The sequence below is a fragment of the Cervus elaphus genome, chromosome 25 (assembly GCF_910594005.1).
Source record: "Cervus elaphus chromosome 25, mCerEla1.1, whole genome shotgun sequence".
NCBI lineage: Eukaryota > Metazoa > Chordata > Mammalia > Artiodactyla > Cervidae > Cervus > Cervus elaphus.
Genome location: NC_057839.1, coordinates 14,670,123 through 14,785,547, shown reverse-complemented (window position 1 = coordinate 14,785,547; position 115,425 = coordinate 14,670,123). Strand labels below are relative to the sequence as shown.

At 42.1% G+C, this 115,425-nt stretch overlaps 1 protein-coding gene and 1 non-coding gene across 4 annotated transcripts; one reads left to right on the top strand and one right to left on the bottom strand.

The window, feature by feature from the left end:
* The first annotated feature begins 7,424 nt into the window (after window positions 1-7,424).
* PIK3R1 (phosphoinositide-3-kinase regulatory subunit 1) lies at window positions 7,425-99,588 on the top strand. 3 transcript variants are annotated; one of them, XM_043887927.1, is made up of 16 exons: window positions 7,425-7,561; window positions 18,687-19,407; window positions 70,140-70,232; window positions 70,672-70,746; window positions 77,986-78,117; window positions 78,876-79,077; window positions 79,291-79,370; window positions 90,826-90,928; window positions 91,455-91,553; window positions 91,661-91,841; window positions 92,107-92,232; window positions 92,957-93,099; window positions 93,308-93,484; window positions 93,583-93,651; window positions 94,363-94,533; window positions 95,406-99,588. In XM_043887927.1, exons 2-16 carry the CDS (start codon window positions 19,074-19,076, stop codon window positions 95,593-95,595), a joined length of 2,175 nt encoding a protein of 724 aa, XP_043743862.1. In that variant the 5' UTR covers window positions 7,425-7,561; window positions 18,687-19,073; the 3' UTR covers window positions 95,596-99,588. The 3 variants fall into 3 exon arrangements, with proteins under 3 accessions (XP_043743862.1, XP_043743864.1, XP_043743863.1); XM_043887929.1 differs by lacking the exons at window positions 7,425-7,561; window positions 18,687-19,407; window positions 70,140-70,232; ... (2 more) ...; window positions 78,876-79,077; window positions 79,291-79,370 and adding an exon at window positions 86,736-87,372; XM_043887928.1 differs by lacking the exons at window positions 7,425-7,561; window positions 18,687-19,407; window positions 70,140-70,232; ... (2 more) ...; window positions 78,876-79,077; window positions 79,291-79,370 and adding an exon at window positions 88,513-89,419.
* Window positions 39,268-39,374, bottom strand: LOC122684006. The gene has a single exon (XR_006337903.1). It is a non-coding gene; the product is annotated as a U6 spliceosomal RNA (small nuclear RNA).
* Window positions 99,589-115,425: the final 15,837 nt, after the last annotated feature.

Genomic DNA, 115,425 nt, shown 5'->3' with positions numbered 1-115,425 from the left:
TACAATATAGGCATAAACAAGTTTATTTCTTATTGGCAAAAATGTGTTGATTGTAATGGTTCCTATTTTGGTTAATAAAGATGTGTTTGACCTAGTTATAATGATTTAAAGTTCACAGTCCAAAACCACAATTACGTTTGAACCAACCTAATAGATGCAGCAGGTACTTGCCAACTCTGTGATTCAGGATTACCCAAAGAGGAAGATGAGGTGTTACCAGAGGTGTGAAGTTCTCTGATCAGCCCAGATCCGGAGGGAACTTCCCTGGTGGTCCCATGGTTTAAACTTTACCTTCCAAGGATGTGAGTTCAATCCCTTGTCAGGGAGCTAAGGTCTCTCAAGCCTCATGACTAAAAGACATAAAACAAGCAAAGTTTCTCCTGGATTTGTAGTGATGATAGATTAGCTGATAATTGCAATGATTAGATTGAAAGTTGCCTAGAAGTGACTTATCCCAGATTCAGGGTAAGGAGCACATTAACCGAAAGAGAGGTATCACTAAACAACAAAGCAGCACATGATGCAGTCCTAGAGTTAAAAAGCCCAGCAGAGATTTTATTCTGCTGCTCTCCATCTATGAGACCTGGGTCAAATCACACGGCCTTCCCAAGTCTTCTTCTTCATCTGCAAAATGGAAATCATGATGCATGCTCTGCCTACAATGTAAAGCAGATGCATCGATTGAAAGAATTCATGACCAAGCCCTCTTGAATCATTACAATCCAATGCAAAAGCCATCATAAGCATGCCTCCCTTTTTACAACCGAAAGCATAAGATGTATTTTTCAAACATATCCATGGTTAAAGAAGCTCATGCCCCCCAAACCATCCTAAATGAGGAGCCGTCATTCCCTCACAATGCATGTTGTTCATAACTGAAGAGAGGAAATCCTTAACATTGTGATACAGTCACCCAACAAAAGATTTTAACTACTTTTAAAAAATTGGTACTGTCAGAATATAGCCTTACCTGATCTAAAGTGTTTTCTTTGCACACCCAGCTTGGCAAGACCTAGAGGAAAGACAGTGTGGTGGAGACTAGACTGGAGAGGCTGATGGTAATGGGTTTCCTTTATTCTGTGAGGCTGTCTGAATCCTTGGGGTCAGCACTGACAGTTCTGGATCCCCTCCAGTGGAGGGAACAAAGGCTGGGGTTTCTTTTGAAAAATTCTTTCTGAGCACTGAGATTGTCCAACACAGTTTCCTTGATAAAGGGCTCATTATCTATCAGTGTGACTTTGCCCTTAATTTTTATGCTGGCAGTGCCAACATGAGCATATTTAAGCCAATCCTTTTACCCAGACAGCTGTAACAGCACCCTAACAATTTGTGCCAGTGCTCAAAGCTTGGGTGTAGAATATAATCAACTATGGGTGAAATTTCCAATTAGTTGAATCACCAAGAAATACAATTTATCAGCTTGTTTTTCATCATATTTACACTTCTTGTCCTTTTCCAAATGCAACCCCATTTTAAATTTAAAAAACATAGAACATTTCAGGATTGCTTCCTTAGCTCAACTGACACATGTTTATAGATCTAAAGAGGTTGCTTTTGTTGAAGAAAGGTGGCTCCAAACTTTGGAAAAGGTGACCCTCTGAAAAAGAAATCCATATTAACAGTGAATGTATGAGCAACCAGCCAGAGAAGGAGAGTCTGTTGATGGTGATGGAGAAAATCTTATGTATCACCCAAGTCTAAACAAGGTGACTACATTTTAGTCTCTAAAACTGGAAAGACTGGAATGTGATACTAGCTCAGAAAGCTGAAAACTAACTAAGCATACTGTAAGCTTTGTAAACAATTTTTAATCAAAATGACAAAGCTTCAAGGAGCCTACACAAAAGGGAGTCAAAGAGTATAAGTGAAATAGTACCAAGGGAACACTCGTGAGGTGGGGTATATAAACAACACTGCTCACTGCTGAGGGAGGGGTGCTCTCCACCATGTGCCTGGGACACTTTAGAAAGTTTTTCCAAAGCCAGGATGAAACATCCCTCAAGCTTCCCCACCACCATGTAGTATGGATGTTTTCAAGGTTTACCCACGTTGTAGCATGTATCAGAACTTCATTCCCTTTTTTATGGCCAAATGATATTCCATTGCACATCAGTATACTTTAGTTTAGCCATTCATCTGTTCATGAACACTTGTGTAGTTTTCAACTTTTGGTTATTATGAATAGCACTGTCATCAACACTGCATGCAAGTTATCTATTTGAATCCCTTCTTATTGTGGTTTTAATTTGCATTTCCCTAATAACTAAAGATGCTGAGCTTCTGTACACTTTATTCTTGGGTAAAGGGTTCAAATCCTTTGTCTATTTTTAAAACTGTTTTGTTTACTTTAAAAAAATATATGATTGTGTTGTAAAAGTTCCTGACCTATTCTAAACACAGTCTTAATGTTGGATATATGTTTCGCAAATATTTTCTCCAAGATGTGGCTCTTTATTTTCATGAGTGGTTTTTGAGGAACAAAGGTTTCTGATTTTGATGAAACCCGATTTATTGATTTTCTTCTCTTGATAGTTCCTGCTTTTTGTGTCCTAATATTTAAGAACACTTTCCTAAACCTATGTTCTCTTTTAGAGGTTTATAGTTCAATTTTTAAGTGTAGATCTATGATCCATTTTTAATCAATACCCATATTCAGTGGGATACTAAGATCAAGGTTGATTTTTCCTTGCATGTAGCTTTCCAGCTGCTCCAGGCCTAGTGATGCTTTAGCACCACTCATTGTCTAGAAGCATTAATGGCCCTGTTGCTCTGTCCTCAAATCTGGTTCAGACCTTCAGAGGTTCTGTCTGAACAACCTTTGCATTCTATTGCTTTAACAGTAGCACATACAAGAATTTCCAGTGGTTTCATTTAAACTTCCAGACCTTTCTCCCTTACTGACTGTCCACAGTGAACCAGGAAGTCTATTATTTGCTGGAGTTATACAAAATACAAGTGGTTCCTGGCATTCAAGAAAATAGCTACAAAATTTTGTTTGCATGTTTCATATTTTATCAACTCAAGTCAGAGTATCATATTAATTTTTTTTAATCCAGCTTCTTATTACAGGGGATTTTGAGAGCAGATACAGAATAGAATTAACTGGAAACTATCACTAAGGTGGCTCATTTACTTCCATTGCATACTGGTTGATTTATTCAGTTTCCTTCCCAGAGTGTGAGGACTAAAGAGCTGAAAGAGACAAGAAATGCCCAGACCACAGATTACGACCAAAGAACTCTGAGCACAGGTGATGATGATCTGACACGTTCAGTGAGGGTACAGTCAGGAAGTTGCCTCTCTTTCTGATCCTTCAACATGGTTATCAGCATGTACAAGCTCAGAAACAGCAGAATGAGAATTCTCAGTCTGTTGGCCTTCTGAATTCTTCCTCTGCTAGGAAGTACTATTCTAGCCAATAATTTTTTTATGCTCCTCGTAATATGAGTTTAACCTGGTTAGCTCACAAAGAGAGGAAAATTTTAAGCTAAATAACACAAAGATTGATTTTTCTCCCATTTTAGTTATCAGGGCAGGAGATAGGGAAAATAAAAATATTGGGCAAAATGTCAGAGTATTTTGCCCCAAGGTTGCTAGCTCTAGTATCTCACCCATTACCAATTCTCAGCCATTGAATTCTTGCAAATGTTTGGTGTTGTAGAGAACAGAAGATTCGAAATACATGAGCCTTGAGATTAACAGTTTGACCTCAAGTTCATTATCTTCTTGGCTGTCCTTCCTTTTTTATTCTTTTTTAGGCTCACTTAATTTTATGTCATAGAGCATCATAAAACTATAAACTGGTGGTCATAACTTATGTGGCCTAAACCCAGGGTTCAAAAAATGTTGAATGAATTGCCAGCATTTAATAATTGGGAAATCGCCCATAAAAAAAAAAAAAATCTGGATTTCCAATTTCTTTCTGAAAGGCCTGGCAAATCTGGGCTCACATTCCTGTGTGGTCACAGTCAGCTAAACTCTAGTACCAGTTGCTTCCTTTAAGACCAGCCATTTAGGCTCCAGTCTCTCCCCAGTTGGCTTTCCTATGGCACCTTTCCCACCTAGGTCCTTTAAGACAGTGGTTCTTGAACCTGGCTTCAAATACTGGAATCACATGAAGAACTTTAAAAGCTACTCATGACTCTGTTCCAGCCCCCAAAGTTTTTGATATAATCTGTCTGTTGTGTAATCCAGGCATTGGGATTTTTATAAGCTCCCCAGGCAATTCCAAAATTGAGGACCCCTCTAAAAGCATCTCAGAGTTTAACTTGCATACAGAACACCTGGGGACCTCGTTAAAATGTAGATTGTGATTCAGCAGATCTGGGATTCTGCATATCTAGCAAGGTCGTACACAGTGCCCCTGCTGCGGGCTGTAAGACAAAGGCTTGAAGGCATTTGCTCTTGTTTAATTTTGATTCTGACCCTGAATGACAGACTTAGGTTTCAAGTCTAATGGAAGTTTATTTTTTTTGTTTTAAGTTGTTTATTTATATTTATTTCTGGCTCTTCTGGGTCTTTGCTGCTGCATGTGAGCTTTCTCTAGTTCAGCGAGTGAGGGTTACTCTCTAGCTGTGGTGCACGTGCTTCTCATTGCACTGGCTTCTCTTGCTGCCGAGTACAAGCTCAGTAGTTGTGAGGCACTGGCTTACACGTGCAATCTTCCTGCACCAGGGATTGAATCAGTGCCCCCTGTATTGGCAGGAAGACTCTCAACCACTGAACCACCAGGGAAGTCCTAACGGAAGCTTATTCTAGCACTCCTGTCATTGAAGTAGCTGGAGTGATGGTGACAAATGAGAATATCCTACTGGTCCTCTTTGAGGAGGGTACTTCTCAGCTTGCTGTGGCCTCTGAAAGCCTTTCAGTGTTAGGGGCCCTTGACCCCTGTAGGTCTGCCTTCTGAGCCACCTTCGCTGTCACCAACTATAATATCGTGTCACCACACGATAAATCCTCTCTCCCTTTGGAAAACTGTACCTCCTTTGACATTTTGAGCTCTGATGGTGGCACTGCTGCCCGCCACCAGTTCGGCTGTTACTGATTGAACGGTGGTGTTTGCGCATTTATTTGAGCATTTTATTGCAGTGGTTTCAGTTTGTGTTTCCAGATGCCTTAGGCCTGGAGCAACGGTTCTCACACCCTAGCATGCCACTTGGAAGGCATATTAAAACAGATTCACAGGCTCTACCCCCAGTATGTCTATTTCACTGAAGAGGGAATTTGTACTTCCAACAAATTCCCAAGAAGTAATGCCATCGCAGGTCCAAAGACCTAAAGATGCTCTTGGTCTCACCACATGGCTTCTTATAACAGCTACATTTTGGGAGTCCAGATAAGATTAGATTAAAGGCAAAGGTTATTTTTTTTAAATCTGAATACTGTTGTTCTGGTGACTTTCCCTTTTATTATTCAAGCTAGTAGAAAATGAATAAATATTTGAATATTAGTGAAATGGTGAAGAGGTATCAATTTAACAGAGATGAAACAAAGACTAAAATTATTCAATTTATGGAAAGAGCCATTTGTCCTTCCATGCAACACTCTACGGACTTATGCTATGTGTTCAAATATGATAGAAAAATATATATATATACTGGAAATAAGTGGCTGAAGTCTATCTAGAAAAGGAAGCTTGATCAAGGATTTCATGCTATTTTTAGTTTAGGGAGACTAGAACCCCACTAGAGCAGTATATAAGTGTCTTTCCAGGAACTCATTATGTAGGAAAAGAGACAGCTGGTAAGGTTTCTGCAGGCCCATGCCTAACAGAAATACAGCAAATGTCATAGCAGTTATATCTCAGCTTATTGGATTGGATAAAAGTTATTCTGTCACAGGGTGAGGCCCCTCCTTTCATTTATAAAGCTCAATGTATGAAGTCCTTCATTTCACAGAATGTGTGGGAATGATGTAGCTTGGTAAACTTCATATTTACTTTTAGATGAAGTGGATTCTTACACAAGTAGGTAGCTGTCTGCTTTTGTATCTCCACCTCAAGAAATACGTTGGAATAACAAAAATGCCAGGCCTGAAGACCCTAAAGCAGAACTAGGCTGTCCATCAGAATGTGAGTCACCTTTAGGGATGATTGTATTTCCTAAGGACAGTCAATAAATTTCAGGATATTCTTCCTCTACTTCCATCGCCCATTAAAAAGAAAGAAAGAAAAGGAAAGAAAAAACACCAGAAAAATTTTAAAAAATACCTGAAAAAAAAAAACCCCACCAAATTCAAAGTTTGACAAAATTAAGTTATTGGTTAAAAAAAAAAGTAATATTCTTGCAAGGAAATTGGGAACAGGGCTTTAGGGCAAGTAGGTTGGGCGGGTGCAGGTCTCGAAACCGCAGAAAGAGGAATTTGGGAAGAGGTTTTTAAAAGGCGGACTATTACATGTTTTCATGGGCTAAAGAGGAACAGAGGGGGTGGTGGCATCCCATCGTTCCGTCAGAGGAAGGTTTGTATCAACAGCAGATTTTTCTTGAGCAACTAAAATAATGAGGACTAGCTGAAAAATGTGCATACAAAGTTAATAAATTTAAGGAATTTACAATTCACGTGAGCTTCCTCCCACCGATCCCACGAGCAACTGCGATCTGCCTGAGCGACCTACATTTGCTCCACCATCTCAGGACTGGGACGCATCAGTCAGCGTGCGCCCTCCTCATAAAACTCTGCCCTTCTGGCGGGCCCGCCTGGCTCCCGGGAGCGGCAGTGCCAGCCAGGCTCCTGGAGTTCGAGGCAGGCTGCGGGCGCCCGTCCCTCCGGTTCACCCTTTCACCCCTCCTTCACCCCCAGGCGCCACGCGGGGTGGCGCGGTTTTTCCGCCCACCCCCGCGGCCGCACTGGCCTAGCCGAGAACTGCAGGGCCTCCGGCTTTGGCGAGCCTGGATTCCGAGTCCTCCCCGCCCCAGCCACTGCGCTGGGACGCCGGGGGCTCGAAAGAGGCTGGGGTGTGTTTCAAGACACCGCGATTAGAGACGCAGCTTCTAAGTCTGAACTCGTCCTCGGTCTCTCCCAGACCCGCCGCCTCCGGTCTCGAAGACGCCCGGCAGCCGGCTCAGCCCCAGGCCGGGAGCAACCTGGCCGGCCCGGCGGGCGAAAACCCAGAGCACTCGGCCGGGTCGCCCAGGGCATCCCCGCGGCTGGGGGCGGAAGGCGAGCCGGGCCGCAGGAAGGGTCAGCCGGCTCCTAGCTCCGCCCAGCTGGCTCGCAGGCCGCGCGGTGAATGGTAGCGGCGGAGGGCGCGGTGCCAGCAGAGAGGGGCGGAGCCGCGGGCGTTGGTTGGCGCGGGCTCGGAGGCGGGGCGCGCGGGGCGGGGCCGGAGGCGGGGCCGCTGCCGGGCGCTGGAGCTGCGGGCGCGCGGAGACGAGTCGCGAGCAGCTGGAGCGGAGTTGGAGGAAGCGGCGGCCACGGCTGGCAGCGGGTTGGAGACGGCGAGCTCGGGTCGGGAACGGCTGGCGGGTCTGAGCTGGGTCAGGGGCTCATCGGAGCCGTGCGCGCCAGAGGCTGCCGGTGCAGCCTGGGCCCAGCAGAGGAAGGAAGCCGGCCGGCCGGGGAGGTAGGCGGCGGCAGCGGGTCCGGGTGTGTGCTCGGGAGGGGGAGGCGGTGCGTGCGCGCGCGGCCACAGCCGCTCTCTTCCTGTCACCAGCAGCCGCTTCTCCTTCTGCAGAACCGAGCCGGGGGAAGCGAGCCGGCCGCCGTCCTCCCTGCCGCTGGCATCTGCCGCCCTCCGGGCAGCCGCGGGTCCCATTCGCGGCCAGCGTCCCCGCGTGCTCCCGGCTCCCTCGCGGCTCCCGTTTCCCTGGTCCTCTTCCGAGCGGGGTGTGCGCGCCGCCGGGAGCATTCGTCCCCGGAGTTCCAGGCGAACTCGGGCTTCCGCCACCTCTCCGTCACCGTACACTTTCCTGAGGGTTCCCCCAGTCGCCCGGCTGCAGTTTTCCGGAGCCCTTAAGCGGAGGAGAGCGCCCTGACCGCCGCCTTCGCGATAGCGGGCCGGATCTCTGCTTTCCCCCGCGCTCTCCGGCTGCACCCGGGTCTCTGCCCGGGCTCTTCCCCGGAGCGGGCGGGGGTCCCAGGAGCTCGCCCGCGGCCCCCGCCCTTCGAAGTTTGCCTCCCTCCTCTTCCGGGGTGGGGGAAGTGTGCCTCGGGGCGGCCGGTCGCTGGGGCCCCACTCGGCGTGTGATGCCGCCCGGGCCTGTGGCAGGTTGTTGGAGGCAGATTTAATGGGGTCTTCGGACAGCCCGGAAATCTAGCTTTTTGTAACGTGAGGCGAGACCGGAGGGACTGGCCCCGCAATATGGAGCCGGCTAGAGGGAGCGAGAGAGCGTGGAAGCCCGAGCTGAAAGATCGTGCGGGAATTGTCTGGAATCCACAGCTCTTACGCTCACTTCTCAAGGGCAGAAACTGCCCGGCAGATCAAAAGACAAAGAGAACAGGCCAACCGCTCCAGTGCAGAAATGTACTTTGGTAACCAGATTCGATCGTGTAATGAAAGGGTGTGAGCGGAATGGCTGTTACATGTTGAATGCAAAATGTGTGTGAACTGGATTTGGGGAAATTCTGCTTCTCTGGACGCAGTTAATATCAGAAAGCTCTCACTTTTACCGTTAATCTCTGGTTTAGCTGCAGCACTGCTGGTATATAAGTGTGAGTTTACTGGGTTTGGGGGTTTTATGACTTTAGAAGCGATAGGGGTTTTTCCGGCCTTTTTTTCCCCCCCTCTCCAGTTCTTTCCTCTTTGTCAGTCTGTGCGAAGTACGAAAGGATATAACAGTTCCGGGTTTTGAACGCAGCATTAGGTTGTCATTTCAGTGTGATGGGGCTGAAGTTTTAGTTGTTAGGCGGGACATTCACAACGTTAAGTGACCCAGGCGTTCTGTGAAGTGGGTTTTTTTGCCTTTTTTTTTTTTTTTCATTAGCTTGTGTTGCGTTTTGGCAACTTTAAAGGTGATTAGGTGTTAGTTAGAAAAGGTCACAATAGGTAGGTATCAGCTAGAATAGGCCAGAGTAGGAAGACAGGTTTATCAGTCATCATCAGGAATTTGGTGACTTCTGCACAGAAGGCCCCAAACACTGAAATCGTTGAAACACACAAATCATTGAAAGGGAGGGAAAAAAAGCACTCCTAGCCATAATTTCTTGATAGAATACACTGTCTTGAAATAAATAGTTTTTTAAAAGCAGTAGATGATAGTTTTCTTAGGAACAAGAGTTACTTAAGCTTTGGGAAGCAAGTGTTTTGGTCATTCCAGAGAAAATACCCAGGGTAATTTTTTTTTTTTTTTTTTTTTTGAGGGATCCCTCTTCAATTTGGAAAGACATGTTTGGTTCAGGATCAGGTTTAAACTGGAAAGGCCTGTGGAGGAGGCTCTCTGCCTTGCAGAAATGCTGGGTTATGTCAACTACTAGCCTCTTTAGCTTCTATATGCCAATTGCAACTACAGAGTTGTACTTTTTTCCATAGAAGTATATAAATTTTTGTGAATGGAAGAAAGTTTTGTATATCTGATACTGGCTTTCCAAGTGTGTTATCATGTAGCTTTTTAACTTTCATCTTGATTCGGGACCTGTTCTTGTCAGTTGCATAACAGATATTTGCATTGTACACATTACTATCTGCTGTTTTATCTGCTTTTGTAAAATGATGGTATCACTGTGTCTTTTCACCTCTGTGATGCAGAGAGCAGACTTGCATTGATTAATTGTATTGTCTTTCTCTAGCTGTGTCTTTAAATTTATTAAGAACGGTAAATCCCTAAAGTATTAAGTTGATTTGGGAAATAGAAGTGGTACAGTAAGTCATAGGTGATATGTATTTTGCTTATTGACAGTGGTGGTGGTAGTGCAGATTTATCTGCTGGAAATGTTAACTGCACCTAAGCTGGTTATAGAGGGTTTTGTATTTTCATGCAAGCCTGCTCCACTTACTCAAATTTTGTGTTGTTAAAAATTTTGCCCATATCTTTAATTAAAATTTCATGAATGCCATGTAATTCTTAGGCTAGTATGTTGGTCAAAATCTTTCCTGGGTATTTTAAGGGAGTATTCTAAAAAGATATCTAATCTGAAAGATTGTCCACTTGCTTATTAAAACAGGAACAATTCTAGTTCAGCTCCCATTGTGTTTGCATTTTGTCATATGCAAAATGAATTTTAGTGAAGAGATGGTCAATGAGCAGATTAAAAAAAAATTTCATGGTCAGGTAGAATATTGAAAGCTAAGATCATGTTTGCATTTGGTGTTTTGCTTTTAATTCTCCCACAACTGAGGCATACACAATGCAGAAGAAAAGGGGAAGTGCCTTTTTTAGTATATTATACATTTAAACGGGCTCCCCACAGCTCTTCTGTATTTTGGAGGACACAGGAATTTGCCAGTGAAGGCAAGAGAATAGAGTGTCCTAGTGAAACCCTTAGAAGCCCTCACTTATCAATGGAAGGAAGGGGTTATCATCTTAGAAGGCAAGGCATAATATCATCTGTATGACGGCTTTTAATAAAAAACTTAGCCTGTAATTCATTTTTGAAATATTCATCCTATTCCTTTTTCCACCCACTCCTCTGCATCCCGGTCTCCTCCACCTACATCCTAATATGATTACCTGCCATGATTCTACCAACACTCTTATTGGAATTACTTGCTTAAGAAAGTGGCAGTTAAAGGCTATTTCACATACATGATGCCAAAGCAGCTGAAAATAGACTGTAATTACTCCTAACCATGTCTGTTTGGGTGATGTTAGGGTTTTTGTGTATTTGAAAGGATAGAGTGAGTGTAATAGACCTTTTGCTTAAAAAAAAAGAAAAATCCTAGTATAAAAACATCTTTGGAGACTTTATCCTCCCAGCATTGTTTTCCTTAAAGTCTATCTATACATGTGTGCTCCTCACCCCCACTCCCCCCACCCCCCACACCTGTAGTCAAAATGGTGTTCATCGTAATAATCACCCCAGAGAGTATTGCAGTCACAGGAGTCTGGCAGAAGGGAGGAGAGAGTGAAGAAAGGGAGGTGCCTGGGTCAGGCTGGACCCCTCTCCCTCACTGGACTTCAGTGGTCCCACCCTGGGCTCAGCCTTAGGAGCTAGGGCTGCAACAGGAGCAGCCCCTGCTTTCAGTCCCTGGAGAATTGTGTGAGTGGGATCACCTGTTTCCTTTGAAGGCAGGTAGGAAAGCAGCCACCACAGCTTCCTGAAGAGGAGTGTTGTCCCCTAACTCCACCCCCTCCTCACACCACCCTCTCACACATCCCTGGCCCCTCCCAGGTCTCCTCAGCACTGACCTCTATAGAGCCACTCTCTGCCCCAGGAGTAGATGGACAAAGTCCACAAGCAACCCTTATCTGTCTATCTATTTACTCTGAAAAGGAGTTAAAGAAACAGAGTTTTATTTTGGCTAGCTTCAAGAATCTTTCTGAAATTTTTCAGATTTACTCTGAAAACAGTTTGCAGAGTTTAGAAGCAGTGCCAAAGGAAAATTCTTGGCAAATGTTTCCAGTTTTAAATAGGAATTGTATAAGTAGCAATCAATGCTAATAATAATGATAGGAGTAACAATACTGCTGCTCCAGCTGTGGTTTACTAGCTGTCTGACCTGAGGCACGCTATTTAACTTCTCTGTGCCGATTCTCCTATCTGTAAAATGGAGATGATAAACTGTACCCAGAATGCAAGGATTAAATGAGTTGATATATACAAAACTAGAAGGACAGTGCCTGGCCCCTAGTAAGCGCTGTGTCGGTGTTAATTATATTAAGCTCTGATTATCAAGCCCAGAGCTCAGTCTCTGTATAAATAATTTCCTTTCATCTTCATAATGAACAGTGGCACAGAGAGGTTTAAGAGACTTAAAGTCTCTTAAAGTTTAAAGTCAAGTTTGAAAATCTAGGCTCCAGTGGGGACAAGCATCTTTGAGTGTGAAGTCCAGTGCTTACACTCACCTGCTTGCTGAGAATTTTCCACAGTAACATCCTATTTTCACAAGAGGAGAGACGCTAGAGTGTCTTCTTCCGCCCTGCCATTCCAGGGAGGCCTCCTCTCAGGGCTTCCTTGCCCGGGGTGATGCAGAGAACTGGAATGGTCCACCCCAGGGCCTTTTCTGGGTGACAGGATGTGTTTCTCAGGCTCTGGAAGCCACAGCCTCCCTGTGATGACCACTGAGCCTGAGAAATGCGTCCAGCTGGGGCTGTGTTCCTGCGCCTCCGGCAGTGCTGGCGCCATCCCATCACTTTGCTTTCTGGAGAGCCCCATGTCCTTGTTGTTTGACCAGGGCTTGTCCCGTCCCCACACACCCAGCCCTCAGAGAGCCTGCGGGCAGGAGTCGCGGCTCAGATGCCCAACTCCCCCAGAGCTTGGCAGCCTGGCGCTCGTTCTGGTTGGTTTGAAAAATGAATGGAGATACTTGAGGATGCTGATTTGGGGCTTCATCCCAGCCCATCATTTTATTTTAATTGAGATGAAATTCACACCCCATAAAATTTTACCCTGAGCCCAGCATTTTAGGTTGAAATTCATTATGTTTAATAAGAAAATTTGATTTTCATGATTTCCAGGACACCATATTTGAAAGGGGAAAAGATTTTTAGATGATGAACTGTGTTTTCTGTTTTTTAAAAAAGTGGTGTGAGTTTAGTTAGGGAGGTTGCCCTACTCAGAGCTGCCACCCTGAAGATGGAAGGATGAATTGTAGGGCTGGGGGCCCAGGAATTAATCTGTAGCTTTGCAGCTGGATTGAAGGTCTGTCTTGTGCTGAGAACCAGGACCAAACAGCTGATTTCATGGCAAGGTAGAATCACATGATCAGGATATATTCTTGGTTTATTTAAAGTGATTTGAAAATGTTCTTTATTCCTGCCTCCCCACCAAGATTTCTAAATCTCTGTCCTTTGTAAATGGGAATGAGTAAGTCAACAAAGTCAGAGGACTTTTCAAAGAGTTGTGTTTGGTTCTTTGCCCAAATGCCTGCAGGTTAGAGGGTTAAATTGAAAATCTACTTTCAAGCAATTGTACATTAAGAAGTCATGGATTGCTTCTTGTGGGGCATCAGAAGCTACTTTATTCTGAGGAACAGAATGAGAATTGGTCAGTATTTTAGCAGAGAGTAAATCTGCCTTCATTGCAGGCAATCTGTGAAAGACTTGAAAGATAGGAGCAAAATAAATTCCCATGAAGGAACTTTTGAACTGTTTCATATGATGTTCTATAAGAGTAAGTTAATTTGTTATTTGTTCCTAGGTTTTCTTTATACCTTTTGTTACAGTAACTCAGGTTATGCACTGGCTTAGAGCCTATGTCATGAAACTGCCTCCGTTATTTGAAAACATTAAATTACGAATGGTGGATACTGTTGTTGTTTAGTCGCTAAGTCACGTCTGACTCTTCTTGGGACCCCATGGACTGTAGCCCGTCAGGCTCCTCTGTCCATGGAATTTACCAGGGAAGAATACTGGAGTCAGTTGCCCTTTCCTTCTCTAGGGGATCTGCCTGACTCAGGGATTGAACCTGCAGCTCCTGCATTGCAGGTGGATTCTTTACCATCTGAGCTGCAAGGGAAGCCCCATGGTGGATATTATCTGCATATAAAAACCTAAACTGTGGAAATAATTCCATTGGAACTGAGTGGAAATAGTTCAATGGACAGGTGCATGTAGCCAAAGAGGTTAGAGATATAAGCTTGTGAACCTGGGGAACATATAGTTTGGGCTCACACTGACCACAGGCCAGTAATCTAGGCACTGCCAGTGTCCGAGGTTGCAGAGATTTCTGCTGTGCTGGGGCGAATCTGAGGGGGAGAGAAAGACAACTTGCTAGTCCTCTGAACATCATCTCCCCGGTGGCTGTGGATGATGATTTACATCTCCCTCCCCCACCGCCCAGGAGGGACTGAGTTGTCAGAAGTTGTACAGTGAGAGGACTGGGGTAGCAGCAGGAGGCAGTTAGGTGACAGAAGCTGAAGCCTGTAGAGCAGAAATGGACAGGATTCCAGAAGAGGGCAGCCTTCTAGAAGTTCAGTTCAGTCGCTCAGTCGTGTCCGACTCTTTGCGACCCCATGAATCGCAGCACGCCAGGCCTCCCTGTCCATCACCAACTCCCGGAGTTTACTCAAACTCATACCCATTGAGTCAGTGATGCCATCCAGCCATCTCATCCTCTGTCATCCCCTTCTCCTGCCCCCAATCCCTCCCAGCATCAGACTCTTTTCCAATGAGACAACTCTTCTCATGAGGTGGCCAAAGTATTGGGGTTTCAGCTTCAGCATCAGTCCTTCCAGTGAACACCCAGGACTGATCTCCTTTCCTTTCCCTTCTCCAGAGGATCTTCCCAACCCAGAAATAGAACCGGGGTCTCCTGCATTGCAGGCAGATTCTTTACCAACTGAGCTATGAGGGTAGCCCTTCTAGAAGTTCGGTGCCCAGTATTTGATTCACCCACTTATGAACTTGTTTGGCAAGGATGCATCTCAGTAAAGTCTCTTTGGAAGAAAATCTGCATGGTCCAGGATGCTGAGTCTCGGACTTGAGGGCACTCCTGCTGAGTTATAAAGGCTTCTCTTTGTGCAGGTGTTTTATTGTGAAAGAGCCACAGATGCCAATAAGGCCACTATCACAGAGAGTAAAAAGCAGAAGATGAGTTTGAGAGGTCTGAGTATGCAGGCAAGGAATCTACATGGGTGACCTTATTGACGTATCTGGCCATCCATGGGCATCCAGGGAAACTGAGTTTGAGCAGCAGGTTTTAGAATGTTAAAAGTGATGACTCTGGAGCCAGACTGTCTGGATCTGAACTCTAGTTTTACCTGTCACTTGCTGAGCGTTTTCATGGCCAAGATATCACAGCCAAGACACAAACTCTCTGCACCTCATTTCCTCTTGCGTAAAGTGAGAATGTTGGTAGTACCCACCTCATGGTTACTGACCCATTTTAATACACATATAGCTCCCAATAAATATTTGATGGTGATGGTTGAATGGGTTAATACATCTATAGCTCCCAGTATTGGATGATGACCATGATGACAGTGACATCATTTAATTGGGCGTGGCCATCAGGAGAAAGTGTACATCGTGCAGCAGAGAAGCCACATGCCCCCTCCCTCTAGCCAAGGCTTCTCTGTACCTCTCCATAGGATGCCCTTCACCTGCCCCCCAGATGGCTAGGCAGCTCTCCCTCTTAATTGGCTTCTTTTAATTGCTCTCCACTCACTTAATTGCCACTGAATCATGGCTGACCTTGGATTGTTTTGATTGGTCTTCCTGGCCTTGATGGTGGAGTCCCAGAAGATAAAAGTGTGCTACTTGTGGCCCTAGAGTCATAGAAGATCCGGGGATGTTTTTTGTTTTTTGTTGTTTTTTTTTTTCGGTTGAGGGCCCAGAATTCTGCACAAGATTCTTATACACAAGGTAAGGTGGTTCTTACAAATGGTGAGGGAGGGGTTCTTTGTAGAGACAAGTCTCTGGCATCTAAGGCAAGGATTGTTATTGCTGCTTTCGAGTCTAGCAGTTGCTAGAGTCTTAGGGTTCCTCAGGGTTCTTTATCTCTTTGCAGGGATTTAGCTTCAGGCCAGTGTAAACATAGTTTTTAGGTTTATAAAACCGTGAGCAGACCTAGAGGCTTTTCGTACTACAGTGTCCCCTGGTGCAGGACATGCATAGCTGCAGAGATATGTCATGAGCAAGCCTTGGCAGTTTGCTGAGGCTTTTTAGAGGGGAGAGGAGGAATTGCAGGGGACAGGGAAGAAGGGAGAGAGGGATCATTATACTGCTCATTCTGTTAAGAATCTCACCAAACTGGCCTTCTGGGTTGTTGAAACAGGAAGCCATAGGCAGCAGCTGCCGGAAAGATCTACCCAGCCTACCAGTTGAGGATTTTTACCCCCCCCCCCCCAAAAGACATAAATTGCCAGGAAAAGCTAACAAAAATTTCAAGGCAAATTTGGAGGAATTAAATTATCCTTAGGCATATTGCCTGGTTTCCAGGCATTTAGGGATATGTAGATTTCCATGTTCTTTAGAGTTCTGTGTCTCATTTGTAACAGAGTACATTAGTACTAAAAATGGGATTTGCTAGTTCTACATTTTCGTGTGAATTTATGCAGTGAATATTTAATTTGATTCTGGATCTGGCAAAAGGAGAGGCTGTCTTCAAACATAACATAGTTTATTTTTCTCATATGCTCTGCTGGTTGCTTTAATTTTTTTTCCTCTGCCGACTGAAATGCAAAGTAGAATACTACCCCAGATTAATATTCTTGCTACACAAAGATCTCCAGTGTTTGTTTTTGCTTCTTTTAATATGTAACTCTCCTAAGAGCGTTATTGTATTACAGCTAAGAGGCTTTAGCCATGTAAAGTTGAATGCTTTACACTTCTGAATGCCAGCATAACAATTAATCTGTGATTAGATTTTGCTTCTTAAGATGCCTGCACCGCAGAGTGCCTATAATATTAAACTTCTAAAGGGTTCCACTCTTGAAAACTTACAAAAGCTCTCTTTGACATAGCACACCGACATTGTGAGGCTATTGTTTTCATTGCTTTATTGTTCAGCCAGCTTAACTGAAACCGTGAGTTTGCTTTTCCTCTTTATGACCAAGATAACGTGGAGAAATGAACAGGGTGCGCATAGTGTGTCCTAGCGCACGCTGTTCTCTGCTGTTCTAGCGGCAATCCAAGCAATCCAAGCTGCTTACTGCCTATCTTAAGAGAGTCTCTTGACTCTGAGCCCTCTGCCTCCACTAGTTTAAAAAAAAAAAGAAGAAACTTGCATCTTCTCCTCCACTGAACTGTCTCCATAGAGTCATCTGCAGCAGCTATCTGCTTTCTCTTTATCCCTTAACTCCTTAAAGGCGTGCTGCAGTCCACGGGGTCGCAAAGAGTCGGACACGATTTAGCAACTGAACATCAGATCCTCTATACCATCAGACTAGAGTGGCTTGCTCTGCTTTTCTGCCATGCGTCCATGATGGACGCAGCCCTGGTGTGACCGAGCCCTGCCTATTTTACACTCCCAGAGGCCTTTGCAGGATTTAGTCTTAGAAATCACCTGAACCCTCTTATCCCTTATTTCCAGGACATGGCATTGTCTCCAGACCTTGACTTTCCCATTTCAGCAGCATTCAGTGAGCCTCAATGTTTCATCCTTGGATCTTTTTTTTTTTTTGAACTTTTAATATTTTTTTTCTGAGTTCCTTCATTCCATTGAGTTTCCTCGTGTCTTATTTGCAGCTGATTATCAAACTTCAGGTGTGTTCCCTGTCCTGAATCACAGACCAGGTTTTCAGCTACTCACACGTGGGTTTGGATGCTCAGCATCACTTCTAGCCCACCAAGGCCTCCTGGCTTCCCTTTGCCTGATACTGGTATCTATGGTTTTCTCATGAACTCAGGATCAGTCACCCTTTTTGCTCTCTTTCTCTCTTTTTAAAAATAATATATCATTTTTATTGCTTTTTAATATCAAACAGTAATAACCTTTGGGATAAAAGAGAAAGTGAGAAGGAGAGAACATTTTTCCTTTTTATTTTTTACTTTTCTGTACAGTTTATACTTTCTACTTTGCTTTTTTTTGCTTGGAAGTTACCAACAAAATGACCTATGTTCTGGTATTATATACTAAATTTTTGTCTTTTTTATTTCTTTGTTTTACTACGTACTAACATGTTGCTAAACAGACACACAAGTAAATATTTCTTGATTATCTGATGTCATGTTGAAATGAGTTCTAAAATAGTGGATGGAGTAGCTGATCTGTAAGCACCAGTAGTCGGATCGTGCCTTGAACCTTCACTCAGCTATGGAGGCTGGGAAGAGCCCTTCCTCTTGGCTTCTCTGTGGTCCTGTTCCTCATCATGCTGTGGTCTCTCCGTCTCCCCCACTGGGATGCAGTATCCTAGTCCCAGGTGCTTCTCTTTCTCCATCCATGTTTCAGCACTGCTATTACCCCCACACACCTCTTTGTCCCTTTTCAGGTCCTGCCTTTCCACACCTTCTCCTGCCACTGTGGTTCATGCCCTCGTGGCCACTTGCCCAGATGGCTGCAAAATGCCTTGCCTGGCTCTCCCCTTCTGTCTCTGTGACAGCCCCTCCCATGCATCAGGATTAGAGTGAGATTCTTCACGTGCAACCCTGGTCCTGTCTGTCCCCTTTCTCCAAGGCTTGTACTGGCTTCCCATTGCAGTTAGCATCACTCATGAAGTCTCATGCGTGGTGTCATAAACCCCTGCTTATCTTTCTAACTGGGATCCGATGCCTCCTCTTTGGCCTCGCACGTATTGGACTGCCTGTTCTGGCTCTTAGCAGAATGTGACACGCGCCTCCTCACAGCTTCACCTAAGTTCACACCGCATGTTCTTTCCGTCATCAGATGCCTGCTCTCCCCTGTTTGAACTCCCTAGCGTTCGGTCTCTGCTCTCTTAGGACATTTACCTCGGGTTACGTTTCCTTGGGTCCCTTCTTGTCTCAGAGATGTTGCCATGTGCCAGCAGCCCTCTCAGCCCGCCGAGCATTCTTAGAAAGCAGGGACTGCCTGCCTCGCTCATCTTCGTTGTGTACACCGCGTCAAGTGCAAGGACGCCGGCCCATGTCCATCTGCCAGACTGGTTAAGCACTTGTTGAATGGCAGTCCGAGGCCAGAGTCTCGCAGATGGCCCGTGTGCCGCTCATTCATAAGTCTTGTTTTCCCTTTGCTAGGTGCAGCTCGCATGCGGCGTGCCCTGGTCAAGTCAGACGACAGATGGGCAGCGTGACGAGAGCGTCAGAAAGGATCGGGCCTCGCCGGGGGCGTCAGCCTGGAGTTGGCGTGTTGACGAGTCGCTGAAGAGGAGGAAGCCGGTGGAGGGACCGCGGCCACAGAGGAGGAGAGCCTTGACTTGAGTCACACCCTTCATGGAGGACAGATGGACGGCCGGATGGCCAATCACCTCTCCTCCTAAGCCTTTGGAGATTGACGCTTTGCCCCCTGCTGGAGGTGTGTCAGGAGCCTTCGCGCGCACTCTGAGTTCACTCCCCGTAGACACGTCAGGGTAGACTGCAGTGCGCAGCCGGCCTCAGCCGTCGCATGGTCCCGGGTCTGCAGCCATGAGCGCGGAGGGATACCAGTACCGGGCGCTCTACGACTATAAAAAGGAGCGGGACGAGGACATTGACTTGCACTTGGGGGACATACTGACTGTGAACAAGGGGTCCTTAGTCGCTCTTGGATTCAGTGATGGCCAGGAGGCCAAGCCTGAAGAAATTGGCTGGTTAAATGGCTATAACGAGACGACAGGGGAGAGGGGAGACTTTCCGGGAACTTACGTAGAATATATTGGAAGGAAAAAGATCTCGCCTCCCACACCAAAGCCCCGGCCACCTCGACCCCTTCCTGTTGCCCCAGGTCCTTCAAAAACTGAAGCAGACAGTGAGCAACAAGGTCAGTATTGACGAGTGATTGCTTCATGACTCCTTTTTTTTTTTTTAAAGGAAAAGTCTCAGATTGGTTGCTGATACTGCTACTGCTGCTAAGTCGCTTCAGTTGTGTCCGACTGTGTGTGACCCCATGGACTGCGGCCTACCAGGCTCCTCCGTCCATGGGGTTTTCCAGGCAAGAGTACCGGAGTGGGTTGCCATTGCCTTCTCCGCTCAGATTGGTTGGGCTGGGATAAAATGCTCTGGGCGGAAATTGTTTTAGCCGCTTTACTTGAATTTACATATGGTGCATAAAAGATGGTTAGTTATTACATGGCTAGAAATTTGTGTTCGTGGGGTGGAGAGTTGTTATAAAAATAGGACATGATATCTGAGAAACTGTTTAGTGAATGTCTCTGAACACGATTAGAGTCACCGTGGAATCAAACACCTATTGCATTCTTACTCATATAATTGGTACTGTATATCCAAATAATCATTAGGGAAAAGTAGAGGGTAAGGTTAATGTAAGTATATTTAATGGAAAATGATCTTCATGGGAAATGGAGAGAGTAATAAAATGACCACAGAACTCAGTAGAGAAGAAACCAGTGTTTTTATAACCTGGTCTCTATCTCTTGGTTTCTTCTCCAGGAGTACTGGCTGAAGCTTAAACTCGATCCTGTAGTTAGTATAGAGGCACAGGGAACCTCTTCTGCCTGGTTCATGTCATCTGTTTATGAGAAAAAAAGAAGCCACTGAATGTTTATCTCAAATGGAAACCACCTTGATACAAACCCACTCATGGTTTTTTTTTCCTTTATATATACAATTTTATTTATTTATTTTTGGCTGTACTGGGTCTTCATTTTCCCCAGTTGTGGCTAAAGAGGGCTACTCTCTAATTGCAATGCTTGGGCTTCTCCTTGAGGTGGCTTCTCATGTTGCAGAACACGGCCTCTAGGGCACTTGGGCTTTAATAATTGTGGCTCCCAAGCTGTAGAATGCGGGCTCAGTAGTTGAGGCACATGGACTTAGTTGCTCCAAGGCATGTGGGATCTTCCCAAATCAGGGATTGAACCCGTGTCTCCTGCATTGGCAGCCGGGTTCTTTACAACTGAGCCACCAGGGAAACCCCAAAACCCGCTCATTGTTGGTTGGAGATGGTCCCCACTTCAGCTCTGAGCACAGCTGTTTCTTAAGGCATTTCACAGGGGCAAGCGTTTTGCTGCTTTGCTGTTAACAGCCTTGTCAAATCATTTCTTCACTAGTAAATCTCAAGCATTATTCCCCCTGTATAATTTTTTGCCCACAGACTGAGAAAGGTATGGAAAGATGTGTTTCTAATGGGTGGACTCAACTGCAGTGGTTTTTTGTCAAGTAAAACTGACTATTTCTGGATAAGCTCCTGGTACTCTTGCGTCTTCTTTAACACTGACTTATTCTAGCGCAAATGAATGAAGTACCAAGAGTGAAGAAGCAGAATGCAAGGGTAAGTAGAATTGGGAATATTTTATAAAAGTCAAGGAACTCACTAAAGATACTTGAGGAGAAGAGCTTTTCTCTTCCATCACAACCCAACAGGGATACTTGTTTTATAAACATTATACCATTTGTTAGAAGTAATGCCCAAATGATACATTTAACTTGACAGTTCAAAACAAAAGTTAGTTTTTCTTTCTAGATAAGTCAAAAAAGTTTGACACATATATACGTAATTTTGTCAACCATTCTGTTTCTTGCATAGCTTCACTTAGCTGGGGAGGAGGTATGTGCATAATTGTTTCTTTTTTTCCTACCAACTACATATTCTTCATTTGACTTTTGATATTTTAAGTTAGAGACACTTCCTTACATGGAGACTGATTCAAAACGAAAAATAATCAGCATATGAAAGATTCAGTCAGTTCAGTTCTGTCACTCAGTCCAGTCCGATTCTTTGCAACCCCATGGACTGCAGCACACCAGGCTTCCCTGTCCATCACCAACTCCCAGAGCTTGCTCAAACTCATGTTCATCGAGTCTGTGATGCCATCCAACCATCTCATCCTCTGTTGTCCCCTTGTCTCCCTGCCTTCAATCTTTCCCAGCATCAGGGTCTTTTCCAGTGAGTCAGTTCTTTGCATGAGGTGGCCAAAGTATTGGAGCTTCAGCTTCGGCATCAGGCCTTCCAATGAGTATTCAGGACTGATTTCCTTTAGGATTAACTGGTTTGATCTCCTTGCAGTCCAAGAGACTCTCAAGAGTCTTCTTAACTCCACAGTTCAGAAGCATCGATTCTTTGGCCCTTAGCTTTCTTTATAGTCCAACTCTCACCATCCATACATCTCTACTAGGAAAACCATAGCTTTGAATAGCCAGACTTTTGTTGGCAAAGTAATGTCTTTGCTTTTTAATATGTTGTCTAGGTTTAATATGTATGTCTAGGTTATAGTTTTTCTTCCAAGGAGCAAGCGTCTTTTAATTTCATGGCTGCAGGCACCATCTGCAGTGATTTTGGAGCCCAAGAAAATAAAGTCTGTCACTGTTTCCATTGTTTCCCCCATCTCTTTGCCATGAAGTAGTGGCGTTGGATGGCATGATCTTAGTTTTTTGAATGTTGAGTTTTAAGCCAGCTCTTTAACTTTCCTCTTTCACTTTCATCAAGAGGCTCTTTAGTTCCTCTTCACTTTCTGCTGTAAGGGTGGTGTCATCTGCATATCTGAGGTTATTGATATTTTTCCTGGCAGTCTGATTCCAGCTTGTGCTTCATCCAGCCTGGCATTTCTCATGATGTACTGTGTATATAAGTTAAATAAACAGGGTGACAATATACAGCTTTGACGTACTCCTTTACTGATTTGGAACCAGTCAGTTGTTCCATGTCCGGTTCTAACTGTTGCTTCTTGACCTGCATACAGATTTCTCAGAAGGCAGGTAAGGTGATCTGGTATTCCCATCTCTTTAAGAATTTTCCACAGTTTTTTGTGATCCACACAGTTAAAGGCCCTGGTGTAGTCAATATAGCAGAAGTAGATGGTTTTCTGGCACTCCTTGCTTTTTCTGTGATATAGCAGTTGTTGGCAATTTGTTTTGGCTCAGATGGTAAAGAAACTGCCTCCAATGCTGAAGATCCAGTTTCGATCCCTTGGTCAGGAAGATCCCCTGGAGATGGGAATGGCTGCCCTCTCGAGTATTCTTGCTAGAGAATTCCATGGATGGAATTCTATGGGCTAGAGTCCATGGGGTCACAAAGAGTCGGACACAACTGAGCGACTTTCACTTCATTTTCATTTGTCACAGTTTGGGACTTCCCTGGTGGCTCAGATGGTAATGCAGGAGACTAAGGTTGGATCCCTGGGTTGGGAAAATCCTTTGCAGAAGAGAATGACTACCCACTCCAGTATTCATGCCTGGAGAATTCCATGGACAGAGGAGCCTGGTGGGCTCCAGTCCACGGGGTCACAGAGTCGAACATGACTCAGTGACTAAGCATGCACACATTACGAAAGATTACAAAATCGTAAACATATCTGAGTTGGAGTAGAAAAGATTATTTAAAAGGTGGAAAGGGATGCCTTGCCAAGATTAGGGACAAAAATTTTGTAAAAATAACTGCTAAACAAAAATTGCATTTGATATCTGCTATCAGGTGTAACTTCATTTGATTATAGCATACGGAAAAGCCAGTTTTTCCTTCAAGTTTTCTCTTTGTAAGATATAAAATATTTTATAATGCTTTCTTTCTCATGTACTGTGGTAATAATTGAGATTTTTAACAGCTTTTACTTTTTTTTTTAATGCATAGAAAGTTAGAGTAAAATGAAAAATTTTAGCAGAGTTTAATAAGAAAGAGACTCATAATGTGCACTAAAGTAAAGAGCAGGCCTGAATATAAATGAGAAATTAGGAGCCATTGAAAGGTTGAAAAGGTAGTATCGGGAGGTTGGGTAGGGAGTTGAGATGCTAAATACTAGATTTTCTAGAAATGTTAATCTTGTCTTCTGAAGAGGATTCAGCAGCTCATGCTAGTTGCATGTCAGATTGATAGGGAAAACAGTTGTAAGGACAGATTTGTTGGAACCTGTGGGACTCTAATTTCTTTTGCCTGAGAGTGTGTTTATTTGAAAAGTGTTTGCAGGGACAAATTATGTGAAGGTGAGAAAGGATGGTTCTTTTCCTACTGTAATTGAATTCTTTGGCCTTTTTTCCATTTTCACTCCTTTACCCAACTTAGCCTGCTTTTCAGGTTTGACTGTCTTTATTTTATTGAGGAGTTACCCCTGTGACTTGCAGGTCTCTTTCGTGGAAGGAGTGTCTTGGGGATGGTGGGCACGGCACCCCCACCCCCGTGAGCTTGGAATAAAAGGAGGCTGAGGGATGTGCGTTTAAGGCTCCTCACTGCCTACCCTCTTTGTCAAAGGAAGTTGTCCGTAAACTCTGCCCACAAGTAGAATCTGTGTGAGAAGTTCCCCCTTAGATAGCAACATGCTTTCCCCACTTTTCTTGTATGTTCCTAGAAATAAAGCTGTCATGTTCCACTTTGGGGAAGAAAAGAGGGTCACAAACCTATGGAAGGTCTGGCACCCAGTTCCTCTCCGGAAACTGTACCGTCCTCCTATCTGGTTTGCGTGCAGTTTTCTTACGAAGCGCTGGCCTCTTGTCTGCATTGAGTTTGTACACTGGATCCCCTTGTGTTTCCTGGAGTTTAAATGAACTGAGCGCCTATTCTGTGCTGAAAGCAGGATGAACGATGAAGTCAGGACCTCAGAGAGGTGGCGTGCCCTCTGGGGCACCTCCCAGCCCCCCTCAAGCCGCTCTCCCACCTTATGCTCTGCTTAGACACGCTCTTGGCTGACCTCCTCTCCACTCTGCTTAAAGCTTTCTTCTCAGGGAGACTGGCTCTGCCCACCTCAGTCTCTCGTGGCAGCCTGCCTCTCCGCTTTGGCAAAGCATTTGTCATCTGACTTACTACAGAATTTACTTGTCGTGTCATTTCTTTGTTTTCTGCTCCCTCAGGTAGCCTGTAAGCCCCGTGAGGGCAGGGGACTCTTCCATTATCCCAACAGGGCCGTAGATGCTCAGCGGGTGGACAGATGCTTGCTGTTGAAATGCATCATCTAACTGGTTCACAGCCCACGTGACTGTGGAAATAAGCCATATGCTTTGTAAGTCAAGTCTGTCACAGCCCATTTCTGTTTTTAGACATCATGGTTTATTGTTCATTCACATCATTCACATCTGAGGAATCTTGCAGTCTTGGCTTTGACCGGTTGCCTGGTTGTCTCCAAAGCTTATTTTTTCTATCCCATTTCCTAGGACTGGTAGTTCTTCTGGCAGGAAAGTTTGTGGAGCTGAGAGTGGGCTCTGTCAGCCACTTAAGCAAAGTGAATAGAACTTGTGTCAAGATCAGCAAGTGTCCTCGGGCACAGATTTTATGCTCTCACTCTCCGTCTTTTATCTCCTCTTTGCGTGGAAGCTAAAGTTGCAGCTCTGAGCAGCACATTTCATTTTCCCAAAAGCCAGTCAAACCCTGTTTTACCTTCTCTGGAGAGAACCTCTTCCCTGCCTGGTGAGGTGATGGGTGTGCACAGTGGGTGGTACTCGTGAGCTCTTAAAAAGCCATCCTTCCGCCCTCTCTGCGCCAGGCTGCTCGCACAGGACAAGGCATTCCCATAAACACAGCCCTCTTCAACCACGCTGCCATATTTCCCCTGACACCAGGAAATGAGTTGATGGAAGTGGGGATTTAGGGATAAGAGAATCAAAATGTGTTTCTTTCAGATAGCGTCCAGTGGGGCTATTTCTCAAGACAGTCTTCTGCAGTCCTTTAATTAAAGTCACGCTAATGTGGAATATTTAGACTAGCGAGATTCCATGACCACGTTGGTTTGTATAGGATGTTGAAATCCGCTAGCCTGAGTGATCACTTAGGAATCTGAGTTCATCCCCACCTCCATCCCCCATGCACACACTCCTCCCCTCCCCCAGCTCCTACTTTGGACTCTGACAGTGGGTCCCAGCTGGTCCCACATACAAAACATAAAGCACACATTTGGTGTGGCTTATTTTAAACTTTGATCAAAATTCTTTCAAACAGAAAAGGAGAAAAGCCTGCAGCTTGTGTTTGCTCTCACGGTCTCCCCAGGCACGTGATTTTTCCATTTTTCACACTCGGCATTTGTGTGTCCCTTCACGGTTGTCGTTCCCTCGTCTGGGAAGCCAGCTGTAGTAAGTCACATAAATCAGCTACACTGTACAGGGGTCACGAAGGATGGCGACCTGATCCCAAATTAGACACCTCTGCTGAGCCCCGTGGTAGGACGTACTGCTGTTACCCACAGAAATGGTACCCGTGAAAACAGTTTGCTTTGCCTCACGAGTTTCTGCCTTATGAATCCTGTTTTAGTTAAGAATCTGCTTTGTCACAACTTTCCTTACCTTCTCTCCTGCTTAAGTGAGACTTTGCTGCGACTCGGGAGGACTGTGGTTAACCACCCCCAGTGACGGGGTGAGACCTTTCACTTTGGTGCTGACTCCCTGTTTTTCATCAGTCACTCTGCTTAGGGGAGCAAGCAGGCCTGGGTATAGGATATTTGAAGATCAGGGCCTTGGAGCCCTGTCTTTAACTTCTGACCAAGTAGAAAAAAATCAGAACAATAGACATTTTTACCCAGATACTAATATGTAAGTGTTTCTTTGTGGGGCGGGGGCGGGGGGGGGGGGTGTGTGTGTGGAGATCTTAGTTCCCTGATCAGATATTGAACCATGGGCCCCAGCAGTGGAAACACCCAGTCCTAACCACTGGACTGCTAGGGAATTCCCAATATATGTATTTGCTCTTTGTGTTTTAGTAAGAAGAGAAAAGTACTGCTGAAAGATGTCATAAATGTAATTGACTAAAGAGCAGGCCTGGAGTGGGAGAAATGTGATAATCATTTTTTATAAAATCAGGTGAGCCTAACCACTTCTCTTATGATAGACTATGTCACTCAGGCATTTAGTTACATATTATAACACAGTTCTCTCTCTCAGAAGCACCAACGTTTCTATTTTTTTTTTTACTGAATTCTCTAGGTTTAAGATGTGTCCCTGTTATTTTTAAATTTATTTATTTTGTTTTCCCGGAGGAAGTAACCCTAATTAACAGTTTCCATATCCACAGTTATTTGAAAAGGAAATTGACAAGAAGAGAAAGGATTCTCACCTTTGCTGCTTTTTAGCAGGAGGGTTCCACCCTGAGCTGACCCAGCTGCGTTAGAAACTTGCAGGCCACCCCAAGGTGAAAAGGAGCCGGAAGCTCCCCTCTCGCAGGTGGGAATGAGCTGGACCCTCTCCTCTTCTCCTAGAGAGTTTAGAATCCTCCCTCCTCCTTCCAGCCTGTTATTAGAAGAGAAGGTCTTGATACTCTCTTTCCTGGAACTTCGGTGACAACTAAGTTCAGGGTTACAGACAAGACAAAGCTTTCCTACCAGGCTACCATAGCCTGTGTCATGTAGAATCCCAGCTGCAGTATGAAAATTATTGTTAATTTTTACTTAAGTGAGTTGTATTTCAGAGGCTTTTATTAAGGCTACTGGCTCTAGAGTTTTCATTCTGTGTTCTTTTTTCCAAAATGGGTAAAGGGTCCAATGTCTATATCTGTGCAACCTAATAAAGCCCTCCCACTTCTGATTCAAACAGGAGCTGTATAAGTGGAGTGATCCTATTTTGTTTACTAGCAACCTAGCTAATGTTAATGTTCTGATACAGTTTTCTTTGTTGTGAAAGTAGAACACTACATGTTAAAAGTGTTTCTATTTTAACTGTTTAGCTTAGTTGTCAATAGATCCTTTGATAACTTTGATGTCGTTCTTTTCTGGTTTCTAAGTGAACGCATCTTTGTCTAAAACAGGCACACTTCTGAATTCTGATTAATAAGCACTTTTTCAATAAGTCAGAGTTTGAGAAAATAAACATTCAAAATTCTGAAATTCAACAACACATGGCACCTTATATGCTAAGTAGCTTCCCCAAAGGGGAGAATATGGTACCTCTGGCAAATAAGAATACCAAGTATTAGATGCTATTTACATATCCATGTTTTTCTTAGTAAAACAAAACAGATGTTAGCAGTACAGCTGGCTGGTGCATATTTGTGTGTTTTTGTTGCTAACAAATTTCCATGAGGAAGGACATAAAATTGGTTTGAAGGCTAAAACAGGAGAGAATAAGTTGATATTTTAACTAGAAATGAGAGGCACAGTTACATGATGGATTATATCTTAATTTTTGAGGTCTTGATTGAATTTATAGCATTCAATATCAAAACAGTGTTTTCAGCTTTCAATGAAACTAATCTAAATAGAGGGGGTCAGAGTGAACTAGAAATTGGCTTTATTTGAATTACTCGGTACAGCTCCCTAAACTGTCACGTTTAATGAAATGTTAGAATACTTTATATAGTAAATGTGTTATTCCTAGTTTATATAAAAGACTGTGTTTTGCATCTGCTATGATAATTGCGTGCAGTATACATTTTTAAAACGTTCTCATAAGACATAACTTTGCAGTTAAAAACAAAACAGGCAAGCAGAAGATCTTTATGTTTAATTTTTATATGCAGAACTTTGTTGCACTGACTTTATGCCACCTGAAGTTTGGCTGTCATTTTCACGAATACCTTGTCTACTGTTTCTTGCTTGGGGGTGTTTGCATTCATCTATTTTATCTATTCTCGGTTGGCCGCTTGTATGGTGCAGCACCTATAGATTCTTCTGTCCTGTCACAATCTGATGCATATTGAAGTTAACACTGTGAATTCATTATACTCTATTGTAGGAGACTGTAATTTGATGATCAAATCTGATATACAAGATGGTGAAGATGTAGGCATATGTGAAATAGAAATCCCTATGATATATTATTTGAACCAGAAATTCCACTCGGCTTTGCTTTCTGTAAATTATGTAACCCTTCTTATCTCACTGGTCTCTACTTGTAAGATAAGATGTAGATGCTCTATCTTTTGAGTTCTGGCTATATTTTTATTTTAACCTCTTAGTAACACTTGACCGGTAAAAGTTTCTCCATTCCTGTTTATAAGAATTGTTGGGGAACCAAAACCCAGAAAACTTAAGTTCTCACAGTAGTGTTTCCCCAATAATGCAACCCAGGACTTCCCTGGTCCTCCAGTGGTTGAGACTCCCATCACTTCCTGTGCATGGGGCACAGGTTCAGTCCTTGGTCGGGGAGCTGGGATCCCACATGCTGAAGGGCATAGCCAAAAAATGTGTGTGTGTGTGTGTGTGTGTGTGTGTGTTAGTTGCTCAGTTGTGTCTGACTCTTTGCAACCCCATAGACTGTAGCCTGCCAGTTTCCTCTATCCATAGAATTCTTCAGGCAAGAATACTGGAATGGGTTGCCATTCCCTTCTGCAGGGAATCTTCCCGAACCAAGGATCAAATCTGGGTCTTTCCTGCATTGGAGGCAGATTCTTTACCGTCTGAGCCACGAGGGAAGTCCCTGCCAAAAAGTAAAAATAATAATAATAATAACAATACTAGAAGCTAGAAGAGAAAATAAGGAAGGAACTCAGAGAAATAAACAAGGACATTTGAGCAGATGTGCTCACGTGACCTCACGCAAGATCTGATTGCAGGTCTTTTGTACTTGGGATGATGTGAGATTGTTGCTAATGAAAGTGCCAAATTGGTACCAAGTTTTTGCAGATCTATGTACTGTATGAATTTAAGATCTGTTTCACCATTGTGAGAGTTTATGCCCTACCTTTATTGCTGGCATCAGAATTGGTTTGGGAGTCCTCCCGTTGTACATACTGCAGTTCATCAGTGAGTTAAAGACATTGATGAATGCCTCCCTTGAACTGTTGTCTGTGTAGCATAACTGAATTTGTTGACGTGATATGTGCTCAGAGCTCCTAGGGATTTTTCTAGTGGGTTTTTTGTTAAATTTTCCAAGGCAGGAGGCGATGTTTATAACATTTGCCTATTCAAGTTTTAAAGATTTATTTAGACTTCTTCCAATTTATGAGATAGAAGTATTAAAATATCTACCCAAGAGAATAATACTCTAGCATAAGCATTAGGTGAGTGTGCATTGTAAAACTAGAGGGACTACTGGGTGGTCAGTGTTATCTCCCAGACTTTACCCTAAGAAGAAAAACAGCACAGTGCCCTCAGACTCAGCATGTGGGATCACGGCCCTAGCAAGAGAAAGGCAGCATTGGTTCCCACTTGCTACTGTGTTTTGGAAAATGCAGTTTTCAAAATGACCTCAGGTTGTTCATAGAGTAATCTGTTGTGAATCTGCACTAAACACTCGTGGCTTTATTTTTATTCTTTAAAAAATTTTTCTAATGTTTAAGAATGTTGCTTCTTTTATCAGTAAGTAATTCATTTGAAATTTCTTTCTATTCCTGTGTCTTAACTATGGAAATGTCATTGAATATTTGTATCATTGTTAATTTGTAATTCCAGAGTATTTTACAGCATGGTTAACTTAGGTCTTGCCATGGTTTTTCCCGGGAGCAAAAAGTAAATTTTCCATTTTCAAAGGAGAGAGGTTCAAAGAAATTAGAGCAAGATGTGATTTTATTGGTAAATTGCTCAGTGATTATCTACAGGGTACCAAGGAATGAGATGTAATGAATTTAGTTATCAAAGTATATATTAAGAGTCATTGTCCCATGTTTTCCCATCTATTTGTTTAAATACTGAAAATGGCTTTTTCAAAATACACCCTAAAAATTTGCTGACTTAACAGTTTGCTAAGCATTCTGCTAAGCATTTTAAAGACATTTTTCCTTTGATCCTTATAGGCACCCTGCAAATATGGCATTATTATAACCATTTCCCAGATTAAGAAACTAAAGCTCAAATGATTGTATAAATATTTGAAAGGGGGAGCTTCCTAAAAGGAGCATTCAGAGGTTCAAGAACACTCCAGCCGGCAGTTGGGTGGGTCTCGTGAAGCAGTCTTTTGTGGAGTTACCAGTAACTGAAGAAATCAGCTATTTTCTGCTTTTTGGGTGGTCTGTAATTATGTGTATTTAATCTGTTAAGTTTAATTGGCTGTTACATTCATACAATCACACAAATTATCTTATTTTACCTACAACTTACAGAGTTTTCTTATGTTGCTAAACATATGAAAGAGTTGAGTCACAAAGAGACTGATAATGGATAAGGCCATGAACCTGAAACAAAGTTTGGGGTTACATGTGTGTATGTGCAGTTTTTCTCAGATACTTAAAAGCTATGTACCATTGATAAGTGATTAGTTTTGAAGAAGTTAAACGTCCACTTCAAATGTTTCCCTGAGCTCCACATTTTCTGACTTCTGAGTCAAAATCGAGTCATTTTAGCTAAAATTGAGCACAGGCTGGTTATTTGCCTGCTTCTTAAAAGCCCAAAGCTGAGGATATCGAGCATAAAAATTATGTGTTTTGGCATGTGGATAGCAGCTGCTTAAAATTTCTAATTATAAGAAATCTCAAATGAAATCAGGTGAATATGAAGTCTTGTACCTGAGTTCTGTCAAAATTAGCAATAAATGCCATTTTTAGAGTTTGGCTAAACAACTAAATTCCTTTGAATGTCAAACTTTATTTCTCAGGAACGTTAGTCACTGCCAAGTTTATAACATAAACATCGTGTTTTTGTTACCTGAATTCTGACGACAAGAGGGTAGATGAGGGCAAGTGAAAGGCTCAGGTGAATTTTATTTCTAGGTGTTTAATTTAAAAGGGCACTGTGACATTACACACACAAAGTCTCCCTAGGGATATGAGTGCCAGTAAAAATTCTTGGGTGCTTTTATTTTTGATTTTTTTTTTTTCAATTAAAAAGGAAACTTATTAAAAGTTTCCTGATTTAAAAAGGTGTCTGCCTGGTAGTCCTGACATGCTTCTTGCTGGAGTCTCTTAGAAGGTAGAGAAAAGCCCTTACATTCTAAACAGTTGTAAAAACTAGAACTAGCTGGAGAAATGTCTACTGTAAACCAAACGGAACTGGGTTTAAAAATACAGGCAGAATAAGTTTTGACGCCTAAAAATAGGTAGGCAGAGCCATGTCCTTGCTGACTCTGCCTGTAATTCAGAAAAAGCCTCCTAGCAGCTGTCCCCAGAATGCTCTTCCCTTCCTCTTTCTAAGCTCCTCCAGCAGTGCCTTTTATTCGGTGGAAGGTCATAACTCAGAAAATAACCAGGCAGAGCTGGGGGTGGGGTGGGTAGGGGCTGTATTACTGTTACATCCCGAGACTCTTACTCCATAAAAGTCAAGTGCTGGAGGTCGGGTAGAGTTAGAGCTGTGTTTCCTGAGGGTTTGAGTATTGTTTGAGTCCACCATCATTCGGACCCTCAGAAAGCCTTGGCAGTAAAGGCTGGAGAAGGTTTGCTTTCAGCAAAACCTTGAAATGAAATATTAAAATGAAAATCACATTGGAAATTGGCCTGGGAACTATTCAGCTCAACTTGCCCACCAGCTCTCGGTCTGAAGCCAGCACCCATGTGGATCAGCAGCAGCTCAGAGCAAACACCAGGGCTAGGCAGATATCTCCCTGTATAGTGGCCAATAAATAGAAGGGGGAAAATAGCTGCAAAACATTGCTTTGTAAAGGAAAGGAGAGATCATAGGAAAGATTTGAAAGAAGAGCAGACCACCAACAATGGCCCAAATGAAAGAGGAGCAGGAAGCAGTTAGATGATAATGAGCTAAAAAGAATTAGATGGGATGAAATGAGAGTGAAACCATTAAGAAAAAATTGTAAAGAAATTAAGAATGCTGTATAGCACATTAAAATCCATAGGGGATGGCAATAAGAATAGAATTAACACTACTGAAAGTAAAATTAACATCGTGGAGGAGAAACTCAAAGCTCTTCCAGAGTCCAAAGAGAGAATAAAGAATAAAGAAGATTGTAGATGCATTATGGAAAGATACAACCTGGGGATTTTAAGTGTTGATAAATGATAAATAAGTCCTACCAAATGGAAAACAAACAAACAAACAAACATAAGAATAAGCCTATGGGTATTTTGTGCTGATTTGAAAGTGTTACATTGTTCAGATAAGATCAATGAAAGGCCACCTTCAGATATGTTTTGACAATTTTTAAAAAAAAATTTTAAGAATACTATCAAACGTCTTGCCAGTATATCTGCTTAACTATCACGAACCCAAATTCAGGCTTCCTTCTCTTTTGTACCAGTAAAGCCAAGATGGTGGATGGAGTTTTGAGGAAGAAAAATGGTGACGCAAGACCTCAATGTGTCGCTTCCTTGTATGTCATGTGGAAGCAATTGAGAGGCGCTCCCTGGTAATCAAGAGCTCAGGGGGATACATTCAACTTCTCATGTCAGGAGGGTGAACTTCAGAATTGCTGTCTCATTAAGTTTTATAATTAGAAAAGCATAGATTGAAAAGGAATTCATTTTGATTATCTTAAATAATTAGCAGAAGAGTAAAACTGTAAGATATATTTTTTCCAAATACCTATGCATATTTATTAAAAAAAAAAAACACTAGACAACAAAGGGCAAAACTATTATTGACATGGAGAAAATGTTTACTGTGTATGAAAATTTAAAGAGATACATATATCAACATATATATACATAAATAAATATAAGATTGAATTTGTACCTACCTGTATTTGTGTGTTCAACAAATGCTTGTTTTGTGTCAGATGCCATTCTAACATTTTGTTACATTGACTTGTTACTTTTCGTTAGGTTTCATGACATTGGCCTTAATATTTTACCTGCTCTAAAGATAAAGAAATTAAAGCTTAGTTAATGGCCCATAGTCACACAGCTTATGCAGGAGTTAGGGTTTGACCCCAACCGTGTGACTTTTGACCCAGCTTGCTTTCTTTCTGTCTGTCTGTCTGGCTGTACTGGGTCTTCGTTGCTACATGCAGTCTTTCTCCAGTTGCTGTGAGTGGGGTCTTCTCGTTGCAGTGGCTTCTCTTGTGGCAGACCACAAGCTCTATATTGTGCAGGCCTTGGGAGTTAGAGCACACAGACTCAATCACTAGGGCTTGAGGGCTCCAGAGTGTGGGCTCAGTAGTTATCACTCACCCGCTTAGCCGCTACGCAGCATATGGAATCTTCCTAGACCAGGTATTGAACTTGAGTCCCCTGCATTGACAGGCAGATTAACGCTGAACCACCAGGGAAGTCCTGACCCAGCATTCTTTTTTTTTTTTTTTTTTTTCATTTATTTTTATTAGTTGGAGGCTAATTCCTTTACAGTATTGTAGTGGTTTTTGCCATACACTGACATGAATCAGCCATGGATTTACATGTGTTCCCCATCCCGATCCCCCCTCCCCCTTCCTCCCCGTCCCATCCCTCTGTGACCAGCATTCTTAAGCGACGGTGTGATGCAGTGGAAGGACCTTCGGGCAGTGTTTGTGCTGTGTGACAGTACTGTGTTTCTGGCCACGGTCTGTCAGCCAGAAGGACAGATCATCTCCTGGTTTGTCCGTGACCTGTGCTGTGGTCTGATATGTGGGGGAAAAAAAGAGTTAACCAGGTTTTTCCATTCTCAGGCAATAGACCCAAGAAAATCTAAAGAGAATAAAACAAATGCACGAGTTACTCTTGGTTCCAGCAAAAGAACCTCATCGGAACAGACTGGGAAGAGGTGATTAGTTTTAAGGGACAGTTCCTTCCCTTGGCAGTTGGAAGCTGTGGGGCTTATTAAATGGTTGAAATATTAACCTTTGCATTAGCCCTCACTTGGCTAGGGTTTCTCAAAATGTTTTATATATCTATATACATAGATATATTATTATATACATATACATTATATCATAGATATATAAAACATAAACTTATAAAATAGTATAACTATTTTGGTATTATAAATGGTATAACATAAATGGTATAACTATAAAAATGTAACATACATAAATGATTCTATATTATATACATTATTATATACAGTTGTATAATTTATGTGTTTAATAGCATATAGACAGTGTTTATGTAAACATCTATCTGCTAGTGCAGTATATAAGGCAATATAGTAAAGTCATTGTTGGGTTGATTATGCAAATATAATTGATCTGCTGTTTCACTAAAACAGGCTTTAAAGGATTGAAAGCTAGCTCTAACTCGCTACTTTCTGACCATTGCTCTTTGCAGTTACACGCACAGTTATATTGTAACTGTCATTTGTGGTCTAATCTTCCCCTCAAGGGAAACTTGAGAAACCTGGTCAGCTTTAACATTTAGAGGAAGTTTAAACATACTGGAACATAAAATGTACAGTTGTTTAGGTTAAAACTCCGTTTCTTGTCAGGTCGCATCTCTCCAGCTCTTCTGTGATTAGAGTCATCTGACTTTGACCTGAATTAAGGAAGAGCCTCGCAAGACACACAAAATGTTTACTCTTGTTTTCTTTGCCAGCTTCCGGAGACTGTGCAGTGGGCTGAGACCTCTGCTTATCTGAAAGCAGTGTGGCCACATAAACCAGTTGTCACTGGTTAACTGTTTTCATCCCCTGAGCTGCTTTTGGTGAATTTCAGCCTAGTAACTACATCCCTTTAATATTTTCAATAATTTATATTCTTTAAGAGTGAAGATACTTGTGGGTTGGTTTTTTTTTTTTTTTTTTTGAGGGGGAGGGGTTAGTTATAGTCTAGCTATGAGGCTAGTTCCTTTCATATACTCCAGAAGAGAAGGATAGGGTCAGTTTCACAGTGATCTTTTTCCAAAATGCAAAACCACTGTCCTCATCTCTTGGGCAACCCCTGCTCAGCCCATTTTCTAGAAAAGTTTAAAATACAGCCAAGGCTTTTGCTTCAGAGTCTCCGGGTCCCTAAAGACCATCTTTTGCCTGTGTCAAATGTTGTGTTTAGTTTGCATTTTGAAATGTTCTAAATTTTATATGCTAGTAAATATAGTTAATAGTCTTCAGATTATGTTGTCTCACATTTGTGTATAATTTCCTAAGAAAGGGAAATGGAGAGGGTGGGGGTGGATAGAGTAATTAAACCTTCTTAAAATGAAGGGGGGAAAGTCTCTTGTTTATATAAGTTGAATAGACCACTACTGATTGATGTTAGTCTTTTCCCAGAAATCCATCTCACAGAGTTGATACTCAGTGTTTCAGACAGAGGTGGTATAGGCTCTGATAATTTTGCTGCCTTATTTTAGACCTTTTATTCATGGTCATGTAGTTGAATGATGAGGGCTCCCTTGTTGGCTCAGTGGTAGAGAATCCGCCTGCCAATGCAGGAGACCCAGGTTTGATCCCTGGGTCGGGACGACCCCCTGGAGGAGGGCATGGCAACCCACTCCAGAATTCCATGGACAGAGGAGGCTGATGGGCTACAGTCCATGGAGTCGCAAAAGAGTTAGACATGACTTAGTGGCTGAACAGCAAGTTGAATGATTACATGAATTTTTGATTTGCTAAAAAGGTTGTATATGCAATTTAAAAAATTTTAGTTTTTAGTTCATTGCATCTGAATGCTGTCTCTTTCCTTTCTTAAATGTGTGTCAGATGAAATGTTTTACCTCTGAGATGAAAAGTTCCAAGTTTATTCTTTATTGATATGTTTGCTAGCATGCGTGAGCATTTACTCTGTGCTTTATCTCCATTTTTTATTTATTTAGTGCTATTTATAGGTGGTGGCTTAGAAAAAAAACAACCTAGTAAATGGCATTAGTAGATGACAGACAGCTGAGACTTGGCTTGCAGACTCTGACCTGAGGATGTGTGCCTTCCAACCTGTATCATCCTCAAAGGAAAATGGGGGAGGAAGGAACCTCTAGTGGAAGTAACTTCTCCAGAAATCATGTCATTAAAGCAATCCCAGGTTCTGAAAGCAAATACTAAAAGGCAGACATTTTAAACACAGTCTCACATCTTTGTGATCTTTGCCCCATAATCAGGTTACCTTCAAATTAATTGAAAAATGTTAAAAGACAGGTACTAAAAATGCTTGATTGGCTGATATTTTGTCTCTGTCAAGATCATGTGCTTGAACCGTATGTCAAACCAGAGACTTTTTTGAGACAATTTGTATGAAAATGGCAACTTCAACAGTTTTCTTGCAGTAAAAAGGGAAGAATATGAAATCTATAAGTTAAAGCAGTGACCTCATTCCATTCATGCAAAAGTGTTGTGCTATCAGAACAGTATCAATGTTTAAAACTGGCGTTGAACTCCTTGATAGCAATGCCAGTCTAGAAGAGTACATGTGTTTTAATGTGTTATTTAAAAGGTTAACTGTTACTCGGAAAAGAGAGCAACTCTGACTGAGAACAGTTGAAGCTAGAACATGGATCAGGGGACTGACTGAATGTTCCTATGTGGCCTCTGGTTGAGTCTTCCTCAGGGAACACAGTAGCCAAACTTCAGTTCATGTCAGTCATGATGGCAGAAGCCAAAGAAAAAGTCCTAGGTGCTAGGTGGTTTTGTTAAGTCATCAAAATGGATTTAATGTTTTTGCTTGAAGCATTACTTCCAGTGAACCACAGCTCAGGAGAGTTCTTCCAAGGGTAGACAGGCCCTCAAATGGTTTTCCAGTGTCCATTACTGAAATCTACTTTAACTCTAAGGCTGAAAACTCCTCTCAACTCCTCACCTCTTAGAAGTTAGGGTATCCTCTGTAGCTGGGATAGGGGAAGCTTCACTCCCATTAAATGGGAGGTATGAGGGCTTGACCAATTAGCCCAGAGCTCAACCATAGACAAGGATTTCTCAAATTCACAGGGCCTCTTTCTTAAGCTTGTCTTCTTTCAGACTTAACCCTCAGTTTCTGGGTAAGTTGCTATATATCTATAGGGAAAGCCCCTGGTTTGAGTTTAGTCAAGCTTGCCAGAGAATACTGGATCTAAGCGGGAATAAAATTTACTGACCCCTGTTCTCAGAGGTTAACATTTTCGTTTATGTTTGACATGACTCATTTTAAATTACAGTGTTCTACAGATATAGAAAGAAGCCTTCCTCTTCCCACCCTCCCCCAGACACCACATAATGGAAAAAGCAAGAATTTTCTGCATAAGCAAGACTTTTTTCTTTTTTAAACAAAAAGCCAGTCTCTGATGGGACTTTTTTTCCTGCCAGAATTCCCACTGGTCCACTGTTGCAATATTTACAAAAGGCCACGAAGAAAGAGTAAGGCCCATTTTTGAACACTTTGCCTCTGTGTTACGTGAAAGTAACTTGGATTTCTGTTCTTGGTATCAGAAGAATTGTTCTTTTTTCACTTCTCTGATAGGTTTGTAAACCTACTAGGCCCTCTTAACTCTTAAGGTATCATTTTAAGAAAAGATTTGTTCCTCTGCTCTAACCAGACACATAAAACTTTGAAGGGTTTTGATGTTCTATTTCCTGTTTTAAAAAAAAAGTGTCCTCTCTTGCGAACTCCAAGTAGATGAGAGGATTTTCCTCAGAGAAAATTCAGCTTTGGGAAGAACCATCCATGGAGGTCATAACCTAGAGCATTTTTGAAGGGAAGTTTCAGTGAATTAAAAGAGGGCAGGCTTAGGAAACAACTTTCTGTCCTACCATAGCTGCAGCTAAATAAATAATTTCACTCTAGAGCCTGGGCAGTATCATAATTTGTAGCCAATTGTCCACAGAGGTCACTGATTACAGTTCATTGTAGAGGGGAGAGGAGGCCTGGACCCCAGTAAGAATTTATATTAATAGTTGTATCTTTCCCAGAATGTTCTCTGGAGAGCATTCTGTTAACCACTGATCCTCAATGATCTTTTATTTCTACATCAGTTCAGTTCAGTCGCTCAGTCGTGTCCGACTCTTTGCGACCCCATGGACTGCAGCACGCCAGGCTTCCCTGTCCATCCCCAACTCCCGGAGCTTGCTCACACTCATGTCCAGCGAGTCGGTGATGCCGTCCAACCATGTCATCCTCTGTTTCTACATAAAAACTTTTTAAAACGGAAATAATTTGACTTGATTTTTCTTTTTCTTTTTTTTAGTTAGGTAAAAGATAAATGAATCTGCTCAAAGCACAATTAAAAGAAGTGTATTTGCTTGGGTACAGGACTGAGAGATGGAAAATTTCTGTCCTTTCACTCAATGGGACAGTGTAAGCAACCGTGGTAAACGCATGTATCCCATTGTGCAGCTTTTCTTCTACTTTAGAGACAGCCTGATATAGTGACCAAAAAGAGGCTGCATCACAACTAGCTTCCAGCCCAGGGCTTTAGCATAAATCAAGTGCTCAATTCACTTTGGGGGTACAAGAGGGATAAGCAAGTTAGTTTTGGGATCCAGATTCTGAAGAGTCTGCTGTTGAACAACCACATGGACCCAGGTGACAAGAGACTGTTTAATTGAAGCTTCATAAAATGGTTCCTTAAGCTTCATGGACAATTAAGTAACTTCGGTTTCCTCTCTTTACTCTTGTTTACTTCCTGCTCTTCTAGAACTGAGCATTAGGTACTCTGGTCTCTTACAATGAGAAGATTAGACAGCTGTAGTTTACATTAAAGCATTGATTTGGAGTGTTCTGTAGCTGCATTAATTATATCTTTACTAAGATTACATTCCTGTGGATTCAACAGATGCATATGAGCAGCAGCATGACTTATCTGGGGCAAACCCAGATTCTGTTAACCATTGAGCTTTGGTGGTCTTTTATTTATACATGAAAACCTTTTAACAATGAAATAATTCACCTTGATTTCTTTTTTTTTTTAATACTAGTTAGGTAGAAAAACAAAAGAGCTGGCATGGTGCACAGTTGTGAAGAGTGTTTGCATGGATGTAGGACTGAAGTATGCGTGAAAAAGTTTGTTCCTCAGTCAGAATTAGCAGGAAGCATGTGTTGAAAAAGTTTCTCACCTAAATAAGTCATAATTACAGACTTTAGGATTTATTTCTTTTTTTTTTTAATTTATTTATTTTTTTTTTCTTTTTTAAAAAATATGGAACGCTTCACGAATTTGCGTGTCATCCTTGCGCAGGGGCCATGCTAATCTTCTCTGTATCGTTCCAATTTTAGTATATGTGCTGCCGAAGCGAGCACGGATTTATTTCTTTTAATTAGAACATGAAGCTCACTTAGTGGTCCTTCTGAAAACTTTCCTTCTAACTGCACATTTTATATCGAATAGTAAGTTAAATTTCTCATGTAGAAGAGTTTTTTTTTTTTATTGTAACTGTAATTGTAGCTCATGCTGAACACATCAGTGCTGCTTTTCCCTAAGTAGTCCCCTAGTCAGCTTTTAAGTTTTCTTCCTTTGTTTTCTAAGAATAGTCTTAAGACGGTGTATGTTTTTAGAAAAATGCATTTGTTTGGAATGTCTCAGATCTACCATGACCATCAGTGGGACTAGAGGTGAGAAATTATAGCCTTAACTGGAGAGCATCTAAAATTCTGTAATATTCCATTGCATGACACAGCCCATGTGTTTTACAGTTTCTAAGAAATTCAACATTGTGTGCAGTTTTATCAACCTCCCTGTATCCCTGGAGCACAAGGAATTATTTTTGTTATTGAGGGGACAAAACAGGGGTGAAGTGACTCACAGTTAATTGCCGGATTAAATCAGGCATCTAAGCCTCTCTGCTTTGGGTAGATTCTCAGACTCAGCTGCTATCTTCAAAAGGAAGAAATATATTGCAGCATCCGAAAAGAACATAGCGTGCAATATGTGATGGGTCTTGTTAACTATCCCTTGTTTTCTAATCAAAATAGCCTCTGGGTTGGAGGAAATTTTTGAACTTCTGTAGTAAATTAGCACATCTCTTATTATATTTCATCATTATTTATAGCACTGTGAATGAATATATTTAACAGTGGCAAGTTGTGGTAAGTTGAGGAATTCTGATTTTTTTTTTTTTTTTTTTTTAATTTTAAGACGGTTGAGTTTTACATAGGCTAAGTTTTGATTTCTGTGGGCTTGTGAAGATGCATCGGAGAATGCGTTCATTACTGATGTTACAGGAGCACCAAAGCAACCATCACACTTTTGTTCAGCGTCCTTCTTCATTGTTCTTGCTTTCATAGAGCCCTGTGCACCGGCCTAGCATCTCAGGGCTTTGAATAATGCCCTTTGCCAACCGTTAGTCCTAATTGCTGTAACTAATTTGCTGCGTGACCTAAAGACAGTAACATCCTTAACTTTGGTTTTCTCATCTGTAAAATAGAATTAATGACACTCTACAAGCCAGGGATTTCAGGGAGGCATCATCATCACATTTTAATTAGAGTATTAAAAACCAAATATTTGGTGAAAGCCAGATATACTCATTGATGCCAGTCAAGACCATGAAAAACACATTTGCCACAGACACACACAAAATATTGCATAGACGTAAGTGATATGTTTAGACCTGAAGGAAATGAAGGGAATTGAAGTTGTTGAGCTACAGGAAATAAAGATCTGGGGCCGATTTAAACAGTTGAAAATTATTTGAAGAAGTGTTTTGTCTCCATAGTAATGAGTTCTTTTTTAGCTTCTTTTGAGGCTATCCAAAGAAGAAGTGAGATTCAATTACAGCAGAATTACATAAGTTAGACAGCAACGGTAGTGGTCCCAGTTCTTTGTAAGACACAAACTTGAGTATTTACCTCAGTTTCAACGAAAAGGCCAGTGAATTTGCCAGAGTTGTGTATGCGTTGCCTCACGAGAAAATCAAAAAACCCCCACAAAAACACTGGGCTAGTGCTCTGAAGATGTTTTCTAGTTAACCCCTGTATTCTTTTTCTATTTGTATGGCTTTGTTACCTGTACAGTTTCACTGATAGACGTTGCAGAATTTTTATTATGCTATCTGGGTATATTGTGTACTTTTTCTTTGCTGTACTTGGAGATAATACTGTTAAAACCATGCTGGGTCCCCCCCCACCCTCCCCCCCCCCCGCCCCGAAAAATATCTCCTGTTTTTGGTGTTTATTTTTGAGATTTCCAGGTTGTCTTTTTCTCTTCCAAGCCAAAATTACAGTAACTTAGTAAATTACAACTCTTTCATTTTTTTACCATTACTAATCATTTGTCAAATAGCTCATTTGTTTAAAAAAAAAAAAATTCTGAGCCTTGACAGGAGGAAGAAAAAAACAATCTTACACAGCTGAATCTTTTGCCTGAATACTCTTGGCAATAAAGATTGCCACCTATTGGTTAAAGAAAAGAACTAAAACTAAAAAAAGGTTTGCCAATCCCAAGTACTGAGTGTGATCAAAACAGAATTATTTCGATGGTGCTCTGGGTGGAGGTACTTGAAAATGTGTGATCTGATGAGAATCTTTATTCCGTGCTTTGAACTTCGCACAGCCAGCATCATTAAAGTATAGCAGATATTTAAGGAGAGGATCCCTTAAGTATCTGCTCTCAGGACCCCTTTTAAACATGTATTTTTGAGACTGTCAGAATTCCATTTTAGTGGGATACTAAGTGGGTAAGTGCATTTTTAATTGGACAAATGTTGGAAGCTTGATTTTGAAAACATTTTTCTAACTCTGTAGTTTGGGCTTCCCTTCAGACTTTGAAATCCAGCATTTCCTGTCCAACCAAAATGAGATGGGGTTGGTGACATTGGCTTTTCGTGCTCCTTGGTGCCAGGATATGTTTTTTCCAGATCACAAACAGTACATAGAGCACAGCCCTGGGTGATGTCCTCTTTCCAGTTTCATCAAGTGTCATTTCAAGGTGCATTTGATGATCAAAGAAAAAAGTTCCTATTGTTGAAAAGTCCCAAATGGTTGCATACTGGGAAAATATTCTTTTTAATTATTTTTTCCCAATATTATATATGTATTTATACATACATATAAATTCAGTTATTAGGAATACTTCTACTAAATATAAAACACCAGTGTACCAATTCTTTGTTAATACTATACCATCTTAAGTCTGCCTCCCTCTGTGTTTCCTCAGCATCTAAATACCCTTTACATCTACAGATAATTAAAGGTTACCCTGGTGGCTCAGAGGTTAAAGCGTCTGCCTCCAAAGCGGGAGACCCGGGTTCAATCCCTAGGTCGGGAAGATCCCCTGGAGAAGGAAATGGTAACCCACTCCAGTGTTCTTGCCTGGAGAATCCCATGGACAGAGGAGCCTGGTGGGCTGCAGTCCACGGGGTCGCACAGAGTCGGACACGACTGAGCGACTTCACTTTCACACTGTTTTCTCAGTGGTTGTGTGTTACACATGTCTATGTAGGCATAGACCCTAATGAATTTAGGACTAAGGCCATCACTGCTCCTGCACTGTTTATTTTTTGCTCATGTTGTTTGTATTTAAAGTGTTAAGCTTTTTCACCTTAGGTACTTCCCAAATAATTCAATGCCCTTTGTTGGCATCATCTATTTGGTTAATAAATTTGACAAAACCTGTTTATCATCCTTCCTGGCTAGGGAACCAAGTACTCTTAATAGCTACAGAAGAGGTGGTACAAGCGAAATTAGGAGAAGAACCATATGTTATTTGACTTAATTTGTACATAGCACACCTATATGTGTGTTAAAAATATACATAAACTGTTATAAAGCAACATATTGATGAATTTAAATGAGTAGGTACAATTAAACACAAAAATCAGGCAGAAGAGTGGTTGGAGTGAGGCCATAATAAATCACGGAATGTTTTTCAGCAGATTCCTATGGATGTCGGGAGTAGGCTTACATACCTGCTGTATACTTTGAAAAGCTGAGATAGGGAAGAAAGGTGGCTTTGTTAACATTGTCGAAGAACTTAACACCTGAGCATTTTTATGTAGAAAAATTGGAATGCATTGTTACAATCAGTCTGTGTAATTTCCTTCTGTAAAGGCCTGCCCATTTACCAGTAATGATACCTTATTTCTCTTCTATTTTTGTCCCTTCCTTTAGGAAAAGGAATATATGCTTACTCATTATTTAAAATTCAGAGTCACTTTCCTGTTCCAGCTGGTGGGGTTCCTACCATTACAGAAGAGTGCTATTAGGTACATGTGAAACTTCAGCCCTCCTTAAGTTGTACTCTTTTCAGCTACCCAACTGTATACCTTTTAGAATTCCACTGCTCCAGCCATCAAGTCTGTATAGTGGTTAATCTCACCTTGGTCTTTTTGTAGTTTGTTTCCATTAAAGCAGATGTATTGGGCTTTTTCAGTTGCTGAAATGATCTGCCTTGGCACTAAGAGGTGCTGTCACAGAATCCAGTGCTTAAACATACAGGATTGAACTGTTTAAATTCAAACTCATGTATAAAGAATACTGTATAGGGCAGTTGAACATCTTAGCTAAACAGTTTCTTTCCCCAAAGGACGTGTTAGTCCAACAGGCCATTCTAGGACTTCTTCTAGCCCAGTAGCTCCTGTTACCGTGCTACTACGATAATGATTTAATCTCCCATAAAGCTGCATTTTAATAGGTGTTTATAGGCATCACTCACCAAGCGTTTCAAGTACTCTTTGGATGGAAACTGCTGGGGGAAAATGTTAACACAGGTATTTTCTCAATCAGGCCACCATTTGAACATTTTACATAGAAAGCAGTTGGTAGATGATTTCGTGAGTAAGTGAATATAGTCGTTTACATTCAGATGGTATTTGTTTACCAGTTAATAATATTTATTATGCAGATGGGTAAATGAATACCCAGCTCAGGCCAGTGACCTTCAGTTCCTGTGGGGATGTGGAGGTGACTCCACACCCCTGTTCACATTTATTATGCACTTATTTTATGCCCCATGCCGGGCTGGATGCTGGGGTCACCATAATGAATAAAGCATCTTCATTGCCTGCAGGGAAGCTGCAAACGTGCGGCAGACAAAGAGCGTGAGCGGAGTGCTGCCCCCGCTGTGCGCACAGCAGACCTTGGAGATGGAGGGAGGTGCTTGCTTTCACCGCTGCGCCGAGCCCCTCTCCTGCATCACGGCCCTTCTCCCTGACCTAGGTCGCTGGGGCTGCACCGCCCCCTCCTCTGCTCATCCGGGCAGGAGGAGGGCGGGCGTGGCCTCTCACAGGGTCCGGGGTGTGAGGGACTGTCCTCAGCTGGATAGAACCCACAGGTTGCTTCCTGGCATCGCTAGGGCTCTTCTGACTCTTGCTTCTCACCCCTTGAAATTCCCCCTGCTCCATCATTGCCTGTGCCTCTGAGGTCATTGGCAAAGGGAGGGAGGTCTGGATTATTCCTATTGGTCGTGAAATACTTACATAGAGAAATTAGTACAAGTGATTTCTGTGTTTATTTACTATAAATTCTGTTACCCATGGTGCCATGAAATACACTAATTTGCAGTCATCACCCATGTAGTTACTGAAAATAGCTTGTGAAATAGACTTTGGTGGTCTAATCTGGGGAACCTAACCACCTTTTATAATGTTTCTAGGGAAAATGTGTTCCAAGTTTTGCACAACCAACTTACAAATGAACTTGGGAAACACAGCTCATATGTAAGTCAGAGACTTCCAGTGTTGACATTCAGCCACGCTGGGAGAGCGTCATTTTACTGGTGCTGGTGTGTCCCCAGCCTTCTGCTCCCAAAAGCAATCTGAAAGCAATGATGCTGGGGATTTCGAATTGATTCTGGGGTTCTTGAAGTTAGGTACACAGTTTCAAAATCTGCTTACCAGCACCACAGAGCTAAATGAAACCTAGTTCATATCCGAAATGGTCCTTTCAGATCAGAAGTCTGTGTTTTTACCTTTTATGCATATACTGAAATTAACCTGGTGCTCCCAACAACTTTGTTGCCTTGTGATGCTCTGAGGCACTAGGGAAGTGAGGGAAATGATTAATTTCCTGACACAGTAATCACCTCTTGGGTATTAAAGATTTATCTTCAAAACCTCTCATCATACAATGGGTTACCTTTGTAACCCATTGTAAGGATCCCATTTAAAGTGCCTTAGGGCTTGTATTGTTTATTTGGTTGAGTTTTTTTTTTTTTTTTTTTTGCCAGGAAGATTCTTGTAAAGTAGGTGATTCTTAGTTAAAATTCCTGGATTCTAGATTTGATTTTAAAATAGCTATCTGATAATGTGTAATGTATTCTCTATAAAACCTTTCCAGGACATCTCTGGTGGCCCTGCTGTGCACGAGATGACCCAGAGTTTCTTGGTTCAGCAGATGGCAAGGTGTAAACAGTGTTTCTGAGTTGGTTTTTCAATGTACCCTATGTCTTTAAAAAAACTTTATAATGAATGTCTTTTTGAGCCTTACTGGTCCTCTTTGTTTTTATTTATTGACTGAACTAAGCAGGCTGAATGTTCCTGAGCCATTGACTAATACAGGAAGTGCATCAAAGTCAGTCTAGGTTAGAGCTGGGCAAGTGGAAAGGCAGGTTCCTGGAGCCCTGGATTCATCAGCCACTGATTTTGGATGGTAGACCCAGCTGCAGAAAGTAGGAGGCCTCCCTTATGGGCTAGAACAACTCCTGTTCTTTCTTTCAAAACTTCTGGCGTTTTCATTAGTCCATTTTTCAGATTTTGCAAGATTGAAAATCAAGTCTTTCTGTATCCAGAGGAAGGCACAAAATTGTCCCCACTGAGAGAGACAGAGCGAGAGAGAGATTGGAGGGGTCTCATGTCCTCCAAGGCGGGCCTCAGATCTGGAGGTCTGCAGGTCCCCCACCCTGCTGGGGGTGTGGGGGGTGTTGGTGGAGCATTGGCTGTGTGCTGAAGGAATGGCTGGCCTGGGAGATGTTCCGGCTGAATCATGCATTTGGGCTTGGAAAGCCCTGCCTCAAGTCCACCGGCAAGAATGAGGCAGAATTCACGATGTGATGTCTTAAGGTCCTGACGTTTGCCAAGGGTTTGAGCAATCCTTGACATCTCCTGTGGAAGAGAAGAACTGTGCCCTGTCCCACAGTAAGTCCAGCAGAGATGGAAAAGGTCAGTCCCTTGCATCTCTCTTGTGCTATTTAGACCAAGACGTCAGCCTTGCTGGCCCACTCTTAGCACACTGTCCCGAACCTGAGGACCAGCAGAATTACAGGCCCAATTTCAGGCTGACTTGAGGAGTTGGTGTCTGATGACGGGCAAGTACCTACATGTGTCTTTCATTATTCTGTTGCCTTAGGAGATGCTGTTTAAGTTGGCAGATAGACTTATTGAAAGCAAAGCTTGTCACTGGTGAGATTACTGATTTCACTAAAAAAAAAAAAAAAAAAAAGGATTAAATGCCAAGGGAGAAGGAGGGGCGTGTGTAGCATTTAAAAGTGTGGTGAAGCCATCAAGTTAACAAGAAAAAGTAGAATAAAATGTGGTTTCAATTTGTTGTACTGGGCTTGGGATGATAGTGTTTCAATAGTAAACTGTAGGGAGAAAGAGTTTTCTGAATTTCAAAATCCTGGAAGTTATTTAGGGGGTTTAAATTTGCTACAGTTCCCAATTCTATACTATAGTAAGTCAGGATTTTTTGCAGGACTTGCTGACGATGAGAACAGAGGCTGGCAATTCCTAGGCTGGAGGTCCTCAGCCTCATTGTGGAGAAAAGCTACTCTTTATCTCCTGAAGCCTTGTGTGTAGGGCAGAGCATGTTGGGGGTGTTGAACGCCTGGTCCTAAATCTGCACACTTCTTACCTACGTGACACCCAGCGCCACCCAGTGGCAGCTGCTGGACAGCGCGGGAGCTGTTCAAAATCGACCTCGTTTTGTTCTCCCTTCAGGACCGTCCACTTCTCTGCTGCTTCTGGTTTGGGGGTGTTTTCCCCTCGATAATACCTAACCCCGTCTTTGATGGGAAGAATTGACTACATGTCTAGTTTCAGTCTTTCAGGGTATTTGTGCATTTCTTTACTTTGTCCCTTCTTCCTTGTGGTGCTAATTATTATCCGTATTGATATTTTCCCTCCTCCAGTTAGCGATAATGTGCATACTTTTTCCTTGCATGTTCTTGTTTCCTTGGCTAAAGAATTAGTGCCTGATGGTATTTCCCCTTGTTACAGTTTTAATTCAAAGTGAGTCTTCACTTATATCTTCGTGTTTATGCTTTGAGCTGTGGTTTCCCAGTTCCCAAGTATGTTTCATGACACTTATCCTACATTTCAGACAAGGATTTGTGTGTCCCATAGGATTCAAGCTGGATTTGGAGAAAGCGCCAACTAACAAATGGAATTATTCTGTCTTGTGAAAGGTTCCAGCCCTTTTAAAGCTTGACTCAGCGAGATAGAAAACAAATATTCTTGGGAAGAAACTGGGTTTGTTAGTACTTGGCGAGAAACTTTCAGAAAGGAAAGAACATTTCCCTTGGCCTCAGGAGCACATTCAATGTGAAATATGACTGTTTTTAAAAGAGTTAAACTTAAATTTATCTTCGGGTCACTTATTTGACTTGAAAATAAATGGATCTAGTCCTTACTTTAAAAAGAAAAGATTCAGAATCCTATTTTAAATAAGATGATAGTTCAGTACATTAGGCAAGATGCTCCCAACATCAGCTCTTCACTGAAAACAGCTGGGATTCCAGGGGTGTTTGCAGAAATCCTTACGAGCTGGGGGATGGGCGAAATGTGGCCAAGTTAGTTCCAGCTGCACACATTTGCCTTGTCTGAGCTCCTTATGGTAAGTGGAGCACACGCTTCAGAATTAACTGTGGTGGAGTCAGATTCTCTCAGCAGCGGACTGAGCAGGTGGAAAGTTTATTTAGTGAGAGGAATGACTGAGAACAGTGAGCTATAAATCCATCAATAGCCATTCCAAGAAAGAGCTGTTAAATGTCTTCTTTTTATTTTCCCACATATCCCATTTTGGGGGCTTGTTTTCATATTTTTATAACCTTTCCAGAGTCTTGAGTGATTTTGAAATGCTTGCCATTTGGTCATAAATGTGACAAGTGAATAGGAGCCTGCACACTTGGATGTGATTTAGAGCGGCTGACCCGCCAGCGCTGGGGGTAACTTCTGAAGATGGCTCTGTGAACACCCTTTCTCCTGGCCCCAACAGCAAACAGGAAGTGGACCAGGAGAGATTTGTTCTTGACAAAAGAATGATCTGTATCCTAACTCTGAACTTCACACACTGTTTAGATGTTCCTGTGTTTGGTGTGGTCAGTTCCCTTCTCTTGTCCTCTCTTCTCTTTAATTAGGGTGGAAAATGGAAAGTTTACTGAACAGAATTTTGAGTGGAATTTTAGATTGGAAAAGGACCATAGGGATCATCCAGTCCAGAGTGAAAGGGAAAAAAAAGTCCAAAGAGGATGAATGATGTCGTGTTGGGATACTGGAATCTCTTCATAAAGCGAGAATCATCTTAAGGTGTCTTCATCTGAGACCTCTATCCAAAAGGGTAGCTTTCCAAAGACTGCTTTAGTGAAGTCTTCAGTTTAAAAAAATGGCTCTTTGTCAGGCATGCTAAGGACAGGATAATGGGTATGTTTCTTCAGAGTGCAGTGCAGGAGACCTGGGTTCGATCTCTGGGTCGAGAAGATGCCCTGGAGAAGGGAATGGCAACCCACTCCAGTATTCTTGCCTGGAGAATTCCATGGACAGAGGAGCCTGGAGAGCTAAAGATCATGGGGTCACAAAGAGTCAGACACGACTGGGCAACTAACACTTTCACTTTCAATATTTCCTGAACACTGGTTTAATATTGAAGTCATTCTTAACCTTGGTGCTGATCTGAACAGACTGGTAATTGAGTTAGTCATCATCTGTAACTTTGTACAATTTTAATGTGATTTAAGGGAAGACATCCTTGGAAGTGCTTAGCTATGGTTCATGCCCATAATCAATCATATTTCTTTTTGGTCTTAAAACTTTATATAATACAGGGAAGTAGATTGCACAAGTACAATCTTTTTTTTTTTTTTTTTAATGAAGTAGAGGAAACAGTATCTTAAATTAAATAAGGGTTTCCTGAGGATCCGGAATCTTACTCCTAAATTTTCCCCTGGGTAACCTCCAAATCCTCTCTTGCCTTTGTCCCTAGTTGACACGAGTCTGGTCACAATTTACACTGTGAATGGATACTATGCTCTCTGAGGTGATACTTGCTAGGCAGGGAAAGATTTCTTCAAGGGAAATAAATCCAGACTGGAACGTTAGTTGCTGGGTGGCTCCAGAAGCATTTCATTAGAGCTTAACTTCTGAGATTTTTCAGTGAGGGGAATGAAATTTAACAGTATATAATTTTCTAAAATTACTGAAAGAAAATAGTTTCAGCCCCTGATTTGCAAAGTACTCACTTTATAATACTCTTGAAATTTTTGTTGGATACAGATTTTTCCATGCCACGGGTGTGGAGGGAATGGCCCACTCTTGCTGATAAAGGGAAGCTAGTGTTGGACAGGAACAAATGGTGAATTCAGGGCTTTTCTGGAGTCTTTGGAGGTATTCATTCTTGACCAAGCTATATGCGAATAGCATCTTTATCTGGGTCTGCCTCTGATTCAGCCTCACCATCTCCTTCAGCAATGGATTAAACAAATGTCACTTGTTAGCTTCTTCTTCCTGACCCTAATGTACCAAGATTAATTTGAAGCCATGTTCTATGAAATAGTCCTTGGGGGACATGGGTCAGTGATTTTATAATGATAGTGGGGGTTGGAGAACATGCTTAAGCTTGCTCATGGTGATTGTATGTATCTTCATTTTGATTCTCAGCTTCACTACTTTCATAGCATTCTTTTAGGATCCCAGCCTGACTTCATCTACACTGCACTGCTTCTTTTAACTCAGAACCTGAGGGCCACAGAGAAACATGCTGGCCGTCGGGGTGAAGCAGCTTTTAGCATTGGTGTCTGTGGTCTTCTATCACTCTTGTAATGGAGAGATTATAATATATACATTCATCAGTGTTCTTAGGTTGGCTGGAGTGTTATTTATGCTTCGCAGAATTCCCAAGAGTGGTGCTTGGGACTTTGGTCTGCAAGCCATTTCGCATTAAAATGCAGATAAGATCTTTGAAAACCACAAAGTCATGGGCTTTGCAGGCTTGGTAACCGAGTGCCTCTGCGGTGTGGTTTTACTCTTTTTTTTTTCTGAAGTACTTGGTTGCAAGTAGTGGGACACTGAACTCATAGGGGCGTATACACCGAAACCTTTAAAAATAGTGTCTATTTATTCCACATAGCACGTTGTTCAAAACAACTTTGATGACCCCAACTGGATGTTTTTCTGGTCTTAAATGATAACATCCTGAACTTATTTATTAACCTGGTCTTTCTCCCCCTTGACCACTCCCCTCTGCTTTTTTTCTTTATCTAGTTTCTCTCTCGAGCATCTCAAAAACAAACACACAGGAACTCATTTTGTAATCTGTTAAAGGGTCTAGAAATTGAAGGCGTTATTGTTATCCTTCTTTCTTTTACTGGTGGTGTTGCCGAAGCACTAACAGCAAGGATGGTTGGGTATCTTCAGTGATCATCCAGTCTCAGCTTTGCACACCCACCAAGAACCTGAGCATTTTAATGATCTTAATTAGACATGTTCTGATGATTCATTCATGGCAAAGTACTAAAGGGCCATATAAGTGGGTGTATGTTTTCAGAGAAGATCATGCTTGGAGTTTCTGTAGAAGTTTTGCCGCAGACCCTGTTAAAGTCAGCCCCGTCCCTCTGACAGGACACAGAGAGCTTTGTTGGCAACTTCATTTCAGTGTGATTGTTTATCAGACCTTTCCTAAGAGACTGGTTTCTGAGTAGGGGTGGTGGGCGGAGGGGGTGGGTGATGGGAGAGACCACGGGGCGCTGGGCGGTCTCAGGGCTGTGGGAGGAGGGTTAGCGAGAGAGCGGGCTGATGGGGGGAGAAACGTTTGCCAAGCAGGACACCGGTTTAGGAGGGGAGGATGGAGGTGCTCAGGACCAGCCCCCTGGCTTCCAGCTGTTTCCGGCCTTGCCCTCTGGAAGGAGGCCAGTGCATGCACCTGGCCAGGGGTGGCTCAATGACTGGCCGGGTCGGGGTCACATTCGTACTTGTCCTCGCAGGGGCGGCCACGCCCTGGAGAGGCAGGCGTGCTTTATGGGGGCACCCTGGTCGCTTCTGTGGTGGGTACCACAGGGACATGGGCCACTGCATGGTCTGTAGTCTGAGGTGGGAACCGCAGAGCGGGGGGCTGCAGGGCCCAGCCAGGCCCCGCTCACCTCCACATCCCGTCATTCCGCTCCTCGTCAGTATTTTGAATTACAGGAGCAAGGAAAAGGGCTCATAACTCAAAGAAATGTGAATGACGGACAGGGAAGCCGCGTCTGCATCGGGAGAGGTCACAGTCCCTCTGCCCACACATTTCACCCCCTCTCATCTACCCAGTAGCCTGCTGAAGTGCAGACTTTACCATGAGAGACCAACCAATTAATACAGGCCTGTCCGTTAACGTTGGTCCTAATGCCTTTGGCTTATTATCTGCGGAAGATCCTAAAAGGGAGTGATAGAGTTTGATAGTCGGTAGGATGGGGAAAGGGACTTTCACTCCTCTGAAGTTATGATGCTTTTACTTGCATCTTGCGGAGCAGTATTCTCCTTCCTTTTTAGACAATTTTTGCAGAACACATTGACATTTTCAAACATTTACTGTATGTGGTGTTGCTTAGATTTTTGTTTTCATTGTTTTTCTTCTGACACCATAACATCATTTTATTGTTCCTCAGTAACCTCTGAGTTATTCATATACCATCTTCAAGTGCTGAGTAAGGAAAGACCTGTTACTTATGGTTGTTTGGTGCTTTGTTACATTAGGTATTTTAACATATTGTTAACAGAAATGCACAACACAGTTGCTCAATTATTTTCAAACAGCTAGTTCAGTTCTTAACCATTGTTCAGAGAACACTTGAAAAGATCTTAGAAATGATAACCCACTCCTTAGAGTTTATGTCTAAGAAAACTGAGATCCAGAAAGAGTCAACTTAGAGGAGTCCAACATTCACTCATTAAAAGACTTTCACGTATCAGGCACTTCAGAGGGTGCAGGGTCCGGTGATTGTCATCCTTGCTCTCGTTCCCTGCCCTAGAGACGCCACCCGGTGCAAGAGAGGCGGAGGTGTCATTTGAACCTGGGTCAAACTAATTCTAAAGTGATCGCTCTTTCATTAAGTACCTAAGTTTCTTAATTAAGCACCTCAGATGGATTGTGATCTGTCCAAAGTTTTATCTTCCAGTGGTCCTCATAGAACGAGAGTTCTTAAACATTTGGGGTGACAGGGACCCCTTTGTAAATGCATTCGGTCAGCTGATCACATCCTCTCTGTCCTTGTACAGTGAGTTTGGGGCACATTTCAGGAGTGATCTCCCCAAACCTATGTTCTCTTCATGATCTTGAGCCCCTTTTTGGAAATACAAGTTTGCAGCTGAAACGAATCTCCTGGCTCTTCAGTGTAGGTGGTATGGACTTAGTTTTACAGGCCACACTCTTCAGCCAGTTTTCCTAGGTGTTACCACCACCACCAAGTAGCTCATTATACCAGGGTCTTCCCAAACCCTGAAACCATTCACACTGACACCTCAAAAGCCATGCTACCTCAAAGAACTCTGGGTCAGCTCCCTTTCGGGGAGCCAGCTCATGCAGACTTTTGCTTAGAAGTTCAGGTAGTTTGGAAATTCATGCTGCCTTCAGACCTATAGACCTTATGCCAGAAAGAGCCCAGAGGGCTCAGAAGGATGCGCTCACTGGAGATTTCTATTCTTTCCTCATTGCCTTTCCTGCATGAGGAATCTTGATTCGGTGCCTTTGAGTTCTCTCTCATGTTATCACATCATCTGAATTGGAGCTGCTTGCCTCTTCCAGCCTCTGCCACCCATGAAACATTTCACATTTGGAGAAAACAATAGCAGCTTGACTTTCTAAAGGAAACAGCTTCTCTTCTGGGATCAAACTGGAAGCAGATATTTGAGCTGTGAAACTTTTTTTTTTTTTTTAAGTGTCAGGAGCTGAATTGAAGCATCATGTTCCATGTACTGGGACAAAGTCAAGTTTCAGGGCTAGAAGCAGGCGGCGTGGACACCTGCTGCAGAAGAGACCACCTCGGACAGTTTAGTCTGTCCCTTAAGTGTCTCCACCCTTGTCCACAGCCCCGTGTTTTAGCTGAAGTTTGAAGCCCAGAAGGCATTTACTATTGAACCCATAGGGCTTAGTCTCCAAGGTTTTATAAGAATGGATACGTTAAATTATACCTTCTGAAAAGAATCAGTGTGTTAAGAGACTGAATATAAAGATGCTGGGTAGCACATTGGACCAGCTTATCAAAAGGAACGCTCTCTAAGGCGCCTGCCTCTGCCCATCAGAGTAGGTAGACATTTCCACCTCCATCCTTTTGTTTTGACTTCTGTTTATTTATCCTGCAGCAAATATCAGACATGTTAACGAACCCTAATTTTATAAATGAAATTATTGCAGCTCACGCTGTCAAGATGTGAACCTAACCAGACCTCAGATTTTCTGACTTAATAGCTGGACTGTAGCAGCCTTTCCCAGATAATGGAAGCTTCTGTCAACTGCAGTCAGCCACCTGTTTCTAACAGGAGGCACCCAGGCACGCAGAATGCAAATTCTCAGGGTAGCCAGTAGCAGATGGAGAGCCACCAGATGAAGCAATTTCACTAATCACGGGCATTTCTGAAGAACCGACTTCCAGGTCTGGCCTCATGTCCTGACCCCAGGCCAGGCACTGTGACGGACCCCAGGCATCTGCTGCCTCATAGTCCAGAAGGTTCTTAGTGTATGATGAACTCTGCAGATGCCCCAGCCTCCCAGTCAACCTGGACTCAATGCCTTCACAGTAGGGTTAAAGCTGGTTGTACTCATTATACACAGTAATGAGTAAAGAAGAGTAGAACACTCAGAACTCTTGTTTGATCTTTGGGGATCTAAGGAATATATTTCTTTTTTGTCTGTTTTTAGTTTTGATCCCACAGCTCACATCTTTTGCAGATTACCAAACTCACATGAAGACAAGCCGAAAGCTCCCCTTTGTTGGGCCGTGCTTCCCGGTACAGGGTCCACCAGCCACGTGTTTCACAGTCACCCTGAGCCATGGAAGTGTGGCTGCGAGTATGAAAAGAGAAGTGAAAACTGTCAAATAGCTCATTAATAACTTTCATATCGATCATATGTTGAAATACTAATATTTTGGATATATAGTACTAAATAGAATATTAAACTTTGACCTGTTTCTCTTTGCTGGTAACGTGGCTAGTAGAAAATTTTAACCAACATGGCTTCCATTTGGACCGCACCATTAAAGGTACATGGAGTAGGAAATGGCAACCCACTCCAGTCTTCTTGCCTGAAAAATTCCATGGATAGAGGAGTTGGGTGGGCTACAGTCTCTGGGGTCACAAAGAGTCAGACATGACTGAGGAACTGAAGCACATTAAAGGTACTGAGAGCCTCTCCTTTCTCTGAGTTTCTATAAACTCAGTGACTGTTTTGCATATTCTGTTGGATTCCATTTCATGTATGCATATCTGTGTCTTTTTTTTCCAAAATGAATCGTCACTTACTCACAGACAGGACCCTGGAAATAGCCTGTCTCACACCATGATTTTCAGCAGCAGAGAGGACTGGTGGTCCCGACGCCTGCAGGGGCTTTCTCTCCTTTGTGAGTACAGAGCACATACGCGCAACATCCCATAGACTGTCATAGAGTTCAAAACACATGGTTAACCAGGGACGTGGGCCAGGCAGGGGGTGCTATTCCTGAGCTCTCTGCTTTCCTGGTCTGTCCTTGGGAGCACTCCAGACAGCTTTGTGTGTTTCTTTTGTTTTTTCCCTTTGTGGTTCTGCCTCTTGGCTCTACCAGTTCCCAGAGCAGACAAGAAAAGGTGCAGTCTTTAAGGAAACCACGCGCCCTGTGTCCTCGGGGGGAATGACAGTACTGAAGAACCTTTGCAAGGCAAGTGCTGGTTGGTTCTCCAAACCAGATAACCCTTCTCAATTAAGTCCTGGCTCTGACTGGTACAGCCGTGTGAGCCTGGGCAAAGCTCTTAACTTCTTTGAGCCTCAGTTTTCTTCTGTGTAAAGTGAGAATACTGATAGAACATTCCTCATAATCAGATAATTTCAGTAAAATAACTTAGCGCAGTGTCCGGCACATCGTAAGTGTTACCCATTGTTGTTACTACAGCCGTGGTAATGAGAGCCTCAGCGACTAAGCAGTCTTGAATTTTCTTTTTTTCCTGATCTTGTGTAATTTAGGGTTATTCCTACTGCCACATTTTTGAAAATGTATCATTTTTCAAATGATAGAATGGCACATCCCAAGTCCATAGGGGACTGGGTAAACTCACAAAGATCTGGGGTTTGGGGAACAGAGCAGTTTCCTCTGAGCATCTCATTCTGTCCCTCTGCCGGTTTTATCACTGACATTTGTACTCACTGACTGCACAGCAGAGATCGCAAGCTGATTGTGCATGGACTCCCATTTACTGGAGCCCAGCGTGCTTTGCTCAGAAATCTCAAGATGTTGGAAGGAGCTCGGTTTACAAGCAACTCAATTCAGAAACTCAGAAGAGGGTGTGTGTGTGTGTCTGTGTGTGTGTGTGCACGCGCGCGTACGCATACTTGAACTCAGTTGTGTCCGACTCTTTGCAACCCCATGGTCGGCAGCCTGCCAGGCTCCTCTGTCTGTGGGATTTTTCCAGGCAAGAATACTGGAGTGGGTTGCCACTTCCTTCACCAGGGGATCTTCCAGACCCAGGGATCAAACCTGGGTCTCCTGCACTGTAGGCAAATTCGTTACCGGCTAAGCCACCAGGGAGACCCCAGAAGAGGGTGAACAGGAGAAAACTCCCTGGAGGAAAATCACAGGTGAAGGAGAATGAGCAGGGCCCTTGGATTCAGACAGACATGGGTTGTAGTGTCTGCTCTGCCAAACACTAGTCAGTTGATCTTGCTGTAGCCATCTAACCTGTGTCTTTCCCACATACGCGGTGAGACGGATGGACTTTGCAAGGCTGTTACCAGGACTAGGAAGTGACCTACATGACTAGAACAGTCTAAGCCGATGTCTACTCCCCCCCTCCTTCCTCACTTGGCCTGACCCTCACTCTTAATTTCACGATCTTTCCTCCCCACCTCTGCCCCCTTAAATCGTGGTATATAGCAGGGGTCCGCAACCTCTGCAATCTGATGCCTGATGATCTGAGGTGGAGCTGATGTGATAATAATAGAATTAAAATGCGCTTGAATCATCCCAAACACCCCCACTGCCTGTCCATGGAAAAATTGTCTTCCACAAAACCGGTCTGTGGTGCCAGAAAGGTTGGAGACGGCTGAATAGAAACCAGTTAGTGTTACATTTCCTGACTTGCAGCAGCAGTGACTTTGGAGTATACTTAAGAACATGTAGTTAGTAGTCTTCCATTAGATTCACTTATAGAAACGGGAGAGAGATTTTAGTTCTTTTTGAATTTACTATTCATTCTGGAAAACTGGAAGTTTATATCTCACTTAAAAACACTTTCAAAAAAGTTTCCCCTCCTCTGTTAGAAATGATGGGTTAAAGTATAAGAATGAAATACAACTAAATGTTGCCATTTTACTACTTACTTTATTTCGTTTACCCCCACCCGGTTGTTTGAAGTAAGTTTTTGCTTGAGGCCAGCTGTCTCCCAGGAACCTGTGATTTTTGTCAGATTTACAGCAACATGGTGGCTAGCTGGAATATAGGGTTGTTTTTACAGTAATTTATGATTAAATGCAATTTAGTATTTTATGTTGGGCATATGATCTCCTTGACTTTTATCTTCACATCATGGAATTTTAAGGACTAGTAGTTATTTTAGAACTTATCTAATCCTTAGCACTTCATTGATACAGAAGTGAAAACCCAGAGGTATTAAATGTCTTTCCCAAAGCTCCCAGTGTGATACTGACAGATCTAGAGCTCATGTCCTTGCCTTTGTCTTTTTTTTCCCTACTATGACACAGTGGCTTCTGGGTTGTCTTTCATCTGATACAGTAACAATCTTGCATAGGTATGGCATTTTAATAGTGTGTTGGATTTTTTTTAACAGAAGTCACAGAAAGTCTGGCAGTGTATTTTAAGACCCTAATTTTCCGTTTCTTTAATAGATTACATTCAAGTAATACCCAGAAAGTATTTTACAGGCTGAAATGAAAGCGTTTAGTCTTTAAGAGACTAATGCAAAAAGTGACCAACAGGGGGAAACCTTCTACAGCCTTTTGGATTAATTCGCTTAGGTTTAGCCCCTTTGAAGAGCTCCTGTTGAGGTCAGCAAAAAACATCTGTTGACTTATTTATAGCCACAATTTCTAAGAAGCATATTCTATAGCAGATGAAAAAGTAGTTGACAGCTCATAATTCATAAAGTTACTGAGGCCTAATCTAATAGAACAAAATGTACAAAACTGGCTCCTGTGGTCCAGGCCCTATCACTTCCCTTTCGACTGAAGACAGAACGGTGTAACACAGTGGAGCACAGTTTGTTCTGGTGGTTAAGAGAGAGGCCACTGGGTCCTTTTTCATGAACAACGTCACAGGTGTTTCAGTTGTAGGAAACCACGTTTTTCTGACCAATCTCACTTGTCACTGGGATGCTTAAACACGGTGATACCTACAAATTGTTACTGGTGTATTTTCTGTTAAGAATCTAATATGTTGATGGGAATGACTGATTGAATACTTCTGTATCTGGGTTAAGCTTAACTTTTTACTTCACTCCTTTTCTTTGACCACGTATTGTATTATAATATTTGACAAAGCCACATTGCCCTTGCTGACTTTTAAGCAATTAGTAAAATTATACCTTAAAAAATCTATATTTTTTAGCTCACTTCTGGTCATCTTTTTGGGAACGTAGTCAGATTTCTTTCTGTAATTAATTTATTTTATATTTTGCTTCTGTTCTATCTGTAGGACCTCCTGTATATCACAGTTGGTTTTTTTGTTTCGCGTTTTTCTGTTGTATGTTTGTTTGTTTGTTTGTTTTTTAGTCACAGTTTAGGGGGAAAGAAAATGTAGATTGGTCTGGCACAGTTAAGTCCCTGTAGCATAGTACTATTTATTACCCTGTGCTTTTTTGAGAATTTAATGATAGGATCCAACTGCTGCCAATACTGACCCATCTAAAATTGTTATCCTTAAAAAGAAAATTATATCCAGAACAAGTCCATAGACTTCTTTAGCTGCGGGGTGAATAGCCTTGTGTTCATTTCACAAATGATTGTTGTACATTGTGAAAATGGAGAATTTATTAACTCACCAGAATTACTCACATTTGTCTGAGGTAGTAAAAGTATCACTCTATTTTTTAAAAACTCTTGATTCCTCACACAATTGTTAATGGTTGTGTTTGCTTATATCTCATAGTTGCCATCCTTTATTGTATATATGAATTGCTTAGTTTTCTGTGATTTTTTTAAAAAAAGACATTTAATCAAAAAGTGTGATTAAGTTATCTCTTCCTTCCTTAGTTTTCTCTGTTAATTGACAGGGTATTTCTATTCAGTTGTTTTCAGGTCCCTTCTCTTTTTCACCTTTTTCTTTCTAATCCTGTGGACACATCATCTTTTTCCTTTTCTCTGCCTCTTTGATCATGAGCATTTTACTCCCTTCATATCTTTATTAAGCAGGCATATCACATTAATACTTCATTTTGGACTCTTTGAAATATAAGTTACTATGTAAGTCTTTAATTTTTTTTTTTCTTTTGGTAAATTATTTGCTGGGCCCTTTCCCCATCTGATGATTAACCAAAATAAGTCCATCTGTACCTTGCAGAAAGTGATAAGTTAGTCAGCTATATTTAGCTAAATAAAACCCATTACATCCTTGGGGAAGAATGTGCTTAGTTTAGCCTTATGAGAAAACATTTAATAAATGCTGTCCTGAAAATATTTAGCCTGGCTGAGTAGACTGGCGAGGGTTCAGTCCTGATAAAGCTGAGGTGATGGTGAGAAGCTGGCCCTCTAGTCCAAGCTCAGGTTGAACAATTGCACCTCTTATCAGTAAGGGGTGTAGCTGTGGGTGTCTCCTGTATTTACCATTGGCTTCCTGCAAGGAGTTTCCACCCACTTCTCATGACTCGTAGCCTCCAGAAGGGCGTATGCAGCGTGTCTGCGTAAGGAGGAAATGAGGTTCATGGAGTGGTTTTATGGCCAACGTGCTGAACTTGGCCTCAGTTTCCTCCTCTGTAAAATGGGGACAATCATAATACCACACAAAGTTCTGCACACTAAATAAGGTGAAGCACATCTAGTGCTGAGCAGTTTCCAACGCTAGTTGTTCAGTACATAGAAACTACTGGTTGTAGTGGTAGTAACTTGTCAGGCCAGCTTTTCTAATGTTTCCTTACCTTCCTCCCTCCCACCCACCCTGCAGTTTAACAAGCTGAGTCCTCTGAATGTGGCAAGGTAGGAAAAGCTCTTGTGTGGGCATCAGAACTGGGTTCTAGCCCTTGGCCTGAACTTGTGGGACCTTGGGCATGTTGTGACCGAGTGATCTCTTCCACACAATGGTACACAGAGGCACAGAGCGACAGTAATAAGATCACACCTTGGTCTCCATTCTGTGGGTGATCCTTAGCTTTGGAAGAGAAGAGAAACGCTCATCTCTCTCTTTTGATATCTTCTTGGGTATGATAGCAGATCTAGTTAGAATTGAGAGCCAGACCCATCACCTGCCTGACACATTTTGAATATTGGGCTGTGGGATCTGGTGTAAGGTCAGCCTGTGAAGCCCAGGGCAATTTAAGCGACAGGTTATCAGTGTGTGAAGGTTAATTGTTGGGAGTTTGTCTCCCACAGTGATCTGGATTTTCTCTCTCCAGTTGGTGGGCCCAATCCTTGCTATTCAGAGTGCTCTGAGGACCAGCAGCTGGGCATCACTTGGGAGCTTGCTGGAAATGCAAAATCCTGAACCTCACTCTGATCTACCGAATCAGGTTATTTATTAATACACATTAAGGTTCAGGAAGCACTGCCCCAAATGGCTGCCATGGGGAATATTCTATCTGACACAGAGGACACTTACTAAATACCTAGAGAATTGGTATTTGGCGTTTATTTATTTTTCCCCCCTAGATTTATAGCTTTTTCCTCTCTTTGGATGTGTTGATGTGTTAGGTAGCTCAGTTTGTCATGACAAAACACCATATCAAAGTGGCTTAAATAGCAACAAAAAAAAGTAGTTTCTCAGTTCAGATCATGTGGCTGAAAGTCTGAGATCCAGGTGCCAGTGTGGTTGAGTTCTGGGGGGGGCCCTTTCCTGTACTATGTACAGTAGCTTGTTTTGTGTTCTCACATATTAGGGCGGGCACTAGTGGTAAAGAACCCACCTGCCAATGCAGGAGACATAAGAGACGTGAGTTTGATCCCTGGGCCAGAAAGATCCCCTGGAGAAGGAAATGGCCACCTGCTCTGGTATTCTTGCCTGGAGAATCCCACAGAGAGAGGAGCCTGGAGGGCTACAGTCTATGGGGTCGCAAAGAGTTGGCCATGACTGGAGTGACTTTAGCACATATTGGGGCTCGCTGGTATCTCTTCTTACAAGGGCACTAATCCCATTGCGATGGCCCCCACCCTTATGATTTTATCTCAGTTTAATTACCTCCCAAAGGTTGCATCTCCAAATACCACGCTGGGAGTAAGGCTTCAATATATTAACTTGGAGGGATGTGGTTCAGTCCATGGCAACTGATTTCTGCAACTTACTTTGAGATTCATTCAAAAAAGTAAAATAGGCAGGTGGAAAGATATGTAATAAATATAGTAAAATATTAATAATAAAATCTAGGATGAGGATATATATTTATGTCCACATTTACTGTACAGTTCTTAATGGCATATTCAAAATTGTCAGAGAAAAAACCCTGCTATCTTTAGTTACTGGAGTGAATTTAGTGGTTCTTTTCTCTGATTTCCATCCAGGCTTTCTTAAAACGGCCTCGCTGGACAGCTTTGCCTCTTTGGCAGGAGCCCCCTCTGCACGCCCTCCTTGGTCAGGCAATGTCCTGTGTCCACACTGTTAGTTATAAGGTTCCAACCTCCAGTGAGATGCTTCATTCTGGCCTCCGGTTTCCCCAGTAGTATCTTTCTGCTCGGTTTCTCGTTTACATTGTCCCTCTCCTGATAAGAGGATCCTTCAATTCTTATGAGGTTGGGGCTTCTCAAGTTTCATTGAAAGAGCCTACATTAAGCATTTCTAACTTTCTCTGCACTTGACTGTGAAATCTATTATCAGATGAAAGTGGGAGAGAAGGGTGTTCCTCCGTGGTCCACCCTGCTCCTGAGAGACAGCGTGACTCACCGGGAGCCCCCCACCCCCCGCCCGTGTTATTAACGGGGCTCCCATTGTTTTCTTTTTAGGACCGTCAGGATCTGAGGTTTAGGGTATATTCTCGTGACGGGCAATGTACTGACTTGTTTATTTGGTCAGTTCCGTTCAGTCACTTAGTCATCTCCAACTCTTTGCGACCCCGTGGACTGCAGCACGCCAGGCCTCCCTGTCCATCACCAGCTCCTGGAGCTTGCTCAAACTCATGTCCTTTGAGTCGGTGATGCCATCCAACCATCTCATCCTCTGTTGTCCCCTTCTCCCCCTGCCTTCAATCTTTCCCAGCAACAGGGTCTTCTCTAATGAGTCAGTTCTTCGCGTCAGGTGACCAAAGTGAACATTCAGGACTGATTCCTTTATGGATGGATCGACTGGTTCAATCTTCTTGCAGTCCAAGGGATTCTCCAACACCACAGTTCAAAAGCATCAATTCTTCATCAGCGCTCAGCTATCTCTATAGTCCAACTGTCACATCCATACATGACAACTGGACAAATCATAGCTTTGACTACAAAGACCTTTGTTGTGTAGTGGTAATGTCTCTGCTTTTTAACATGCTGTCTAGGTTGGTCATAGCTTGTCTTCCAAGGAGCAAGCGTCTTTTCATTTCATGGCTGTAGTCACCATCTGCAGTGATTTTGGAGCCCCAGAAAAGTCTCTCACCCTTTCCATTGTTTCCCCATCTATTTGCCATGAAGTGATGGGACCCGATGCCATGATCTTAGTTTTCTGAATATTGAGTTTTAAGCCAAGTTTTTTGCTCTCCTCTCACTTTTATCAAGAGGCTCTTTATTTCTTCTTCACTTTCTGCCATAAGGGTGGTGTCATTTGCATATCTGAGGTTATTGATATTTCTCCCAGCAATCATGATTCCAGCTTATGCTTCATCCAGCCCAGTATTTCACATGATGTACTCTGCATATAAGTTAGATAAACAGGGTGACAATATACAGCCTTGACCTACTCCTTTCCCGATTTGGAACCAGTCTGTTGTTTCATATCCAGTTCTAACTATTGCTTGTTGACCTGCATACAGATTTCTCAGAAGGCAGGTAAGGTGGTCTGGTATTCCCATCTCTTGAAGAATTTTCCACAGTTTGTGGTGATCCACACAGTCAAAGGCTTTGGTGTAGTCAAAAAATCAGAAGTAGATGTTTTTCTGGAACTCTCTTGCTTTTTTGATGATCCAGCGGGTGTTGGCAATTTGATCTCTGGTTCTTCTGCCTTTTCTAAATCCAATTTGAACATCTGTAAGTTCACAGTTAATGTACTGTTGAAGCCTGGCTTGGAAAATTTTGAGCATTACTCTGCTAGCGTGTGAGATGAGTGCGATCACGTGGTAGCTTGAACATCCTTTGTTTATTTGGTGGGGAGTGCAAAAACTGGTATTATTAGAGTCATTTTACTTGAAGACACCAGAAAGTATCAATACTATAGCTGCCCACCTGGGGAGCATCCACTGTGTGTCACAGGAATCTCTTGTTGCAGTTACCCTTAAACTAGGGAGCCTTGGTGGGAAATTTGGGGAAACTTATCACAGGTTTCTGTCTTTGAAAAGAAGAAATAAGATTCTGGTGGAAAGAAACAGGTTCAAGCTGAACTCGGGGACACTATTCAGGAGGTTTGTGATTGAATGACTTCATTTCTCTCAGTCTCCTCGCCTTTAAATTGAGGGTGATAAGGAACTGCTATGAAAAATAAGTGAACGCCTGTCTGTAAGATGCTTAGTGTGGCGGTGTGATTCATGAGTGATGTTCAGTAACATTCACTCACTCAATAAATGGTCAAGTGCCCGTTGGGTTTGAGTCACACGATTCTTCCTTTCTTTCCTTCCCTTTCGGGATCTCTCAGCACACTTTGTATGAAGTCTTTCTAAGCCAATCAACCAAAGGATCCCAACTTTCCTTATAAACCATTAGGTTCCCAGATCCTAGGGACTCAACTACAAATTATTTTCCGTGTGGGGAGAGGGGGAAGTCTTTTTCTCTTCCCCATTTATCTCTCCCTGCATCTTAATTTGCTCTATGCTATAAATGGTAATCTTTAAATCAGACTCCAGTTTAGGTGATAAGAATCACAATTAATTAGGCTAGCCTGTCAAAGAGTAAGTGTAATCTTGCATTTCAATTATCTCAATGCCAAGACTTCAGCCAAGGCCATCAGAAGTGAAACTGTAATGTCTGCTTATGTTTAATAAAGTCTTTGCCTGCTGTTTGTTTCCTGGACTAGTCTCTTGTCTAGAAATAAATTAGATGGGCAGAGGATGTTAGATCCATTTTTTCCCCCGCTGTGGAGCAGAAGAGATACATGGGAGAAGATAAAACTTAAAGGTATTAAAGACTAATTAGTTTAGGGGATCTGAAAAGATTTGCAAACTTCTTGTTTAAATCTGTTGACAACTCTTTAATTCCCTCCAACTAGTTATGCCTAAAAATAGTGCAGTTATGGCTGAAGATTTTGACATTTACTTTCTACTCCCATTTTCAGTTGCTTGTATTTTTTTTCTTCCTCCTATTCCAAAAGAAAAATCCTAGTTTTCACCAAGTTCAGTATCATTCCAACTATATTTTTCCTTTACATTCAGAAAACTGAAACACAGTAACTCAAATAGATTGTCCTTATAGGGGGAAAGTGCACTGTAGTGAAAATCATGTGATAATTTAGGTATGATTTCTGAAAAGATACTGTTTTTTTACATATAGAAAGGCAAAATGCAGATATCTACTCTAATTAAATGTTTCCTGTTTGTCACCTTAAAGAAAAACTTGAGAATTCTGTCTTAATTAATAATTTCTGGTGTTAATACTTACCATTGCTTTTGGGTATTTTAAAAATCTATGAATAATAGAAAAGATTAAATGGATGATTCAAAACTAATAATAGCTACCCATTAGCTTGCGCTTGCTACATTCTAGGCACTGTGCTTACCCATGTTTGTTTATAAATTATTCATTTAATCCTTGGTACACTTAAAATTGTTCCCATTTTACAGGTGAAGAAACTGGGGTTCAAGTTAATTAACATACCCAAGATTATACTCAGTAAGTGGCAAAACCAAGATTAAAACCCAGGTCTCTTTGGCTTTAAAGTTGTGCTTTTAGTAATTTCTCTACTGCTGATTAAACAGTTCCAAAGTTAAGGAACTCATGATTATTTTATTTTGGTGGGGTTTGTTTGTTTGTTTTGTTTAGCTTTTTTCTGCATTGTCTTAGCCAGCATTTGTTACAGCTTTGCCCATAGAACTTGAGAAGTTTAAACGTTCAGAGTACTAACCATTATAAGCATAAAGTATGAATGTGCTTATAAGATTTATTTAAGAAAAGTATTTTGGGGATTAGATTTTAGCCTACCAGAATGTCCATTTTTCACTTGAAAGAATGAGAGAGATTGTTCCAGGTGGAAAAAAGTTTTGATTGAGCAACAGTTAATAGGCAAGCATCTTGATTTAATACTGATCCACACTTTGCATATACTTTCTTTTCTGTTTATTTGTACTACATTTTAAAAGGTAAGTGGCAGCTTTTTATGTACTTCCAAGCTGCTTCCATCAGTAATGAAATACTTGGCTGGGGCCGTTTCTGGAGTCCCAGAATTTCAGCTTAAATTTTCCATTCGTCCCTGCCAGGCCCTAATTCTAAAATATCTTTTTTTATGGAGAAGGCCTCCAAAAGGTGCAGCTGTGCGCTGGTTTCATCTTGCACTCCGTAGCGGCGTTGGCACTGTTGAACGCGAGGAATGCCACTGTCTCCCACACACCACTGGCGCCCAAGGACTGTTCAGGCCTGTCCATGTTGGTGATTTGGGAAGGGCCTCCGTCGGGAGGGAAGGCTCTCTCCTCTTCCATGCGATTGGTTGTCGCCAGGGCAAAGAGGGGGAAATAGAACTAGTGGAAAATGCAGCATCTGATGAGTTTGAGCAGGCCCTGGGAGTTGGTGATGGACAGGGAAGCCTGGTGTGCTGGGGTCCATGGGGTTGCAAAGAGTGGGACACCACTGAGCGACTGAACTGACTGACTGATGTGTCCTCAAGAATGCTTTTCTGCAGCCCAGGACACCTAGTTCATTAGTTTGTTGTTGTTCAGTCGCTCAGTAGCATCTGACTCTGCGATCCCTTGGAACTGCAGCACGCCAGGCTTCCCTGTCCTTCACTATCTCCTGGAGGTTGCTCAAACTCCTGTCCATTGAGTCGGTGATGCCATCCAACCATCTCATCCTTTTGTTGCCCCCTTTTCCTGCCCTCAGTCTTTCCCACCATCAGGGTATTTTCCAATGAGTGGGCTCTTAAACAGTATGAATAGTTCATTGGTGTTCCTATAAAACGCTGATTCCTCTTTTTTTTTTTTGAAACAAGACACATCTTGGCTTCACCACCACTTTCAGAGCCTTCTGCTTTTCTTGTCTTCTTTCTCTCTGAGTAATACTGATATCTTTTGATGAAAAGTGATTCAGCTAAGTGAAAAACTGGTGTTGGCTTACAGTGGAGGAATCTAAAATTCACCCAGCTTTAAGAGTAGACTTGGCTCTCCACACGTGTACACTGATTACAGCAGGATTCAAAACCAGAAAACATTCCTCATTCAGGCATACAAATCTGTCTGTAAGGTGAAATCAAATGAGAATTTATATGTAAACTTGATAAGGATTACGCTCTGCTAATTTGTGTTTTGTTTAATGGTCACCATATATGACCTCTATATTGTGTGTGTGTGTGTGTATGAGTTCCATTATGTTTCAGTTTATTGACCTGTATGATGTACGTTATCAAGGACTTTTCAAAGAACAATTTGCCAAATTTGGTACTTCCTAGCAGTTGTCATTTCCTGCTGAAATTCTTTAAAATGGGATCTAACAGAAGTGTAAATATTGACCTTGAGTATTTAATAAAATTAAAGGAATAGTTGATTTTAGGATTGTTGAAATAATTAATATTTTGCTTTAAAATGCTTTTTAGACTTTTCACTGTTAATTGAGCTTATTACTCAAAGTAGAAAAGGTGAACTTCATAAATTTCTTGGGTAAAGCTTCCACATCCCCTGTGTTTAAATATTTTAAAAGGAAATGGACTGAATCATAGATATTGTACTACAGAATAGGAAATCCTTGCATTGTTATTTTTAAAAAACCTTGTGTCTTTGTAAAATTTACTTTTTAAAATTCCTATTGCAAAACTTTAATCAGTTGTAATGATTTATACATTTGAGTAATAAGCTTTCTTCAATATTAAAAAAAAAACTCAGTGATAAATTCACTCAGTGTGTTACAAAGGAGTACCTGTACTTCCTACTGCATACGTCTAGTATTTTTCTTTTTAAAATATTCTGGGGTGTACTTTGAGAAAGGTGTTGAGAAAGCCATCACAGTGCTTTTTAGAAACTTCATGTTGCACTTGTATGCGTGAAACAAATGATATTTTGCATCTCAGGATATGGAAAGCAAACTACCATGTTTTGCCAAAGAAACATTGAAAGGACTTAGAAAAGATTTTTTTTTCCCCTCCTTCAAACTAAAGTGAAGAAATAAGAGTGGTAGAAACAATTTTATATGTAGTATTTGCCAGCCCAGTAATATAACAACTGTTGTGTGCACATTTCAATCACAGTTAGGTGAAATCTTTAATTATCACTTAATTTAACTTTCATATTTGCTTGCAGAAATGATCATGTTGATAAGATTCTGGGAGAAGATAAACTTTTATTAAGCAATTCCATCTTTGGTTGCCAACTTTTTTTTTTTTTTTAATTAAAAAAAATGCTTCTGTAATTTATGAGGGAAGAGGAGGAGGAACAAGACATGTTAGTTGGGTGAATGTTGTGCAGATGTGTGGGTTCGTGTATTTACTATTTAATCTTTAGCTTTTTGCACTTTGGTATACGCTGAGATCTGTAAGTTTGAGAAGGTTAAGAGATGCTACAGTCAGTCCTAATTAATAATATTTTTCTCCTGTTACATGTGCTGATAGGAAATTTCATTTTGCTCAGTGTAGAAGGCATCTGTAGGGGAGGATAGTTTTGTGAGCTGATAATCTAAGGCAAAAGGAAATAGTTTATAGTTTATCAGAGGAAATGAGAGGCTGTGCTCTTTTATGGTATTTCTTTTTTTATTTACAGTGCTTTTAACTAAAAGACTACTTTAGTTAAAAAGAAACTTTAAAGATATTTGCGTTTTTTACTAAAGAATAGCTGATTTACAGTATCATGTTAACTTCAGGTGTGCGGCATAGCAAGCAATTCAGTTTCATATATACATGTATATAGTCTTCAGATTTTCCTCTGTACAGGTTATTGCAAAATACTGAGTTCCCTGTGCTATACAGTAGGTCCTTGTTGATTATCTATTTTATATATAGTGGTGTGTATATGTTAATCCCAATCTCCTAATGTATCCCTCCCCCCACCCCAAGATACTTCTATTTTAAGGACTTTTCAGGTATACTCATACTTTAACAGATTTGGGCAATGTCATTGCTGGATTTTTTTTCAGGCAGTGGGTAGGGGTCACTTGCATGGATTTGCTTCTCATAATAGCATGTCTTAAAACTTATTACTAACCCAAAACAGATGACTAGCTCCATTCTTGGATATTCTGATGCTGGGGGTTTGTAGTTGTACCAGCAGTCTGTCTGCATGACAAGTTCTCCGGGTGATCCATAGGCTCAGGTTGGTGGCGGAAACACAGGTGAGGCGAAGTTCCCACTCAGCTCTCTGCATCGTGACTGTCTGGCAAGTCAGTAGCATGCCTGCCTTGCTTTTATGAAGTGCAAAGTGTGTTCAAGTGCTGTTGCAGTAGGACAAAGTGGCCCAGGAAGCTCAGTGAGAAACCTTGTGTGCCCTGTGTTCAGACGTTGTTGAGTCCCATGTACCAATGCTGGGTGCTCGGGGCTGGCCCTATAGTGGGGTTTTTGTAGTATGAAGTCAGCTCAGGAATCTTTCATGTGCTTGTGACGAAACTTGCCCTTGTTCAGGCTATGGGACTCTGCTCTTCAGGACTGTGGTCAGTAGTTTACAGCTATTTCATTTTAAATCAATAGACATTAAAAATTCTCTTCTTCCGTTGCAGCAATTACATTCCAGGTGCTCAGAGCACTTGCTGGGTAGCACAGCTAATAGATCATTTCCCTCATCACAGCAAGTTCTTCTGGAGAGTGCTGCTATAGGATTTTCTTCCGTAACATAGCTCTTTTCTTTTTATCCACGGTAGTTGGTATGGCTAACAGAGTTAGGTGGCAAGACCACGTTACTCTCTCAGGGAAGAGAAGGGTCTTATACTACAGGCTCTGGGTTTCCAAAATCACATCAACAATACTTAATTTTCTGAGGTCAGAGTTTAACATAATCTTACTTGACTGTTGTGAATCTGTTGTTTCTCTGTGCTAACTCACTATTAGAAAGATGGGCTGCATTAGAAATTTGCTTAACATGATATATGGCTTAAAAAGTCACACCACTGAAATCTCATTGAAACAAAATTGTCAATATTTAGTCTTAGATTATATAAACTATGTGAGAGTACATATACAGCTATGAACCTTAAGTGTCTAAAAGTGATTTATGGGTGGCTGATAAATAGACTGCACAGGTAGGTATTTTCATAAAGACTGTTTACCTATATTTTGCATTTTGAGAAATTTGAGGTGCGTATATTTAGCTCCCTCTTCTGGTATCTTATGAGAAAAGTATTTATATATTTTTTTGGAGTGAAATATACAGTTATCAAATGTTGAAGGACATTATGTGTGTCACCCAATTAGATTTTTTTTCTTTTGTTATCATTTGGTAAAACATGTAAATAAAAGCGTGGAAAGAATACTTCATGACAGTATCACATGTGTTAAGCTATTGACTGACCAAAACATATGTAAGCCAATAAAGGCATTTCAATAGCAGGTCCATGGGGACTGGAGTGTTGGGTGGCCAGTGATCATTTGTACCTGCTTCGTGTTTGATATTACACCCACCTTGGCATTTGTGGAGCTTGGGCCAAAACACAAAGGAGGCCCAAGCAACTTGCATCTGAATATTTGAAAATTAAAAATCACATTGACAGATGGTTTGATAAAAGCTGTTCCAGCCTCCTACAGTTATTTCTTCACGATGACCGGGAAGCTGGATTTGAATTTAGATTTCTTGGGTTCCGAGTTCTGCCCGAGAGTGTGGTGGCATGTGGAGAGCTGGTCCACGCCTGGCTTGGCCCCGTGCCGCCGGAACCGTGCACGGCCAGGCTCCCTTCCATCCTGAGCCCGCTCCCCTCCGCCCCAGCCCATGCCTCGGGCCGGTGGGGCACGCCGGAGCCAGGTCTGCGCGCAGAAGGATGGACCTGAGGCAGAGACCCGAGAAGCCGCTGAGGCAGGGGATCTGGGCTTCTGGGGAGCCTTCTGATCGTGTCCTAGGAGAGGAGCAGCAGGCGTGTCCCCCGGGCAGCTCACTCGTGGGAAGAGGCAGCGCTGGAGGGTGGCGGCCTGAGAGGAGCCTTCTAATAAACACAGGGCCCCGCGCGGGCCCCCTCTTTCGTCCTGGCCTGAGCTTGCTGCTGTCGTGACTGCAGTCCGTGACCTCGTGTCGGGATCGTTTTCTCTGCTCTTGACCGCACTGGACTACCCTCGATCAAACGTAACCGCAGGGTTGTTTGTGCTTGCAGCTTCCACTCTCCCGGACCTTGCAGAGCAGTTCGCACCCCCTGACGTCGCTCCACCGCTTCTTATCAAGCTCGTGGAAGCCATTGAAAAGAAAGGTAATCCAGCTGGCCAGGGACATCAGCTCACGGGTTATGGCCTCATCTCGTGGGTGTTACCATTTATATCTGTTGCGTGGATGTTCATTGAATCCACTTCCTGCCACCTGTGCTGGATACATAAGCTGTTTGTGGCCGTGACCTGGGGAGATAGTATTGCTCTGACTTCTCACTCCATACTGTTGTGTAGTTACTATATGGAAACTTTTAAATTCTCCCTGTTTTAATAAATGGAATTAACTTGTTCCTCAGTGGCCAGATGATTTTGCCAAAATTATTGATATGCCAAATAAGATGAATAGTGGGAGTTGACTTCCAAGAATGCTTGGTACACATCTCAAATAGACACTGGATGAAAACTGGAATGTCTCTCTGGCTGCAGGCTTGCAGGTTCCCCAGAGAGCTGTGTTTTGCATACTCAGTCTGTTTTGTGTCCCAGGTCTGGAATGTTCAACTCTATACAGAACACAGAGCTCCAGCAGCCCGGCCGAGTTACGACAGCTTCTTGATTGTGGTGAGTGTCAGAGAGCTGGAAGTACACAGAGGGAGAGACGGTTCTTACCTTTGTGTTTCAGGTAAAGCACAAAACACTTGAGCTTAAACGTGCAACGTTCTCAGTTTGGAGGGAGCTCAGAAATCCTGCACACTTCCCTGTGTGCTCTTCCTGTAAGAGGGCAGGCCTTTGATGTTTGTCTCCTGAGCAGGGGTGTCTGTGCCTGTCTGCCTGCAGGTACATTGGCTGGCATCACAGCCATGAGCCTCTTGGGCCTGCAGAAATTGCACAGGAGAGAAACATCTTGGGATTTCTCTGATTCTGCTCATCTGTCATCTTTCTCTGACCTTGCCATTGGCTACATCTAATACATCTGGACTAGTTGAAAAAGTACTTATAAACCTGTCATTTAGCAAAGGTCTCTTCTGATCTTTTCCCTTCTTTTCTTTCTGTCTTCATTCCTTTCTTGCTTGCTTGTCTTTTCATGCCATATTTTATCAAGTAAAGTGAAAGTCACACAGTCATGTCCGACTCTTTGTGACCCCATGGACTGACTATACAGTTCATGGAATTCTCCAGGCCAGAATGCTGGAGTGGGCAGCCTTTCCCTTCTCCAGGGGATCTTTCCAATCCAGGGATTGAACCCGGGTCTCCCTCATTGCAGGCGGATTCTTTACCAGCTGAGCCACATAACCACACTGTAAAGAATCTGCCTGCAATGTGGGAGACCCAGGTTTGATCCCTGGGTTGGGAAGATCTCCTGGAGAAGGAAATGGCAACCCACTCCAGTATTCTTCCCTGGAGAATTCCATGGACAGTATAGTCCATGAGGTCACAAAGAGTTGGACACACTGAGTGACTAACGCTTTCAACATAATGATATTATTATATTTAGTAGTGTGCTGGTAAACCAATTCTTGGAGAAGTGGGGGGAAGCCCTGGTTTGTAGCATTTCCCCATTTCTGTAGTGTAAATATTCCTACGTGATTAATTTCATGTTACCAATGTGTTACCACTTGGGAAGAATTGTGAGCCAATTCAAGTCAACTCTTAGCACACCATTGGTTAAATGGCATCCATTAATTTAACCAAATGGTACCTTAACTATTAGTTCCTTCCCTCTTTGCCATACAGAATACAACTATAAAAATATAAATTTACTTGCCGTCATTCCAGCAAGTCATCTTCTACATCAGCTTCTGGAATCTCTTAGACCCTTTCACTTTAGTTCAGTCACTCAGTCATGTCCGACTCTTTGTGACCCCATGAATCGCAGCACGCCAGGCCTCCCTGTTCATCACTAACCCCCGGAGTCTACCCAAACCCATGTCCATCGAGTCGGTGATGCCATCTAGCCATCTCATAATCTGTCGTCCCCTTCTCCTCCTGCCCTCAAGCCTTCCCAGCATCAGGGTCTTTTCCAGTGAGTCAACTAACTCTTTGCATGAGGTGGCCAAAGTATTGGAGTTTCAGCTTCAGCATCAGTCCTTCCAGTGAACACCCAGGACTGATCTCCTCTAGGATGGACTGGTTGGATCTCCTTGCAGTCCAAGGGACTCTCAAGTGTCTTCTCCAACACCACAGTTCAAAAGCATCAATTTTTTGGTGCTCAGCTTTCTTCACCATCCAACTCTCACATCCATACATGACCACTGGAAAAACCATAGCCTTGACTAGATGAACCTTTGTTGGCAAAGTAATGTCTCTGCTTTTTAATATGCTGTCTAGGTTGGTCATAACTTTCCTTCCAAGGATTACTCTTTTAATTCCATGGCTGCAGTCACCATCTGCAGTGATTTTGGAGCCCTAAAAAATAAAGTCTGACACTGTTTCCACTGTTTCCCCATCTATTTCCCATGAGGTGATGGGACCAGATGCCATGATCTTAGTTTTCTGAATGCTGAGCTTTAAGCCAGCTTTTTCACTCTCCTCTTTCACTTTCATCAGGAGGCCTTTTAGTTCCTCTTCACTTTCTGCCATAAGGGTGGTGTCATCTGCATATCTGAGGTTATTGATATTTCTCCCGGCAGTCTTGATTCCAGCTTGTGCTTCATCTAGCCCAGTGTTTCTCATGATGTACTCTGCATATAAGTTAAATAAGCAGGGTGACAATATACAGCCTTGACGTACTCCTTTTCCTATTTGGAGCCAGTCTGTTGTTCCATGTCCAGTTCTAACTGTTGCTTCCTGACCTGCATACAGGTTTCTCAAGAGACAGGTCAGATGGTCTGGTATTCCCATCTCTTTAAGAATTTTCCACAGTTTATTGTGATCCACACAGTCAAAGGCTTTATTCCCTCCCAATTCTTTTCTTTTTACTGATAATTTTTTTTGCCTTGCACTGTTTTAACTGAGTTTGGGTGCTTAAACCAAAAGAAGTAAAATCTAGCTTTAGAAGAAGCATTTTCAGATGTACAGTTATGCAAAGAATACCCACGTGATATTTAATAAATGAAAAAATTTGAAGTGTGAGGCAGCTTCAAAACGAGGCAGCTTATGAAAATTTCTAGAAAAGATGTTTCTGGGAAAAAAGGGAGATTAGATCTTCATCAGTCGATAGTTTGACTTAAAACACACCACCCAAATGTTTGAAGCTTGAAAAAAATTTTTTTAACTTTCATTTTTCCTTTGTACATGGAAATCAGTCTTACACACAACACAGGGCACATCCTCCTACACATCCAGAGTAGGTCATTAGAAGTTGACTGTCAGAAAAAGCAAGGTGAAAAGCCGTGGGTTTTTTTTTTCTAACAGCTTTACCAGAGTGTTAAGGAAACACTGAGTTTTGTCCTAGCCAATTGAACTAGAGATACATGTTTTGGTCAGAAAATTGGTCAAATTGAGCATGTTAAAAGTCACAGGAAATGTTTAGATTTCAGACACTGATGAAATGGGGGTTATTTGAAAAAGAGTGGTTATGTTTTCAAATGTGACCAAAAACAAAATGATCCAGTTGAGCTTTTAAAAAAAATCTTCACACCACCGGTAAGATGGAATAAATAACCCAAAGTCAAGTCAACAAGATATTTTGATAGACAGCTTTCTGCCCCATTTGAGATCAAAACACACACAGAAAACTGGTTTTCCTTGGATTCTGTGCTATAAAAGTGAATTTTGTGGCAAAACAAAAAGTGTAAACATTATCTCAGTTTAGGAGTGAGGATCCTCCTGGACTATTTCCAGCTTGAGGATTTGTCTATTTTAAAAAATTGTAATTTCCAGAGATTAAAAACTTATCTCTGGAGGAAGCTCAGAGATAAGTCACTTAAACTCAAAAACAAAAAGCTTGGCTTTTAGCTAACCCCATGAATTACCAATGTCAGAAAAGGGTGGACGTGGGTAGAAGACAACAGCCCACTTTTATTAGCACCCACTAAGTTACTTTATTTCATCCCCACATCAGTCTTGTGTATAAAAGTTACCACTGCTTATAAAGCCATGACTTGCATCCAGATTGTTCTGACCCTAAAAGTCCTTATTCTTTTTCCCCCCACTGTATTGCCCTAAAATACATTGTCTTTTTAAAAATTTTAATGGTGTGAATTATTCTTCCTCTCCCCACCTTTTTGGCTTGTCTTAACCTGATTCAGGTTTTTTTCTTTAAAAGTTCACATCACAAGAAAAAAATTTCTATGTGTGTCTCTGTGTGGATATCAACCAGACTTACTGTGGTGAAGCTTTAACAATGGTATATACAAATAAGAAATCATTACCTGGTAATCACATGTCAAGATGCCTCAATTTTAAAATTCAAGCTTTTTCAGCCTCAGTGCGTGGACATTTTAGGGTGGATAATTCTTTGTTGTCAAGGAGCTGTTCTTAGCATTGTAGGATTTCAGCAGCACTCCTGGCCTCTGCCCACTAGATGCCAGTGAGATTGTATCCTGCTTGTGACAATCAGAAATGGCTGCAAGGACTGGCTGATGTCTCCTAAAGTCAGGAGTAGGGCAGCAAAATTGAGGACCCCAACTGACTCAGCTAGAGATCAGTCAGGGAGGGGACTCCATTCCAGTGGGAGAAGGGCTGAAATGTGGGAGAGGTTACTGGTTACCTGTCAGGCGTAGACTCAGTGAAATGCAGGTTGGAAGAGAGTGTAAATGCCCCCAACCCAGACCTGAAGACTCAGCCAACTTCCAGAGTCACCACATGGCAAGCTGGAAAAGCACGTTAGGAAAGCTTTAATACGGAAAAGGAGACTTAGAAGTCAGAAAGTCCAAGGAGCTTTAGAATATATCTGTAAATAAATAGAACGTACTACATCAGCTCTGGTGGAATTTGACATAAGGTGAGCTTACCTAAGGACTCAAAGTAAGGTTATTTCATTCAAAAGCTATAAAGTCTCTTTGGAATAATACCTCATGTGTTGGAGAAGGGCTTCGGTGAGTTAACATCACTCTCAGGACGTTTTGTAGCTTAGCCCACAAACATTTCACAAGCACATTCTGTGCTGAGCCCTGAAGGATGTGAGAAGAGCAGGTGAGAGCCACAGTCTGTGCCCTCGAGGGACGTCAGCCTAGGAGTACCCATCAGTCTCTGGGGGGGAGAGAGGGAGAGATCATAATTACCATAGTGGGAAGTGTCCCAACAGAGGGATGGCGTATCAGCCCTGCTCCTGCACAGAGAAGGCAGCAGATAGCCTGCCTGAGGGAAGGACGTGGGGAATATTTAGCATCTTAAAGTTTATACCTCATTGCAAAAATGGTTTATTACCCTTTTTAGGATGAGCAAATTAAGAAATATGAATTTTCTGGGCAAAGTGATATTAAATGGAGTATACAGGTGATTTGGCTGGTGGGGGGCGGTGGCCAGCAGCTATAGAATGCTCCAGTAGGGATGCACACACAATTTTGACAATCACACTAGTAGTTGTATTACTTTCCACATGGATCCTTTACACAGAGACCTAGTCTTGCCCTTGCCCACACTTACTAAAGATGTGATATGTACCTGGTTTGTTCTTTGTGGGACATGTAAGTGGTTTAACCCTTTGCTTCTCCACCTTTTCATTCTTTTCCTATCCTTACTTGCTACTGGATGGATATCTCTGAGCTTTATGATATTATATGATTATCTTTCATAAGATCCACCTAGCTGGTGAGACAGGTTTGGCTTATGATGACGATGTGTTCAAGGAACTCAGGTAGCTTCCAGCTCAACCTGAGTGCTTTACAGTATCACCCTGGTTCGTGGGCATCCAGGATGCTGCTGCTGCTTCTCAAGCTGAACGTCTCTAAGTGAACTTTGATTCTCTCTCAGCCTCTCCTAGGCCACCACCCAGGCCCATCAGTCTCCTGGTTAGGTTACTTCCCCTAGTTACTTTCTAACTGTCTTGGAATCCAGATTACCAAAAGTGGTATCAGCACCTCCAGCAGTGCTGCTTTCTGACTTATTTGAACGCCCAGTTAATAAAGCTGTTTAACAAATACCGTGTATTAATGAATATGTGTGTAGTCTAGACAAACCGTACTGATGAGCCTATTTGCAGGGCAGGAGTAGATGCAGACGCAGAGAGCTGACTTGCGGCAGCGGGGGAAGGAGGGGGGGACAGACAGAGAGTGGCGCTGACGTGCGTACGCTCCCGTGTGTGAGATAACTGGTGGGAGCTGCTAATGGCAGGGCTCGGTGCTCTGCGGTGACCTCGAGGGGCAGGATGGGGGTGGGAGGGAGGCCACAAATGTATGAAAGCAAAAGCTGCTCAGTCGTTTCCCGGCTCTTTGCAACCCCATGGACTACACAGTCCATGGAATCCTCCAGGCCAGAATACTGGAGTGGGTAGCCTTTCCCTTCTCCAGGGGATCTTCCCGACCCAGGGATCAAACCAGGATCTCCTGCAGATTCTTCACCAACTGAGCTATCATGTATACTTAGTAGCTGATTCACATTGTTGTAAGCAGAAACTAACACAACATTGTAAAGCAGTTACCCTCTAAAAAAAAATTTTTTTAATGAAAAAATGAATAAATAAAGCTGTTTAAAGATGTAGCTTTTTACTCCTCAGCTTCGCTTTCTCCACTGAGTATACAAGTCCCCAGATGATTGCTCTTGAGTCGTCTTGCCCATCACTAGTGTGCATCCTTCAGCAGTGACTGTGGTCCCTCCAGCCCCCAGCACCACTTCTTCCAGCTGTGCCGTATGCCTCATTCTACAGAGCAGCTGTGATTCACATCACCCCAGGGTTGAATTGCCTGACCTGTTTTCCAGCTGAAGGATTTACTGGACAGATTGAATATCTTATATTTCTTTCGAGATAGTTCGGTGCCCACAAGTTAAATTAGTAGTATCTTAATCAGGATACTCTGTCAGTACTACGGAGAAACATTCTAAGGATGTTCATGTTATTTTTATGGCTCTTCTTGAGATTGCTAAAACTCTATAATCGCTTGCTATTAAATCAGTCTATACTCTCTTGGGTTAAATTGATACTGATATTGAACAACTCAAATTTTAGGAAATCTGAGGACAGGATTGCATTTCATGTTTCCAAATTGGGATTTTAGGAAGGTTTTACTATGTGCTTCAGCATCCTTAGACAAAACCCTTCTCCACCAGGGCAGAACCCCCATCTCTAGAACGTATTTGCAAATGATGTGTTGGCTGCAGTAGTTTGCCATGGCTGCCGTAACAAAATTCCATGGACTGGGTGGTTTAAAAAACAGAAGTCTGTTTTCTCACCATTCTGGAGGCTCAAAGGCCCAGCTCAGGGCAGGTTTGGCTTCTTCTTGGCTTAGAGGAGGCCGCTTCCTTGCCGTGTCCTCTGTGCATGCACCTGTGGTGTGTCTGTCTAAATTCTTGCCTTTTATAATACCAGTCAAGTTGACTAGGGCTCACTCTAATGGCCCCTTTTATTTAAACACCTCTTTAAAGGCCCTGTCTCCAAATACATTCATATTTGGAGGTGCTGGGAGTTGGGGCTTCAACATAGGAGTTGGGGGGACACAATTCAGCCCACAACAGAGGCACTGTTTTCTGTTGCCCCAAAGTCTGGGAATGTGTTCTGACACCATGGGCAGGGGCAGGGGCCTTCATGCTAAAATGCTTACAGTGTGGGCGACAGTCCTACACAAGGAGAAAATGCTCTATTTGAAATGCCAGGAGCAACCCCTGAGAGAAACACTGCTAATAAATGCTCAAGCATCTTCTGTTTGTCCTCATACTGCTTCCTTTCACGTGTCACATTTAAGTTGCACATTCAGAAAATCGCCCCAAACAATGCATAACATGTCTGATTTTTTTTTTTTTTTTTGCACATTTCTATCATAGATGCCGCCTCCTTGGACTTGGAGATGTTCGATGTGCATGTTTTAGCTGATGCCTTCAAACGCTATCTCCTGGACTTACCAAATCCTGTCATTCCGGTAGCCGTTTTCAGTGAACTGATTTCTTTGGCCTCAGGTATGTTGTCTCTTCTGAGAGTCTCCTTGAACAGATGTGGATGGACTTGTAAACTCAAGTGCTGCAATATAAAGAGAGATTGCTTAGAAAATGTCAGTAGGACTCTGTCCCTCCCCACCCCCCCACCATCAGCACAAACTCCCTCCCTACCAGGGCATCCAGAAGAAGACCCAGGTTCTCATTTGCTTAGGAAGGCCATCCCCATGTTGAATGGCTAATCGTGAACCTTTTGTCGGTTTTTAAGGCTCACTGCATCAGAGAATGCCTCAGAGTGCCAGGTATCATCCCTGGATTCAGGGGACTGGACTGGGACTGAGGGACTGGGGATGTTGGCTTCACCTTCCTCCATTAGAACATGAGTTGAGGGAAGACTCTCCGTTTCAGGAGCTAATGCTCAGTTGAAGTGCTCTGGGGACAGGAAATTGTGGTTCGTAACCTTCAAAGTTAAAACCTGCGATACTTATCTGCTGCTCCTCGGAGTTAGCCAATCACACTCGAAGCTGGCCCACAGCAGGCAGCACACCCAGAACCTCCTGTGGTTCTGCACACCCAGAGTTTCTTGTGTTTCCATTTGACATGAGATTTCAACTTTCTTATAATGCCTTTTCTAATGAGAAGAGCAAACGTACTCTCTGCTGCTCCTGGTGCCCTCATTTTAAACGACTCATCTGTAGCTAGAACAGAAATCTAGGTGTTTAGTCACTGATAGCTACCAACAGGCTCAGCCTTTTCCTTGCTTTTTTTGTTTTCATGCACAGAAGTGCAGAGTTCTGAAGAATACATCCAGCTGTTGAAGAAGCTCATTAGGTCACCCAGCATACCTCATCAGTACTGGCTCACACTGCAGTATTTGCTAAAACATTTCTTCAAGCTCTCTCAAACGTCCAGCAAAAATCTTTTGAATGCAAGAGTACTTTCTGAACTCTTCAGCCCTCTGCTTTTCAGATTCCCAGCAGCAAGGTAAGTGATAGAAGAGAAACCTGGATTTGGGGATGATGAGGGTAGTCCTAAGTTGATGGGTCATTAGGCTTCTTCTAAAGATACTAGTTCACAAATGCATTTGCATACTTCCATCGGACACAGTCACCTGAATGTGCAGAAATGAAAATGAGTTTGCTGTTTAGGGAACAAGGTTTCTAACAGACCTCTCTTTTTTTTTTTTGTTTTTTGTAGTTCTGAGAATACTGAACACCTCATAAAAATTATAGAAATCTTAATCTCCACCGAATGGAATGAACGCCAGCCTGCACCAGGTAATGCCTTCTGAACTTTTAAAATTTCTTCACTGTTGTTTTTTAGAGCCTGAAAAATAGTGGCTTTCAACCTCCTTTGAAGTAGCATAAGTTTCTCGTGAAATTGAGATCGATAATAACATGTTACTTAATGATTTAAAGAAAAAAAAACCTGGGTGCTGCATATATAATCAGTATTATCCGGCTTTTGAAATTTGTGGATTTTACATGATCTTGGTTTTAGATGAGGGCTGTTGGGAGCACTCCCCCGACCCCTTCAACTTGATGCTTCTGGTTGCTGCATAAATTATGGCGTTCATTTTACTTGTTGACATTTCTGTTTTCCTTCCTAATACTTACAAAGTAGGGAGTTTATAATTACTATATAATTTAAAGTATTTTGGAATGTGTTTTTTTTTGGAATCAGGTAGGCTAAGAAATGTCTTGTCAAAATAAACATTTTTAGTAATGAAGTATGAAACTAGGGGTCGACTGCAACAAGTTAGAGCAAGCCATACGCTTCTGCGAAAGCAGCTTGGCATTCAATTAGCCTTTTAACAAAGTGGGAAATGTAGGTGGAACTAGCAGTGGATTTTATCTAAACTGATGTATTTTTCTTGTACTGTGGAAAGTCTAAACAACCTTGCTTTGCTGTATACTGGTTAAAAGTGAACTGGTCATATAGAAATAGTGATGAGGGTCCTAGGAGTGAAGTGAGAGGTTTCAGGACCAGTAATATCGCTTGTAGTCTGAGTTTATGTCTTGAATTTAATTAAAACATCATGAATTTGTTGCTTATTACAAGTAACTCATGCAAATTACCAAATTCATCTCTGTATGAGCAAGCAGTGGGAACCCAGTTATCAGTCATACATTGGTACATTATGTTGTGCTCATGTGTGTGTGTGTGTGTGTGTGTGCATGTGCACACAGATTTTTTTAAGGGTGTTACATAGCCAGGCTTAGTTGTATCTGAATTGTATCTGGGTGGACAGAGAGGGGAAGGCCTCAACTTAAAACCCACCTAAAGGATGGGATGGGTAACCACTCATGACGCAGGTATTGGGCAGGGCTTCTATGGACAGACCCAAAATACGGGATCCACAGGTGAAAGCTGCAGCAGAAACAGTCCATACGGCAAGCCTAAACGTTCCAGATCCCAGCAAGGAGGACATCCTGGATTGTAGGTCCCCTGCATCGGAGAAATCTGTTAACAGGTATGGCCCAGGTGCATAGTCCTGAGGGTTGGCCAAAAGGTTTCATCTGTGTGACTGCTCAGATCACTTGATAACGGTTAGGGAGCTCTGTGATGGTGTTCAGAGGCTGCCTTTGGGCTCAGTACGAAACGATGCAGTGACAGGTTAGAAGTACTCTGGGGCGGGGATGGGCCTGTGTGAACATGGCACTAGAGCTGTTTATAGACCACCCCCTCTAGACTGATCACAAGGGTGGAGAAGAAGAGGACCAGCAAGAACAGGACAGGACCCTGGGTCAAAGCATCAAGCTGCCTCCTTTCACTCCCTCCTGATTCATGTGGAGGTCCATCTCAGAGAAAGGGGGAGGTTCCTAGTCCTCTCAGCACCCCACCCCACTCCAGAGAAGAGGGGAAAACATGGAAGTGAAAAGCCAGACCCGGCTTGATGGAGACCCACAAACGATTTCATTCCATGAGAGTTTTCAAGCATTTGTACTGCACGGGGTATACTAGAATCAGTGATGGAGTTTGATACTTCTGCTTCTGATGTAAACTGGCTAAACATCTTTCTCAGTTTCAGCCTAATTCCACCCAAGAAAAGCTTGCTCTGCAACTGTGTTTCATCACACACTCTCAAGACTGCTTGCTATGTCATGGACCCTCCTTACATCTTTCTGCTAAGAATTTACTGTGCCAATTTCAAGGGTGGATTTGTTCCATCAGCCCTGTTGAAAATGATCGATAAAGCCTTGAACATTTACTCGACTATCCCAGAACTCATGCAGCCTCTCCCCCCTAAATTGCATCCAATTAATTTTTAAACCCGAGTTGCAGGCATTTCCCCATTTGTGTGATATCTCATGTGATTCTGGACATCATATGGAACCTTTGGAATTAACTTGTTGCTTCAGTGCCTCTCACTGGTGAAAACAGACCACCCACCCCAGGACAGTATCTCCTCATCCACACCTTTGTATTCAGGAATGGCTCCAGTGTAGATGATTGGCGGGACACCCCGGGTTAGAAAACTGACTTCTTTGGCCTGGTAGGAACGTGATGTTTTCCTGGAGTCTCCTGTCATCACTCTGACACGTGCTCGTCCCAAGGGGCTGGGAAGAACAGCACTGGCGCACCTCCAGGGAACAGTCATAAATCATTCATTTGCAGTAACTTTATTATCGTGAATAGAAATGAATGCCTGAATGATATTTGGGGGGTGGAGGACAAGCAAGACTGTTATGGGGCAAATAGATACCTTTTCTAGTTGTTACCAGTTAGAACTGGAAATGAAAGGCAGAACAAATGATGTGTGAGGCACCGTGTCATTTCAAATAAGACCCAGCAGCACATAGCATCTCATTAAATTCTAGGTGGGAGGTTGTGTACTGGAAGTATAAAAAGAATTTGAGAGATGTGATTGGTGACTTTTTAGGGTAATTGAATAGACAGAAAAAAACTCATAGGAAAAAACACAGAACTTGAAACGGGCTTTGAAGAATAGGTAACAACTTGAAAGGGGGCAGAAGAAATAGCATTTCATTGAAAGAGTTTCAAAGATTTATTCAAAATAAATTGTAAAGGATAAAAATAACAGCTCGATATTTTTACCAGGTTTGAAAAAGCAGTAAATACTTTAAGTGACAGCATCATCCAAAGTGTCGCTTTAGAGTTGAAAGTATTGTCCAGCTCTTGGCTTGTACCTGAAGGCCATAGAGCTTGATGGTTTCACCTGGGGCCACCCCAGCCAGTGTGAGCCAGGGCTGGGTCTGCAGGGGGTTCCTGGCTCAGGACACGAGCCCACAGCTCTGTCTGCTGCCTGGACTTCCGGAACCTTCCTTGGCAGCAAGGCTGCTGTTAGTGTCCACTGAAAAAGTCCTCTGAAGTTTCCAGCAAGTAATGCATTAAAAATAGGTGATGTTTGCGCCCATGGATCACATAGAGGGAACAGCCCCAATGCAACTGTTACGGCTTTTGAGATCAGGCTCCAGGTTGCTCCATCCTGCTTCATACATCATGCAGTGGAGAGAAGAGGATGAGTCAGATAGATCTGGGTGTTTGAATTCCAATTCTTGCTGCTTCCTTGCTGACTTCATCGCCAAGACCTTCATTCAGCCTTTCCAAACTGTTTTCCAATCTGTGAAATGGGAATAATGCCTCTCTCCTGGGATGGTTATGAGAATTACATGAGGTGAGGAGGACTGAGGCTCGTGACAATATAGTATGTTTTTAGCATCCTCATGTCAGCTCTAGTGTTGGTGAGACCCTGCCAGAGTTGGCCTCGTTCTCAGCTCCATCTCCTCAAGCCACCTCCCTGGTTAGTGCTGTCCAAATCCTAGCAGGCAGTGCTCCCCACTGATGGCCTGGAGGGGATTTAACACAGATCTGAAAAGGACACTCTCTGGGCAGTCGCTGCCCCGTGGGCGCAGTGCTTGGAGGTCTGATGCCCTCGGCTGTGTGTGCAGCTGGGTGAGTGGAGGCGCCTGGATCTCAGGACCAGCCCTCCTCCGCCACCTGGCCCCGGTGCCCTTAACTCAGTGCACACGATGGATCGCCGTACCCAGCAGCCCTGACAGTGCCATCCTCTTCTGTGGCACCCAGGGAGCTTCTCCCCACTGGATGTGCAGGTTTCTGACCCATTCAGTACATTTATGTCCTTACGTCCCTAGTCCTCTTATCTTTAGCCGTTCAGTAGTGTTCTGTCTGTTTCATCTGCTCGGCTACATTTCTCAAGGACAAAGCCTTCTTTTCGGCTCTTCGTAGCGTAGAACTGGGCATAGCATAATGATCCTCCAAATAAAATTTTTAAAAATTCTTTGATAAAGTTCCCTATTGTCGAAGAATTCTTACACACCACCCCATTTAATGCAAGCAGCACACCTGTGAAGTAAGGCTTCTCTCCCATAAGGAGGGAAACTTAGGTTTGAAAGACTAAGCACCCAGTATGTTCTTAGAACTTGGTTGACAGTTTGCTGTTCTCTTTGTTACTAAGAGTCAAAAATGGTTAAAGCGGAGCAGCAGGTTTTCTTGAATCACTTTGTGTTATGTTTACCCTACTTGATCCTTAGGTCACTAAAGCAGATTTCTATAGGGCAACTAAGGTAAAACAGGGGCTATTTAACACAGGGTGCCTTTGAATGAAACCCATTGTAAGTGTATTTACATATTTCAGATTTCACGGATATATTCAGAAATATTAATGTAGCATAATTGAAGTCTAATATTGCACCCTCAAGCCCAGATGGAAAAAAATGGCTTTCTTTCTCCCCCTTGCCCTTCTACACCTGTCAGAGTTAATTTTTAACCACTGGTGCATTGCAAAACATTTATCCTGAAGAGCCTGATTCATAAATCTTGTTTTAAATGCTCGGGGCTTGGTTTGCAACCAAGACTAAAGCAAGCACTAAGCCAGAGGGAAATGACTTTCAAAGAGTTTTACTTTTCTCTGATTTATTTTTTATTGGGTTTAAAATGTGGTCTGACATTAGAGGCTTGTTTCGAAGGTGAGAAATGAAACCTTGAAAAAACTGTGTGTGTTTAATAGATGGGTAGGAGTAAACAGGCCAGGCGTGCTAGGTTTTGACAAAAAATAGGAAGTTTATTTGTGCTCTGAACAGCAGGAGCATGTCTTGGAGGGTATGGTTCACTTTTACTTTTGTTTTCACAGTGCAGCCTTCTTTGTCCCAAGGGACAGCTGAGAGGGAAATTGTGAAGGGGCTCTTTTTTTTTTTTTCCTGCTGAGCAATGGACACACCTTTTCCGATAGTCTATAGAATGTATAACTTTGGTGCATCTGCAAGCCTGAGTTATGTATAAACTCAACTGGACATTTTTCTTACTGTAGGGTCATTAAGAGCCCTGGATGTGGACTGGAGAGTTGGCATCACCCTGAAAGGCCCTTCTACTCTAAGTTGTCTTAAGTTAAAATTAAGAAAAGAGGCATTAGTTTAACCCTTAAAAGATTTGGGTTCATTTATTTTTTTTCTCACTGCCTTTTTTTTTTTTTTTCTTCAAATGGGCTTTTGTTCATAAATTGTGGCCCAGAAAACCATTGAAGAAGCTGTGCAGGTTGAAAGCTGCCTGTGGAGCACTGGCTACTCAATGGCGATTGGCACATTGAGATTCAGCGTTCAGTCTGGAACTTTCACACTATATTAACAATTAAGAAACCTTTTCCGGACTAGCTCACACCTGCTGAGAAGTGCCACATGGCCTATTTTGCCTCTGAAATGAGTTTTACAAAACTCTGAGGAAGGGGAAAGTCGTAAGACTTAATGTTTTGAAGAATCTAGAAGGCAAAGTTGGTTTTCAATTGAGTAAGTTTTCTATTGTGGAAACCCAGATTTCTGAAATCTCTGGGTTTCAGAAATTAAACGTTTTCTTACAAGAGTTTAGCAGGCATGTGTAAAATATTTCCAAGATTGTTATGACATCTGTGCATTTATTTGTTTTTTCTTAGTGAATCGTATAGATTAAATGACAGTTGGGCAATTATATTTTTGTGTGTGAACTTTTGGACACAGTGGGAGATGAGTGAAATACACAGCAAGTTTTCTCTGGAGCCAAAGTTACTGATTCTGTTCTACCAGCAGAGGGCTCCCTTTTTAAACTAATAAATAGCATGTGTTTTGCAGATTACTAAATTGACTAAAATTGAATGGGAAGAGACTCTTCTCATACTTTGAGTAATTAATAGAACCTGTATGGTAGATGATTGTACATATTGTGAGAAATTTGAAGCAAAGTTTTCAAATCTTTTTTAAGACTTTCTATAAGTAGACAGTGTGCTGTTTCCCAGTGGATAATTTTCTTCTGACACGGGAAACAGACCGTTGGACTAGAGAACATTTTAATCTTAAAAGGTTTTGACATGACACATCCTGTGAATCCAAACAGGTTTGTGTAAGTGACTGACATTTCCAAGATTCCCAAGCTTTAGAAAGACTTTTTTTTTAAGGTAGGGCAAGATTATGCAACTCAGGATGCAAGGGTATTCTCTGAACTAACCCTATGTCTGTAATCAGCTGGCAGGAACTAGGAAATTCACTTATAGACTAATTTTTCCCCCATTGGAAAAGTAGGTGCTTCATAATCTATCAACTGCACCAAAGCAGAGCTTGTAAAATCACTCTCATTGAGTTTGGCAGCATTTCCCAGATATTGCAATAATTCTGAAGCTGGTTCCTCCCTTGTGGACTCTGGGTCAGCACTTAGATCTTCCTTTATCTTGCATGTGACCTTTGACATTGCATGTCACCTTCTTGTATAGAGTCTAAGGGTATCACAGAATGCATATTTCTTCGAAGATAATTAGAAGGCAGCTTTTTTAAAAAATTAAAAATAGGGAACAAAAAAAAGTCGGTTTTGTTCTAGGTGTGAAGTTTTTTGCATGTGGCTTAAAAGAAATTAACTTCAGTTTCACTTGTTAATTTTTACTTTCTCTGGCAGAGGGAAGTAAAGAGCAGGGCCAGTGGGTGGAGAAAAAGGAGTTTAGGACTAGTGCTATAATCTTATGCAAACCACTTCACTTTGGGTCAGAAGAGTGTGTGTGTGTTGTACCAGGGAATTGCTTCAAGTGATCTCTAAACTTTATTCTGGTTTTCAAGCGAGTGTTCTGGTTTTCAGGCGCGTGTGTGTGTAGTAGGAGGGAATTGCTTGAAGTGATCTCTAAATTTTGTTTTCGTCTTCTAACAAGTGTTCTGGTTTTCAAACGTGTGTGTGTTATAGTAGGAGGGAATTCCTTGAAGTGATCTCTGAATTTTGCTCTGGTTTTCAAGCTAGTGATTCTATGTTTTTACATTGGGTTAAGATTCTTGAGATAACAGTAAAGCCATCTGTGTTGATGTGAGTGAAATTTTTCTTTGGCCAAATAGAAGCCAAGGGTCCCAAGTTTGGTTCCTTGTAACTTTTATCCAGTAAAGAGAAAAACCGTCTAGAATGGGGTGGCATCTCCTTGCCCTCCCACCCTTTGCTCTCTGTAGAGTGTGCATGAGCCTAAAGCATTTTTATGGCCGTTTTAACTGGAGTTGAAATGGACTCCATGCCAATAGCTGCAGAGTAGTTTTTATCTGAGAGTATCTCTAATACTGTGGCACTTCCTGCAGCCACGCCGTCACGCGTCCCCGGGAGCCTCCTCCTGTGGACCAGTTTGCAAGCCTGTTCCCTGCAGGCGGCTCCCCGGGGCTCCCCTGGGACACCTGCGGGGCTGTGTGCTGGCGCGTGGGGGAGGTGGACGCGAGCGCGGCCTTCTGGGCCCTGCTGAGAGGTTCGGGCCTTACAAGCAAGGCTTTGATTCTATTTTCTGCCGAACGAGCTCAGCCACTTCCTGTGTTTGGCAGCGCCTCGCGCCTCGCTGCGCTGCGGCCACTCGAGCCCCTGCGAGCCGCGCTGCCGCCGCAGCCGCTGGAGGACCTATTTTAGGCCCCCTGACAATGGCCTTCTCACTTCCTCGGCGAGGAGGAGGAGGAGGAGGACCCGGGCTGGCACCGGCCACTTGCTAGCCGATGATGACAACTTGGACTTGGGCTCCCCTCCCCCACCTGAAATCCCTAGCTCAGCAAATATTTGAACCTGCCCAAGTTAATCATGAAGCCGCGATCTTTATCTGAGAGGGACGTGCGAGCGCCCCGGCTCCTTCTCTCGCCGGCTCAGCCCGGGTCCCCGGCGGCCGGCCTCTGCACGGGCTGCGGGCGCTGAGCGGCGCTGCCGCGGGGGACGAGTCCCGGGGTCCTGCGCCGCCTGGCAGGAGGAGTCGGTTTGGGGATTTTTTTTTTTTCCATTGTCGGATACAAGCATTTCCAAGGGAAACCGTTGAAATGCATAACCTGCAAAGTAAGTTGCCTTTCATTTGTGCACTGTTGTGCCCCTTGGCTTTTGCACTGTTTTTTGGAGACTCTCTTGGAAGATTCATTTCTATAGTTTGTGTGTGTGTGTGTGTGTGTGTGTGTGTGTGTGTGTGTGTCCCAGGGAGAGGGAGAGATAGTAAGCACTGCATGAGGAGGGCAGATGAGAGATTAGGGGAACCACTCCCCCATTTCCTTGGGCACAGTGTGAGGGAAAGATGGGGCTCCAGTTGGAAATGGGCAGGAAAGATAATTACCAAGTGCTGGTCTGGAAGTTGGGGTCTGGCCAGGCGTGGGAGAGACGTGGACAGTCACCTGTCTCCCTGCCCTCCTCCCGGCTCTGTTTGCCACATGGGCTCCAGCGGCAGGACCGGTTTGCACCAAGGGTGCCCAAAGGCATGGGCTGGGGGAAGCCCTTGGGGCTGTCGCGCTGTCCGTAGCTGCTGGGAGGACTTGGGTCAACGTTTTTATTAAACTCGGAATTTTTTTTTTCCCTGAATCTTTTCTGAGGGCTTATCCTCCCCCCCCCCCCCAACCCCCCCCCAACCCCCCACCACCACTTTTACCATTTTACCGTTTGTCTTTGCATTTCTGGTTACTTAAAGCTTTAGGCAAAGAGAGCATGTGAGTGAGAGAGAGTGGGAGGGTGTAGGATGCATCTGCCTTCCTCCTCAGTGGGAAAATGAAATAAGCTGGAAGAGGGACACGTGAGCAGTGCTCAGAGGCTGCCTTGCTTTGCTATTTCTATATATTTTATGATTCCAAATTTGACAGAACTTCTAAGAATAAATTTCAAGGGCTTCTGTGTGCTTTAAATTGTCACAGAAATATGTGACAGGCACACGTACGCAGATCACACAGCCCACTATAGTTTTTTAAATTAGCTACATTTACATGGGTGAGGGAAACCTTTTCTCCCTTCCTCCGTGCTCCTTATAGAAGAACTAATATTTAGATTTATAGGGGAGTTGATTTCTTTACATTTAATACTGCTAAGAAGGAATAATAATATTTCTTCCCAAAGTGAGGCATTTGAGATGGAAGGGGAGAAAAAAGTACCCCGTCCAAGTGATTACATCACCCACCCCCTCAAGCAGTATTTAGCACAGTAAATCTGAAGATGGGCTCATCAGTGAGAAATACTTTGCAAAGATAACTCTGCCTGTACTCTGCATTCTGATATATGGCCTGTCTTTTTTTTTTTGGTGGGGGGAGTGCGTTCCATATTCTATAAAGTCTAGCTTCAGCTGCAGTGTTTAATAGAGATTTTTGCCTCTACATTTTCTTTTAATTGTGCTAATGTAGTACATTTGTGACAGTGTATAAGTTCTGAGTGTGCAGTGAATTATGGAGGACTGAAATGAAATTTCCAGAGAGTTCTTGATCCTTCTTGCTCTTAATATATATCGGAGGCATTTTAGGACTGTAAAACATATCTTAAGTATACCATTTGGATGCCTTTGTAAGATTTTTAAACCAAGAAGTGATCAGGCTATCTGTAAACCCAGATGCACTAGGGGGAGGGGGGGTAGAAAAAGCTACGTGCTGCTGCATATCAGCTTTTGTCAGCCTGCCAACAGTGGAGCATACCATGCTGCAAGGAGCAATAAAAAGGGAATTAGAAAACTCACGGCTCAAGAAGAACAGTCAGATTAAACACCTTTTTGAAACGAACAGCGTTTACACATTGCAGCTCTGTCAAATGTAGGATCTTCCTGAGGTCGGGGCTGTGTGAAGGCTGGTAGGGAAGAGAAATGATGAAGCAGGAGTGGTCTGGTGACATTTTTGTGACTTGATTGGCTGGGATGTGTGATGTCATAGGTTACAGTGCAGCCCCTTATAGGTTTTAAAATGAATTCCAAGACACCATTACAAAGAAAGCCGGACTCTTTTCTTATAACTGAGCTCAGCCAAGGAAACTCTCGCACAAATGTACAACACTGTTTGGAATATGGAAGACCTGGATTTAGAATATGCTAAGACAGATATAAATTGTGGCACAGACTTGATGTTTTATATAGAAATGGACCCACCAGGTAATACTGCAGTATTCTTTAGAGAACTGGTTAATGTTGTGGCATTTAATTTTTTTGACAACTGCTATAAACAGCTCCTCTTTGGATGTCTGTTTTTATTAATTTGTTCTAATTTAATAAGAATGAGTTTGCTCACAGTGTGAAAATGAAACAAATGGTTTGACTGCCTGTGGAAGCAAGCAGGTCAGGCTGTGTTGGGTAAATGCTTATTCTTAGTTGAATGGATATAAATTGGATTCCAGTTTTTCACCTGTGTCTTTTGTTACTTGAGCTCGTTTGCTGTTTGGGTTATATTGTTGTATATCGTTCCTTTATTAAAAGGCTGCATCCTTGGTGCTTCTTTTCTGACAGTGGTTAGGAACAGTGTGGCACTTTGCAGTGATAACACTCGGTACTTTAGAAAGCATGTCAAATGTAGCAGTGATTGCAACTCAGTTCTTGGTGCCCTGAAACTATTCTGAATCAAATGCTGAGACTTTGTCTGCTCTCTCTTAAGATACTGCAGTGAGAGAAGTTAGCTTTCCATTATTGAGTCTCAGGCTTTATAAGATTACCTGCTAGACTCCTGAAATAATTTTTGCTTAAAATGTTAACAGTGGTGCTTTAAAACTTATGACTTAGAATTTAGCAAGATATCCTAGACTTATTTTACTTTCTGTTATTTCAGCCTTCCTCCCAATTAGGAAATTCAGAAATACGGCAGTCTTTATTTGTCACCAATTGATATATGAATACTGATTTGACATTGAGGAAGAGGGGATATGGTTTTTAATCAGTCTTGGCATAATATAGAGCATAGTTATCCAATAGAATATTAACATGAATACTAAAGAGATTGAGGTCACAGAGGAGTCTCTTCAACTGGCATTTGGCAGAACAGTGCCTGAAATACTAAGATTAGAGAAACCCAATTCCTCCTCTTAAAACATATTGCTGTGTAGATGAGCTTTTTTATTACCGCAACGGCATTTGTGGAGGACAGAAAGGAAATTTGTCTTTTATAATTAAATAAGAGGAGGAAATTAAAACTAAGCCATGTGATTCCTCCTGCTACTCTGTTCTTGGTTTCTTACTTTAGATAGATTTGACCAGATATGAAACTTTAATACAACTCAAACCTAAAAGTAGAAGATATCGTGACTCTGGATTTACTTTGAAATTCATTTATATGGCCAGCCCATTTTATTTTCTAGTCTCTAAGCTCTTTTTTTTAATTTTAATCTGTAGTCAAAGATTTCTGATTTTTAAAAAAAAAAAAGTTTCATGAACTTGTACATTACTGCTGTGTTTCATAGCTAATCTTTTCTACATGAAAATGTTATTTATCTAAAGGAACTTGGGTAGAATTTTAAATGTTTATTTGCAGTTGGGATTGCAAAAACTTTTTCTTTCTCCTCCATCTACAGCACTGCCTCCCAAACCACCAAAACCCACTACTGTAGCCAACAACGGTATGAATAACAATATGTCTTTACAAGATGCTGAATGGTACTGGGGAGATATCTCGAGGTAAGGCTATAGAGACTCCGAGTTTTTCAGCAGAGCTGGGGAGTTTAGATGAAGAGAAAGAAAAGCAAAAGCACCAGCTTGCTAAATTCCATTTTTAGGATATCATCCAACATAAGCATGAAGCATAGTTGGTTCCCTTCCAGAGACGACCATAGAAGTCACTGAGCTCTGGGGAGCTGTGGGTGCTGGATGCCGCAGGAAATTAAATACCCGAGAAGTTTCATTATTGACAGAGATGTCAGGGAGGCAGTAGGGTGAAGCGGCACTGCCTCAAGGCAGAGTGTAAAGTCACTCTCTTTATTAGACAAAAACTCTCAGAATTAACGTTAAACGTAATGAAGTGGCATTTTTAGTCTAAGCTTTTTTTTTTTTTTGAGGGGAGTAAAGAGGAAACCTTTTGGGGATCATGATTTTCTGTGCTGATTTGTTCAGAGTGACTGGGGTGTTAATTCTGAAAATGCCTTTAAAAAACATGAGAACATCAAATCTTCGAGGTGAGCATTGTCTCATGTCCTTTTCACTTCAGGGAAGAAGTGAATGAAAAACTTCGAGATACAGCTGACGGGACCTTTTTGGTACGAGACGCATCTACTAAAATGCATGGGGATTACACTCTTACACTAAGGTGAGTTGGGGCACGTGGCTAAAATTGGCGTGTTCAAGGTGATAGTAGAATGTACTGGGTTTTTTAAAGAGAATTCTAATGCCATTATTTTTATACTGCATTTGCAGGAAAGGAGGAAATAACAAATTAATCAAAATATTTCACCGAGATGGGAAATATGGCTTCTCTGACCCATTAACCTTCAACTCTGTGGTTGAACTAATAAACCACTACCGGAATGAATCGCTAGCTCAGTATAATCCCAAACTGGATGTGAAATTACTTTATCCAGTATCCAAATACCAACAGGTAATCACATACCCATGTTATAATATTTGTAAAAGATTCTTTTAATGCTTAGAAAATATTTTGAGGCAGATGAATTCCATGTCATTAAACTCAAAAAACTTTCAAACTGTAATTTTGTGATCACAAGTGTATAAAATACTTCAACAATACAATACTGTAACAAAATATCTGATGTGGGAAAATCCTCCAACAGTGGTCATTTAAAAGTACCTTATCAACTGAATTTATTTTTCCCTTTTTCTTCCAATCTCTATAATCCTTCTAGGATCAAGTTGTCAAAGAAGATAATATTGAAGCTGTAGGGAAAAAATTACATGAATATAACACTCAATTTCAAGAAAAAAGTCGGGAATATGATAGATTATATGAAGACTATACCCGAACTTCCCAGGTGAGTTTTCTGTGAAAATCACATTAAAACTATAGAGTTCTTAATTATTAGAATCAAGTGCATGTTATATTCAGCTTCAAAAAAAGACTGTAAAGTGTTTTTTTCTGGCAGTACAGGAGAGAGATCATTTATTTGTGAATCATTGTTGATTATTCTAGTACTTACTTACTATATCTCTAAACCTTTTAAATGAAGCCTGTAAGTGTCAGGCTAATAAATTAAGTTGGTTTGACATAATTGCTGATTGCAGAATTCTCTTTAGTGTAAAAGCTAATAACAACTGGAAGTTCTACAGACTTGCCTAATCTCTGAAATGGGGATTTAACCACGATAGGTAGGTCCTGCTGCAGTGAAAGGTTGAGGCTACATTTACTGCCTTGTTTTCCTAGAGGCTTAATCTCCTCCAGGCCATCACATATCTGGGACCGCCAGAGGGAGCAGAAGGATGCCATAAACTGCTGATAAAAGTGGAATGGTTTTTAAAAAAGATGAAAACTGTAGCAAAGTGTCAAGCCATCATCTTCCATAGGCTGGGAAAATTCTCCAAAGGAAATGTGTGCTTCTCTGATACTATTTTAAGGAGTTTTATGAATTAGAGTCCCACCTTGCTAACACAGGACTTACATGTCAGATGTTCCAATCAATTGTCTTCAGTAGTGTCTTTCCATAAGAAATTGTCTGCTGTGAAAGGAATGACCTTGTCTTATTAAAATTTGTGTTGCAGGAAATCCAAATGAAAAGAACAGCTATTGAAGCATTTAATGAAACCATAAAAATATTTGAAGAACAGTGCCAAACCCAGGAGCGGTACAGCAAGGAATACATAGAAAAGTTTAAACGTGAAGGCAATGAGACAGAAATCCAAAGGTTGGTGACCTGGGAGGGTTTCCTTGCCCTTGTGCTTGAGATGACCACAATTCTCTTATGCTGTCTAAAGGTGACCTCTATTTCTGTGAAATGACAGGGAGAGAAAGCATTCTTTACCTGAGGCAAACTGCTGGGAATCAATACTGAAACCTTGGGGGAACTTGCATGATTCTCCAGGTAATTACAGATGCATCTCTCTTGCCTACAGGATTATGCATAATTATGAAAAGTTAAAGTCTCGAATCAGTGAAATTGTCGACAGCAGGAGGCGATTGGAAGAGGACTTGAAGAAGCAGGCGGCTGAGTATCGTGAGATTGACAAGCGCATGAACAGCATTAAGCCAGACCTCATTCAGCTAAGAAAGACAAGAGACCAATACTTGATGTATGTACTGGAAGTGGGATCCTGCCCGTGCATGGTAGGTAATTGCGAAAATAAAGGATAGGTTCTGAATGCATTTTCTTTTTAAAACTCTTTTCCAGGTGGTTGACTCAGAAAGGTGTTCGGCAGAAGAAGTTGAATGAGTGGCTGGGCAATGAAAACACGGAAGAGTAAGTAGTTAGTACAGATGGGAGAGGGCAGGGCTGTTTTTTTTCTTTTGAGGAAAATGCATGACTTGCTTTCTGCAGAGCAAGTGAGAAATGGACTATCTTGTAGGAGAAAATACATCAGTCTCATTACCCAGTATTTTAAAAAAGGAAAGTTTAGCAAAGGAGAACATAGATTTATCTGCACCACCTCCCCACCCCCACCCCCTGCATCGGCTGGGGAATAAGTGACACTGTCCATAATGAAGCCCCAGAACCATCTGGAAAATCCCAACATATTTTGGGAACAGTCAGAGTGGAGTTGGGAGGGAGACAACTGCTGTTTAGTATATTTTTAAAGCTCATGTATACCTTTTGTTCCAATTATTTAAAAACTGGCGTTCCTCCTAGTCAGTCAATTTCCTGATCTAAACTGGACAAACAGGATTGTTTAATACCGTCCTCTCTGCCCAGGTAGCTGAGCGCATAGTTGCTGACTTGAAAACAGGAAGAGTCTCACTTGGTGCTGCTAACTTTGTTCAGGGGGTTGAAGGCTCAAGTCGATGAGGAAGCTCAGGCCCGAGGAGCTGGTTGAGGCAGCCCCATGACCGCCCGCCTGACTCGCTCAGAGGAGAGGCAGGAACTAGGTCGAGGCGATAGGCGGGCTCTGTCTCAGAGGGGCAGGCTAGCGGCCGCCATGTGCACCCCTCTCAGAAGCCTCTTCTTCCTCTTTAGCCAATATTCGCTGGTAGAAGATGATGAGGATTTGCCCCACCATGACGAGAAGACTTGGAATGTTGGAAGCAGCAACCGAAACAAAGCAGAAAACCTGCTGCGGGGGAAGCGGGACGGCACTTTCCTCGTCCGGGAAAGCAGCAAGCAGGGCTGCTACGCCTGCTCGGTGGTGTACGTATCTGCAGCCAGCTATGCGTCTATCCTCAGGGAGGTGTGCCAGCCAGCCAGTCAACCTTGGGGGCAAGGGCTTGAAAAAGTTCTCATTTTCAAGCATTACAATAGTGTAGAAGAGGAAATAAAACCTAATATTGGAATATGTAAGCAGGAGTATCTGTTAGAAAGAAACCTGCTATTCAGGTGGGAAACTGGGGCTCTGGGCGGCAATTCAGCGGCCGTCTCATCACAAGAAGCCTTGTTTTTCTTTCTCATCTTCAAAATGGAAACAGCCATACTTGCTGTTTCGGGGCTTCCGTATAGTTAAAAGCAGAGGAGAGGCACGCGGAAGCACCACCAACAGGTCAAGTCCCCATCAGGGACAGGTTAAAACAGTCAGAGAAAGGGCTCTGCTCACTGTCACTGCCGTCGGTACACCCGAGAGAAGACATTTCCCTCCGAGGGCCGGTTTTCCTTTGTCTGTCGTCATGGTCTGGGGAGTCCCACGAAGGGGGAGAGGTTGGATCACTAACATTATTTCAGAGAAGCGAGCGGCCTGCCCAAGGGAGAGGCGCTCAGGTATTTTTTAGCCTGTCCTCTCCCTCCATGTAAGCAGAGGGCTACTGCTACAGGAAAGGGAAAAGACCTCGAATGGAGACGAGTCACTAGGAGAATTGAGAGTAGATGGAGAGGCAGGAGGACAACTCCAGAGCCGTCGCACAGTGACCACCCAGTGGCTCAGTGAGGCTGGGTGCCCCCCCAGGTCACTCAGCCCCGGAGGAACGCGGGGACAGCCCCGGCAGGCCGGAGCTCAGGCAGCACCGGGTGTCCCTTCTCGTGAGGCGCTTCCCTCAGCTCACGCGGCCCGTGTGCTCTCTCCCCCCACGCAGGGTGGACGGCGAGGTCAAGCACTGCGTCATCAACAAGACGGCCACGGGCTACGGCTTCGCCGAGCCCTACAACCTGTACGGCTCCCTCAAGGAGCTGGTGCTTCACTACCAGCACACGTCCCTTGTGCAGCACAACGACTCCCTCAACGTCACACTAGCCTACCCGGTGTACGCGCAGCAGAGGCGATGAAGGGCCGCCCTGCAGCCTGCTCCTCGCCTTCGACCCCCCGAGGCCTCTGGCAAGCACAGGGCTCCCCTGCAGCCTGACCTGGGAACTGAGCTGCGGACACCCAGCCGCCCGTCTGCAGATGGGACTCGAGCCTCCGACCCCACGGCAGGAGGGGAAGACGCACCGCAGGGCCACGCGCCGGACAGCCGCCGTTCCTCGTCTGGAGTGCTTCGTCAGCCTTCCTTTCTTCCCTCTTTCGGTTTCGGTTTTGGTTGGTGTTTTTTTTTTTTTGGTTTAATTTAAAGCCACAACCACACACAAAGAGAAAAAGAAATGCAAAAATCTCTGCGTGCAGGGACAAAGAGGCCTTTAACCATGGTGCTTGTTCGTGCTTTCAGAAGCTTTACCAGCTCGACAGTCGGGACCTTGGAGACCGGAGCAGGGACGGGCTGAAGAGCCCTAGCCTGGGGTCGCTCGGTCCAGCCTGGGTGTTGCCGTGCATGGCGGCCCCAGACACACTGCACTGTGGATTATTTCATTTTCTAACGAAATGAACCGATATGTAGCAGAAAGGCACTTCCGCTCGCAGGGAACACGTGAGGGAACGTCTGCTCCGTGCGTTGAGAGGAAATTCTGTTGTAGCAGAGTGCCAGAAAGTGTTTTGTTGACATTCTCAAACCAAGAAGACCCACCAACAGAGAAATGGAGCTTCGAAAACAGGACTTCAAAATGACATTTAGTATATAAAATATGTACATACTATTGGATGACTAACTATCAAATAGATGGATTTGTATCAATACCAAATAGCATCTGTTTTGTTGTGCTGAAGGCTAAATTCACAGTGCTATGCAATTCTTAATTTTCATTGTTGTTATCTGTTTTAAATGTACCTTCAGAATAAGCTTCCTCTGCCCCAGTTTTTGTTGCTTGAAAATACTGTCCCTGATTTTTTTTGTTAATATTCATTTTGTTACTCATTTCTTTTTTTTTTTTTTTAAGAAATGTACAGGATGCCAGTTTAAAAAAAATGGCTTCAGAATTAAAACTATGAAATATTTTACAGTCTTTCTTGTACAGAGTACTTGGCTGTTAGCCCAAGGTTAAAAAGTTCATAACAGATTTTTTTTTTTGGACTAAATGTTTTGTTGGGCAGTGCCTGATAAGCTTCAAAGCTGCTTTATTCAATAAAAAAAAAAAAAAGATATATGAATATGACAAAGTATCGCTGAGTTCAACAATGTTGTTTCAAGACTTAAGATACGGTACCTGGCAATGTTTGTTTCGTAAAGAATTGTGAACTTCTTGAATCTAGGGAGGGGGATGTAGCAAAGGGTTGTACAAGCAGGGTGGGGGCGGGTTGGCGAGATGGCATGCACTTTCTCTTTCTTGTGATTACAGAGAAGTGGATCACTGCAAAGTGAACCCTCTTCCCACTTTGATCTGCTACTTACTATGCCCTCATGACAATTACAAACCTATCGGAACGCTAGTTCTCAGGAAGGCAGGCAGGGTCTTCAAGCACTGCTTATCCTTGTTGGAAACACTGATTTCAAAATATCATTGCTGCATTTAGAAAACCTGTCTCTCTTTAACATCAGACAACCCATTACCAACCAGACAACATCCATTTTAAGAAAAAAGCATGACCTGAAAAAGATATTTTTATCCGGATATCTGCTATTTTCCTAGCTTTCCATTCAACTTAGATCAGAAAGCCCACATGGTCATCATCGTTCCTGCCCCAATTGTGGGGAGCTTGTTGAAGTCATGGCTGTTGTAGGAATCATAGTAACAGTCCTCATTCACCCAAATAATTGTATGTGTTATACTTCATTGTGGGGAAGAGGGAGGAATTGTTAGAGTATTCTTTCCAACTTAAGGCAAGAGCAAGAGGCCTCTATCCCCCACTTATGTATGTAAAAGCCTTTCAGTTTAGTGGGAACTGTGCCTACACTGGAAGGAATAAAGGGGAGATTAAAATGGAATCTTACAACTTCAGTTCTTCTTGCTCAATGTTAGATTCTCCACAGCTTTGTTTCTCTTTCCTTCCAACTACTGGGGTAAGGGGTTTTGTTTTGTTTTTAATGTTCCTTTGAAAGGATCAGTCCAGCAGCTGACTTAACTGTAGAATGTTGGTTTTTTTTTTTTTTTTCTTTTTACATGAAGCTACTCATATCAAGAGCAATAGTCAGTCTTACAGCCAGACTGTCAATCCTCAAACTTGACTGTACTGACCTGACCATCTCCCTTTCATCTCCAGACAATTGATGATTCCCCTAGTTTCTTCTATGAGTGTCTGCTTTACAACTAACCTTCCATGTCATACAGAAGCCCAACCATTAGTTAACAGTAGTTTATCAACTAGGTTTATTGCTTTTTTGATAGCACATCCATGTATATTATTAAGTAACTTTCATTTAATTTCTAAAATATCTGAGATGGAGTATTTTGTGAAAAAGCTACCATTCTGTTCACAGTTTTGCTTCAACACTTTGCAAGATGGCACGGTATTAGGCACTTGCCTCATATCTACATCTCATGAGCATAAATGCAGTAGATTTTTCTTTGAACAGCAAAGGCAGAATTCATGATTTCCTATCACAGTGAGTCACACCTTAACCTAGGATGCCTCTGCCCGACGCCTTATTGATCGTGTATAGCACGCCATCACATCTGTCTTTGTAGATGTTTGACCAGCAGGGATCTTTGAGTCCAACCATTCATCTTACAACACTGAGTGGCTTATGAGTATAAATGGATACAGCAGAGGCATTCCTGATACATGCTTGCATCCATGCGTTGACTTTCCCCACCCAGTGTAGCATCCTGAAGGTAAAGGACAGAAGCTGAGCTGCAGAGAGGCTGTGATGGGGCTGTAGAAGGGGGAGCACTGCGACCTGACATTGCACACCAGGGAAAAATCACAACCACGTGGAAAAGGCAAAAAACTTGTTTTTGCAACATCTGACAACTTCATGGCCCTTGATATATGTATATATGTATATGTGCATGGACTGTTTCCAGTACACCTTTCGGCCAAAACAGATCCACAGTCGTTGAGTTCAAGTACATAAAGAGACAATGTCTAGTACAGTTCTTGTATATGTGTATGGGGTTTTTTTCTTTGAAGTTGTTTTGTCTTACAAAGGTGAAAATTGTTTGCAAGTGGAGTGAGAAGTTCATAATTCTTTGGCTTTTTTCTGTTGTTTAAAAGTTACTCCTTTTGGGTAGCTGGTCTACGTGACTCACTGAACTTGGAAATCCTCGTTTTCAGTGTCTCAAGTCAAATGTGTTTATGTGAGCTGTCACTGTGGGGAACCAATTGCTTTGTCATATAGCTGGTTATGAACTAGTAACGTGTTGGGGAAGTCCTACTGATGTTCCTTGTTGGGAGAAAAATTCTGCTGGTTCTAACAACTGTGCTTCTGCTATGCATGGTATCCAAGTCAGTTGGAAAGCAGACCCTGAAATTTGAGTTTAGGGTCATTTAAGAAAGGGGCAGTTTATAGCACAATGCCTCACATGAGACAAAGTTCTGAAATGCCAAATTCTTATTTTTTAGAAATCTAGTTAAATCACTAGTATAAATGACTAGTATGAACAGAATTGGGTTCATTGGAAACACTAACCAACTTAACATTGAGCTTGTCTCCATGAGAGAGCATTAGCTGCCCAGGATGCTGCTATTTAAAAAAAAAAAAAAAAAAAGGCAAAATAAAAATAGCTCATTTATACGTGTGTATTTTTTAAAGCTACGATCTGTTCGGTGTTTTTACAAATCTGTTTCTATGACATTGTTAAAATAACGTTGGTCTTTTGACGAGAGGGAGGATGTCATGGTCAGTTGTAATTTTGCCTTTACAAGGCACCTGGGGCGGGGGGCGGGGGGACTGTGCCTCCTTGACATTTGTTCAAGCTATAGGTTCAATGGAGCTATGTCTTGTTGTTTTAAGTTGCTTTAATGCATTGTATTAGGTCTTCAAACAGAATAAAGGTTGTTTTGAAACTGAAGTCATGGTTTGAAATGTCAACAATCACCAAAGAAATTGTTAAACTCTCTTTGCTCTTTCCGTTAATAATGTTGCTTCTCTTTCTGTAGTCCCCCACCCATCCCCTGTCACCATCATTATATTATGTCATCTTTGTCCAGGGAGGAAAACAGGAGTGGTCACATGAATGATGGGTCAGTGTCATTTATGTCATTTCACTATATCCTTAATGATGGAAAGAAAGAGCTCTAGGTAATATCATTTCAAGGCACTGCTCTTAGTCTAAGAAAACGTAATCACTGTCTGTCAGTCCCTCCCATTCACTGTCCATCTCCAAAGCTTCAGAATCGTTCTCTAAAAACTGGTTGGTGAAAGTAACCTCTTTGTCCGTCTGTTCTACGGGCTGCATATCTGGGCCAGCCGCAGCACAGGGGTCCTGTGAGGACAGCAGCACGCAAAGGTGACAGGGACCTCTAGACAGGCAACAAAGGTTCGCTCCAGATCCGGCTTTCACATTATAATGTGCTATAGCATCTAGTCAATATACGTAAACCATTCTTAATCTAAGATAACGTTCCCACTTGTTTTGCTTGCTGGCTGAAGTTATAATGAGGTCATTCTGCATGCACCTGGCACTCAACGCCTCAGCGCTGTGAGGGTCCCAGACATGCAGGCATGGTCTGGTGACAGCGATGAGGAGGGCACACTGTCATTACAGTCATGGCAACAATGACTGATACACCAAGGAAGGCAGTAACTCGTGGATCCATTTCCTGCTCTGGTCTGTCTTACAGAGAACTCTATACCCAGAATCTCTTGACCTCGGGCTTCTAGGTAGTGAATCTCCCTTGTTTCGCTACCTGGGTAGTACTTCTAGGTAGTGAATCTCCCAGCTCCTGCCAGAAAGACTCTTGGGGATCTGAGCAGCCCTACTATGTCCCTCTCTCCCTCTCTGTTCCTCTGGCAACAGTGTCTCTTCCCATTTTGTAGTTGCAGCTTTCTGTTGTTGCTAAACCTCTGGTTTCTCTCAGAACTCCCCCTTTGGTTTCTGAGCCAAACCTAATCTGGTTTCTGTCACCTAATAGCCAACCCTCTTTATTCAGGCCTTTCTTTAAGACTAGATTCACTTCTTTTTTTCCCGATTGCTCTTTGATTGATAGACCAAGTGATTATTCTCCATTTAAACTATGTATGTGTTATCTGATTTAATAATTCTTTCACAATGATGAGTTAGAAGACAATATCTCAGGAGGGGACGGGAACTGAAGTATTGAATCTAGGTGACATCCAAGGTCATGCAGCCATATGACCAAAGAGTCCCCAGGCGGTCTGACTCAAGCTAGAGCTCTTCACGACTAAGTGCTGGAAAAGGCACTCGGAAGTTCAGAGAAAAGTTCACTGGGTGGTCTTCCTGCTGGGGGATCTAACCATATGGCTCTCAAATGGTGGAGAGTGTACAAGCGGCACATAATGAATGGCAAGAAATGGCACGGGTTTGCTTTAGACCAGTGGTTCCTGCAGTGCGGTCCCCAGACCAACAGCATTAGCGTCAGGACCCCTTGGAAACCTGTTAGAAGTGTCTATTCAAGGGCCCCACCCCTGACCTACTCACTCAGAGTGAGGCCAAGAAGTCAGTTTCAGGAAGTTCTCTGGGTGATTTTAGTGTATACTAAAATTTGAGAATCACTACTTAAGATCACCAGATAGTTTAAATACTGCTTCTTATATTTTAATTAGAAGTCACTACCATTAATGAGTGATATGTAGTCTTATTTTATAATTTGTGTTCATAGCATAAACTCTACATAGGGATGATAATAGATCCATTTACAGCTTAGGAGCTCCTGTCTAGCTAGGTCAGCTCTTTCTTTAACCCAGCTGTGGGAATTTGACCAACTCCATTTACCTGTCTAGACCTCCAATTTACACCTGTGAAGTGAGGTTATGAGAAAGTCCAGAAAGTCTTCAGGACTCCTAGAGCACATGTTGTGTATTTAATGAAACAACCCAGTTGCCCAGTTCTCCACTTAGAATTTTGCCAAAATTATAACCCACAACATGACTGTGACTATAGACCACTAAGATTGTAGTACGGCCCTTTATCTGTAGCACTGGCCAAGAAGCATTAGCAAAATTAGAATCCTCTTATCTTGTTCATATCTTAACGCTACACTTCAGATGAGTCAAAATGGGAAGCCTAGTTCTTGATAATATGATGAAGAATACAGTTGGAGATGGCACTTTGTCCATCTATCTAAACCACAAGACCCTGAGTCAGTGAACTTGGCCTACCAAATCTTCTGGGACATGGTTGGAGTTAGGTAAGTATAGTAAGACTTGATACTGTGTCAACTCAAAAAAAAATTTTCCCCCTCAGACTTACCCCTTAAAAACGAAAAAGTATCTGTCTAAAAATAAGAATCCTGTAAAGACTTAAATGTACAAGACCTGAAGCCATGAAACTCCTAGAAGAAAACAGGGGAAAAGCTCCTTGGTATGGGTCTTGGCTATGATTTTGGATCAGACACAAAGGACAAAATCAAAAATAAACAAGACAGACTTGTCTCATCAAACTAAACAGCTTCTGCACAGCAAAAGAAATAATCTACAAAATGAAAATACAATGAACAGATGGGAAAAATATTTGCAAACCACATATTTTATAAGAGGTAAATATCCAACATATATAAAAAATTCATACAACTCAATAGCAGAAAGCCCTACAAATAACCCAAATGAGCAAGAGACTTGAGTAGACATTTTTTAAGGTATTCAAAAGGCCAAAAGGCACATGGGAAAAATATTCAAATCACTAGTCATTGGGAAATGCAAGTGAAAACCACAAGCTGTCCCCCAGAACGGCTATTATCGATAAGTGATGTCACCCAAATGGTGACATAGGTGACTCCTGATTTGACTTCCCCTCACACGAGGAACAATTTACACCTATTCATGGACAAGACGCAACTGAGAATTCCAGAACAAGGGAGGGAGGGAAGCATGCCCCTGTGCTTCAGTAGTTGTCCCAGTCAGCAGCTTTGCCCATCTGTAGAGCCAAGCCAATGGCCCAGTCTGGCTAAGGATACCGGTCTATCTGATTCAAGTCCCCCGTGGAAGAGTTTTGCCAGCCCTGGAGCCTGGTCTGCTCACACCCAGGCAGAAAAGCTGAGTCACAGGTCTACCAGCTGCAGAACATGGCTCCCATCCCCATATGACAGGAAGGGCTGGTGAGGACATCTGGAAGCTGTGAAACCCAGCAACACTCAAACTGAGAGGCAGGTGGACAGAGCTGATCACCCTCAGAGTGAATCTAGTGGACCTGTTCAGCCAAGAAATTGTGGCACACATCTCCCATGAGTCAAGACCACAAAGAGCTTTTGTGGCTTTGGAGCAACTTTTCTCAATGTGCCCAGGCAGGGAAACAAATTCATAGCCCTGCTCATTGCTGAAGACAGCCTTCAGCCTGTCTGACCAGGGAATCTAACCAGAGCACACAGGATGCTGCATAGCCCATCCAACAATCCTACTTACATGGGAACTTCAACAGAGAGCATACCCCATGCTTTCTCTGTCTCCAGAACAAAACTGGTGACCAAAATATTCAGTGCACAGTGTTGCCTGATTCAGGTCCAAAACAATGAGCTGTGCAGGCTATGAGTCCCATCCTGCTGTCCTGCCAGGGAAGGAAGCTAATCCATAGCCCCACTTACTCCTGAGGACATTGCTCAGTCCCTGCCATCTAGTAAACATGACCAGAGAATCCATGCAACTGTGCAGCCCATCCTAAAGCATCACGTGGGCAAGTAACCAAGCTAGCAGTCTTAGCCAGCTGTTCTCAGGCAGTGGCCCATGACCCCACCCCTGACCTCAAAGCTCAAACTGCTGCCTCACCCCAAAATAGACCGTAATAGCAGGCTCAGCCTGCCCAAGGTCATTACCAGGATACCTGTCCAGAAACCCAATCTGAACTAACTGGTGAAGAATTCTCTCTATCAAAATGTACACACAATGTCTGGAAGAGGAGGCTACATACTCAAATGCACAGATACCAATGTAAGAAATCAAAAAAATGAGGAGAATGTCATACCACCAAAGGAAACTAAGAAAGCCCTAATAGCTAACCCTAAAGAAATAGAACTCTGAATTGTCAGAATTTTCAGAATAATTCTCCTAAAGAAGTTTAATGAACTGTAAGACCACAAACTAAACGAAATTAGGAAAATCACATGACCAAAACATGAACTTCAACAAAGAAACAAATCTTTAAAAAAGACATCCTAGAGCTGAAAAAAGTGAGGATTCAATAGAGAGCTTCAAAAATGACTCAATCCCATAGAAGAATCAGTGACTTGGAAGACAGTATATTTGAAATTCACCAGTCAGAAGAGCAACAAGACAAAAGAAGAGAAAAAGAGTGAAAAATGCCTACATGAGTTATGGGACACAATAAAAAGTAAAAATATTCATATTATTGGAATTTCAGAAGGAGAAGAGAAAGAGAAAGGGGCAAAGTCTAACTAAAGCAATGACAACTGAGAAGTTCCAAAACAGAAATAGATGTCCAGATTCAAAAGGCCCAGAAGACCTCAAATAGGTTGAACCAGCACAGGGCTTCACAGAGACACAATATAATTAAATTATCAAAAGACAAAGAGCAGCAAGAGAAAAGAAAGGAATTACATACAAGGGAATCCCTATAAGACAATCAACCACATTCTCAACAGGAACTTTTCAGGCCAGGAGAAAATGGGATGACATAGTCTACATGAAAATGAAAGTGAAAGTTGCTCAGTCGTGTCCAACTCTTTGCAAACCCATGGACTATACAATGCATGGAATTCTCCAGGCCAGAACACTGGAGTGGGTAGCCATTCCCTTCTCCAGGGGATCTTCCCAACCCAGGTATCGAACCCAGGTCTCCCACATTGCAGGCAGATTCTTTACCACATGAGCTACCAGGGAAACCCAATGTGTAGACTATTTTTCAATAGTCTACATATTGAAAGATAAAAACAGTTGACCAAGAATTCTACACCTGGTGAAGCCATCCTTTAGAACAAAAAGAGTAATACAGACTCCCGAACAGACAAAAGCTGAGGGAGTTCATTACCACCAGAACTACCTTCCAAGATATGCTAAAGGTAGCTCTTTGAGTGGATTAAAAAATGCTAATTAACATCATAAAAACAAGATTGGGAGAAAAAATGGCCAAGTAGAAGGACATCAGCTCACCTGCTCTCACATAAACACCAAAATCACAAACAACTGTTGAATAATCATTGATTAAAAAAACACTGGAACCTATCAAAAGACATATCCTACATCCAAAGACAAAGGAAACTACAATGAGATGGTAGGAGAGGCACAGTCTTTGATAAAACCAAATCCCATAGTCACCAGGTGGGCACCCTCAAACTGGGAAATAGTTATATCACAGAGGTTCTCTGATAGGAGTCAAAATTCTGAGCCCCACATCAGGCTCCCCAGCCTGGGAGTCTGGCAGTGAGAGGAGGAGCCCTCAGAGCAGGTGGCCTTGAAGGTTAGCAGGGTTTGGTCATAAGAATTCCACCAGACTGGAGGAAACAGAAACTCTCCTCTTGGAGGGCACACACAAGATCTCATGTGCACCAAGACCAGGGGAAAAAGCAGTGACCTCATAGGAGGCTGGGTCACACCTACCTGCTGGTATTGGAAGGTCTTCTGCGGAGGCTGGTGGCATCTGTGGGACAAAGACGCCAGTGGCTCTAGTTCTGGGGAGTACTCACTGGCATGAGCCCTCTCAGGGCCACCGTTTTCTCACCAAGACACTGCCCCACCCAAAAGCCTGCAGGCTCCTGTGCTGGGATGCCTCAGGCTAACAGGGCAGAAATATAGCACCACCCACCGTCAGACAGGCTGGCTAAATTCATCATGAACCCACAGCTGTCTGCTAAACACACCCCTTGATATAGCCCTGCCCACCAAAGAAACAATACCCAGCTCTATCCACGAGTGGGCAGGAACAAGCCCCACCCACCAAGAAGCCTGCACAAACCTCTTAGACCAGCCTCACCCATCAGGGGCCAGAGAACAGAAGAAAGAAGAATTACTACACTGCAGCTTGCAGAATGAAAACCACAATCATAGAAAGTTAGACAAAATGAGATGGCAAAGGATTATGTTCCAGACAAAGGAACAAGATCTAACCCTAGAAAAACAATTAAGTGAAATGGAGATAGGCAATCCACCCAAAAAACAATTCAGAATAATGATAGTAAAGATAATCCAAGAACTCAGGGAAAAAATGGAGGCACAGACCAAGAAGATATAAGAAATGTTTGACAAAGAGAAGATCTAAAGAACAGACAGAGATGAACAATACAATAATTGAAATGAAAAATAATACTAGAAGGAATCAATAGCAGAGTACGTGAGGAAGAAGCACAGATAAATGAGCTGGAAGACAGAATGGTGGAAATCACTGCTCTGGAACAGAATAAAGGAAGAAGAATGAAAAGAAGTGAGGACAGTATTAGAGACTTCTGGGACAATATAAAATGCACCAACATTTTCATAATAGGGGTCCCCACAAGGAAAAGGCAAAGAGAAAGGACCAGAGAAAATATTTGAAGTGATAATAGTTGAAAACATCCCTAACATGGTAAAGGAAACAGTCACCCAACTCCAGGAAGCACAGGTCCCAGGCAGAATAAACCAGAGGAGGAACATGCCTAGACACATAGTAATCAAACTGATAAAAATTAAAGAGAAAACATTAAAAGCAACAAGGAAAAAGCAACCAATAACAAACAAGGGAATTTCCACAGGGTTATAAGCTGATTATTCAGCAGAAATTCTGCAGGCCAGAAGGTAGTGACACAATATATTTAAAGTGATGAAAGGGAAGAACCTACAACCAAGAACATTCTACCCAGCAAGGCTCTCATTCAGATTCAATGGAGAAATCAAAAGGTTTACAGATAAGCAAAAGCTAAGAGAATTCATCACTACCAGAAGAGCTTTGCAACAAATGTTAAGGATCTTCTCTAGGAGAAGAAAAAGCCACAACTAGAAAGAAGAAAATTATGAATAGAAAAGCTCATCTGTAATGGCAGGCATACAATGAAGGTAGGAAATCATCCACACACAAATATAACATCAAAACCAGCAATTGTGGGATATCCCTGGCAGTGCAGTGGTTAAGACTTCATGCTCCCAATGCATGAGTTACAGGTTCAACCCCAAGTCAGGGACTAAGATCTTGTATGCCACACAGCATGGCCAATAAGTAAATACATAAAAGTAAATAAAAAATAAAAAATAAAAACATAATTTAAAATAAATAAAAGTATTAAAAAAAAAACAATTGTGAAAAGAGGAGAGTAACCAATTCAGGATATTGGAAATGCATTTGAAATTAAAAGACCAGCAACTTAAAATAACCTTGTGTATCTGTACCTATCTGATTCGTATATCAAAACCTCATGGTAATCACAAACCAAAAATCTATGGTACAAACACATACAAACACACACACACACACACACAAGAAATTCAAACACAACAATACAGTTAGTCATCAAATCACAAGAGAAAAGAAGAAAAGAGAAAGGGAAGAAAATGACCTACAAAAACAAACCCAAAACAATCAACAAAATGGCAGTTAGAACACATGTATTGATAGTTATCTTAAACATAAATACTGTAATGAAAAGATATAGACCGGCTGAATGCACACAAAAATAAGACCAATGTGCATGCTTTCTACCAAAGACCCACTTCAGATCTAGGGACACATACACACTAAAAGAAAGGGGATGCAAAAAGGTATCCATGCAAATGGAAGTCAAAAGCAAGGTCTAATAGCAATATCCATATCAGACAAAATAGACTGCTACAAGAGACAACACTACATTATGATCAGGGGATCAATCTAAAAAGAAGATATAGCAAGTGTAGATATATATATGCACCCAATATAGGAGCACCTCAATATATAAAGCAAATACTAACAGCCATAAAAGGATTAATCAAAAGTTACACAATAATAGTGGGGAACTATTATTGTACACTCCACTTTAATCAATGCACAAATAATCCAGAGAGAAAATCAATAAGGAAACAGAGGCCTTAAATTGCACATTACACCAGATAGGCTTAATTGATATTTATAGAGCATTCCATCCAAAAGCTGCAGAATACACCTTCTTCTCAAATGCACATGGAATATTCTCCAGGCTTGATTACATGCTGGGCCACAAAGTGAGCCTTGGTAAATTTAAGAAAATTGAAATCATATCAAGCATGTTTTCTGACTACAATGCTATGAGATTAGAAATCAACAACAAGAAAAAATTGTAAAAAAAAAACACAAACATGGGGAGGCTAAACAATATGCTTCTAAACAACCAATGAATCACTGAGGAAATCAAAGACAAAAATCAGGAAATAACTACCGATAAATGAAAATTAAGGCACGATGATCCAAAACCCTCCAGGGTTGCAGCAACAGCAGTTCTAAGAAGGAAGTTTATAGCAGTACAAGCTTACCTCCAGAAACAAGAAAAGTCTCAAGCAATCTAAACTTACTCCTAAAGCAACAAAAGAAAGAACAAGCAAAAACCAAAGTTAGTAGAAGGAAATAAACCATAAAGTTTAGAGCAGAAAAGAAATGAAATAGAGATGAAGAAAATAATAGGAAAGGTCAATGAAGCTAAAAGTTAGTTCTTTGAAAAAATAAAATGGATAAACTTTCAGCCAGACTCATCAAGAAAAAAAATAAATAAATAAAAGTAGAAGGCTGAGATCAATAAAATTAGAAATGAAAAAGGAAAAGATACTATTGACTCTGCAAAAATACAAAAGATCATAAGAGACTACTACAAGTAACTCTATGACAATACAATAGACAACCTGGAAGAAATGGAAAAATTTTTAGATGAGTACAATCTCCCAAGAAGAAATAAAAAAAAACCAACAGACCTATCATAAGTACTGAAATTGAAACTGTGATTTAAAAGCTTCTAATAAAATCCCAGAACCAGACAATTGCATGGGTGAGTTCCACCAAATACTTAGAGAAGAGCCAACATCTATCCTTCTGAAACAACTGCAGAAAGCCTTCAGAGGAAGGAACACTCACAGACTCATTCTATGAGGCCACCATCAACCTGATACCTAATCCAGACAAAGACACTACAGAAAAAGAAAATTACAGGCCACTATGTCTGATGAACACAGACACAAATATCCTCAACAAAATACTAGCAAACAAAATCCAGCAGCCTGGATTCAGGACAATCCTTATCATATTGCCAATGGCATTTTTCACAGAACTATAACAAAAAAGAAGGAAATGGCAACACTCTACTATTCTTGCCTGGAGAATCTCATGGACTGAGGAGCCTGTCAGGCTACTGTCCATGGGACTGCAAAGAGTCAGACATTACTGAGCAACTAACTTACTTAGAACAAAAAAAAAAAATTTTCTTTTGCATGGAGACACAAAAGATTTGAAATAGCCAAAGCAATCCTGAGAATGAAAAATAGAACTGGAGGAATCAGATTCCCTGACTTCAGACTACAAAACAAAGCTACAATCATCAAATCATTATGGTACTGGCACAAAAAAACAGAAATATAGATCAATGGAACAGAATAGAAAGCCCAGAAATAAACCCATGTATCTATGGTCAAATTAATCTAAAATGTAGGAGGCAACAATATACAGTGGAGAAAAGAGAGTCTGTTCAATAAGTGGTGCTGTGAAAACTGGACAGCTACTATAAATGAAACTAGAACATTCTCTAAAACCATACATAAAAATAAGCTCAAAACAGATCAAAGACCTAAATGTAGGCAGAGCACTCCCTGACATAAATCACAGCAATATTTTTTTGGATCCACTCTCTAGAATAATGGAAATAAAAACAAAAATAAACAAATGGGTCCTAATTAAACTTAAAATCTTTGGCACAGCAAAGGACACCATAAACAAAATGAAAAGATAACCCACAGAAATGGGAGAAAATATCTGCAATGTGACAGACAAGGGGTTAATCTCCAAAATTCACAAGCAGCTCATATAGCTCAAGATGAAAAAGACAAACAACCCATTCAAAAAAATGGGCAGACCTAAATAGACATTTCTCCAAGGAGGACATACTGATGGCCAAGAAGAACAGGAAAAGATATCCAACATCACTAATTACTAGAGAAAAGCAAGTCAAAATGAGGAGATACCTCACACCAATCAGAATGGCCACCATCAAAAAGGCTACAAACAATAAATTCTGGAAAGCATGTGGAGAAAATGAAACCCTCCTACACTATTGGTGGCGATGTAAGTTGGTACAGCTACTATGAAGAACAGTACAGAGCTGCCTTAAGCAACTAAAACTAGAGCTACCATATAATCTAGTAATCCACTCCTGGGCATGTATCTGGAGAAAAACATAAAAAAAGACACATGCCATCCAATGTTCACCGCAGCATTGTTTACAATAACCAAGCCAGAAGCAACCTAAATGTCCATTGATAAAGGAATGGATAATGAAGATGTGGTACATATATACAATGGAATATTACTCAAGTTATAAAAATAATGAAGTAATGCCATTTATAGCAACATGAATGAACCTAGAGATTATCATACTAAGTGAAGTAAATCAGACAAATATATGATATCTCTTACATGTGGAATCTGAAAAAAAGATACAAATGAACTTATATACAAAACAGAAACAGACTCACAGACATAGAAAACTAACATGGTTACCAAAAGGGAAAGGGTCGAGGGATAAATTACAAGTGTGGGATTAACATATACACACCACTGTATACAAAATAGGGCTTCCCTGGTGGGTCAGACATTAGGGTTTACTCTCTAAGTAACATCTAACCGTACAACATTGTAAATCAGCTATACTTCTATAAAAAAGGAATTAATTAAAAAATACATTGAAATATCACTTCATACTTAGTACAGCCATCCTCAAATAGAAAACTGAGAATAAATGCTAGCAAGGATGTGTACTGTTGGTGAGATTATATACTAGTGCATCATGTACTAGTGAGGATGTAGGCTCCTCAAAAGATTAAAATTACCATATGATCCAGGAATTCCACTTTTGGGAATATATCCAAACTAAATAACAACACAAACTTGAAAAGATATCTTCACTCCCATGTCATAGCAGTTACTTAAAATAGCCAAGACATAGAAATCACGTAAGTGTTCACTGATAGATGAATGGATAAAGAAGTTGTGATACATATACATATATATATGCACACATATATACATATATATAATGGAATATTATTTAACCATTTTAAAAATTACAAAGAAATCCTGGCATTTGTGATAACATAGGTGGGCCTTGAGGGCATTAGGCTAAATGAAGTAAGTCAGACTGAGAGAGACAAATCCTGTCTGATTTCACTTATTCATGGACTCTAATAATAAAAATAAAAAACAAACTCACAGAAGATGATCAGATATGTGGCAACCAGAAGTGAAGGGTAGGGGGAGGCAGAATTGGAGGAAGGTGGTCAAAAGGTACAAACTTCCACTTATAAGATGAATAAGACAATTAACCTACATGATAATTATTGTTAACATTGCTATATGGTATGTATGAAAGTTAAGAGAGTAAATTCTAAGAGTTCTCATTACAAGGAAAATAATTTTTGTTTTGCATTTTCTTTTTATCTATATGTGATGATGGATACTAACTACATTTATTACAGTAATCATTTCCCATTATATGTAAGTCAGGCCATTATCAGTTCAGTTCAGTTGCTCAGTTGTGTCCAACTGTTTGCGAATGGCCACTATCGAAAAGATAAGAAATAACAAAAGCTAGGGAGGATGTGGAGAAAAGGGTACATTGTTAGTGGGAATGTAAACTGGTGTAGTCACTATAGAAAGCAGTATGGAAGTTCCTCAAAAAATTAAAAATAGAACTACCATGTGGTCCAGCAATCTTGCCTCTAGGAATAGATTCAAAGGAAACAAAAACACTATGTCAAAGAGATACCTGCACCTTAACCTTAATAGTACACACACACACACACGCATGCACACACGCGCACACACACTAGAATAATAGCCAGAAAAAGAAGAAAATCTTGCCATTTGTCATAACATGGATGACCTTGAGGGCATGATGAAATAAGTCATGTGAATATAAGTGTGAAATAAGTCAGAGACAAACGCTGTATGATCTGATGCATATGTGGAATCTAACTAAACAAAAAACAGAAGAAGAAGCAAAACTCAAAGAAAAAGAGGTCATATCTGTGGTTACAAGAAAGAGGGGTGGGAATTAGATGAAGGTGGTCAAAAGGTACAAGCTTCTAGTTGTAAGATAAAAAAAGATCAAGAATCTAGTGTGCAAAATGATGTAGCTAACACTGTGTGGTGTATCTAAATGCTGTTAACACAGCAAATCCTAAGAGGTGTCATCACAAAAACGATTTTCTTTTTTTCTACTTAGATGACAGATGTTAACTTTATATGTAAAATTATTATGCTATATACATTAAACTTATACTCTGCTCTATGTCAATTATATCTCAACAAAACTATAAAAAATAACAGAATCCTGTTGTGATGTCTTAAGTATACACAGATATTTAATTATTAACCACTCAAACTTCAGATAATTTTCTCAAAAGATAGCAGCTTTTTTTGGTTTTTTTACCTCCAGCTTGGTACTGATGGCATAAATCAGCTCAGCAGAAAACTGCTGAAATACTTTTGGGAGCAAAAAAAGAAGAGGGGGAGGATAAACGAGTAACCATCAACCTGCATATCTGCATTTACTTTCCAGAAGGAAATTCAGAAATTCCCTGCTCTGTGCAGCACTCACTCACAGCTGTCTGAAGCATGACCTCAGGTTTAACTTTCTCTTAAATAAAAATTTCTAAAGCTGTACCTGCTTTGACATGTGTAAGGGTTTGGTCTGTGAGACAAGACTAGGACAGTCAACCTCCAGCTGCCACCATGCATCACATTAAGAGTAAAGTTACAGGATAGCTCCGTTCATCACCAAGACTGTGCATGAGAATTATGGTTTTGACTGGGAAATATACCATACCTTCTATGACTAACCTACTGGAATCTATTTATAGAGCTCTCATTTCAGAGCTCAATGATTTATAGTCCAAACCCTCACAAACCAAAAAATATGGATAACTTCACCACAGTGGAGAAAATGTGCTGGTCACTTTATTTCATATTTCCTTATCTTGAGAGGCCCGGTGACTTACGGTTTGGTACTTTAAACAGTTTTTGTTGACAGAGGTGATGATCTTTTTCACAGAGACCAATGAGTTTGAGAAGTCTGATAACCACCTATTGATTCATTCAACAAATCCTTATTAAGCACCTATTAGGTACACCATATTACCCGTCCCTCTGGCTTCCCAGGAGGCACTAGTGGTAAAGAACTCGCCTGCCAATGCAGGAGATCGAAAGACATGGGTTCGATCCCTGGGTCGGGAAGATCCCCTGGAGGAGGGCATGATAACCCACTCCAGTATTCTTGTTTGGAGAATCCCGTGGTCAGAGGAGCCTGATGGGCTACAGTTTACAGGGTTGCACAGGGTCAGACATGACTGAAGCGACTTAGCACGCACGCACTGGAAGTCCAACGATAAAGAAGTCAGGCAGCTGCCTTCAAAGACCTGGGTCTGCTGGGGAAGACATACTCTTAAACAACCATTGTCTATCATGATAAGAGACACGGTAGAGAGGAATGAACAGCAAGCCTGAAGAGCCCACAGGGAGCAGTTAAGCAAAGCCTCAGAGAGGAGACACCTTAACATGATACCTACTTTGGAAAAACCACCTCTCGTCCAGGCTGCTCCTTGCCTTAGCTTGGACTACCATCACAAAAATACCCATAGCTTATAAACAAGAAAGAACAGAAATGCATTTCTCACCATTCTGGAGGCTGGGAAATTGAAGAGGGAGGAGCTGGGGAGGTAGGCCTTACTCTAAGTCTTCCTCTTTTGGCCTACGGCCTGCAGTTCTCTGCTCACGTGCCCTCACGTACGCGTGTAGCACATGTGTGCTTGGGGCGGGGGAGGGCACTTAGGTGTCTATAATAACTGGCCTTAATCCTGTCATGAGGGCCCCACCTTCCTTCATTTCATCTAACCTTAATTGGGGCTTCTCTGATGACTCAGACAGTAAAGAATCTGCTAGCAATGCAGGAGACCTGGGTTCGATTCCTGGTTCTGGAAGATCCCTTGGAGAAGAAAATGGCAACGCACTCCAGTATTCTTGCCTGGAGAATCCCATGGACAGAGGAACCTGGTGGGCTACAGTCCATGGGGATGCAAAGAGTCAGACAGGATTGAGTGATTAACACTTCCACTTTCAACATTAATTACCTCCCAAAGGCCTCATCTCCAAATACCATCACAACTGTGACAAACCTCAGAAAATGAATTTGGAGGAAAAGAAACAACACTTAGCTGATAACTCTCCTCCTCAGCCTTTATGAGAGCTAGTACTGTCAAGGCTAAGCCGTTGCACCTCTTTAATATAATCACTTTTCAAATATCGTTTATTTTTCCTTTTCTTTGTAAAAGTACTGTCATAGGCAGTACTTCCATTGCAAGTTCTCCAGAATTGAAAGCCTGCATCTGTGGTTCCTATTCTGCAGGTGGTCTCAACAACTGACGTCATACCCTCCGCTGCAGGCAGGCTGCTGTCCTGCCCATGCATGGACAAATGCCACGGCGTCATTTATCTCTGCTTTTCATGCTCCGCATACAATGTGAATTGCATGCAGTCACACCTATTTCTTTTACTCTGAATTAGGAATTCTCAGCACAGGCTGCACATTAGAATCACCTGGGTAGCAATTTAATAAAAACCTGACCCAGTGAGTTGATGTCTTGGGGTGAGGATTAAATAAGATGATACACAGAATGCACCTGGAACATGGCTACAACCTAATAACTAGAAGCCAGGAATTATGATCACTGGAAAGACTTCCCTAGCCAATAAGATTAGGTTCTCAAGAAACCATAACTTTAGATTTTCTGAGTTCTTAGCATAGGACTGAACATTTGGTAGGCCATTCCAAATGTATTTACTTAACTCTTAAAATATTTATTTATACCTTTACTAACTTCCAGAAAATATTTCATTGCTTTACTTCTATTGGATTATTGGTACACAGCATTGGACTACCCATAATTCAACAAACTAAAGTCAGTGATCCATACATGGTTGGCTGTTCTATTTAGGTATTTATTCTGATAAAAATATAGTGTAGCATTTTGTTAATTACAAGTAGGATGAGTGAAGGAAAAAAAGGACCAGTGTAAAATAGATACAAAACAGGTAGTGAAGGAAGAGGGGAAGGGAGAAGTTACTGAAAATAAAATTATACCCACGGAAATTTTCAATAATTGAAGGGAAATGGAGCTTCCTTTTAGTCAGGCAAAAATAAAAGACCACACAATGGTTCCATAGTCCTAACACTCCAATAGAAGGAACTTGCTAGCTCATTGTGAGATAAACATTTCCCTTGCCCTGATTCTTGAGAGGAATCTGTCAGAGTGGACTTTGTAAGTGATTAGTGCCTCTTACACAATGTTCTTGAAGTTAAAAAATTGTTTCATAGATATTCCCTGTATAGGACTTTCTTATTTGCCCTGTGGCAGAAGTTAGGCATTGTTCTAGAAAGGGGGTTCTATGGCTTGGCTCTAAAATCATATTGCAATGTGTTCATTTCCTAGCTGCACTTGCTTTAGCATACCTGATAAAAGCTGATCTGCGAGTTCTTCAGAGGAAAGGCAACACAATTGCAGACCACAACTTATATGCTAGACTGTTTCAGGCTGAAAGCTCAGTGGG

What these genes read in the sequence shown, in the direction of transcription:
- PIK3R1 (XM_043887927.1), top strand. Translation starts at nt 19,074, where the DNA reads ATGAGCGCGGAGGGATACCAGTACCGGGCGCTCTACGACTATAAAAAG. An exon ending in ACTGATTTCTTTGGCCTCAG is followed by an intron (nt 78,118 to 78,875) that starts GTATGTTGTCTC and finishes TTTCATGCACAG; the next exon opens with AAGTGCAGAGTTCTGAAGAA. An exon ending in TGCTACGCCTGCTCGGTGGT is followed by an intron (nt 94,534 to 95,405) that starts GTACGTATCTGC and finishes CCCCCCACGCAG; the next exon opens with GGTGGACGGCGAGGTCAAGC.